The sequence below is a fragment of the Dromiciops gliroides genome, chromosome 2, assembly GCF_019393635.1.
Source record: "Dromiciops gliroides isolate mDroGli1 chromosome 2, mDroGli1.pri, whole genome shotgun sequence".
NCBI lineage: Eukaryota > Metazoa > Chordata > Mammalia > Microbiotheria > Microbiotheriidae > Dromiciops > Dromiciops gliroides.
Genome location: NC_057862.1, coordinates 680,883,001 through 681,017,890, shown reverse-complemented (window position 1 = coordinate 681,017,890; position 134,890 = coordinate 680,883,001). Strand labels below are relative to the sequence as shown.

Genomic DNA, 134,890 nt, shown 5'->3' with positions numbered 1-134,890 from the left:
ACAAAGATAGGGATGGCAAATGTCAACTTCAGAGAATCCCTGAAAGGGGCCAGATGCTGAGAAGAAAAAATCAGCATCAGCAAAGATCAGCAGGGGATGGACAGTCAGAGTTTTTCCCCTGTAGCAGAAAGGGAATATGTGAATAATAAACTTTGTTAAGAGAACTGAGAGCAGTTTGGGGGGACAAGACTTAAAACTGAGAAAAGGAGATGAGATGTGCATAAATATGTGTAATAGAAAATGTGATATTCAACACATGTGAAATGGAACTCATTACCATGCACCAAAATCCATCCCTACTTTACCTCTTCTTTTTGTGGAGAGAAACACCATCTTTCTAATTACTCAGGTTTACAGCTTTTGTACTTTCATTCTCAGAAATGCATGCTGCATTCCCCCTGGTAGTTTTTCAAACTACTCTAAAACTTTATTTTTTAAATAGATTTTTGTTGTTATTCATTTCTACATGATCTAAATTTTCCCCTATATTCTTTCCTCTTCTCTTTCCCAGAGATTCATCCCTTGCAACTGTGAGATTTAAAATTGGATATTAGATCATAAATCTCCCCTACTTAACCTTTCCCTTAATTTATCTCCCAAACTAGTAAATGGAAGCAGCTTTTGGTTTTCTAGATAGACCTTTTTATTTATAGTTATGATAGTCACAAGGTGATGTTGATTAGAAGGATAGGAAAGTAGAAACACAATACAAATCGTCTTAAGTCTAAGCTTAGTCTATATTCCTTATAAAAACTCACCAAACCGAAAAAGGCCACCTTTGGAGAGAGAGTCTGTGCCGCGCCGTCAGGAGTCCCGCCAAGCAGGCAAAAAGCCTCCTCTCGTTCTCTCCACCCCGGAAGTCCAAAAAACCCGGCAGGCAGTCTGACATGCGCAGCAGGCGGACTGTACCCGGCAGGCAGTCTGACATGCGCAGCAGGCGGACTGTTCATCTCCTCCCCAAAAGGGTGGTCCTTGAAAAACTGGCGTCTTTCAGTTATCCTAACCGACTGTTAAAAACTTTCATATTTTACCACACAACAAAGAGCAACAAAGAAATCCTTGCAAAAAAAGAAAGAAAAAGAGGAAAATCAATCAGTAAAATCAATCAACACATTGAAAAAAAATTAGATGTTACTTGATATATTCCACATCCATCTACAAAGAAAAGCAGGGAGGAGATCTATTCTCATCTCTTCTTTGGGGTCAAACATATTTTTAAAAATCTTTCAACAATCCATTTGAATTGTTTTATAGGGTTTTTGTTCCCTGCCCTTTACACTGTTGTGGTCATGTATGCTATTTCCTTTGATGATTTCACTTTATATCATATCATGTAAGTGTTTGCATGCTTTTCTGTAATAATCATATTCGTCATTTTTCACACCACAGCAATATTCTATTTCATTCAGGCAACAGAATTTGTTTAGCAATCCCCCTATCCATGGGCATCTATTGTATTTTCCTCTTTGGTATCAAAAATAAATACTGAGCACTGGTCCTGGATTCAGGGGGACCTGAGTTCAAATTGGACCTCAAACACTTGACACTTACTAGCTTACTTAGGCCAGTCACTTAACCTTCATTGCCCCCCAAAACAACAACAAAAACAAACAAATAAATAGATCAGTGAATGAATGAATAAATAAATAGATAAATAAATGAATGGATAAATAAATAAATAAAATAAATAAAAGCTGTGATAGTTATTCTGGTGTATATGGAGGTCTTTTCCCAAACTTCAATAATTCAGATTTCATGAATTTGAAGATTGTCATAGAACAAACCAAATTGGGATCAGCATTCTAAAAGATAAAATAGTAAATGTGCTATCTTAATAATCAATCAAATTATAATGGAAATTCTGAAACTGCTGAAGGAACAAGATGCATTTAAATACTTTATGAAAAGTTTAGCAATATTTGAATGGAGGTCCCTTGTCTTCCTGATCCATCTGGGGAGAAAATAAAAAAGAGCCACAATATAAAAACTCCATCAATTACATCAATGCATTATAGGGGCTAACCTGAGGAGTGAAATGGTGGTCCATGACTTAGGACTACACTTGGCACATAGGTAATTAATACATGCTTCTTATCTTGTTGACTCTAGATGCATTCAGTTATGTACCAAAGCCTGATGCTTTAGCTACATAAGGAAATCACAAATTCACAATAAATAAATATAAAACATAGTTACAAAGAAATAATGAGGAAAAGTAATATCACCTGGGGCCAGGAATTCTAATAGAGAGAATCAAAGTGTCATGGGGTAAATGGGGTAGGGGGTTTGGGTAGTGGTAGAGGTTTGGGGTAGGGGTCCTTAGGAATTCCTCTTTAAAGAATTGCACCCTCTTGCACACAAAAGCAATTAGTATAAGATGGTAGTTTATTTCGGGGTTGATGAAGGGAAAGGGAAGGGAAGGGAAACCATGAAAGAAGTCCTTGGACTTCTCATGGAGAGAGAAGCATGGCACAAAGCATGTGGCTCTAAGATACCAATCTCCTTGAGCAGGAGACTGGCAGGTACTTTTATAGAGGAGTGATGGGGGTGACCATCTGACTGTGGAAAGTTCCTTTAGTGAGGGAGGACCATCCCCCACTGGTGGTGGCTGGAGGAATTGGATGAGGGGTGGCTGTAGATCTCTGAAGCCATCTCCTCAGGACACAAAGGATGCAGCCACACCTTATCTTATTACCCCAGGGTTGAGGGAGACTAGAATGAGGGGAGCTAGCTCATTCTGATCTGGTTCCACTTATCTCTCTAGTCATATCTGTCATCTGGTTTAGTTTCTCAAGGAGAAGTTTCTTTGATGTGCCCCCAGAGAACTAATGGGGTGCCCTGGGCCCATAACAAATACATTGGCTCCATAATGGGAAGATTGGACTCTTTGGAAAAAACTCTGATGTTGGTAAAGATTGAAGTCAAAAGGAAAAGGGGATGGCAGGCATACCTAAACTTATCTCCCCAGGGTTGAGTGAAACTAGAATGAAGGGTGGAGGTCCTGAAACTAGTTCAATCTGATCTGGTTCCACTTATCTCTTTAGGTGTGTCTGTCTTTTGGATTAGTTTCTCAAGGAGAAGATTCTTTGATGTGCCCCAGAGAACTTCTAGGGTACTCTGGGCCCATAACAAAGATAAGGGGGGTGGGGTCTTCCAAGAATGGAGGGACAGTATGAGGAAAGGAGAGAGATGGAACATTATGAAGATGCCCATTGGGATTGGACTACAGAATGCAAGAAGAATACTGATGTGCCATGATTCTTTAAAAATAATTTGGAGCCATATTGGGAAGGGTTGAAAACAGCAAATAGAGGATCTCTCTCTCTCTCTCTCTCTCTCTCTCTCTCTCTCTCTCTCTCTCTCTCTCTCTCCACACACACACACACACACACACACACACACACACACACACACACACACCTACCTTCCTAAAGGGTACTGTATGACAAGAGACATCACAGACCATTTCAAAGTATAACAATGCCTCTATTTTTCCTTGTAACATCCTAAAGACAGGACTCAGAAACCCTGATACTCCTGTTCCTGCTGACTGCCCATCCCATCCTTCCTAGGCTAGTTTACTCCAGACTGTGCTGTGGATTTTAATCCCCTTCTTCCCCAGGATCAGACCCTGCAGTGAACAAATGTGATGGATGACCTGAAAGATGACCTGAAATCAGATCACTGGATTCAACCGCTGCTTTCCAACTAGGCAATTTTTGGAGCATCTCTGAGAATCAGTTTTGTCATCTATGAAATTATGATAATAATAAATAAAATATATACCTCACAATGGTGCCGGGTGAGGAGGGCTGGGGGTGGGGAGGGGTGGCTTAATTCGGCTAGTCAACAAATATTTAAGAAGCACCTAATGTGTTTCAGGGACCAGTATTAAATGCTTGGGATACAAAGAAAGTCAAAAACAGGATCCCTGCCCTCTCTCAAAGAGAGGTCCCTACCCTCAAGGATTTATTTTGATTATTCACAAGAGGGTAATACTGGGAACAATGAGTTGAAGTTTTGAAGAGGCAGACACAATCTCAGGGAAAACATCCTAACAATTAAATCTGTCCAAAACTGGAATGGGCTGCTTTGAGGGATGATAGGTCTCTCCCTCAGTGCATAGAGTGCTAGGCCTAGAGGCAGGAAGATCTGAGTTCAAATCCAGCCTTAGACACTTACTAGCTGTGTGACCTGGGGCAAATCATTTTACATTGTTTGCCTCAGTTTCCTCACCTGTCAAATGAGCTGGAGAAGGATAGGGCAAACCACTCAAGTATCATTGCCAAGAAAACCGCAAATAGGATCATGAAGAATTGGATATGACTGAAACGACTGAACAACAACACACGTATACATACACACATATACATACATTTGTGTGTATATATATATATATATATATATATATATATATATATATATATATATAAATGTGTTTTACATTAAAGAGATCTACAAATTACACCCACTTCATGAAATGTCTCTTGTAACAAAGTAATATAATTCAGTAAAACTAACCTCATCTGAAAATTCATGTAGCATTCCACATTGGTACTACCCTTTCTCTATTTAAAAGTTTTTTTTTTAATAAAGAATTTATTATCTTTCTCTTCCACCTGTAGCACAGAGAGAAAATCAAATTCCTTATAAAAATATGCATAGTCAAATTTTAAAAAATTCTTTCATGGCCTATGTGCATAGATAGACCAACAGACAGACAGACACAGACAGATGGACAGACAGGTAGATGGATGGATAGATAGATAGATAGATAGATAGATAGATAGATAGATAGATAGATAGATAGATAGATAGATAGATAGATATTTCTATGGTAAATATTTGTTCTCTTGGTTCTGCTCACTTCTCTCTGCATTACTTCACACAGGCCTTTCCATGTCTCTTTGAAATCATCTATTTCCTCCTTTCTCAGAGCACAATTCCTCAATTGATAGGCAGCCTTTTAGGTTCCATCCTTTTAAGTTTGTGGTTGATGTTTTAACATAACAATGATTACAAAAGGCTGTTATAAATGCATTTGTACATAGAGAACCTTTTACTATTTCTTTGATCTTGTTTGGATATAGTCCTACAAGTGGTATAGCTAGGATAAAGGTAATAGAATGTTTAGTTCGCAACTTTTTGAGTATAATTCCTTTTATGGGGTTAGGATTAAAGTTTAAACTGGCCTGCTAAACTGAAGGACAAACACACCTTGAGAAGCAAGAGAGATAAGCCCATTAGGTGTGGCTGCTGCCTGATCTGTGCCAGAGGACAGATAACTCCAGAAGTCAGGACCACCTCCCTTCATTCCAGTTTCCCCCAGCCCCAAAGGGAACTTTCTACAGTCAGAAGATCACCCCATCTGTCCCTGCACCATCTGTACTTTTGTCTTTCTCCTGTTTGAGGATATAGGTAACACAGAGAACCAATTCTCTGAAACTATCTCCCCTCGAGTGTTTGACTTCTTTTTTCGTCAACTTTCCCTAGTGTCTAAATAAAAGTATATTTTATTCTAATTGAATTTGCATGTGAGAAGGTGTAATTCTTTAAAGAGGAATACCTAAGGACCCCCACCACCAACATATTTCCCCCGTGACAATTTAAATTGCTTTCCAGAATGCATAAATCAATTCTTGACTCTACCAGCAGTGCATCAATGTGCCCGTTTTCCCACAACTCCTCCAACATTTGCCATTTTCCTTTTTTGTCTTTACCAATTTGATGAATGTGAATCTCACAATTGCATGAATTTGAGTTTTTCTAATTAGTGATTTAGATAATTTCCTCATTTTCTTCCCTTGAGAACTGCCTATTCATATCCTTAAACTATTTGTCAATTGGAGAATCTCTATTTTTATAAATCTTATAAAGTCATTTTATATGTATGTATGTATGTGTATGGGAACTGAGATCATGATCAGAGAAACTTAATGGAAAGATTATTTCTTAATTAATTGTTTCTTTTTTAATCTTAATTTTATTAGATTTATTTCAGCAAAAACTTTTAAAATTTTTATGTAATCCAAGTTATCCATTTTATCTTCTGTGATCTTCTCTATCCTTTGTTCACAAACTTTCCTCCTATCAATAGATCTGAGAAGTATTTTTTCCATGTTTCTCTAATTTATTGGTGATATAACCTTTTATTTATTGGTTAAATATCCATTGGGAACTTATCATATTATAAGGCATGAAAGGTAAGTCAAAATTTAATTTCTTCCATGCTGCTGTCCAATTTGACATTGGTAACCAATCTCATTTCTGAGAATAATATGTGAGAAGTACACAATCTTTCATCAATTAACAGATGACAAAGCCCAACAATACCAATAGGGAGCCCCCCAAAATATCTTTGAGACCTACAAATAAATAAATAAAAACAAACAAACAAACAAATAAATAAATAAATAAAAATAAACAGCATCATCACAGAGAAGAATGTTTCCCTGAATCACATGGGCATAAGATGAATCCCTAAACATGAAAGAACAGTGTTTTTAATGGATGGCCTATTGAATACCTACAAGTGCCAAAGTACTTGGGGTCAAAATCTTAAAAAAAATAAAAACCTAGGGGAAGAATTGAAAACCAGGGAGAGGCAAGATGAAGTACATATGACTTCTCTCATGTGCTCTGCTATGAGAATTGTCCAGATGAAGCTTTCAATGAACCTACATCTTATCTGCCTTAACTCATTCAAAGGAAATAAACAAAGAAAAAAAATTTCTATGTAATAGTCCATTAAATATTAAATAATTAATTAAAATCAGAATAATAGCAGAATAGCCTCTTGCCCTAATACTATTTCTGTGTGAATACTATTTTTTTAAATGAAAATAAAATAACAGTAATAATGAAAATAATGATGACTGACACTTCAATATTGTTTTAAAATTCTTAAAACAGTCCTATAACATTATCTCATTTCAATTTTGTGATAAATTTGTGGCAATAAAACAACTCTTAATAGTTCCATTTTCCATATGGGGAAATGGGACCTTGGGAAAATTGCAAGATATCCCCATAATCACATAACTAGTTAATGCCTGCTCACATGTATCTTGTACCTTTTCAGAACTTTCTAAGTTCTAGTCATTAAAATAAAATGTTTAGAGGCTGCTGTATTCTACGATCACAGGCATAGAGTGACATTATTAGAATATTCAAATTAAAAGGATGGGCTGAACTTGGCATGAAATTTTAATCTCATGGTAGAGTACATTTCAATATATCAAAAAACCTCTAATTAGCATAGCACTAATGGATATTTTAAATTGAATTGAAATTAATTGGATTGGAAAAAAGTGAATTGAATTGCTGCTATTTTCAAATGAAGGAAACAATCATTTACTAAATGCCTACTATGTGTGAGGCACTATACAAACCACTTTACAAATATCATCTCATTTGATTCTCATAATAAACCTATTATTATGCCCATTTTATAGTTGAGGAAACTGAGACAGATGTAGCTTAAGTGATGTGCCTAGGTAAGCTAGTAAGTATCTAAGGCTGGAATTGAACCTAGGATTTTCTGATTCCAGGTTAGGCATTCTATCCACTGTGCTACCTAGATTCCTCTAAAGCCTTGTTCGTATCTGTCTACCCTGGCTATGAACAGTTGTTACCTCACCTTTATGGGAGTTTTATTCTATTGGGATTTCAGACTTTATAGAGTGGTTGCTTTATTTCCATTACCCCATTGGACATGATGACTGCTCCAGGTGGGCAGCCTACAGCTAGAGCATACTAATAATTATGGATAATATTTTATAGTGTTTTAATTTGTGCCAAGTGCTTCATGTTCATTATCTCATTTAAGCCTCCCCATATTCTTGTGAAATAAATATTACTATCAACTTTACAGATGAGAAGACTGAGGCAGACAGAGGTTGTTACTTGCCCATAGTCACACAGCTGGTGTCAGCAGCAGGGTTCATATTTATGTATTCTAAAATTCAGGTGCAATACTCCACACCCAACACCCTGTGGAATCTCTTAATAACAGCCCACCATTTCCTCAGGCTTCATTGTTTAACTTATTTATCCCCTTTTGAAGAGGGGGATTGAAGGAGTGGATACCCCATATTTGAGAGATCTTGTCTGTGTTTTCCATTGTTCCACTTTCCTTCTTTTATGTCACTTGTCAAAGCAGCATCTGAGGTGACTCCATAGATGGCTTTCATTTTTGGAAATGAGTCTCCAGAAGCAGCTGCCAAGTTTATGTTGTGGTAACACTGGTGGTTTTCATGGTTCCTTGTAGGATCTTTACTAAACACATATCACTGTCGCTTGATTTTATAGCCCTTCTAAATCACTGTGTGTTTGTATATTTTATTGAGCTGTGTTCCTGGAAGGAACATCATGAAACACAACACTCCCCAGGATCAGAGTTGGTGAAAAAGAAAAGTGTTTATCCCAAGAAAACTGCATGCTGAATGCTGCTGACTGTCCTAAACAGTGGAATACTCTTGATTGCCATTACCAACTTACAACCCAGAAAATGGTGAGGCAGGAACATTGCCTTGGGAAAGTGCTACCAAGAAAGAAACTAGCCCAAGGACAAGAATAAGAAGTAAAAAGACTGTCTAACCCACTCACTGAATAAGCAGGCTATGTGCAATTGAAACTGGACTCATTTGAGAAGTTCAGCATCATAGAATTATAGCCTCAGAGATTGGATGGGGCATCATGTCTGACTCCTTACCTGAAGTATAAATTCTTGCCTGACACCTAATAAGAGCTTAATCCTGCCTTATTAACTATAATATTCCCCCAAAGTTTTCATGCAATCTACTTAAAGATTCTGAGTGATTGGGAACTCATTACCAATTCTATCCATTCTAAGTCATACAGCTCTCATTAGTAGCATGTGGTATTGAGCTAAAATCTGTTTAATTTGTCACTTCCATCCACCAGTCCTCAACATGCACACTGAAAACTGGAGTATTCAGTAAGTCTACATACAGTGGACAAATCTCCAACTTAGATTGTGATCATATTTTCTCCTAAGGTTTCCCTTCTTGAGGCCAAACACCCCTCGTTCCTTCAGCTGAACCTCTTACACGATCATTTGTTCCCACATTTATGTCCCACTGATAGTGATAACATTATTTGTATCAAGACATAAAAAATAATAGATTGGTTCACTATTGTCCTTCAATATTGAAGAGGACCAAAATGACATCACTATATTAAGTCAAGGTACAGTGTGTCTGACTATTGCTGATCAAGGCAATATGAGCTCAAAGGCTCTACCACAGGTTGGGCACAAATAGTCCATAGATGAGAGACAGAAAAGAGAGAGAGGCAAACAGTAATTCTTTTGATCATCATCATAGCCCTATGGGGTAGATGTCATTATTACATTTCCCATTTGATAGACAACAAAGCTAAAGATCAGAAAAGCTAACTGTGTTGTCACAGACATATGTCTAGTAAATGTTGGATGTAGGATTTTAACCCAGGAATTTCTAGACTCCGGGTGCTTGTTTAGTAATTTCCTCTTGGGATAGAATGGGAACCATGGACCCTACTAAGGAAAAACAAGAATTTCAAGGGCACATTCAACCAAAAATGTAAGATAAAGAGAGTAGTCTAGTGCCCTGAAAACTGTTGTTGTTGTTTGTCCTTCATTATCAAAAAACATGACGGATATCATGACTTGCAATGAATTGTATTTAAGTGAGGGAAGAGTGTGTAAGGACACCAACCTCACTCTCTCCTCCAGAGCCATCTGGATCCATTGGCAAAATATAGATCAGGACAACTGGAGACGCCCCTGAATGTTTATGGTAATCAGGGTTAAGTCCACGGTTACACAGCTAATAAGTGTCTGAGATGAGATTTGAACTCAGTTCCCCAAGACTCCACTGTGCCATCTAGCTGCCATAACTGTATGTTTGTAGGGTAGGTTTAAATTTAAGAGTACCTAAGGAGAATGGAGTATATTATATGAATATACAGCAGTACTGTTGAGTTAGAAACTCCATGTTGTAAAGGAAAAAAAAATAACTCCATAGCTCCTTCAAGGAAATGATTTCACAGAGAAAGGGAAGATGGTAGAGGGAGTGTTTGCATCTAAGTTGAGCTTTCTTATGTGAACTCAGAAATTCTTGAACTACTCAAATTGATCTCATAGATCCAACTGTTGCCACCAAACAATTCAATCTATTCATGTCTTACTATCCCATGTAACTTTTGTCCCACTTCCTCCTGTAAGTCAACCACAGGAGGTCTACTGGGCTTTCTGGGGAGAGGAGGGATCTTCCTCATTTTTTGTGGAATTCTTAAAGATACAAGTGAAAAACATGGTCTATCCCATGTTATCATCTTCATGATCATCATTGTCCTTGTCACTGATGTTATTGTTTTTTAGGCTGTCCCAATGTTATCCTTAATACTCACTATGTATCTATCTTATTTTAATATATTTTATTTTTAATATTTTATTTTACTCAAACATCCTTTATTTATACCTTTATTATGTGATATTCTTTCTTATTTAAATGGCTAGACAGCTGGCCTTATGGGCTTCAGGAAGACCTAGATTCAAATTGTACCTTTAACACATACTGGCTTTGTAACCTAGAGTTAGTCACTTAACCCTGAGTGCTCTAAGCAACTCTTTAAGAACTTGTATAGTGGGGGCAGCTAGGTTGTGCAATGGTTAAAGCACCGGCCCTGGATTCAAGAGGACCTGAGTTCAAACCCAGCCTCAGACACTTGACACTAGTGGTGTGACCCTGGGCAAATCACTTAACCCCCATTGCCCCGCAAAAAAAAAAAAAAAAAAAAAAAAAAAAAAAAAAAAAAAAAAAGAACTTGTACAGCAAAGAAAGTACCAACCTCTATTGGTAGAGTGGATTTCTAAACCTGGGAGGTTTTTTGTTGTTGTTGTTGTTAGTGAAAGCACAGGCATGCTGTCAATTCTATTCTTACCCTCTCATTTTAAATCTTCATGCTTCCTTATTTGTCAATTACAACTTGTTCTCACCCAAATTACACCCCTTCTTTGGCTTCTGAGTTTTGCTAGTCCTTCATCCTTCAGAGAGAGTAGTTTAGCATCATCATTGGTATGCACCATCATTAATAGAATATTTGGATTTTTTAATGGGGCCTTCCCCAATCTGGCTCTAGCCTAGTTTTCCAGAATTTTAGTCATTACTCCTCTGATGCACTCCTCTCCAGTGAAATTGGACACCTTGCCACTCTTCCTATACTGAATTTTGTGAATCCCTATATTGTGCATAGGTGTGGACCCATGGCTCCAATGCAATACTTTCTTTTTTATTTTATTTTTTTTTTAGCTGTACCTCTTAGAAGCTAGCTCCCTTTAAGGAACATTTTGAGTACCAGCTTCTTTAAAAGTTCTTCCTGGATCCCTTTAGTTGTTAGAGTCCCCACTTCCTTCAAATTTATTTTGACTACTTTTGTCTTTTCTAATGTGGGTTGGAGTTGTATCCATCTGATAGATTGTTCTCCTCAAGAAGTAAGGACAAATAACAACAAAAACAAGTTCTCCTAAGGAAGGGACTTTCATCATTGTCCTTGTAGCCCCTATACCCATTGCAGTGACTTGCAATATTAAGCTTAACAAATGTTTGGTGAATGGAAAAGGGATGAGATGGGATGGGGTGGGATGGGATGGGGTGAGATGGGATGGGGTAGGATGGGGTGGGAAGATAGGGGAGAGATGAGGAGGGGAGAAAAGAGAAGAGAAGAGAAATAGAAGAGAATAATTTCTTGAATATTTAAAAACATAAAGTACTTAAACTGACAAAACAGGAAATAGATAACCTCAAGAATCCAATTTCAGAAAAAGAAAATCAAGAGGCCATAAAAGGCCTGTGATAGGAAATTATAGAGGTGAGCTCCAGATCCAGAGAGATGGTGTGTGATAGAGGTTGGAGGCTAGGCCTGTGACTTCATTGATAGAAGTATTACCTAGAGATGAAACTTCCTGTCCCTGTGCTGACTGCAATATTCTCTACAGCTTTGAGTCATTGAGAACTGACTAGAATAGGGCAGCCTTGAATCATCCCTAGCCCAGAATGGTGTCTAGAGAGATGCGCTAGAAGTCATCAAAACAGGAATGCTAGTTCTGCTTCTGACCCATAGTGTAAAAGTGATTTTCCAAAGGAAGGAAGAAAGGAAAGAAGGAAGGAAGGAAGAAAGGAAGGAAGGAAGGAAGGAAGGAAGGAAGGAAGGAAGGAAGGAAGGAAGGAAGGAAGGAAGGAAGGAAGGAAGGAAGGAAGGAAGTCCATCCAATTCTTACCATGAAGAGATATTTAGTCCTAATACCCAAACCATGGAAAGATCAGCAGAGAAATAGAACCATATACCAGTATAGCTAAGGAATAAAATTAAAATAAAAATATGTAGCAGTAATAGAACAAAACTATAAATAAGATGTATTTATTTCAAGAATGCAAAGATGGTTCAATATTAACAATATATTTAGCATTTATTCAGCTAACATTTATTAGGTGACTACTCCATACCAGGCACTCTGTAAAGGTTGGGGATACAAAGAAAGGAAAAACAAAAACTAGTTCAGACTCTCAAGGAATTTACAACTGATAATGAAGCAGTAAAATAAAAGATTACATCAATAGATTAGAAAAAGGCTTCAATAAACCAGCACTCATTTATGTTAAAAATATCTAAAAGGATAGAAATAAAAAGACCTTCCCTTAATATTATCAGAAGCATTTATCTAAAACCAAGAGTTAACCTTATTTTAAAGGAGAAACATTAGGCCCTTTCCAACTAAGAATAGGGATGGAGCAAAATTATCAACTATCCACATGATTGTTTTATGTAGTTCTAGAAATTAGAAGTGTAGCAATAAAACAAGAAAAATAAATTAAAGGAACACATATAAATCGGCAAAGAGGAGGCTTAAATAGCTGTGTAGATGATATCGTGGTGTGCTTTCAAAACTCCAGAGTATCATCATCAACAACAACAACAACAACAACAACCACAACAACTAATCAAGATAATAAACAGCTTCAGCAAAGTAGCAGGACATAAAATAAATGCATAAATCATTGGCATTTCCATATAATAATAATAAAAGAAAAAACAGAAAGAAATAGCACTTAAGCTAGCAGCATAATGTAGCAAGTAGCTTGTAATTAACTTTATATGATATTCACATTAGTTTTATTATTACAAGTATAACAGATTTCCCCTGCAATAAAGCTATATGAAGAACGAAATAACTAAAGTGAATCTGATGTTCATGGATGGGACAAGCCAATATATTAGAGATTACATTGCTACCCAATTAAATTTACTGATGTAACGTTATATCCATTAATATCCCAACAAATTGTTTTAGAGAATTATAGAAAATATCAAAATATTCTTGAAGAATAAAAAAAGTGAAGACTGATAAAAAGTAATAGGAAAAAAAGGACAATAGAAGACTATTTCTGTTTGTGGCTACAGATTGGGAGTAAGTTCTTCAACAGCCATGAGAGATAAGAAATGTTAGCTAATGTATCCATCAATAAGTGCTCACTGTGAGAAAGATAAAAGACCATTCTGACTACATAAAATGAAAATCATTTGAACAAATACATGCACCTGAAACAAGAAAAAAAATGATAGCAAATTCATTTCCATTAAACATCTTTGATAAAAGATGAGCTCCAAATATGTAGGAAGTTAAGAAATCCCTGGTCCTCAACTTATCACTCCTGTCTCAACAACTAATTATCATCTATTCACTTCTCTAATTACATGCTGAATGTCTTCCTCTATTAGAATCCCTAGTCCCTGATGGCAGGTACTATTTTTCTCTTTGTACTATTGTTCCCAGGCATGTGTAGTAAGGGCTAACTAAATGCTTGTTTTTTTACTTGATTTTTTTGCCTTGTGTCTTTCCAGAGATTGCTGGAAAGGAGACTTTATCATTTAATACCAAGTATAGTGCCTTTCAGGAAATAGTTATTAAATGTATAGTTGTTGCATTTAGCAGGATGCAAAGATATATGGGAAGAAACAGAATGGGAAGAATAATGGGCAGGAGAAGCAAAAGAAAAAGAAAAATATGCTTACCATCTGCTATGTAGAAAAGCTTAATAGAGAGTTTAGTAGACCCTAAATTAGAAAATCTGGCTATGTCTTTCCTCTAACAGTAGATTTATGACCTTGGGCAAGTCACTTTACTGTTGAAGCAAATCCAAAATGAGGAAGATAACCCCCACAATACTTAACCTCACATCATTGTTCTCAGGTTCACACTAGGTAGTCATTTAATCTAAGGCTTCTTAAACTGTTCCCCCCAACACCCCTTTTCACCTGAGAAATTTTTATATGACCCTTGGTGCATAGGTATATAAAGTAGGTATACATAGCCTTTGACTGTTGCCGAATTTTTCATGATCTGCACATTCAGTTAAAGGACCCCATTGGATTTAGTCAATCCACAGGCACGCATTAAGCACCCAGCATTATGTTAAGCCATGAAGATATGAAAAAGGCAAAAGAGAGTTCTTGCTGTCATGGATATCATAATCTGTTGCAGGGGACATCATGCAAATAACTATACAAAGAAGATATGTCCAGGATAAATTGGAGTTAATCTCAGAGGGAAGGCACTAGAATGGAGAATAATCAGGACAGGGTTCTTGTTAGAAAGTGGAATTTTAAATATGACTCAAGGGAAGCTGAGGAGGCAGAGGTGAGAAGGAAGAGCAGTCCTGAAATAGACAATGGCAAGTGAAAATGCCCAGAGGCAGAAGAAAGAATGTCTTGTGTGGGGAACAGCAAGGTCAGTGACTTTAGAGCACTGAACAGTGGTAAGATAAATACAATTATGTTGAGAGGAATGCCATAGATGTCACTCATGGGAGATACTCCTCAACCTTCCCTCCACGATTCCCATCCATAACCACAAAAGAAATCCCAAGGGCTAATATAATACTTTCAACTCATCAAGATAAAAAGTTCATAATAATTGAATGAACTCTGAGGTCCCTTACAACTCTAAACCTGTGAGCCTTTGACCCAGGACTTGGGTTCAAATTTCATCTCTGATGCTTTTACTACCTGCGTGATTTTGGGCAAGATACTTAACCCCTATGGTTTCCATTTTACTCATTTGAGAAATGTATGGAAAGGTTTCTGTCAACTTGGAATCACCCTTGAAAGTTCTGTCATTATGGTTATCAAGTATCAGCAAAACAGATGGCAAACACAACTGGACAATAGCAGTGCTGCCTTGTTAAAGTCAATGGACTTGGTGTCGATTTCTTTCCTCAACTGGTCAGTATCTAGTGGGAGGATTCTGTGCACGCTCAGGCAAAATCACTTTTTATGACATTGTATTAATTGTTTATGGGACTGATGTTTTTGTTTATCTTATTTTATGATGTGTTTTATTTTGGAGTTTGTTTTTTTGTTTTTAATTCATTTTGTTGTTGATTTTGCTTTCCGTTGTTTGGAACAAGATGATCATGGGATCCTTTGATTGCATCAGCATGGGGACAAGGGTAAAGGGGATAGAGCAAGAAGTAGATTCCCTTAACCAACACTGATCATTACCTGACTATGAATTTCATTAGTTCATGCAAGCATAGATTAGGCACCTACTGCACACAAGGCACTGTATTCATTTCATAGGATACAAGCATTGTAGAATAACGTGATTATAGAGCTTGAGCTGGAAGGGATACCAGGGCCATCTATTCTAATTCCTTCATTTAAACAAATTAGGAATGTAAAGACTCAGAGATGAAAAGAGACTTTCCTAATGTTGCATGGTTAGTTTTTGAGCTGGTATTTGAACCTCCATCCTCTAATTTCCTAAATGTTTTCTGTCCAAAAAAGTTAAAACAAAATGTATTAATTAAAATGCAAAAAAGGGAAGAAGATAAAAGGAAGGGCAATGTCTCTATTAGAATATAAATCCCTTGAGGACAGGTATTATTTCAGGTTTGTTCTTGTATTCCCAGGACCTACCAGAGTGCTGAACAGAATAGGGGTAAATGAATTGAATGGTTGCTTAAGAATGAATTAGACTAGATGCTCCAGTTCTGAGATTGTCTGATTCTTGTCCAGTGCTTAGCACAGTGCCTGACAATAGTAAGTGCTTAATAAGTGTTTATCGATTGACTGACTGACTTTGCTCAAATGGTAGGAGATATAGCAACAAATAGGATATGGCCCTGTCCTTTTGGAATTTTTGGCTAGTAGGTAGGCCTCTGGTCAAACAAGGCTCTGCGGTACTGCCTCCATCAAGGTTGATAATATATTTTATTACTATACCAGCATACACACACACACACACACATAATACATATATATATATATATATATATATATATACACACACACACATATGTATATAAATATATGTGTATTGTATGTGTGTAGATGCACACATATATACATATATGTATATGCTTATTGTGAAAAATAGCATTCAAGAATTTCTGGGACCCCAGTGTTGGAGAAGTTTCTCAAAAAAAAAAAACACCTTTATTTACATTCTCAAGAGAATGGACTCCTTCTCTAGTGGAAATGGCAGGGAACATGGGGCTTGGAAGCCCTTTTATCCCTTAACTCAACTGGCTCCTCCCTTCTTCCCCAGTTACAGTCTATGTGCCAAACACTGGCGCCAAAAACTAGCCAATCAGAATGAAGTTTGCCAATGGGGGAAGTGACACAGGGCAGCCCCTCAAATTCCTCCCCAATATGATCTGCCCAGGATTTCCCCAATCATATGATTTTGGGGAGGGGGGGAGTCAGACCTTTCTCCCAGGCTAGGAGAGAGCCACCCTCCCATCTGTGGACATTAACATCTTAAGTACCTCCTTCTGTTCCCAGAGGAGCCTGAGTCTACCTCCTAGACATTAAGTCGCCTTCAAGTGGCCTATCAGATGGTTCCAATCAACCTGGGGGGGGGGGGGGCCCACCTTCCTCACATATATAAATATATATGCATGCATGTATGTGTATATCTGGTTCTCTCTCTCTCTCTTTCTCTCTCTCTCTCTCTCTCTCTCTCTCTCTCTTTTTCTCATCCATCTTCTCTTCCTCATTGCTCACATGTATTTGGCTCCATGACTTTTGCAAACCATTTCATCTCATTTGGGCCTCTAAATAGCCCTACAAGGCACATAGGGCAACCCTTGTTAGCAACAAGCAAAAAGTTAGAACAGTGGAGAGAAGTCTAAATATGCCATACTTCTTTTTAAAGGGGGCAAGAGGGTGGGGTATGATTTGAATTCAAGTCCTCTGACTTTGGAGCCAATGCTAATTCCAAGAATAGGTAGAGAAAGTTTTTCATCTATTGAGTTGTGCAACCATGGTGTTTATCTCAGTGAAAGGAGTGCCCACATACCCAGGGTCATTGATCCTCTAACTCTTGAAGGCTTGGTGGTGGGATTTCCATCTAACCGGAATGCTAGTTTGTCCCTATAGATATGACATAAAGGAAATTAGGTTAATTTTTTCATGTTTATGATTATTTTTATTTATTTATTATGTTTATGGAATAAAACAGACATTTCCATAACAGAGTCTAATGAAAAAGATGATTGCTATTCATTTTAAATATATAATAAAGTTATCATTTACAGTTTTTCTTCTTTCTCCCCAACCTAGAGATGGCTACCATTAGAGAAAAATAGGCATATACACACAAATATATATATATATATAAAACAGATAGAATTATGTATAGCATATGTGTGTACACACATTTGAGTCAATATATACATGCATATATACATACATAAGTATGTATGTATGGACTCATATGTGTGTACACATACAGATATATTGTATGTATAATTCTATTTATCAGTTGTTTCTCTAGAAGATTTAGCGAAGACAAGATGTGTATCTACCAGCATGGAAAGAAAAATATGCAGTTCATTTCATATATGTAGATTTTTCTTTAAGCTAATCTAATATTTAGATTATTAATATTTAGAAGAATCATTTCCACACCCTAGCTCTCCACTACTGTTCTGTGGCTTCAGATCACTGCCTCTACTTCCAGATCTCAAAGTTTCCACAGTTGCTAGACTGACTCTTACTTCATCAAGATTGTGTAAGATGCTTGCAAATACTCAGAAAGCAGAAGTGGACTTCAGGGCCCATGAAAAAGCAGTAGAAAATCTACTGCAGTAGGTGGAATCTTCATTGGTTTCCCTGTTAAAGTCACTTGACCCTGCAATCCATACTATAGACCACTTGATCAATTACTCCTCCTTATGCTCTTTACTGATCATGGTACTTTCCTTCATTGAATGCCCACTGAGAATGAAATGAATTGGACATTCATTTCAACCCAATCTACTTACAACCTGATTTCAACATATTTTCCAATGTTATCTCACACAACTCCCTTTACCTTTACTGAAATTGGAAGGTTCACTATTCCTAGGTCATTGTTCATACTTTATTTATTCCCTGTGAATCTTTCAATTTAATAGGAAAAACTTTTTATGAAGCTATTACTAAGTGGATGATATTATGCTAGTCCCTGAAATGACATATGAGAGAGAGAGAAAGAGAGAAATAAAGGAATAGAAAGAAAGAAAGAAAGAAAGAAAGAAAGAAAGAAAGAAAGAAAGAAAGGAAGGAAGGAAGGAAGGAAGGAAGGAAGGAAGAAAGAAATTATCAAAAGAAGAAAAGGGGAGAAAAAAGGGAGAAGAAAGTCAGAAAAAGAGGAAGATAGAGAAAGAGAAAGGAAAGAAGGGAAGGTGTGAGGAGACAGAGAAACAGAAAAAAACCCAGCAGTTCTTGCCCTCTCAGAGCTTATATTCTAATTTTCTTTCTTCTTTCCCTATGTCTTTGATTCTTCTTTATCTTGCCAACCTACTGAAATCCTAGTCAGCCTTTAAGACTTAATTCAGAAGTTCTCTCTTCTTTAAAGTGTATAGTATGGGGGGGGGAATCTGAATATTTAGAACAAGTACACCTAGAATGGGCAGCTAGATGAATAGAGTGCCAAGGCTGAAATCATACAGACTCATCTTCCTGAGTTCAGATGTTGGCCTCAGACAATAACTAGCAGTGTGACCCTGGGCAAATCATATCACCCAGTTTGCCTCACTTTTCTCATCTGTAAATGAGTTGGATAAGGAAATGGCAAACTATTCCAGTGTCTTTGCCAAGAAAATCCCAAATGCTGTCATGGATAGTGGGACATGACTGAATGACAACAACAACAACACACCTACGTCATGTGGTGTAGTGGCAAGAACTCCGTATTTGTAGTCAGAGGGTATTTGAGCTCCTGGGCTCTGCATTTCTAAGAATCTTGGTTCAAATCCCACCTCAGATGATTCCTATCTGTTGGGGTTTGAATAAGTTGCTTCACCAAGGACTCAACTTACTAATCAATAAATAGGGAAGACCTCTCAATGACCTCTATCATCTCTTCTAGTCAAAGATGCTCAAGTCCCAGTTCCCTATCCATTTATGCAGTAGTAGGAAAATTGCCTAACCTCTGTGGTCCTAACTTTTCCTCATATATTTAGAGTTTGCCTCTCCCATCTCTAAATCTAGGATCTATATCCGAATTAAACTTGACTCTGCCACTTAATATTTGTGTGACATTGGGTAAGTCATATTATCTCTCTAGGTATTGAACTCCTGACTTACATAATGAGCAGTTAGATTAGATTAAGGGTTATTAACTCTGTGTGTGTGTGTGTGTGTGTGTGTGAGAGAGAGAGAGAGAGAGAGAGAGAGAGAGACAGACAGACAGACAGACAGACAGACAGACAGACAGAGACAGAGAGAGAATTGGAGAGAGCAACCTTTGGTGGGCTAGTGAATCCTGTTTTCCCCATCTTGGAAGAATGCATAAAATAAATTACATCTGGTTATAAAGGAAACCAGTCATTTGCAAATAAAGATGTAGTGTTTTGCCCTTCCTAGCTTACTGATCCCCTGGCATAGATCCATAGTCTCTTGTGGGGCCTGTGGATCCTTTTGCAAATGATAAAACTGGAGACCAGGAGAGTTAAGTGACTTGTCCAAAGTCATACAGGTTGTGGGTGTCTGAGATAGGATTTGAACTCAAGTGCAGTCACACTGGAGACAAATCTCTTCCTACTGTACACTATAACATTTGGAGGCATCTTCCAGCCCTGTATATGACCCTATATTCCACGGTGCTCTCAGAAGGATTTATTCCCTCACCTGAACTCACAAAGCACTGCGTCTATACCTACCCCTTGCATTACTGCCAAACTCTGAGGACCAGGAAGGAAGGGGCAGTGAATCCTCTGCTTTCTCTACAGTACCTAGCACAGACCCTTGAGGAAGGGGTGTTGACTGAATAAATGACATGGGTGAGGTATTTTCTTTCTTACCTTTTACTCTCTCCCATGCTGGGCTCCCAGTCTCTGACCTCCTTCCTCAGTGACTTCTTTTTATTTCAAGACATCAATCCCCCAGGATATATGCACTTTCATAGGGAGATCTTCAGTGTACCTCAAAATGAATATTCAGTGGTGGAATTTCTGGAATACGGTGGTCGTGTGTGTGTGTGTGTGTGTGTGTGTGTGTGCATTGGATAGTGTAACTTACACAGTGAAATACAAGCTAAGACTGGAACCATAGATTTCTGGCCCCAAATTCAGCTCTTGTCCCTGCCCATAAGAAGACCTGGGTTGAAGTGCCACCCCTGCCATTCACCACCTGTGGGATCCTTGGCTTGTCATCTTACCTCTATGGGTCTCACCCAACATGTTAAGACTTCTGAGTCACAGATGGACAGGAATTTGCTTGGGCACCACTTGGTTCTAATAGAATTATAAATGAGTTCTGAATTTTTACATATTCCTATGTTTCTTAGAGTTATCACACAAGCAAGGTGGCAAAGTGGAGAGAGTACTGGGCCTGGAGTAAGGAAGATCTGAGTTCAAATCCAGCCTCAGACACTAGCTTGTGAACCTAGGCAAGCATTATTTCTTTTTGTCTCAATTTCCTCATACATTTATATATACACATATATAATATACATATACGTATACGTATACATACATACATACATACATATATATATATATAAAGCACCTCCCTCCCCAGACCCCCGATTGTCATAAGGATCAAATGAGATAATAATTGTAGAGTGCCATCCCAATGCCTGGGACACAGTAAGTGAAATATGAATGTTAGCTATAATTATTATATGTAGGTTTTCATAGTCATGTGGAGATAGCAGAAAGCTATAACTACCCCCCCCAAACAGCCAAATGAATCTTGCCAAGAGCTGTGACCCCCACCCCCTCCCCAGAGCTATCCTAAACCACAAATTCCATTATCTCTGATATGTACTAAGAAGGATAAACAAGGATTAGTTCCTCTGATTTTCTCAGCCTTTCACAATCATCAAAGCCAAGTTTTCTAGGCATAAATACTTCACAAGTGCCTACGAAGTGCTTCAAGGTTTTATTTATTCTTTTAAACTCTAGCCATAGTTCACTTGACATTTATATTATGAATATAATCCCCCTCCCATTTAAAAAGGGAGATGATGTTTTTAAAAATTGTTGTTTAGTTGTTTTTCAGTGTGTCCGACTCTTTTTGACCCAATTTGGGGTTTTTTTGGCAGAAATCCTGAAGTAGTTTGCCATTTTGTTCTCCAGTCCATTTTATAGATGAGGAAACTGAGGCAAACAGGATTAAGTGGCTTTCCTAGGGTTACACAGGTGGGAAGGGTTTGAGGTTAGATTCAAACTCAGGGAGATGAATCCGATTGCAGCTCTGGCGCTCTATCCACTATACCACCTATCTGCCTTTAAAAAAAGTACTGGTCTTCAAATCTGTGCCAACTGATGAGAAACAATATGGTTTAGGGGACAGAGGGGCAATCTTTAAGACAAGAAGCATAGGCTACATTATAGAAGAGCAATCAGAATCTATTCTGGATCTATTTTCTCTGCCCAAACAACAATTCCTGTCCCAATGGGATAATAGGCAGCCCATGAAGGCTTTGAGTCGCTGAACGGGAGAGGTTTTTATTTTTTTCTCAAGACAATTGGGAGCTAATGAAGTTTCTCAGGAAAGGGAGTGAAAGGACATGACTGTGCTTTAGAATATGAACCTGATTAGTTGTGTGGGGGATGCCTTTGAGAGGGGAAAGACTGCCTGCAATGAGACCACTTACTGTCAGTAGTCCAGGTAAGAAGTGGGGGCCTCAGCCTGAGTGATAGAAATGTAAATGAAGAGAAGGGACAATCTGAGAGATGATATACAGGTAGATATGGCAAAACTTGGTGATTGACTAGACATGGAGACAGATGGGAGAGTGAGCAATCACAAACTCTGAGGTCTAGGAGGTACCATCACAGGCACTGATACAGCACAAACATAAGGTGATATCCATGACACCATAGTTGGTTCTCCAGTCACAGGTCAAAGCCTCCATCAGCTCCTGAAACAGTCCATTCCTCTTTGGGATAGCTGTATTTGCTTTTTGTTTTTTGTTTTTGTTTTTTTTTTGTGGGGCAATGGGGGTTAAGTGACTTGCCCAGGGACACACAGCTAGTAAGTGTCAAGTGTCTGAGGCCGGATTTGAACTCAGGTACTCCTGAATCCAGGGCCGGTGCTTTATTCACTGTGCCACCTAGCTGCCCCCGGGATAGCTGTATTTGATAAGAAATTGTTGCTTGTTTTTTTTGTTTTGTTGTTTTGTTTTGTTTTTTGTTTTGTGCTATCCCAGGCATCCAGGTTCAATTTCCTGCCTGACAACTTTTACCCATTACTGTTTGTACTACTTTATGGTCCAAACACAGCACCACCTGACATTTCCTCTGACTGGGAGCCTTTCAGAGACCCATTAGACTGCTATCAGTACCCTTGCCTCTATGCCTAGTCTTCTTTTATCCAGGCTAAACATTGCATTTCTCCAGCTAAATCTCGTGTAAGGGAATTGGTATTCAGACCTTATCACAGAAAGTAAGCTAACTACAAACATTCAGCCACACCAGGAAAGCTCTATTAGGTAGCTTGTGACAAAATGAAGACCAAGAATCATTCCCCCCACACCATGTGTTAGGCCAACCCCATATCTGCCTCCTGAGAAAGGTTTTAGATTTCGCCAAAAAGAAACAAAAGGGTCCCAGGACTCAATTTTCTCATTTCCCCGGCATCTTCCTGGATCCTTAAGGAGGCAGCTAAGTGGTATAGTGGATACAGTGATTGACTGGGAGTCAAGAAGACCTGAGTTCAAATCAAGTCTCCTAACTCTGTGGCACTGGGTAAGTTACCTCTGTCTGCCTCTGAGTTTCCTCCTCTATAAAATGCAGAGATGGATATCAAATGGGATAATATTTGTAAATTGCTTTGTCAATAATAAAGACATATATAAATGCTAGTTATTATCACTACCATTTTTTTAATAATATTCTCTAAGTACATAAGTCCCACCCTCATAAAGTTGGAGTGCCTTCTTCCCCTATAAGTCACCATTTCTTCATCATATTTCAAATGGGCAGGGCAAGCCCTCTTCCTTTACAGACTATCCCACGGAGCTGAAGAGAAGCCTTCTCCTGTGGGCAGGAAAGAGCCAAAGCAGGAGCCCTTACCCCTCCCCACCCGATCATGTCTGTTTGCAGGGAATTATTCTAGAATCAGGTAGAGAAATAAATGGACTCAGTAGTAGTTTGAAAAACTGTCATTCAGTAATTTAACAAAAACAAATCCTTCGAAACTAAGTTTAGCACAAGATAAAATGGAGTTGACTATTTGGGGCATTAACAACCTGCTTTATAATACCCTTTCATCCCCATCAGTCATTATAAAATGTGATTATTATGCTTTGTGTTCATCGGAAACTTATAATTATAGTGCAAAATTTAACTAATTCACATTGATTGAAAGGCAAGCTGATTTATTGAAATGTTTTGACATTCTTGGGTGTACATGGGTATTGAGAGACAATGTGGATTAATGGAAAGAAGCCTGGATTTGGCACTGGAAGACATGGGTTTAAATTTGATTCTCCTCATTGCTCCCTAGGGTAACCTAGGGCAACTCAATTCAATTCAGTTCAATTCCATAAACATTTATTACTGTGCAAGGTGATGAAAATACAAAGTAAAAAAATGAAACCAGTTCCTGCCCTCAGGGGGTTTCTACTCTACTGAGGAAAAATCACATATGTAGAAGTAAATACAAAGTATATACAGAGAAATACAACATAATTTCAGTAGAGACAAAAGCCTAGTAAGTGATAGGGGAAGGAAGGCCTCATGGGGGAGGAGCACCTGGGCTAAGCTTTGAAGGAGGCCAGAGATTCTTTGAGGTGAAGGAAAGACATGCAAATTCATTCACTTTTCTGGGCCTCAATTTCCTCCACTCCAAAATGAGTGGGTCAGATTAAACAGGGCTTCCCACCCTTTGCTATGGGAAAAGATAGCATCCAAAAGTTTTGAATGTTTTTTACATCAGTTTTTATGAAACATTGGCTTTCTGTCAGTTTACAAAAGTCACCATGTAACAAATGGGCAAGCCCTGCAAGGCACTCAACTCAAGTTAGGAGTCAATGTGATGTGAAAAAGTCACTATTGAGGACAATGTACTTGTCTTGGTTTTATTTTGCTTTTAATTTCAGCATAGTATAATGGAGAGAGATTTGCCCTTGAAGCTAGCAAGACCTGGATTCAAGTTCCACTTCTGACATGTCCTGGATGTGTGACCCTGAGTAAGTCACATAATCTCTGTGTTCTAAAAAACTCTTTAAGAATTCCAGTTCAGAGAAGATGCTGGTCCTCATTGGTGTAGGGAGTTTACTCACTCAAGAATTCCCTATACCAATTAAATCACAGGTTTACCCTCCATCCTTTACTCTGCATTCAGGATTAAAACATTATCCCCTTCCCCCATCTCTGGTGGGCCAGCAAGCTAGCCAGTCCCTTAAATCAGAAGTCCACTCTATGCCAGGTTCTTTTGTTTGGTCCCAGCTTCTCCACAAGAATACAGCATCATAGAGCATTGTGACAGTCTCACCGTTGTTCCATGAGGGACTATCTCTCAGGAAGATTGAATGTATAATCTACTAAAATTCCCCAGAACTTTGGTGTCGATAAATGAATGGAGGCTTTTCCTCTGCCCAGATTCCTGTCCTATCTTCTGGATTTCTGGATTGTTCACCCATTGTTGTGCAGATGCTTCAGACTTGGGGATGTCTGCCCTATAAAAGATAAAGCTTTGACATGAATGAATTTCTCAACCGGTAGCCATCATATGAATGTTTCAACTAAGAAATGAATGAACCTGGGGAAAATGGTGACTAATTTCACTGACTCACTTTTCACACTACATTTTATAGACTCATTGATAGGCAAAGAGAGCAGATTCACATCATCAACAAAGTCCATAAAAGTTGGGGTAGAGATTTAGGGCTAGGGTCCAATGGGGAATCCCAGAAATACAGGGAAGAGAGCTATCTTGGCAGAGTAGATAGTTTGCTGAACTTGGGGTCAAGAAAATATGGCTCAAATCCCACTTCTTATATGTACTTAACTGTGACCCTGAATAAAAAATCCTCAATTGCTTTGAGCTTGAGTTTCCTCATCTTTAAAATGGGTATAATATTGTGTGAGGTGTTGGAAGGTTCAAATAACATATATAAAGTGGCTAAAAAGTTTAAAGGTCAATATGCATATGGAATGCAGTTATTAAAGTGTATTACTAGAGAATAAGTTAATATCTCAAGACTATTTTAGGGTTTTCAAAGTGATTGGCATTCATCCCTGTCCTGGATCTCTGTTCAGTTCACATCATACAAATATAGAGGTGAGAGCTGTTAATTAAAGGTCAATTTTAATTAGCATTTCTAATACCTGTGCAATGCCTATACATATATTGTCTCATTTGGTCCTTGTTACAGTCCTCTGAAGTATATACTATTATAAGTGCCACCTCACAGAGGAGGACATAGGCTTAGAAATATGAATTGCCTTGGGCTTTTGTGGTAGAGGGTAAAGAATATTAACAATGCTATTGAGAGATCTGGGTTCAAGATCTCACTTTGGACACTAACTTCTATATCTGGTAGTCACTAGGCAAATTATTTAATCTCTCCAAGCCTCAGTTTCCTCATCTCCTAAATGAGAGGGACGAAGTAGATGACCTCACCTTATGACTTGACAAGGGTCACGCAGTTGATGTCTGAGCAGTTTGAAGAAACTCTTTCCTTTGACTCTATCATTCTACCTCCCTGCTTAGCATCTGAAAGTACTATCTGATGAGGAGAGTTTGCCCAGGCCTCTGTTACATGAGATGCAGCCAGGGATTGTGCTTGAAAACAGGAAAGGGAAATACCACCACTTCCTCATTCATCACTCCTGGGAAACTTCAATGGGTTATGTCCACAAGTGTGAAATGCTAGACTCTTTGCTGCCTTTAAAACATAGATTTGTTGTTGTTGTTATTGTTGCAGACCTCTTAGGCTGCAAATGTGACATTATAGATGTGTACTCTGGGTCTTGTATTAAGCTGGGGTGACCACTATTCTAGTTGTGCTTTTCAGACAGTGGAAAGCGTTGAATACAACCGAGAAGAAAAAGTGATTTTTTAAAAAGCACGTCAATCAGGGATGGAATCCACTCTAAACATAATCTAGTTCAATTTCTTAATTTTCTAGGTTGTGAAAGTGAGATGAGAAGGACTACACTGATGGTCTTTTTTTCAGTCTCAAGTGAGTAGAGAGAATATTGGCTCTGAACGTAGAGGGCCTAGACTCAAACCCTTCTACCCCACACCCATACATATCACCTGTGTTACCTTGGATAAGTCACCCAATTTCCCTAGGACTCAGTTTCCTCATCTATAAAATGAGGGCATTGCACTTGGTGGCCTCTGAGTCACTTCCAGTTCTAGACCAGGAATCCTATGATCTATGGGAAATGAGGATATGTAAAGACATGGGTAACTTTAGCTATACAAAGCAGATGTATTTTGGCACTGTTTCTGAGAAATGTGTATGCTGCATTAAGAGGGACAGTTTGTTGTTGATGACCACGCTGGGGGTTTACTTGGCAGAGACACTGAATTGGTTTTCCATTTCCTTCTCCAGCTCATTTTTCCAGATAAGGAAACTGAGGCAAGCATGGTTAAGGGATTTTCCCAGGGTCATACAGCTATAGGTGTCTGACTAGTAAGTGTCAGATTTGACCTCAGGAAGATGAATCTTTCTGACAGTGGGACAGGCACTCCATACATTTCACCATCTAGCTACCCCTCAAGAAGTCCATAACTTCCTGAAATAAAAAAAAAAACGTTCTAGCTCCTCTGAATTCTTTTCTCTTTGGAGCTTAACTGTAGCATTGTTTTCAGTTCTGAGAATAAGATTTAACTATACTGGCAAGTCAGAGAGTGTCCACAATATGGTGAAGGCCTTAAGTCCATGTCATAGGAAGATGGGTTAAAAGAATTTTACACTTTGGGTCTGAAAAAGAAAAGATTGAGGGGAGCCTGCAAGATCTGACTTCAAATCCTCCTTCAGACATTTCCTGTCTCTGTGACCCTGGACCAGTCAATTAACCCTATTTGCCTCCGGTTGCTTATCTGTAAAATGGGATCCTGGAGAAAGAAATGGCAAGCCACTTCAGTATCTTTGCCAAGAAAACCTTAAGTGGGTCATGAAGAATCAGACATGATTGAAAAAGACTGAATAACATGAACAACTGAATGTGGAAGAGGGATTCGATTTGTTCTGTTTGGACCCAGAGGACAAAACCAGGAGAAATGAGTGGAAGTTATAAATGGGGTGAATTTAGGCTTGGTGTTGGGAAAAAATTGATAATGATGTTTGTTGTTGTTCATTTGGGTCTAACTCTTCAAGACCTCTTGGACCCTATCATGTTAACACTGTCCAAGGGATTTTCTTGGCAAAGGTACTGGAGCCGTTTACCATTGCCTTCTCCAGTGGAATAAGGCAAATAGAGGTTAAGTGACTGGCCCAAGGTCACGCAGCTACTAAGTGTCTGCATCTTGACTTCATGACCAGCACTGAGTCACCCGGCTGCCTCCATGAACAGAACTGTCTAAATGTAAATTGGACTGCTGTATGAGATGGTATCTACGCCCTTCTAGAGGTCTTTAAGCAAAGGTTAGACAACCACTTTTCAAGCTCCTTTGGCCCATGCATTGGACTAGAAAGTCTATGAAGTTCTTCCCAGCTCTCAGACATTATGATTTGATGGTTCTTCTCCTTATAAGGATCACCAGAGCATATAAAGCACATGCCCAAGGTTAAGAATGATGCATAATAGAATGTGGAAAGTGTATATGATGGGGAAACAGTGTTATCATGCTAAGTGTGGAATACACTCTCATCTGTTCCTTAGAAGAGAAAATGAATCCAGTCAGAATCACTCAGTTAGTTACTTATTGGGGGGACAAATGAAGATCTAGTTGTAAGAATCATAGATGGAGGAAGAGCTGGCTTCGTAATTAGCTACAGGGAAAGAAGAGGGTGTTAGTTTAAGGAGGTGACTCCACACCTGGACATATTGAATGGAGATGAGTTTTCCAAATAATTTGATCCTCTAAGGGAGATGGCTTCAAGTGTGAGTATGTTCTCTGATATGTTCCAAAACTCAAGGTTTCATTACTCCCATGAATATGCAGGTTTCAGTTGAAAGTTTATGGCTTAAGGCTGCCTATCTCCTGACAGAGAAGTGATGTACTCAAGATAGGGGAGAAGACATACAATCTTGGACGTGGTCAAAGAACTTACAATCTAATGGGTGAGATGACAGGTACATAAATAGGTCCAACAGTGATACTAGGGAAATTAGAAGGGAAGAAATTAAGAAGAGAAGAAAAGGGAAGAAGGGATTTTGTTGTACTTACAAGAGGAAGTGGTGGTTTTCTTTCTGTTTGAGGTATAGACACAGGTAGACTCATTGAACCCATCTAAATTTTAAAAAACAACAGCAACAACAACAATATATCAAAAAAGGAAATAAGAGCAACATGTCACTCACAGATGAATTTGGCCCTTCTTCAGAAGCAATACTTGAAAAGAGTGAAAGCTCTAGGACCAAAAAGGTTCTGAGATAATCCATTATTCATATCAATTGATTAAGCTGCCCATCCACCAACAAGTAATTATTTAAGTGCCTCATCTGTGCCAGGAGATTAGTATACAAACATAAACACTGAAACAATCCCTGCTCTCGAGATACATATTTCTTTTTCTTTCTTTCTTTTTTCCTTTCTTTTTCTTTCCTTTCCTTTCTTTCTCTCTTCCTTCCTTCCTTCTTTCTCTTTTTCTTTCTTTCTCTTTTTCTTTCTTTCTTTCTTTCCTTCATTCCTTCCTTCCTTCCTCTCTTCATCCTTTCTCTGAGGATATTTAATGTGTATCTACAATCCTCTAACACTCTTATCAAATACGTTAACATGAATCCTATTTTAGCTAAATCATGTATATCCCATTACATCTAGCAGACTCGATATTGTATTTCATATCCCAGTCAGACATCCACCAGGATGCCAGACATTCCCTGAAGTTGCTATCTTGCCATCTAATCTGTTTCCATGAATGTCCTTCCCCACCTGTTTCTTTCTCTAGCATTGAGAATAATAATAATTTTAGCAATATTATTACATCTGGAAAGTGCATAATGATGACCTACCCAAGGGCTAATAGAATCTAAAACCTTCAACTTAAAATTCACTGCAATCCAAAATCTTGCTCCAGCTTACTCCTTCTACTTCTCCTCTTTATGAGCCATACATAGCCAAAATAAACTCTGGTTTTGTATTTTTTACTTTCTCATTCATGTTTTCCTGTCTGTGTGCCTTTGATCTTTCTGTCTAGAATACTCTCTCTCTTAGCTTTGCCCATTAAAAATATTCTGGATCCATCAAAGACCATAGCAAATGTCATCTTCTTCAGGCAGCTCTCCATGATCACCCAGCACAGAAGGTGTGATCTCTCCTCTCTTCCTTTAGCCATGTTTAGGCATGTTGTACCTGTCCTAGAGTTCAGCTTCTACTTTTCCTTCTACCATAGTTCTTATCTAGATACAAATATGTACACATCTATAAGCATATATTAGATATGTATGTATATACTTAACATAAAGCAAGCACTTTAAAATTACTTTTTTATTGATGCATGAATTGGTTAAATAATGACCAAGGAGTGAAGGAGCAAGATTGAGGAATTATGAAGTAGAGGAAATTCAAGAAGGAAATGGATCATAAACAATGGCTTACCTCATGTGAATGAGTACTTGGCACATCCTGGTGTTTCTTCATTGGTTTCCATTGCTTTGGTTTGGAGCCTGAGGTGGGGCAGGACTGGCTAGGGTTAAAAGTGGTCTGTTATTAAACTTCCATTATCCATTGTGCAGAATAGAATATAAAGTCCCAGCTTTTCTTTCTATCTGTATATCCCCAGTATCTGGCAAAATGCCTAGGGCATAGGAAGTCAGAACTGGACTTGTGATTTCATTGATAGATATTTCAGTGATATAGACAGTTAGATGATGTAGTACCCAGTGATAGAACTGGAGCTAGGAGAAACTGAGTTCAAATTCAGCCTTCACTAACTAGCTGTGTGACCCTGGGCAAGTCACCCAATTGCAGTGTGCCTTAGTTTCCTTATATGAAAAAAATGAGGTTAATAATGGCACCTACCTCTCAGGGTCAGTGAGTTCAAAAGAAATAATATTCATAAAATATTTCACAAAACTATTGTTGATATAAGGAACTGATAGATGAGGGATCGCTTTCTACCACTGCAGGTTGGCACCTTCTCTATAGAGCAAAGTCTTAGTTGTTTAGAACACTTAAAGATTAAATGACATCCATGAAATCAGAGCCAGGAATTTAAGAAACAGAACTTGGATCCAGTTCTTCCTGACTCTCTATCCATTATTCCACACCACCTCTTTCTAGCACATAATATACATTTGACAAATGTTCCCTGTGTTCTGTCATTCTGGTGTCCAGGGATGAATAAACCAGGCGAATGGCAAATACATTGACAAAGTGTCTAAGCAGCAGGTATCTGAGTGTGTTTGGCTTTGACACAGAAGACTTGATCTCACTTCCTCAATGCGTGACTGTGGGGAAGTAATTTAATATCTCTTTGTTTTACTTTTCTCATCTGTAAAGTGGATATAATAACATTGGTGCTATCTACCACTCAGTGCCATTGGGGAAAGACAAGGAAAAATGCAATGAAATTATAACGTATTTCATTATTATTACATTTCCCTCCTCCTTAGGAAATTAACATGTAAACATTTAAAATCACTTAGCTTTTCTGTGCCTCGGTTCTTATCTCTAAAACTGGGTTATACCACCTGGACAATTGCCTTGCAGAACTACTTTGAGAATCAAGTAAGGTAATAGCTGTGGAAAGCATAAAATTCTATATCTATATTGTCAGCGCTTTAATTAATATTATTTTTCTCCTTATGGTATATATAATAATTCATCCTTTTAGAAGTTGCTTTGCTACCATGGTTTGAATGATTTTTGTGACATTCCCTTCTTCCTCCAATACCAAAAGTACATTTGGTCATGTATTCATTTTATTTTTAAAAATGAACTAATATTAATTTTGCTGTGAAAATTTTGGACCCCTGCCCCATTGAGATCACCTTTATGAATGTCACAAAATTGGGGTGAGAATCTCTGGCATGGGGGAAGCAGCCTTACCTCTGAACTTTTTTCCTCTTAGCTCTGCTTTGATGTCGGAGGATAATTGCAGCAATGATAATTATGATGGAGAGTGCAACCAGTATACCCATAACAATGGAAAAATCTGTAATGTTGAGAATATAAAGAAAAGACCTAAGACTCTGACAGCATGATGGAGAAATCTATAATGTTGAGGAAAAAATGAATAAAACTTTAACATTAAGAACACAGTAAAAAAAAAAAAGAACACAATGGATAAACCTACAACGTTGAAAACATTAGGGAGAAATCTACAATGTTGAGAACACAATAAAGAAATCTACAACCTTGATGACACAATGGAAAAATTTAAGGTCCTGAAGACAGAATGGAGAAAGCTATGACTTTGAGACTATAATTGAGAAATCTATAATCTAGAGACACAATGGGAAAATTGACAACACTGAGAATGCAGTGCATATATATGAGATATTGAGCACATTGATGGAGAAATCTCAATTGAAAACAAACACTGCAGCAAAAACAGGGCATAGGTGAAAGGGAACACGTAATTTCCACCTCCTTTCCAAATCTCAACTTCTCAACTTCTGGTCATATCCTAATATCTCTTTTTATAGTAAGGGACTTAATCATCCCAGTTAGTGTCCCCTGGAGACATGGGCATGTAGATTTAGAACTGGAAAGGACATTGAAGGTCATTTAGTCTGATATTTTCATTTTGCAACTGGGAAAAACTAATGATAAGGGTGGTAAAGTTCTCTGTATAAGGCCAAATATCTAGAACTTACTCCAAATAGAAATTTGTTTTTACTGTCCCATACAGCCCCTTTGTTCCACAAGACAATGAGGCTATTTGTGACTGTTCTCTGTTTCTAGAATTAGAGTTTTTTGTTCCCCCTCTATCATACTTGATCCTGTATTAATAAATATTATCTTTTTGTTGACATTTCCACAGATGCTTTTTCCCTAGAAAAAGATGTCTGGTTTTCTGGAAAGAATATTTGATTTGGAATCTCAATATTGTTTCAAATCATTCTATCTATGTAAGACCTTGGATAAGTCTCCTTCTCTGAATGTCATTTTTTTTTTCAATCTGCAAAGTGAGAAGAATAATGTGTACATAAATTGACAGGGTGCATAAAAGATACAGTCTTGTCTATGGAACTAGAAATAACTGAATTCAAGTCTGTCATGTGATGACCTTCTCTCTTATGACCTTCCACCTTTCAGTGTCCCCAAAGTTGCTCTCTAAGACTATGTTACAGAGGGGTCATTGGCTCTGCATGGGGGGAGGGAAGTTTCACCCTAGCAACTCATAGAATCAATGAATTTTAATTTCCTGAAGGAAGGGAGAGGAGGAGGAGACATAGAAATCAATTATACACATTAATCTTCAAGGAGCATTCAGTGGTCACCTACTCCATGCTAGGCATTTATCTAAGGACACAAAAACAAAGGCAAAAGCCTGTACTCTCCTGTTTTTGTATTTTTTTGTATTTTTCTTTTTTTGCAGGGCAATGAGGGTTAAGTGACTTGCCCAGGGTCACACAACCAATAAGTTTCAAGTATCTGAGGCTGGATCTGAACTCAGGTCATCCTGAATCCAGGGCCATTGCTTTATCTACTGCAGTAACTAGCTTCCCCATTTGTATTTCTTTATATCCTCCATGGTTAGCCCAGTGCTCAGTTCATAACAAGATTATTGACTGACTGTCCTAAGCAAAGTACTTTGCAAATCATAGAGTACTATAAAAGTATATATTTAGAGTATCAGCTCCCTGAGGACCAGAACTATGCAGTTTAATGTTTTTGTATCACTGGTACCTAGCTTAAGGATTTGCCCGTATTCATTCAAGGGCTGAAAAAAATGTTTATTGAATTAGATTGAATTGCAAACTAAAATGGGTTATAAGAAGGAAAAGGAAAAGCCCTCAAGCTCTTATCCATGACAGAACACACAGTCATCTTGGTCCTGGAGACACCAAACAGGAAGTGATAAAGACGAAGCAAGCAGAACTAGCTAATTGTCACATGTGTCCTAAGCTGGGGGAGCCAGACAGAGGTTTTGGGCACCAGTCTCAACAAAGCACTTCTAATTGAGGAATTCTCCCCACCTCCCAACCTCCAATTGGAAAAAGGCTATAGACTCCTAGGGCTTGACGTGAGAAACACACGAGGTATCAACCAAATACATGAGATGATGCAGCCTGGAATTCAGAAGAACCAGTGCAGGGCCTGGACCAGGGTAAGTACTTCATAAATGCCTATTTTCTTACTTTCTTTCCACCCTCTACTAGGAGACTTTTCTTTATACCCTTAGTGTCAAGCAGAGTGCTTTGTTCAGAGTAATGTGGATTGTATTCCTTGAGAAGGCCATGTGCTGGCTAGGGAAGTATGGGGTGAATGAAAGTCTGGATGCTAGGCTCATCAGGCTCCATCCAAGGGGAAGTGTCCATCACTCACACACACACACACACACACACACACACACACACACACAGAAAGGTTATAAATCCTCGTCTAGTCCAATTTCCTCCTTTCACAGAAGAGGAAATAGAGTGCTAAGGACAGTTAAGTAACCAGCTCAAGGTTAAACAGGCAATAACTGTCAGGGGCAGGATTTGAACTCCAACCTTTTGACTTCAGAGGTGGTACTCTTTCCATTGTAACATGCTACCTTCTCTTGGTTACAACAGTATTAGCAAGACAAGGAAGTCATTATCATCTGTGGGACCTTTGCCAAATCATTTCCCTTTCGGGGTGATCAGTTTCCTTCTCTATAAAATTAGGGGGTTAAAGGGAATGACCTCTGAGGTCCTTCCCAGACTTAAATCCATGGTACTATCATTTTATGAACTCCCTGTGCCTGTTTCTTCACTTATAGCATATAAGGGTTGGACTAGAAGCCTTTTGTGTTGGGTCCCTTTGGGCTGTAAATCTACAATCCTTTGATCTCATGTTTGGGTCAAACTAGAAAATAACCTCCCCAAAATGATCACAGGGGGAATCTGCACCATCCAGAAACACCCATGGGAGCATGCAGGAACAGTACAAGGTCCTTACTGCCTTGAAAACCACAGGGCAACCCAGATTAACAGAAAAGAGTATGAAAGATGATCAACTTTGAACTGATAAATGGTAATCTGAAGAAAACTGTTCTATATTATTGGAGTTAGCAACCAGGAGTGGTGACAGGGAGATCATATCTGCCAGGATGGGGAAATGCTTGTTCATAACCAGAGGGCACTTTGACCATAAGAAAAGAGGCCAGCTCAGGAATGGTAGAGCTCCCACCGCCCACCCACACCCACCCCCCAGAAGCTCCAAATGAGCTCACCAGAATGCAGGAATCCAAAAATTCGGGAGGGAATCAAGGGCAGATTGGAGGAGAAAAGTCAGGATAAAATTTGTTTTCAGCTCTTATTTGTCTTTTGCTACAGGTAACAGGAAAAGATATTGAAAATGCACTCGTCCATTATGGACACTGTCTCTGATGGTTAGTTAAGCTAACAATCAACATTTATACACCCACTACGCATCAGGCACACAGGATACAGGACATTTGTTCAGTCATTTTTCAGTTGTGTGACCCCACTTGGGGTTTTCTTGGAAAAGATACTTAAATGCTTTGCTATTTCCTTCACCAGCTCATTTTACAGAGGAGGAAACTGAGGCAAAGAAGGACAACTGATTTGTCCAGAGTCACACAACAAGTAAGTGTCTGAAGCTAGTTTTGAATTCCGGAAGATGAGTCTTCCTGACTCCAGGCCCAGCTTAGTAAATGCTTGTTCTTTGATTGAAGAGATATACCTTTCCTGAAGAATTAGAGACAGTTAAGAATTCTTCACCATAAGTTTCTAGATGCTTGAAGCCAGACATAGACATGGAAAAAAGGTAGCTAGAATCAGCCCATTTGTACACCAAGAACTAGAAGGATTTGATTGTGGAACCTCAAATTCCTAGCACCTCTATTATCACAGAAGATTTGATAGGTGGCTGTTAAAAGGGAGGTGTATGTTTGCATGTGTTATGTGTCATAACGCATATAAAAGTTTGATGGAGTCAACTCAAACTAGTTTGTGAGAGTTAATTGTTCCATGTTCAGTGCCAGTATTTACAACTCAGAAATTGGCAAACACTATCAATCAGGGCTTGATTTCTTGCTTGGTTGACTGTGTAGACTTAAGAAAGGGATGGGAAAAATGTTAATAATCTTGCCTAGCATCTTGCTTATCATATATTATTTTTGCATACATATTTTACGGGTTCTTTGTTAAATATTTATCAGCATAACCTTGAAATGTGAAGGAGTTTGCAATTTCAAAGAGTATCCATTTTTGTTTTAAGAGTTCATTTGTTTAAGAATTTACTGCTCTGTTCTTTAGTGAGCTGCCAAGTGCAGGAGACCTTGAAGGATAAACAGGCTTATGCTTGTTGGTGTTTAAAAAGGGAAGTTAACCACTTCAATGAAGGGAGCATTTTATGGAGTCTTCCAAACCACAACTGTGATCTTAGGGGTTATAATTTTCTTTTTTTTTGGTGAGGCAATTGGGGTTAAGTGACTTGCCCAAGGTCATACAGCTAGTAAATGTTAAGTGTCTGAGGCCGGATTTGAACTCAGGTACTCCTGAATCCAGGGTTGGTGCTCTATCCACTATGCCACCTAGCTGCCCTGAGGTTATAAATTAGTAAGGAATGGATGTTATGTTGGGTAGAGCATTTTACTTGGCAAAGCCTAAGTTTCACTTTCTAGCATCTACCTTCTATGGTAAATTTTATATATATATATATATATATATATATATATATATGCAAAGGGTTTTGTAAATGCCAGAAAATCATGTCATCATTTTACTTATGTATTTCATTTGCTTTAAGAATCCTTTTTGTATTATTATTGAGTTACTTGTGGTTAAGTCTAGAAGGCTCACCTGGTATCTAATTTATAGAACAAGCAGATATGAAGAAAGGAATAATCTTTACCTAACAAAGGACCACTACCAAATGTAAGACAAGAATAACAATACAGTCCCATGGTTAAAGACATCAGGTGCCAACCTTCATTTTAAAAGGAAATGCCCTTACCACGAGTGTCTGTGTCAATGAAAGGAAGGAAGGAAAGAAGGAAGGGAGGGAGGGAGGCAGGAAAGGAATTAGGCATAGAGATCTCTATTAAAAGTGATGAGGGGACAGCTAGGTGGTACAGTGGATAAAGCACCAGCCCTGGATTCAGGAGTAACTGAGTTCAAATCTGGCCTCAGACACTTGACACTTACTATCTGTATAACCCTGGGCAAGTCACTTAACCCTCATTGCCCTGCTCCCCCAAAAAAAGTGATGAAAGGATTGCAAGATACAAATGATCATGGATCTATGACCTAAAAAGACCTTAGAAGACATCAAGGCCAACCTTCCCATTTTACATTTGAGAACACTGAGACCTAGTGATGTTAAATGATATGTCCAGGGCCATAGAGTTATAAAATGTATAAGGCAACCTATGCAAATGATGTATTTTCTGTCTCCTCAATTATAAAAGAGAAAACTACTCCAGAATCTTTGCCAAGTAAACCACCAATGAGGTGACAGAGTCAGACATGACTTGGAATGACTGACAAGCAAAAGAAAGGGAACAGCTGGCTGAGGAGATGGTGCCCAAGAGTGTTATTATGGTTTCCGAAATATCATTTCAAAAATAAGAATGATAGACTTCTGGTCAAGGATGGAGTGTACCTAACAAATGACTCTAAGAAAATGTTTTCTTTATGTCTTGCAAATACCATCAAAAGTCCCCATCCATATAGGCAAAAAGCAGTGAATACTTTGAACCTGAAGATATGTAACACATGGTGATAAAGATGAAATAAGATTTTCCTGTTTCCCTCTTCATCCACTCTTTCCTATTTTCCTTCAAGCCTCAACTCAAATGGCACCTTCTATAGGTAGCCTTTCCTGATCTTCCAGCTTCCTCTCTGATGACCATCTCTCCCCTCCATATATTTCTTAAATGTGTATCATTATTTGCCCATTTCTACCATTATAATTATAACCTCCTTGAGAAGGGGGAGTGTTTTGTGCTTTCTTTGCATTCTAGCACCTTGCACAATATCTGAAAAATAATAAGTGCTTAATAAATGTTTGTTGCCTTGCATCAGGTACCATGGATTTCCACCTATATCCTAATTTTGGACCCATTTTCATTTTGTTTTTGTTTATGTTTCTTTTCTTTGTGGAGCAATGAGGATTAAGTGACTTGCCCAGGGTCACACAACTAATGAGTGTCAAGTGTCTGAGGCCAGATTTAAACTCATGTCCTCCTGAATCCAGGGCTGGTGACTTATCCACTGTGCTACCTAGCTGCCCCCATGGATCCACTTTCTTTTTTGGTGGGGCAATGAGGGTTAAGTGACTTGCCCAGGGTCACACAGCTAGTTAAGTGTCAAGTGTCTAAGGCTGGATTTAAACTCAGGTCCTCTTGAATTCAGGGCTGGTGCTTTATCCACTGTGCCACCTAGCTGCCCAGATCATTGTATTTTTGAGAATAGTTAAGTCTTTCACAGTTCTTGGACCCATTTTTAATGGTAAATGTCAACAACATCTCTTCTGGAATAGTGTGCATTGGACCCCTTGGTTTTAGAATGAGAAAAGCAAAAAGAACCTATCCATGAAGGTGAGATCCACATACCCTGGGATTTGGGATGACTAAGGACCAAGGGATCTTCTCATTGATATGTCCCAAGGACAGTGCTATTGTCTAGCCAATATGCATTTCATGGAAAATGTCTCTTCTCCTCTCCCACTTCTTTCCATGAAGATCTTATCATCAGCCTCTACAGTACAATTGCACAGACTAGTGAGAATTGTAGCCCAAGGAGATAAGATAGTCTTTTCCCCCTTGAAGAGGACTGCTCTCCTTTTTTTTGTTTTTGTTTTTTTTTTTTGTTTGTTTGTTTGTTTTTTGTTTTTTTTTAGTGAGGCAATTGGGGTTAAGTGACTTGCCCAGGGTCACACAGCTAGTAAGTGTTTGAGGCCGGATTTGAACTCAGGTACTCCTGACTCCAGGGCCGGTGCTCTATCCACTGCACCACGTAGCTGCCCCGACTGCTCTCCTTTTTTTTTTTTTTTTTTTTTTTTTTTTTAGTTAGAACAAGGTGATAGTTTATTTAGGAGCAAGGGAAGGGAAGGGTGGGGGGGAGGGAAACCATGAAAGAAATCCTTAGACTTTTCATGGGGAGATTTGGCATAAAGCACATGGCTCAGAGGTACCAAATCTCCTGCTCTCCTTTTTAACTCAGGGTGTGTGTCCTTATTCTTTTTGTGGAAAGCTTAATTCAATAATGTAAACTTGTGTGGGAAAATTTTATTGCATTGTATTAACCAAGTCCTACATGGCTGGGAAACCAGAACTGTTGCTTAGAAATGAGATTTCATTAATGCTTAACTCAGGACCCAGGTTATGCTGAATAGAAACGCAGTCAGATCTAAAGAGTGATGCAGGGGGCGCAGCTAGGTGGCGCAGTGGATAGAGCACAGGCCCTGGATTCAGGAGGACCTGGGTTCAAATCCGGCCTCAGACACTTGACACGTACTAGCTGTGTGACCCTGGGCAAGTCACTTAACCCCAATTGCCTCACCAAAAAAAAAAAAAAAAAAAAAAAAAAGAGTGATTCAGGGAATGTAAGGAGTTTTCTCCCACTATACATCTCAAGCATATAGTCAGACAAGCAAAGAAATGAGAACTTTTTCCTGGTTTGTTGAAAACTGTGATATTATAAACTAGAGATTAAATGTGTAATTAAAATGTAATATTTTTGCTGTAAAAATTTTAATAAATGGTGAAATATTTCAAGAAGCAAAATGTGAGACTGCCACCATAAATCTTTAGAATCAAGTGCCAAGCCTGGAATCAGAAAGACTCATTATCCTGAGTTCAAATTTGGTCTCAGACACTTATTATATGGTCAATTCACTTAACCCCATCTGCCTCGGTTTCCCCATTTGTAAAATGAGCTGGAGAAGGGAAAGCCAAACCACCCCAGTCTCCTTGCCAAGAAAACCCTAAATGGGGTCATGAAGAGCTGGACACAACTGATGTAACTGAACCATAATAACAAATTGGCAGTGCATATCATGGTAGGATCCTCTTGGCTTGGTTTCCCTGTTCTGCTATTTCATTTCGGAATGGGAAATTTTCTTTAAAATGTCCAGGGAAACAGAAGAGGAAATCAACTACTTAACCATATTTTAGATAAAGAAGTTTAAAAAGCCATAAATGCCTTCCCCCAAATTCTGAGGACAGGATAGATTTACAATTGAATCCTGTCACACATTTTAAAGTATCAATCCTAATACTATATGAGCTAATTGGAGGGGGGGAGTAAAAAAATAAAGGAACCCTGTAAAATTCCTTCTGTGACACAAATATGGTCTTGGTACCTAAACCAGAAAGAGGAAAACAAGGGGAAAGAAGACTTTATCTAATAAATACCGATGCAAAAACAAAATACTAGCAAGCAGATTATAGCAATATAATGTGCTATGACTAGGTGAGATTAATGCCAGGTGAAATTTCTGCACCATTAATGTAGGGCTGGCTCAATGTTAGAAAAACTATAAACATAATTGAGCATAAGGATAACAAAAACAACAAAAATCTTATGATTATCTCAATAGATGAAGCAAAAGCTTTTGAGAAAATACAATACCCGTTCCTGGTAAAAAAAAAATTTCTAATGTTTTTAAACATTAGAATTTATTTCTATTCTTGACATAGGAATAAATGAAATCTTTCTTAAAATGATAAGTAGAATATATGTAGAACCAAACGAAAGCATTTCTAGTAAAACAGATAAACTAGAAGCCTTCCCAATAAGATCAGCAGTAAAGCAAAAGATGTGCATTAATGCTCCATTCATCAATATTCAGCTATAAATGCTAGGTATAGCAATAAGATTAGGTGAAGAAATTTGAAGGAATAGGAATTGATAACAAGGAAATAAAACTTTCATTCTTTGCAGACGATACGGTCCTATACTTAGAGAACTCTAGAAAATTAGCTCAAAATTTAGTTGAAGTAATTTACTTTAGCAAAGTTGTAAGGTATTAAAAAACCCTATATAAATCATTAGCATTTCTATATTTCACCAACAAAACTCAGCAGGAAGAAATAGAAAGAGAAATTCAATTTAGTTGTAGATAATATAAAATACCTGGGAGCCTACTTCCCTACACAAACCAAGGAACCATATGAACACAATTGCAAAACAGTTTTTCACACAAATTAAGTCAGATATGAACAACTGAAGAAATATTAACTGTTCATGGGTAGGCTGAGCAATATGATAAAAATGACAATTCTACCTAAATTAATTTACTTATTTAGTGTCCTACTAACCAAACTTCTAAATAATTATTTTATAGTGCTAGAAAAAATAATAAAATTCATCTGAAAGGACAAAAGATCAAGAATATCAAAGGAATCAATGAAAAAATGGGAATGAAGAAGGCCTGATAGTTCTGGATTTCAAACAATATTAGAAAGCATTCATTAATCATCATAACAATCTGGTATTGGCTAAGAAATAGAGTGATTCATCAATGCAAGAGATTAGGTACACAATATACCATTAGTAAGTTAATGTTTTATAAATCCAAAGATCTAAACTTTAAGGGTAAGTACTTACAGTTTAACAAAAATTGCTGGGAAAAAATGGAAAACATTTTGGCAGAAACTAGCCATAGACCAATATCTCACAGTATATACCAAGATAAGTGCAAAATGGGTATATTATTTAGATATAAAGAGTGATATAAGCAAATTAGGGGAGTATTGAAAAATGTATCCGTCAGATATATGGAAAAGTAATGCATTTGTAGCCAAACAAGAGATAGAGAAGATCATGGGAAGTAAAATTATAATATCGATCACATGAAATTTAAAAAATAGTTTTTGCAGAAACAAAACCAATGCAGCCAAAATTAGAAGGAAAATGGGAAACTGGGCAGAGGGGGAAGGAGGATAGAGACTTACAGAAAATTTTGTTTTCTGATAAAGGCCACATTTCTTAGATATATTGGGAATTGAGTCAACTTTATAAAAACAAAATAAGTCATTTCCCAATTTATGGTCAAAGAATATAAACAGGAAATCTTGAAGAAGCATAGATCAAAGCTATCATTATATGAAAATATTATCAAAATGACTATTGATTAGAGAAATATAATTAAAATAACTGTGAGTTACCACCTCAAACCTCTCAGAGTAGGTAACATGATAGAAAAAGAAAAAGATAAATACTGGGAGACTTGCGAAAGAATTAGAACATTAACACATTGCTGATAGAGTTGTGAACTGGACCAACCTTTCTGTAAAACAACTTAGAACTATGCCCAAAGGGCTATAAAACTGTGGATATTCTTTGACACAGCAATACCACTACTAGGTCTGTATCTCAAAAAGATGAAAGGAAAGAGGCAAAGGATCTATATGTATAAAACTATTTATAGCCATTATTTTTGTGGTAGCAAAAACAAAATAAAGGAAATTGAGGGAATGTCCATCAATTTGGAAATGACTCAACAAGTTATGGTATATGTTTATGATGGAACACTCTTGTTCTATAAGAAATTATGAGCAGAATGAATTTAGAAAAAAAATGAAAAGACTTATATGAAGTGATGCAAATTGAACTGAGAAATACCAGGAAAACACTGTATCTAGTAACAACAATATTGTAATGATGATCAACTGTGTAAGATTTAGCTGCAGTGGTCAAGACAATGATTAAAGACAATGTTAAAGGATTTTTGATGAAAAATGTTATTCACCAGCAAATAGAGAACTGCTTAACTCTGAGTGAAGATTGAAGCAAGCTTTTTAAATTTTTCTTTATTTTTCTTGCTTTTTTCTGCTACATGGGAATGTGGGAAAATGTTTTGCATGACTTCACATATATAAGGATCTCATATTTTCTGCCTTCTCAATGGGTGAAGAAGGAATTGAAGCAATGGAACTCAAAATTGACCAAAAAATGAATATTAAAACTAAATAATTTTTTAAAAGAAAGAAAATAAAATGTTTCTAAGTATCAGATAACTACCCAGGACAGCTAAGATTCAAGATAAAATAAGTTGATTATATATGGTTTAATTGATCATTGTAATTAGTTCACCTATAGGGACTATTTAAATAGGTTTGTTTCCTTAGGAGATGCATCAGATTATGACTCTGATGAACGGGTTTTTGGGTTTTTTTTCCCAACTTTTATGACATCAAGTAAAAGCATGAAATTGTAAATTTGTCAAAAAAAGTTTTTGTGATACTTGTCTTCTAGGAAACTTCCCTGTATTTTATAGGGTACAAATCTAAGTTCCCTGACTTTCAGCCTTTTATATTTACCCAATTTGGTCCCTGTGATTATGAGTTGCCACCAATCTGATCCCTATCGGTTCTTGAAGGAATTCTATCAAACTCTTGATGAAATGAGCACTGAAAGAAATACGTCCACTGACCTAGTTATTTTAATAATGTTTTTGCTATCTACTTCTACAAATGTCCTTCTGCTGGTATAGGAATGTTGGACCTAAATCTCCAAAAAGGGAGAAATTGTGGAGAAACTTCATTTCATTGTTTAAATCTAGGCTTGTATGACTGAGAACCAGAACTGTTGCCTAGAGACCAGATTTGTTAAATACTTATCTCAAGACCTTCTAACCAGAAGCCCAGTCAGATCTAAAGATTAATGCGAGGCATGTGAGGAGTTTTCTCCTACTATACATCTCATGCAACCCACATGTTTCTTCTGGAAAGTGCCTTCTTGTAAGTCAACTAGTAACTGTTTCTTTGTGTCTTTGAATTCTATATAATGTACAGCTTACAGACACACTCAGGTAGAATGGATGTGGGAAAATATGGGCCCCCTTCAAAAGCCGATTGAAGTTGTCTGGGAAACAATTAATGTCTGGAAGGTGAATTTCAGGTGGGAGAAGGGGGTTTACTAATGGTTCCTTTCCTTCCCTGCCCCTCCCCAGAAATCAGGATCACATGATGGGGGAAAAGTTTGGAGGGCTCTTCCTCTCCTCTGAGGAAGAAGGGAGGAGGTTAGAGGGCTGTCCCTTTGACTATACTGCATTCCAATTGGCTAGCATTTGGTGCCAGTATCTTGGCACGCAAATTATAACTGAGGAAGAAGGGAGGGGCTGGTGAGATAAAAGGTCTCCTGAGTCCCAAGCTCCCTGCCATTTCCATTAGGGAGCTGGCCCATTTGTGTGCGAATGTATAAAGACCTTTGATACTTCTCCAACACTGAGTCCCAGAAATTCTTACATGGGTTTTCTCACAATGGACCACCCATTTTTCAACTCTCTCTTCTTACAGACACCTTAATAAAATGATTTCTAAATTATTTCACTTCCAGATTTTATTCTCTGCCACATCAATAATGGTGTCAGAAGTGGGACACATCCCTTGTCTGCTGCCCTTTACATGGAATAGAACTGACTCCATTCTGCACAAGATGTTTGGAGACCTGATATCCAGAGAAGTGCTGAGTAAAATTGATGTGAACCTAAAAGCACTACATATACATGGGATATATCATCATGATTCATGAAGCTAATTTATTGCAAAAGCCAACTAATAAAGTTTTTAGTTGATTGTGTATGTGCCTTGAAGAGAGGCATGAAGACCCACCCAAGCTTTACTGCCAAGAACAAGATAAAGAATGGACATGAATTGTCACAGGTCACCACCTATAGTAATAAAGTTAAGAATACTCACGGAAAACAATGGTGGAATTGTCACAGTTGGGAGGTAACCATCCTTCTTCACACTGACATTGAAGCTCATGGTCACAAACCTAGAGAAGCAGAGACAGATACAGTTTATTAACAACCCTTCCCCCTCCTGCCCCCCCCCCATGCTTTTTTATCACTTAGAAGTTTTAACAAAAGGATCAATGGCAGCTGCTGACCAGGTAGACAGGTACTTCATTATCCTCTCTGGCAGTCAAAGGGCAGTCCACGTCACTGCTGGCTTCAGAGAGATTGTTATCAATCAAGCTTCTTTAGATCATAGGATCATAGATTTTTATTAGGGAAGGACCTTGAGAGGTCATTTAGTCTAATCCCTTCTTCTATTATTTTATTTTGTTATTTACATTTTTTTTTGCAGGGCAATGAGGGTTAAGCGACTTGCCCAGGGTCACACAGCTAGTAAGTGTCAAGTGTCTAAGGTTCGATTTGAACTCGGATCCTCCTGAATCCAGGGCCAGTGCTTTATCCACTGTGCCACCTAGCTGCTCCCAATCCCTTCATTTTTACAGATGGGGAAAATGGATTGCCTTAGGTCATGCAAGTAGTAACTGGCAGAACCAGGATTTGAATGCAGGTCCCTTGACTCCAAAAATCCAATGCTTTTTCTGTTGAGCTTTGCTGCCCCTCTAAGGAATAGGAGTGTAAACAGCCCAAGTACTTCTGGTTACCCAAGAATTGCCAAATTTATCAAACCAAGTTCATTGCCCTTCTCACTAAATGCATTTGTTTCTTTTCATCCTTATTTCACTCTGTTTGTCTGTGGTACTGATGTAGAAGGCAAAAAGTGGTTAATAGAAAAGCCTAGGACCCAAGCTCTAATTCAGATATTAGCTCTAAAAGGGATTCAGATCCCAGTTAATGGATAACTTACAAATCAAAATGCTAGGTTCTCTTACCCACAGAAATCAGTACCCATAATGGGACCATAAAGGGTCAGATCAAATAACAATAAAGGAAATGACAGCCTATAGAAATTTAGACGAGAAATTAAAAAAAAATTATGTTTTGAAACTATCCATGGGAAACAGAAGGAGACATGTACAGGAAAGGCCAAATTTGTCCCCAACTTCACCTTATGATGTGTAAAACCCCAAAACACACCTCCACTGAAAAAGGTACCCGCTTTGGGGGTTGACTTAGGACCCCAGGAACTCCAAATTAGGATAAGCCCTCCCCTGTAACACCCCACGGTGGAGAATATTACGAGGACAGGCCCTCCCTTGTACTTCCCCAAGGTAGAGATTATTATAATGAGACTGATGAATCTATTTATCTATACTATAAATATAACTGTCTTTTCTTTCACTATTTCAGAGATACCTTTTCAATATTCTGGCTCTCTCCCTGTGGTCACTCACAGTATTGCAATAAAACTTGGGAAACTGAGTCACTGAGTCTTGTAATTCTTTTGGGACAACTCAAGATCAATTTGACCCTAAATTCCAGCCCGCATCAGTACCACCAGTTTCCAATATTCAAAACCTTGGGGTAACTTTTGACTCTTGTTCCCTATCCGTTCTCTGATCAATGTTTTATTTGGATGATTTCATCTCTCCAGCGTGCCTTTGTGTCATCCCCACCTTGCTTATTTCACTACTGCTACTCAGTACTACCTCAAGACCCACCTAGATGGTCTTCCTGCCATCATCTCTACTGCATCCAATCTAACATTCACATCTACCAGGCTGATCATTATAGTATTTCTATAGCAAAATTAAAAACAAAAGAAAACAAAATATTGAGTAGCTCCCTCTCCTCACTTCCCACTCTAGGAGAATGTAGGCTTCATGAGGCAAGGATGTTTTCCATTATATTTTTGCATGCACAGGGCTGGGAGGGTCCTCCTTGTCTATCTAGTCCTATTGTCATTTTACAGATCAGGAAAGTGAGGCCCAGGGAGGATAAATGATTAATCCAAGGTCATAAAGTAGTAATCACTAGAGGTGGGATTTGAATTCAGTTCCTTTCCAGAACCAGTACTCTTTCCACAGTGCTTCCCCTATAGTAATTTTTATTCTTCCCTTTCTAATCTAAAAGGTACTCATTCTATTTGATAAATAAAAAAAGAAACACAATGACAATTGAGAAACTCTTCCTTCTTTCTGTAGTTAATTATCATTGTCCCATAATTTTTCCTTTTCCCAACGTAGTTAAAAAACAGACAAGCAAACAAAAAAACACCTTCCATCACCTCAGCAGACTGGGTCATCCCTTCTCCCTGTACACTTCCTAAATTCTACTTCTGAACTTTCTTAACCCTGAGCCTTTTGGCTAAAATGTGCTCCCTTTTCCTTTTGACCTCTTTAATTTCTACCTGTATATTAATCAAAACTCTACTATCACCTTTCAGGAAGCAATTTCTGATTCTTCCATGATCAATGATCTTCCCTTTGACTTTAGTTTTCCCCTCTCTAATCTTATCATGAAACCTTGTCTATTTTAGTTATATTCATTTCTGTCTTATTCTACCACTACCTCACCTTTTTGTAAAATATAATCTCACTGAGAGCAAGGAGCATATCTTTTTCCAAACTGTGTGTTTTCCCTGAGTTTGCACAATGCTCTGGTTGTAGTAAGCACTAAATAAATGTTTGCTGAATTTCACAGTTGCCTTAAAATTGCTTGGGATTCAAGGAGCTTTAGAAATCAATGATTTGATCTTACTGCATGTCCTTTGCACTTTGATGAACAATTTGATGACTTGTAGGCATTCTCTATGTCTATACAATCTCCATTGATGCATACCTAGAGGGACAGAGATAAAAAGGAATAGGACATTATTCCTCCCCTCACCCCCACCCCCCACCCCTTGAGCTTCAGGTCTGTTCATTTACAAAATCCATGGAAAAATTGCTTGCTAAAAGAATCACAATCTTCAGTATGAGGGTGAAGGACACATATTTCCCTTGGTTCCTCCTTCCTCCTCATGTTGTCATGTGTACATGCTCATCTTCTCATTTTTAAAATGTGTTGTAACAGTAGTCCCTCAAAATAAAATGCAAATTTCCTGAGAGCAGACTAGCTTGTATATTTTTGTGGTCTACCACTACGCCTTACACATAGTAGACAATTAAAATAAGGAACTGATTCTCACAACAACCATGGGAAGTAGGTGTTATTGTTATCCCCATTTTATATATGAGGAAATTGAGGCATGGAGAGGTTAACTGACTTTCCTGGGTCACCTTCATAGCTTGTCAGTCTCTGAAGTCACATTTGAACTCCAGTCTTCCCGATTCTGGGTCCATTAAAGATAACTCACTGGATTGTCTTGGTTTGGGATATCACACAGGAAAATAAATTAGAGCCAAATGGACATTAGAAGTCACCCGGGCCACCTCTCTAATTGTACAGGTTAAAAAAAAAAAAGAATGACAAGAACATTTAAGTGACTCACCTAAGGTCATATAGGCATTTTTTTCAATGTCTATTATGAAACATGAACCTAAATCCTCGCTCCAAGTGCAGAATTTTCCCCACTACTCCACACTGTCTCTGTGCCAGGAAAGGAGTAGGACTGAGATTCATAGGCTCACAAAGGTAAAATGGATTTTAACAATAATCTAGTTCATCCTTCAAATATCAAACTTGAGGGAACTGAGGCCAAGAAAAGAGAAGTGACTTGGCCAAAGTCTCACAGCTAGTAGATGGAAATGCCAGAATTCAGACACAGGTATCTTGACTCTCTCTATCCAGTCCTTGATTCCTGCTACCCTAAGGATTCATTGCATTGGAAAGATTAGGAAGGATTGCTATGGGAAGCCTTCCTGGTGTAAACTAGGGAAAAGAAGGCAGTAGAGATTAGACCTGGGACTTAAGTGGTATAGGGAACTCCAGGAAGAGGAAAATCCCTCCACTAATTCAGGTGGGCATCTTCTCTAAAAGTTATAGCCTTTTAGAATTATCTAGCTATCTTCTACTGGATATCTACTAGTGGCATATTAAGATGTTAATTGATCTACCTAAGGCCATACAATAGTATATGATAAAGGCAGGTCTTGAAGGCAGGTAGTCAGTTCCAAGGCTGATTCTTTACCCACTAAACCAAACTGCCTCATCTAAGTGGCATCATTTATTATAAGATCAGTGGGTTCATCATTTGAGTCATACATTTTCCACCCTGCCCCCTATGCACACATGAACAAGCTGTCCTGCCTGTGGATTTGACCCCAATAACTAGGCATCAAATATACCTTAGAGCAAAGACCCCTAATGTCAACATACACTATTGTTTCCACATTTGGTTCCATTAGCCACCATGGAAATGTCTTGGTTGTCATCTGATGAAAATGTTTTACAGGTTAGGAAAGACATGATCTTCCCTTTCCAGGGCAAAACATCTGATCCTCCATAACAGTACAACTTGCCACAAATGGAACTCCTGGAGGGGGCAGAAGGAACAAGAACTATTTAACAATAGTGGGGTGAGGATAATCATTTAAAACATAAGTGTCAAACTGGCTTTTTTTCCTGCAATGCAACCCAGTATGGCCAACCAGATTAAAATGCAATTTAAAACAGTTTAATATCAATAAATAAAATATGATAAAACATAGATAATGTTAATTTGTGGTTTTCTAAATCAACATTCAGTCCACAGGGATCCTTATGTATGGCTTAGTTCTAATGTATTTGAGTTTGATACTATCAGTCTAAAGAACAGTTTGAAAGGAGCTGAATAATCAGGAAAATGCAAACTCCTTTAGGGAAGGGACTATTCTTTGTTTTGTCTTCATATCCTTAATGTCTTGCATGTTAATAAGTGCTTGGTAAATCCATATGGAATGAATGAATGAATGAATGAATGAATGAATTAATTAATTAATTAATTAATGGGTAGCAGGCATTGGATTCAGCCACTTCCTATGGAGATACGGTTGTTTGTACCCTAGCACTCCTTCCAATGGGTCATGGGAACTGTATACCCTTGCTAAAGAATGTGCATGGCCAGCAGTTCTTGCTCTGACCACCTCTCTTGCTCTGAGTTTCAATTCAATTCTCTTCGTTCCCTAACCACAACCTCTGTAAATGGATACATATCAAGATGTTTCATTAAAATATTTCCCTTGATCTCTCTAGACAGTTGACAAAGCTATCTTCTTTTCTTTCAAGGACAGGGGATCACTAAATCAAGGTCTCTGAAAGGCAGAGCATGAACCTCAGGTACCAAATTCCACAGCATTTGAACCATGTACCCTTTTATTACATCTCAGATATGAGTGAAAAACCCCTCCCTCCTGAGGAAGGTTATTACATGGTTCCAATGGGTATGGCAATTTTCTTTCCATTTAGTTAATATCCTGATGGCATCCCCATTTCCTCCTTCTATTCAGTCAATTGCTAAATATTATATTTTCTTTTGCCACACAATCTCTGGGATACATCTCCTTTTCTTTAGTCACATGAATACATCCTAGGTTTATACCATCATAATCTCTCACCTTCACTATTCTAATAGCCTTCTAATTGTTCTCTCTTCCTCAACTCTCTTCCCACTCCAATCAATCTTCTACTCAACTGACAAAGGGTTGCTTCTGAAAAGCAGGTTTTATCATATCTTGCCTCTACTCAATTCCCCATTGCCTCCAAAATGAAATAGAAACTCCTTTGTTAGGCACTTAATGTTTTTCACAACCTGTCTTCTTCCTACCTTTCTAATTTTCTTATCTCTAACTCCAATCCATACACTCTGGTTAAGTCACATTTACCCAATTGCTTTTCTTCACATATGATAAGTGCATTTCCCATCTTTTTTGCCATTGCACTGGCTTTCCCCCATGCCTGGACCATTCTCCTTTCTCACTTCTGTCTTCATAGCTTCCTGCAAAACTCAGCTAATTCCCATATTTCGCAAGAGACCTTTGCTAGATCCCCTGTTGCTACTGCTTCAAATATGAATCAGCTTGAGGAAATAATGGCTAGCAAAGGTTAAGAAACTTGGTCAATGACACAGAGGTAAATATCATCAGAGGCAGGATGGAGATCTAGTTCCTATCCATTAAGATATGGGAAAATGAATACTCTAAAAATTCAAAGGATGGAAGCTATAGGGATGGAGCATGTGGTGCTATCTAACCATGATCTCCATGTGTCTCCTCCCAAAACTACTTGTATGACAGATCTCCAAGTTCATTTTCTCCAAATAGGGGATAAACCTACCTTTATCCTTGGAACCCGCAGTAGGAAAAAGTCAAAATCCTTACCCCGCTTTACATGGAATGTGCATATCATCCACCTTTCGGCAATAGCCATAAGTTAAACCAACACTGTTTATGTCGAAGCACGATTTTTCAGCAGCTTGAGCTCCTGTTATCACGCAGCATCAGGAGACAGATTTGGAGAGAAATTGTTTACATTCACACATGGGAATATAGTGCAAATAATGTAAATAACAAGGTATCCTAGCCCTGATACCTTAAGCAGATGGAAACACATCTTTTCTTGAGTCATGGAATCAATCGATTAGCCAAAGATTTGCTTAAGTAAATCCTCACTCATTTTGAGAGGAAAGAAGTACTCTGAACCATTGAATTATATCACATTACACTATTCAGGAAATGTATTGCGGTTTACAAGTAGAATTAAATATACTTATTGATCTCTGTATATATAGATAAGAGCATTCAAGCAAGAGTTGGATAAGTTTTAGGAGTACTTGGAGGAGGGAGATCCTTGTGCCTAAGAGGACAGGAAGGGTGGATGGGAATTGTTTCCCTTCCTCCATCCCTGTTCTGACTGGAGGGAAAAAAAAAAAAAACACCAGTATGTGCATCGTTTACATATCATCTCCCTCATTAGAATGTAGCTCCTTGAGAGTATGGGCCATGGGATTTTTGTTTTAATTGTTTCCCTTTTATTAGTATCCCTAGTACTTAGCATAGTGATTGGCACACATTAATAAATGTGCTTGTTCATTGTTGGCTGTCTTTGGAAAAGTCAAAAGATTTGAATTTCACTTTGTTGATGGTGGTAATGTCCCTAGGGTATACAGAGCAAAACAAGTAGCCTCAGAGTTCTGCAAGGGCACTGACACTCAGAGGTAATGAGGCATTCTACTAGAGTGGAATGTCATTACATTTCATTTCATGAGTATTTTGCAAAGAGAGAAAATAACCTCCTAAATCAGAAGCTGGGAGTAACTGCTTTAGCACATGTGTTCTCCAAGCTTAAGTCCTCTCTTCCCAGGGAACAAGTGTGTGCAGAGTATGGAGTATGTGCAGGTTTAAGGGATGTTTTTAGACTTCTGTCCTGACTATAGCTTCTCAGTAAATGTCTCTTTGTAAAAGCTGGGCCTGAAATCAGGAAGACCTGAATTCAAATGGGATCTATCGCAATAGCTGAGTGACCCTGAGCAAGTCACTTAACTGTTCTGTGCCTCAGTATCCTCAACTGTAAAATGGGGATAATAATAGTACCTGCTTTCTGGGGTTGTCATGAGGATCAAGTTAGATAATTTGTAATTAGTAATCAACACCTATAATAATAGTGGCTAACTCTTTAAGGTCTACAAAGTGCTTTCCATGGGTTTTATGTCACGCACTCCTCACAACAATACCACAAAGAAAGCACTATCATTATTGCCATCTTTTAGATGAGGAAACTGAGGCACAGAGATTTTAAATGGCTTGCATTAGGTCATACAGCTAGCCAGTTAGTGTCTGCCACAGTCTTTGAACTCAGATTTTCTTGACTTCAGGTCTTCACTGCCCCACCTAGTGGCTTATCAGTGTACTAGGCATTGTGTATATAAAGACAAAATGATAACAATCCTTGCCTTTAACGAGTTTACAAGGTTAAAGACCTAACTGTCTCTTCAACTCTTACCTTCTCCCCAAAGACTGACACACTGGTCCTGTAGTGTTGGGCACTGGCCCATCAGACAGTAACCTTGCCCATTTTGGCAGGGAAATCCATTGACTCGGAATCGATCCCTGGGACAGCTCCCAGACTTGCCATCACACATTTCTGGCAGATCACATTCATCTTTAGTTGGCCTGCACAGGGTCCCAGCCTTTTTAATCTAGAATAGGAGAAAAAACAAGCAAACACAAAGAATAAGAGGAAGTTGTTGCTGTTTCTGACTCTGACCCCAGATAGCAACTAATGTGCTGGGTCTGGGGTCAGAGCACCTCAGTCCAAATCCTGATTCTGCCACTTTTGGCTTTGGTGACTTTGTACAAGTCATTAAAATTTTCTTGGTCCCATGTTCCTTATCTTCAAAGTCACGTGGAATGGGTCTGATGGCTTCTGGTTCCTTCAAGTTCTAAATCTATGAGCATGTAAACCTTATCAAGAGAGAAGGGAAGAATGGAAGGGAGGGAGGGAGGAAGGAAGGAAGGCAGGAAGGAAGGAAGAGAGGAAGGAGGGAAGGAAGGAAGGAAGAAAGGAAGGAAGGAAGAAAGGAAGGAAGGGAGGGAAGAAAGGAAGGAAGGAAAGGAGGGAGGGAGGGAGGGAGGAAGGAAGGAAGAAAAGGAGGGAGGGAGGAAGGGAGGAAGGAAGGAAGAAGAAGGGGGAGAAGAAGGAGGAGGAGGAGAGGAGGAGGAGAAGGAGAAGAGATAGAGGTTAAGTAATGTGTATACACACATATGTGCCATATGTGTGTATATATGCAGGTGTTTGTATATACACATATATACATGTATGCCTATATACATATATGTATATGTACTTACATATATGTGTACATGTATATATAAAGTACATCTGCTACCTTCTGTAATGATTGGAATGACGCCACCTACTGGAGACTTGCTGTGGAGAGCTCCACCATGAGGAAAATGCCTCAGAGGCATTGTGGCTTTTCCTTGGCGTCAGGAAATGACGTTTGCTCATGGGTGCTGTCTATCAAGTCTACCAGCCAATCAACTGGAGGAGCCTCCTATGGTCTGGGAGGAGACAGGAAGGAGGAAAGGGAGCCTGCGCAGAGAGCGCTGGCCCTTTTTGGCTTCCAGACTTGATGGTGGTGGCGGCAGAGGACTTCACAGGAAATTTGAGGAAAGATAGGAATGCCAGGCTGTTAGAATTCTGTTCTCAATCTTTTTCTTTCTATTTTCCAATAAACCCTTAAAAACCTAAACTCGTTTTATCAGTGATTTTTAGTCAGTTTCCCCCAAACTGGGGGAACAGATTAGAATCCACATTTAGAATCTTAAATTACACACTTCCAGTATTCTTGTGAGGATAGCATGAGATAACATATATATAAAGGACTTTACAAATATAAAAGTACTATGGAAATGCTAATGATTATTATTTTAGATTTTGGTTGATTGACTTATTAGGTGGAGAGAATAAGCATTTATTAAGTTACTATTATATGCCAGGCACATATAGTGCTAAATGCTTTTCTAAATATTATTTCATTTGATCCTCACAACCCAAAGAATCAGGTGCTACTAACACCATCTTTCAGTTGAGGAAACTGAGACATAGAAAGGTTAAAAGGGTCACACAGTCAGTGGCTGTGACTGGGACAGACACGAGCTCAGTTCTCATATTATCTCCAATGCACCTTCTAGCTGCTTATCAGGTTTCTATATTATGCCAAGCATGATGTTCTAGGCACTGGAGGAATAATGATAATGATAAAAATAACAGTAATAATAACTAATATTTATATAACACTTACTATGTGTCAGGCACTGTGTTAAATGCTTTTTAATTATTATCTCATTTGATCCTCACAACAATCCTAAAAGATAGATGCCATTATTATTCCCATTTTATAGATGATGAAACTGAGTCAGACAGTGGTTAAGTGACTTGGCCAAGGTCCCACAGCTAGTAAGTAAGTGAGACTGAATTCAAACTCTGTTCTCTCTCACTCTAAGTCCTGCATTCCATTCATTGTGCCACCTCCCTTCAAATTAATTCATAAAAGCACCAGAAGGCATGGTTAGAGAGAGAAGCAAATCCTTTTTTTTTTGTAATTTCCTTTAGCCCTCAAGTAGACCAGCACAGCTGAGGGCATCAGCCCAAGTCTTCTACTCTGAGAAGTATTTGGGTCCAATGGCCTTTGTGATAGACTCCTACTGAGAGATACCTGGGTTATCATTAGTCATCTTCAAAAACAAAGGATGGGGGGGCAGCTAGATGGCACAGTGGATAAAGCACTGGCCTTGGATTCAGGAGGACCTGAGTTCAAATCCAGCCTCAGGCACTTGACACTTAACTAGCTGTGTGACCCTGGGCAAGTCACTTAACCCTCATTGCCCTGCAAAAAAAAACAAAAAACAAAAAACAAAAACAAAAAACAAAAAAAAAAGGATGAACAATGACAGTAGTCCTGCCCTCTCAATCTTCTTTTGGTGTCCCACCTGGGCTGCTTGTTCTTTCATGCTCAGCTTCTTCCCCCTTTCCAGGTTCTCTAAATCTTCACAGTTTGGAGACAGCTCACCATTTTTATACAAGTTCCATGGTTTATGACCAAGTTCTTCATCTTCAAGGTACAGGTCTTGTTCACATTTAGTTTTGATTAATTGATTCACACAAGAAGGTTCCTTACTTAACAAAGGTAATGCCCTTTAAGTGGGGTAGGGGAATGACTGCAATCCACTAATATTTGTATAAATAATAGTGATACAAGCTATGAATACTTTGAATAAACTACATGAAAACACAATTAACTTATCTTTGGAGAAGATTACTAGTAATGTGTTTTAGTAAAAATGTGATGCCTTCTGTTAAAGTAGACTGTGCTTACGTCTGAAAGGAAGCTGGTGAGATGTCTTGATGCTAAATCATAAACCACCTGGTTAAGCTTTTAAAACAATGATGGACTTGATCAGCAGCACCCCCTAGCTCCTACTTCCTACTTTCTCAGAGTACCGAGAGTATCATCAACTCTCTTAACAAACTCCTTCCATTGCATTATGGGAAATATTGGCTTAATAGATTAATGCATCTGAATGATGCAGAAGGGCTCCGTTTCTCTTTTGATCGAGCACACATGTTCTTTGTTGGGGATGTCTTGTGAGGCAGAGATAACCAGGTTTCCTGATCCTCCTTTTTCAGAGTCTCCCTGTCCTCTGATATCTTTGCTTCTCCAGCATCTGTAGTGGTCTGTGATTGATGTTAAATTGTTTATTTTGTTCTATGTGGTGTATTGATGCCTTACACTACTTTAACCCACTAGCTTTTGCTTTCAGTGCTTGATTAAAGGAATCTAGAGTGTTGAATATGCTTTTGCTATTGTTCTTATATTATCCACTTATCATCATCATTGGCACTGTTGTAGAATAATGTTCATAACCTTACCTGGCAGTTTTCACAGCATTCTCCAAACGCACACTTAAAATTTGGTTTGATTTTACATGTTGTGGCATCACAGCAGACATTGGTGCATTCCTAAAAAAAAAATCAAGGGAAAGAATTACAAAGGCTGGGATTTCTTTTAGTCCCATCAACAGAGTCTATCAATTCATTCATTCGTAGGTAGGCACTGAGGTCCTTGAGACCAGGAACTGTGGATTTCATAATTAAATTAAATTTATATACCTATTTTTATTCAATCAGTCCCATCAATTATAGACCCTGGCATATAATAGGATAGGAGTTGGACCTGTGATTCTATATGTACAGGGAACTCTCAGATGGAGAAACTCCCTCCAGAAATGCATATTGGCACCTTCTCTACAACTAACAGTCCTAGAGAGCTTAGGTTGGGGTAGGAGTCAGTTAGAGCACAGTGGAACCCTGAAAGTAGGAGAGAGGCTACAAAATATGTTCTCCTTCATTATTTCATTAAGCACAAGCCCAATAAGGAAGATACAAATGGGAAAACATCATAAGAGGAACCAAATCAAGATGATGAGTCCAGCATATCTACGTATTTTCCCAGGGTGTGAACAGAGAATAATAATAGCTAATAACAATCTATGGCACTTTCAGATTTTACAAATATTATCACAGCAGCTCTCAGAAGTAGATGGTATTTTTACCTCCAAGAGAGGTAATTACCAAGAGAGATTCAGAGATTTGCCCCAGAGTCATACAGCCAAGTAAGCATCTGAGGCTGCATTTGAACTTAGGTCTTCCTAACTCCAGGTCCAGTGCTCCATGTGGTACCATGGTGCCACTTATCTGGTTCTAATCAGAAATGGAGGTGGGTTACTGTATAAGCAGTATTTAATTAATTAATTCATTCATTTATCTATTTACTTATTCATTCATTCATTTATTTACTTATTTATTTGCTTGCTTGCTTATTTACTTATTCATTTATTTATTTATTCATTCCTTCATCTATTTACTTATTCATCATTCATTCATTCATTTATTTGCTTGCTTACTTATTTACTTATTCATTCATTCGTTCATTTTTGTGTGTGTGTGTGTGAGGCAATGAGGGTTAAGTGACTTGCTCAGGATCACACAGCCAGTGTCAAGTGCCTGAGGCCGGATTTGAACTCAGGTTTTCTCTTGAATCCAGGGCTGGTTCTTTATTCACTATGCCACCTAGCTGCCACCTAGAAGGAGTATTTTTAGTACCTCTGGGGACCCACAATCACATTCTTCTCCCAGTTCTACTAGCAGGTTCCCACAGATTGGGGTGGATATTATATCATTAGGTAAAGGAACATTCTTGAGGCATTTTGGTGATACTATCTTCAGGAATTTCTCGAAGCTATTGCGACTACAGGAGCTGAAATCCTTGGGTATATAAAAGCTGTTGGAATAAGAAATAAGAGTAAGGATCGTATGGCCCATGGGTGTGCATCCAACCCTGCCATGTTACAAACAAGTTAAGTGGGAGCCCAGAGAGGCAAAGTGACTTCCCCAGAGTCACACAACCCATAAGAATCTAACCCAAGATTATAGGATAACTTCAAAGCTGAAAGGGATGTTAGAGGTCATCAAGTCCAACCCCCCCTTATTTTATGCTAGGAAACAAAGGTCTGGAATAGGAAGTGATTTCCCTGAATGAACACAGCTGGGAAGCAACTGGTCAGAATTGGAACTCAGCTGTTCCTTCTTCAAACTCCCATACTATTCAATATCCTCCACCAAGGAAAGAAAAAAAGACCCATCAAAAACCATTCACTCCCCTCACTTCATGTCACAGAGAACTCTAGGGTTCCACAGAGAAAGGTTTCAGAATCAAAAACACTGATCAGACCATGAAAAATGGGACCAGCCATCAGTGCCTACCATGTTCATCCCCTAATGAGTGAGAAATGTAGTGTCTGCTGCGACTTGTGCTGCAATCAGGCCTCACCTGAGAGCTGGATCCATCACACATATTGAAGAAGGACACTTGCACACATAAGAGTCATGGTACATCCCAAAGTTATGGCCCATTTCATGGGCCATTGTCCCTGCAACCCGGAGGAGGTCATAACTATGGTCCTAGGGGCAGATATGGAACAAACAAAAACAAAAAATTAAGGTTAATTCTCTGAATCCCTCAACTAGGCTGTCTTGGAGACTAGAAGTAAAAATCAAGTGAGTTTTTGATGTATTTTTGGAGTCTTGGTCAAGCCCTGGGGGACCAACCTGTGAAATCCCAGAGTAGTATTGTACCTCTAGTACTTTTAGTGCCCATGCAAGTAAACCTTTCATAACTTGCAAACCACAAAATTCTTGTTATTAATATTGGATTATATTATGGATTCTTCATGAATGGTTCATGCCTATTTCATTAGGCAGCAGCATGACAGCTGAAAGAGTTTATGGAGTCAGAAGACCTGGGTTGAATTGTACATCTGTCTATTACTATCTGTATGACATTGGGTAAGTCTTTTATTCTTTTTTTTTTTTGGTAGAACAATGAGAGTTACGTGACTTGCCCAAGGTCACACAGCTAGTTAGTGTCAAGTGTTAGAGGCCAGATATGAACTCAGGTCATCCTGAATACAGGGCTGGTGCTTTATCCACTATGCCACCTAGCTGTCCCCTGGGAAAGTCTTTTAACTGGTCTGGGACTCAGTACGCTCATGTATAAAGTGGAAAAATGGTCTCTAAGAGCACATTGATGATCCTATGACCTTATCTTCCCAAATATAGTCAAAGCTAATTAAGGACAGGGAATAAGGTATAATTCTCCCCCTTCCCCCATTCCTCAGAGCACCTAAGTATTTTTGTTTTTGTTTTGTTTTTGTTTAGGGGATGGGGATGAGGCACATTTCAGAGGACTAACCGCCTTCACCTGTTTGACTATATTTTGTTTCAACTTTAATGATCTCATTTGTATTTCTACCCAGAAGAACCACAACTAAGTCAGGGTGACAGTAGTTTTGTCCCCAAGATGCTGAGGTTTAAAGGGTGCCACATTTTAGCCACCACATTCTTTTAACTACATAAAAAATACTGTAGCAACTAACTCTGCCCTGCCCTCCTCAATGAAATTTCTTTGCATTCCTTCTTTTTTTTTTATTTTCACAGACAAAATGATAAAGTTGAAATGGAGGTACAATTTGTAATCATTGCCCTGGACATGTCTATTACTATTGTTCTGAATGGCAGGATTATTAATTGTAATGACCCACTTCTATCTCTCTGTTCCCTGAAATTATGACAATATTGTCTTCTCTACATAATTTTCTTTTAGAAATATTTATATTTAACATTTAAAAAAATTGAGTTCCAAATTTTCTCCCTCCCACCCCTCCCCCAACCTTTATGAAGGCAAGAAATGTAATATTAATTATACATTCTCTACATAACTTCTCTTCACATTTTACTTTGACCATATAACTAATTTAATTTCCCAGCTGGCTATTTCTCTAAAGCCCAAACTTTGCAAGCTTAGTTTCCAGACTCTCCATCCTAAGGTGTCAGTGAAGAAACCAGATTCACTTCATTCCACTTCAGATGCTAGCAGTGTGGCCTTAGATAGGCTGCTGAACTTGTCCGTGTCTCAGTTTCCTCATCTGTAAAATGAGAGAGCCAAACTCAATGGCATTGAGGGTCTCTAAATCTAATTTCTTATGATTCTATGATGAATGAATGAATGAAAAAACAGCTAGTACACATGTGTGTGTCCACACATATGAATATAGATATGTATGTATGTATGTATGTATGTATGTATGGGTGTATGGGTGTATATGTATCACTACTATACTCCAGAAACTGTGATGAGGACTTTTTATAAATATTACTTCTTTTGATCCTCATGACAACCCTGTGAGCTAAGTGCTATGACTAACATTCCTCTTTTATAGACAGGGACACTAATTCAAACAGAGGTGAAGTTGATTTGCTCAGCTAGTAAGTCTCTGAGCTAGTAAATCTCTTAGCTAGTAAGTCTCTGAGGCTGCATTATGAATGCGTGGTTTCCTGACTCCAGTTCCCAGAACTCTCCTCCTGCACCACCAGCTGCCTCAATTCTCTTAGGAGTTGGGAATCCAAGAAGCCCAAACTACACTGGAGAAGACAACAGAAGAAAGAGAGCTTAGCTTCAGGCTTAGGGTTCCTAGGGACTCTGCACTGGTCAGATGGCAAAAGCTGGAGATACAGATATAGCACACTGTAAATATTACATCCACTCTGTAGATCGCAGAACAATGCCAGGGGCCTCCAGGAGGAAGAGGCAGGGAAGACAAGAAGGTCTGGTACTCTTCCACCTCCCTACTCCTTCCATAGATCAGATAAGGGTTTATTCTTTCCCCCTCTACCAAGGATTGCTCATGCAGATGATATCTGGCTTGATACAGTGGAGAGAGTGGATAATGTAGCATTAGAGGGACTGGCTTCTCCTCCCCAGTAGGACTCCTTAGCAAGTCATTTCGATTTTTGTTTACTCCTCTGCAACATAAGCAAGCAAGCCCTGAGCTCTCACCCAGCTCAGAATCCATGATTCTATATAGGGATTGTGGTCTATGATGGGCTTAAATAATTGGAACATAGACCATGGCATGAGGTAGGCTGGTTTTTGTTTGGAAATTTAAAGGATTCCCTCTTATTGCTCACCTTTTCCAAGTGTAAGGAAGAGGTTTTGGTGGAAATGAATAAAAAGATTGTATGGTTTTGGGGAAATAATTGGGATTCTGGAGAGGGGAGGAAAGTAAGTGATTATGAATCTGACGAGTAAAACTGTTACCAGAATTTTATTAGAATGTTTTACCTTATTAGAGAATTTAGTATTTTGCTTGGAAATGCCATAAATCACAAGTAGAAGTGATATGTCAGATATTTTCAGATGCATAGGAAAACACTACCTTTCTCTGTCTCTCTCTGTCTCTCTTTCTCCCTATCCTCTCTCTCCTCTCCATCTTTTTCTATCTCTCTCTCCCTCCTTCCCTTCTCTCTCTCCCTCCTCTATCTCACCCTCCTTTCTCTTTATCTTTTCTCTTTCTGTCCCTCTCTCTTCTATCTTTCTCTCCTTTCTCCCCCTCTCTCTGTCTTTTTCTTTCTCATAAGAGATGCTCAGAATTATAATAATTTAACTAACATCTATATTCCTAAAAACATAGTAGAATTTTTCTTCCACAAGCAATAGGTAAGTCATGGGCAGAAAACTATGGAGGTCTGTCCTTTGCTAAGTCAAGTTGAGGTTGGAATGAGGTATCCGAGCTTGAGGTAAAGCATTAGATGAATAGAAAGCTAAGGGATAGTATGTAATATGATTCTAAAATCATAAGTTTAAAGCTAAAAGGTACTGAAAGGCCATGTAGTCCAACTTTCTTATTTTAGAGACAATGGAATGAAGTCTGACAATATTTAAATGAGTTACCCAAGGCCACACAAGAAACAAGTTGGAGAGGTAAGATTTGATCTGAGGTCTTTGAATTACAAATCTAGCATCATTTCTATTATATTTATTACATCATTCTTTTATGGGGCCAATAAATATTAAGAATATTCAAAAATATATGAAGAGATAATAAAATGTGATATATAAGGGAAGGGTAGGGAAGATAGGCTAGGTCTGACTGGGATGGGATGGAATGGGAAGGGATTGGTGAAGCTAATACAGATAGGACAGGACAAGAGAAGATAAGACACGATAGGAAAAGATAAGATAGGACAAGATAGGACAGAACTAGACTTCCACAGAAGAAAGTGAAAATGTGTTAAGAGCACAATTCAGATACTTGTATTCTCGTTTCTTTGCAATATCTTTAGTCCTCAGAGAAACAAATGCATATGAATTCATAGTCTATACATGTGCCTTCTCTGTCTCAAGGAAGAAGTCATGGTAAATGGCAGAAACCCCAATTTATCTCTTAACCTACCTGTACAATGCCAACAGAGTGGTACGGAGAGCACATTGTTGACATGAATGCCAAGCCCACAATGGGTCCAGTGAGGTCTGTCCCCCTGAAATAAAGGGAAAAATTTATATAGATATGCCTTATTTTCGGTAAGTACATAACCACTAGCCTCATGAAACAACAAACCATCTAGAAGTGGTCAGCAAGAAGACCAGCAAAGAAAAGCTTCCTTGTTGTTTCCTTCTGTGACTGCCTATTGGGAGAGTTCACTTTTCTGAAAAATGTTCCCTATTTTTGCACCTCAGTGATCTCAATTTTCTTTTCAACAACTCAGTTCATTTCAGTTCAGTGAATATTAATTAAATGCCTACTATGTTCTATGTAATCTACTAAGTACTTGAAATACAGAGACAAAAGCAAAAGAGTTGCTGCCCTCAAAGAAGTTACATTCTATCGGATACTTAGAAATTATCCACTCAGACTCTCCCACAATCTCACTTTCTTTTACCTTTTTAAAAATTTTAATATTGTATTTATACTTCACATCCATTTCTGGATGTACCTCCCCTACTCCAGGGGACCTTAAATTAAAAAAAAAAATCAATGAAAATTAAAACCGAGATATCTGCTTTTACCTTATTGTATGTGCAAGATTCCACACCCATTAATTTCCATTACTCCAATGAAACAAAGGAATCATCATTATTGTCATTATCATCATCTTCCTCTTCCTCCTTTCTCTTTTTGTTCCTCCTCCTCCTCTTCTTCCTTCTCCTTCTCCTCCTCTTCCTCTTTCTATGCTTTCTTTTCCTTTTTCTCTTTCTCCTTCCCATTCTCTTCCTCCTTCTCCTCCTCTTCCTGCTCCTCCTCCTCCTTCTTCCATCATCATTTGTATAGCATTTTAAATTTTACAAAGGGCTTTAAACATAGATATGTATATGTACATACATATATATGCATGTATATAATTTCAATTGAACCTCACAACTACCCTGCCAGGCAGGCATTTTATTAGCAAAAGTTAGATGACTTGCCGGGTTTCAGCACTCCATCCACTGTGCCACCTGTCATGACACTCTATAGCATCTCTACAGCTAAGAGCATCCACAATTGCAGGGCTTTTAAATGTAATTTCATTTGTGAATCCTGCACAATTGTAGATGTATATCAAACTCTTTAATGCTTACAAAGAATTTAAAGTAGATTTTACTGGACCCTAAGAGAACCCTGGGAACTTGGTGTTATGAAGTTATTATCCCCATTTTCCAGATAGGGCCTAATTATTAGGGTTGGAGGTAGAATTTTAGCCCAAGCTTCCTCTACCTTAGCTTTTCACACTGTCCTTGACTGCCTCTTACTCTTTACTTTTGTGTTTGATAAACGCATCCATAAACCCAGACCCTTCTTGGCCTCAATGAACATTCAGAAGAAACCACAGATTCACAGTTCAGGAAGGAAACATTTTGTTACTCTCCCTTTGCAGTAGAAAGTCAACTGGATAAATATATATATTTTTTGTTTTTGGGGGGTTTTTGTGGGGCAATGGGGGTTGTGACTTGCCCAGGGTCACACAGCCAGTAAGTGTCAAGTATCTGAGGCCGGATTTGAACTCAGATCCTCCTGAATCCAGGGCTGGTGCTTTATCCACTGTGCCACCTAGCTGCCCCCAAGGAATCTTTTTAAAAAATACATTTATCAGGGGGCAGCTAGGTGGCACAGTGGATAAAGCACCAGCCCTGGATTCAGGAGGATCTGAGTTCAAATCCGGCCTCAGATACTTGACACTTACTGGCTGTGTGACCCTGGGCAAGTCACTTAACCCTCATTGCCCTGAAAAAAAAAAAAGACTCCTTGGAAAGGCCCTGAAAAGTCCCTTCCCCATTTAGCATTCTGAATGCACAGTAAGTTAGGGACATAGAGAAGAAGGATCAGTGAACTGCTTTCTCTTCTGGAAAAACTTAGAAAGCCAAGTGCTAGCTGGGTTGGCCTTGAAGGCTTAGACATTCTCAGTAACTCATCTAACTGTTTTCTCCTGGTTGAGACCAACCTTTTCAATAACACTTCCATTCTGTTGTGTTTTTCCCCCCAGCAGATTGCATACTTTAGCATCCCCGACCTATGTTAATCTGTCTTTAACTACTGAATGTTTCCCTACTACCTGCAAACATAAATGTACCCCCTCTCCTCAAAAAAAAAATATCTGTCATATTGTTCATCTACACCCATTAGCTATTACCCCATCTCTCTTCAATTTTGTGATTAAACTCCTTGAGAAAGACATTTACAATAGTTGCCTCCACTTTCTTTTCGTTCACTCTCTTCTTACCTCTGAAATTTCACCTCCTATTTCATCATTCAGCTGAAAGTGCTTTTGATCCAAAAACCCCTAACAATCTCTTCATCGTCAAGTTCAATGGCCTTTTCTCAATTCTCATACTTCTTGACATATCTAAAATCTCTGACACAACCATCACACTCTTCTCCTTGATACTCTCTTCTTTTTAGGATTTTGTGGCAGTTTTATCATTTTATTCTCCTCTTAGCAAGCTCTTCTCAGTCTCCTTAGCTGTTTGGTGATCCAGGTTATGGTGGCTAACTGTAGGCATCCATCAGGGCTCTTTCCCGGGACTTCTCACCTCCCTCAATATTATCTCACTCGGTGATCTCCTCACCTTCCAAGGATTTATTTGATGATTCTCAAGTCTATTTATCTGGCCCTAATCTCTCTGCTGACTTCAAGTCTTGCATCCATAAGTGCCTCTCAGACATCTCAAACTAGATGTCCAGTAGACATCTTAAACTCAATTTGTCCAAAACTGAACTCATTAGCCTTCTTTCAAACCCCTTCTCTCTTCCTAATTTTTTGTGTTACTGTCCAGGGTACCATTATCCTCCCAGTCACACAAGGATACAACCTAGGCATCATCCTCAACTTAACAGACTCTTTCTCATCCTCCATATCTAATTTGTTGCTGAGATCTATCAATTTTACCTTCATGGCATCCCTCATATGAGACTTTGCTCCATTCTGACACTGACACCACCCTCACTCAGGACCGAATTACTTCACACCTCAATTATTGAAAATAGTCTGCAGTTGGTTTCCCTGCCACAGATCACTTCCCTCTCCTGTCCACCCTCCACTCAACTGTCAAATTGATCGTTCTAAAGCACAAGTCTGACCATGCCATGTCTCTGTTGTTCAAATGCCAGCAGCAGCCTATCACCTTCAGGATTAAATAGACAATCCTAAGTTTGGAATTCAAAGCCCTTCATAATTTGCCCTTCAACATGATTCCAGTCATCTTACACCTTGCCCAGGCTCACATAGCTACTAAGTGTCTGAGACCAGATTTAAACTAAGGAAGATGAATCTTTCTGACTCCAGGCCTGGTACTCTATCCACTGTATCATCTGGCTCTCTCTGTGTATATATTATCCCCACCATTAAACTGAGCTCCTTGAGAGCAGGGACTGTCTTTTGCCTTTTTTGTACCCCCAGCTTTTCACACAGTTCCTAGCATACAGTGGCTTTGTAATAAATGTTTATTGACTGACTCTCTAGATCTTTCCTGTAGATTTTATATTCATTCCTATACAGAGACAAAGATTTAGAACAGAAAGGTCATCAGAGATACTTGAATTAAAAACCACTGCTTTTGTGAACAAGGCAACTGAGGCCCAGAGAGGGTAAACAATTTGCCCATGGCCACATAGTTATTAAGTACTCAGTCAACTACAAGGTGGCTAGGTAGCCCAGAAGTTAGGGCCCTGGGCGTAGAATCAAACCCTGCCTTTCAATCCAGCCTCACCCATTATGATCAAGTTACTTATTAGCTATTTGTCTGTTTCCTTATCAGTGGGGATAATAACACCAGCCTCTAAGATATGTCAAAAGGGGAAAATGAAATAATATTTGCAAAGTGCTTTGCCAACCTCAAAGCCCTATAGTAATTTATCTATTATTATTACATCCCCTTATAAACTTGAAGGCCCTAACTGACTATGTTTATAAAGGTTCTACACAATAAAAATGGTCTAATGTTGTTAGAGTTCTAGACTCGGATTCAAATCATATTTCTTATATTCATTAAGTGTTTGGGACATTTATAATAGTGAAAATGACTAATTTGCTCAAAGTTGTTCTTAAAACTTTTTTCAAATCTATAAGATTATGAGACATTCCCCAATTGATTAATTGTCAAAGGATATGAATAGAAAGTTTTTAATGAAGAAATCAAAATAATTTATAGAACAAAATTGTTTTATTTTCATATAATCAAAATTATCCATTTTATACTTAACTTTGCTCTCTATTTGTTGTTTATTCATAAATTGTTCGCCTATCCATAAGTCTGACATATGATATGTTCTTTGTTCTTCAAATCTTCTCTTTATATCTAGGTCATGTATCCATTTTGACCTTATCTTGGCAAATGGTGTAAGATATTGGTCTATGCTCTATTTCTGCCATATTGCTTTCCATAATTCCCAACAATTTTTTTACCAAATGATGAATTCTTATCACTAAATCTTTTTTGAGGGGGCAGGGCAATGAGGATTAAGTGACTTGCTCAAGGTCACACAGCTAGAAAGTGTCAAGTGTCTGAGGCCAGATTTGAACTCAGGTCCTCCTGAATCTAGGGCCAGTGCTTTTATTCACTGTACCACCTAGCTGCCCCTCTTATCCCTAAATCTTAAATCTTTACACTTGTTATATACAAGGTTACTATATTTCTTTGCTGCTGTAAGTTCTATGTCTCCCCTCTCCCATTGATCTATCTTTCTATTTCTTAGCCAGTACAAGACACTTTTGATAATTGCTGCCTTACAATATAGTGTAAGATTGCAAACTGCTAAACCTCATTCCTTTACATTTTTATTAGTTCCTTTTATATTCTTGACTTTTTGTTCTTCCAAATAGATTTTATTATTTTTCATAATTCAGTAAAATAATTTTAGTAATTTAATTGTGATGTCATTGAATATATAAATTAGTTTAGGTAAAATTGTCATAATATTATTTTGAGACATGACATATGTATACACATATATGTGTGTCTATCTATATATCTCTCTCTCTAGCTATGTAAATTGCTTTGTAAACTTTAAGGTTGTATAAAAATGTCAATGCCTATTATACAATAATTGTGAAAAATGAAACCTCTGCTAAATTATCCAGATATTCTCAAAACATGTAGGTACTAATGAGCTAGCTGACTGAGTAGTTGTCACTTGTCTTTCAAACTGAGTTGATGCAGACTTTAAATGCTAACTGTACCCACTTAAACACAATCTCCTCGGACAATATTTTTCTAAATGCCTTGGGCAGCCAAATTTATACATAGGAAGATTAAAACTTACGTGATTAATTGGGCAATATCATGGCGCTTCATTTGGGGGAGAATACCCCCTCGCCAATTTGAGAAATTCTCCAAGGTCACATTTGCATTGGGGCTTATTTTTATCTGATTTCCATTTGTCCATATCTCTAACCCCACCAAAGCCACCTGCATACCAAGCTTTTTATAGAGCTGTCAAAAGAAAACACACTTTAAGACTAATAAAGCAAAAAAGAAAAAAAAAAGACTAATAAAGCAATTTTAACTTCTATGAACAGAACCACTATTCATATTTGCAAAACTATGTATAAGCTCTTATGGGATTATGTATCTTTCCAAACTTCCTTGTGAGACAGAATCTCTGGGGAATTATTTTGTAGATAGGACATCTGAGGAATGATGGAGTAACAATGTAAAGTACTAGTCCTCAAAGTCTTCTGACCATGTTGTTGGGGGTGGGGGGAGACCTCAAGGAAAACTCAAATATTGACAAGGGTCACAAAGAATGGGCAGGGATGGTTAGTTAATGGTTGGCACCACTAGGGAGAATGCCCATAATGACAAAAGAAAAAAGAAATAGAGGTAAAAAAGGAAGAAAGGAGGGAAGGATGGAAGAGAAAGAGGAAGAGGAGGAGAAGGAGGAGGAAGAGGAGGAGAAGGAGGAGAAGGAGGAGGAAGAGGAGGAGAAGGAGGAGAAGGAGGAGGAAGAGGAGGAAGAGGAGGAGGAAGAGGAGGAGGAAGAGGAGGAAGAGGAGGAAAAGGAGGAGGAGGAGGAGGAGGAGGAAGAGGAGGAAGAGGAGGAAGAGGAGGAAGAGGAGGAAGAGGAGGAAGAGGAGGAAGAGGAGGAAGAGGAGGAAGAGGAGGAGGAAGAGGAGGAAGAGGAGGAAGAGGAGGAGGAAGAGGAGGAAGAGGAGGAAGAGGAGGAGGAAGAGGAAGAGGAGGAAGAAGAAGAAGAGGAGGAGGAAGAAGAAGAAGAGGAGGAGGAAGAAGAAGAAGAGGAGGAGGAGGAAGAAGAAGAGGAGGAGGAAGAAGAAGAAGAAGAGGAGGAGGAAGAAGAAGAAGAGGAGGAGGAAGAAGAAGAAGAAGAGGAGGAAGAGGAGGAAGAGGAGGAAGAGGAGGAAGAGGAGGAAGAGGAGGAAGAGGAGGAAGAGGAGGAAGAGGAGGAAGAAGAGGAAGAAGAGGAAGAAGAGGAAGAAGAAGAAGAAGAGGAAGAAGAAGAAGAAGAAGAAGAAGAAGAAGAAGAAGAAGAAGAAGAAGAAGAAAGTAAAACAACAAGGAGGAGGAGGAGGAAGAGGAAGAACAGATAGAATAAAAAGATTTTGAGTTTATTGGCAGGCTGTGTGCTGTCTGTTTATCACAATTGAAATTAAACAAGCCACTTAATATTGCTGTTCCTCCATTTCTTCATGTATAAAATCAGGTTTTGGGGCGAGTTGTCCCCTGACAAGTTTTCCAGCTCTAAGCCAATCATTCTCTGAATTACTGGATCGACACCTCTCAGTTGAGTGGATGTATGAAATACAGACATTCTACTTCCATAAACATCATTCGTGAGGCTGGATGACCACTTGTTTAGGATGCTTAGCATGTAAGTGAGAGGATGTTCCTACTTTGGTTAGGAATTGGACAGAAGTCTTGAGGACCTTTCTAACTCTAGGAGTCTCAAGTTCTTCCAGGCATACTGATGGGAAAAATCATACAGCAACATTGTAATCTTAGCAAGTAGCCTGTGTGGGAGTAAGGCAGGACCCCAAATCAGCAATGTGCTTTGTGGGGCTACACCTCAGATATGTGATGATATAAGGTTCTTTTCTAAGGACAACTTTTTTTTTTGCCAAAAGGATAAAGCAAATCAAGGTAGATAAGTGAGCTTTATTCTTATTAAAATGAATTTGAGCTAAAAAGCAAAACTGGGAATTATTATTTAACTATTGATGAATCTCTATTTCTATACCTGAAAGATAATGAATCTATACACATATTTCCAGTCTCATGGACCTAACAGGTAAGGAAAAGAATCAAAGAGTAACACTTTTAATTGTTCTTCAGAGTTCATTAAATTCAACCCTCCCATTGTGCAGAATGGATATCAACCACCCCCTTCTTACCAGTCTTCATATGGTGTTGAACATGTTCATTTTGTTTTCCCTGACTGATGAGTATCACAGCTGTTAGCAATATTGGATACCCTGAAAAAACCCATAAATTGCCCTGAGAACCTGCTTTCCTTTGGACTTAATGACATAAATCGTACCATGTTGACAAAGTTGACCATCTCAAAAACCCTCTGTCTTATTTCCTCTGGATTTCGGTTGTACTTTCGGAACTAAAAAAAAAATAATAAAATGAACAAGAGTGTCAATTTCACCGGGAACAAAATGGTGGCATCATTCAGGAAAGGAGAGTTCTAGTTCAAAGAGAATTCAACTGAAGTATGTGGGGTGAATAAAACTACATTGTGGGACTGGAGAAAAATCACTGACTTCAGGTTGTCCTTTTTTCTGTCATCCTATCCTTAACTTTGGTATAGAACTGTGCTTTCATCATTTAGGGAATTCCCAAGTTGGAAATTCTGTCAACACAGATAAGAAGTCTTTTATATTTTATGGTCTTAGAGGTCTTGGGCCCTTGAAGTTTAAGTGACTTCCCTAGGATCACATAGTAAGTCTATGGCAATGAATGGGACACATACTAGACATATGACCCTGGGGAAGTCACTTAACCCTGTTTGCCTCAGTTGCATAATAGGTAAAATGAACTGGGAAGGAAATGGCAAACTTCCAGTATCTTTACCAAGAAAACTGCAAACAAGGTCATAAAAAGTCAGACATGACGAAATGACAACAATAACAACAAAATCTATTTAACTATCTATTTATCCATCTATCTACTTATAACCTATCTATCTATCACCTATGTCTCATCTGCTCCTATTATATTGTAAGTAGCTTGAGGTCAGAGATTGTATCATTTTTATATTTATACTTCCAGCTTCTTGCATAGGATCTGTAATTTAGTCAGTATGGTAAACTTGTGCCATGGCACCGGCTTCCAGTCATTCAGAAGGAAATTAGTCTGCAATTTAGGGAATTATCCTGTTTCCGCATTGTCTTTACTACCTACTTTAACCTTCTGGGCTTCAGGTTCTCCAACTGTGAGATGAGAGATTTGGTTGATCTGAGAAGTGGAAGAGTGAGAGCAAACGGAAGGAGAGAGAAAAAGAGAGGGCAAGAAATGAAGGAGAGAGAGAGAGAGAGAAAGAGAGAAAAAGAGAGAGAATGAGTTTGGAGTTGGTAGATCTGGTTTCAAGACCCAGTTTTGCTACTGGCTGTATGAGTGATTTTGGACCAGTCCCTCTATCTCCCAAATCTTAGATTCCTCATCTATGGAAAGAAAAGTTGGCCTTAATGACTTCTTAGATGCCTTCTGGTTTTAAATCTATGGTTTAGGTAGGTCTTACTCTGAAATAATTGGAGAGATAAAAAGCCAAACATGAAAAATGGGATACACATATTAATGTTTTTTTAAATGTTTAGTTCTTCAGTATGGTTAGGTATTTTCTTCTAGATCATTGATTAAATCATTGATTAGAGAGGTAGTGTGGCCTGGAAGATAGAACACTGTTCTAGGACAGAGGAAGACCCAAGATGAAGTCCCGTCTCTGATAAATACTAGTTGTTTGACCTTTAGCAAGTCATTTATTTTCTCAATTCTATCTTTTGAAGATTGTATATTAGAGAGAAATGATCTATCTGCATCAGGGGCTCCATATACACTACTGAAACTACAGAGCTCCCCATCCCCAAATTTTATAAATCTATATATCTTTATGTATATGTACAAATATACATGTATGTGTACAAACACAGGTATGAATGTAAATTCACATATAAATTGTGTATATAGGCATGTATATACAACATGTGTACATGTATATGTGCATGTTATATTCTATATATTATATTAATTATATATGCATATACAAATATCTATGTATATGTTATCCACACACCCATTGGACAGACATTTCAGTTATGTAAAAGAAAATCAGAATCTGCAGCATTGGGAACCATTGCCAACTGAAAAATCAAAGAAGAGAAAATTAGAATTCATCCATATTTTTATGATGGCAATGGGAAATATAAAGTCAATGGAAAAAGAAAATGAGACTTTGAAAAAAAATCAGCCACCAGTTTTTGGTAGATCCATAGATCATGTAAAAGGAAGTACAGGACTCCAGGCTATCAGCTAATTGTTCAAGTCGACTTTTATCTTCTTAGAACAGTTGGTACCTGGGTAACACACAACCATTACTCATTTCAACTAAGGCAAACCACACTTTTTCTCTACTTCTAAGGAATTGTCTGAGCCACTTTATCTACAGTAGAATTAACTAGAACATTGCCTTATCTGAATACTTACCATTTTGTTATCTAGGACCAAATAATACTCGATATATTTCTTTTCATTCTTGTCTTCTCTTTCCTAAGAAGAGAGATAAGGAGGAAGTTATTAATATGCCATCTTTTATCCAAGCATGCCAATAGCACCATCTGTACCTGTTTATAATTCAAAAAATATATTTGAATGAGTATTTTTTTATAATAAGCATCTATAAATTCCCAGGTCATCTGAGCAACAAGAATGAGGACTAGACATTTTAATTTATCCCCTGACCTCTCAAACTTCTCCAAAACAGAAATTATGTGACAAACAAAACAATTTTAGTTGTCTCCATGCTCTGGGACAGGGCTTCTTAAACTTTTCCCACTCACAGCCCCTTTTCATGTGAGAAATTTTTATACCACCCTGATGTCAAATTTTTCATGACCCCACCACATTCAGTTATATGACCCCATACGGGGTCACAACCCACAGTTTAAGAAGCTAGTCTCTAGTGCACCCAGAATAAAAAAAAAAAAAGGAAAAGATAAAAAAAAAAAAAAACATGAACTGATGCTCACTAGCAATGAACTCATTCACTTACCCATTCCTATACCTGGCTACTTGCAGTGAGGTTACAGACCCATGGACATCACAAACAAAACCTTACCCAAAACTCTAACCCTTGTACCCCAGTCCTCACCTCCCTTTTTCCAGTTCCATGGAAACCTTGCATCCAGACTTTGGAATTTTGCCCTGGCCATTACAGATGGCCAGCAGCCACAACCATTCAAGAACAAAAGCCTGCTAAGGGCATTAACCTAGAAGCACCAGTGCTGCAAAATTCCAAAATTCTGGTGCCAAGTTAAAGAACTAAGGAGCACAGAGAGTGTAACAGGTCACTGGGATAGGGAACAGTAGATGTAAGGAGCTATGCAGTAGTCCACAAGCCTGAGGAAGAAGCACAACTGCAGCCAGTTCTGATCACCCAAGACCCCAAAAGTCTCTTGGGGCAAAGATCTAGGTTGGTGAACTGCAAATTGCCCAGTATGGGAGATGGCTGAGACGCTGTGGTATACAGATTCCAAGGAAACCAAAATCAGAAGGGAGGTAGTCAGGAAGTGAGAGATGGGGAAAATAATGGAGGGGGAAAAAAAGGACTGAAATTACCAAAGATTTTTAGGAAGAAGACTCAAAGATCTTGAACATAAGACAATAAATCAAAAGGGAAATCAGTAACAACAGAAGGAATTTGGCATCTAAATATAGTAAATGAGTTCAGGCATCTATGAACAAATACTGAAAAACAAAGAAAAATGATCCAACTCTCGCTGAGGCAGAAGACTACAATTTGCTCTTCCTTAGTGGTTCAAAAGAGAAATGAGAATGATGAGAGTAGAATTTATTACTTATATAACAAAAATAATGGTAAAAATAGAAAAAATAGAATATTTAATGTTAAGTTTCACCAAAGAAACAAAAAAGAGAACAATAGATCAGGAATGCAAATATGCAGAAATAAATGACAAACTAGAAGAAGAGAAGCAAAAAAATAAAATAAAAAACCCAACAAACAATACAATTAAAGGAAAATATACTTATTATATAAGTAAAACATACTGATCTCAAAGACAGGATATGTGTAGAGACATCCTAAGGATGATAGGTCTCCCAAAAGAACATTACAAAACAAATAAACAAACAAAAAACTTAACACTGCAATGCAGAAAGTAATAGCAGAGAAATTTTGAGCATTAAAAAAAATGAAATATCAATTAAAATGCTTAGACATAAGGCTCTCCCACCTAGGTGATTTCTGCCATTGCCAGGTAGATATTAACCATGGATACCATTTTTCTTTTGTGTCATACTCATAAAACAATGCCAATAGGGGCATTATTATTCTCAATAATGTCAATATGACTTTTTTTTTTTTTTTTTTTTTTTTTTTTTTTTTTTTTTTTTTTTTTTAGTGAGGCAATTGGGGTTAAGTGACCTGCCCAGGGTCACACAGCTAGTAAGTGTCAAGTGTCGGAGCCCGGATTTGAACTCAGGTACTCCTGACTCCAGGGCCGGTGCTCCACCCACTGCACCATCTAGCTGCCCCAATACCACTAACTCTTAAATCCGTTAATAATGGTGATGGTCTAATCAAATAAGCTTCTAGGTTAACTGGCATTTCAGTTGTCAGTTGTGGAGGCTAGAGCAGCCAAGAAAGCTTTGGTAAGTTAAGGTGACCCCGATGCCCTTTAGGGATTGCTTTGGCTGGCTCCCTTTCTGAGTTAAGCATAGAAAAGGGGGAAAAAAGAGAGGGGGATAAAAACACCATACATACCATTCCATTGCTGCCTGATCTCACAGTCTTTTCCAGGAGTGGCTCTCCCTCTTCTACTAGGTCCACTCCACAGGATGTCTCAGGAAAGTTCTGTTCTTGGCTTTCATAAGTATACAGAGCATGCTCTTGCTCTTCCTGCTGTGCCAGTCCCAATGGCTCAATGAAGTACCTTTGGTCCTGATGTTCAAAGAATCCCCTGAAAGACATCAGAGCCAAAGCTTCCTCAAACAGAGATCAATGTTTGGATTTTAAAGAGATATTCTTGACAGGAGTAGGATCTCAGAGTGAGAAGGGACCTAAGTACAATCACCTCATACACAGTAAGGAACTTCCTCTATAGCATTGCCAACAAGTGGAAAGCCAGCCCCTTTCTGAAAACCTTTGATAAAGTACAACTCACAACCTCCCAAGGAAGTCGAGTCATCTTTTGAACAATGTTCATTATCAGGAAGGTTTTGTTTTGTTTTGTTTTTGTTTTTGTTTTATTTTTCTCCACACACGAAGCTGAAATTTCCCTCTTCAACTTTCTCCATTGTTCTTGATTCTGCCCTTAGGGATCAAACAGAACAAAATAACCCTTTTTCTAGAGAACAACCCTTCAATACTTTAAAACAGCTGTTAATTCATGTCCCCCTCCCCAGTCCATCCCTTCTTCAAGATAAACATTCCCAATTCTTTTAAACAAGGCTCAAAGGCCATGGACTCCAGATATTCTGGATCAACACTAATTTGTCAGTGGCCTCCAATGACACTGGAAATCCAATGTACCTGACAAAAGCACATGAGCTAACCTTCAGACTCCAGCCAGGTACTGACATGCAGACCTTTGGCTCTGGGGACTCATCTGTGTGGTGACGAAACCCTCATTTAAAGATGGTAGGCCCCTAGACAATCCACAGCCAGTGACAGATTCCCCACAACTCACCAGAAGTAAGTAGTCATTGTCTGGTTTAGACAAGCCTTGGTAAATGTTCTGCCATTCTAATATCAATGGAAAATTGCTGTTGCCCACCTACCTACTTTTTCCACATATCTTTCCAATGCTTTTGGGTCACCTGTGATGTCAATCATTCTAAAATGGTGGTGGTCTATTATTCACAGCTTATATTCCATTGCCAGGAGAACAGTTATTCAAACACATTAATATCTACAATTTGATTGGTATAGGTACTCCCTCTGCTGATCCAAATCAAGTGATCAAATAAGAATTTCTTAAGGCATGATAATAAACAGGTCGATGAGCAGAAAAGTGAGTATTTGCCCAAGAGATTAATGAGGATGCAGAAGGAACTCGTTAACCAATAAAGTAAGGGTAGATGATACAGGTTACAAAGATACATGTGGCATGACTTCTTAAAAGTAGAATTCTATACAGTAAAATGAAGATTAACCAATGATGTTAAGAAAACTAAGAAAATGACAACAATGAATATGTATTTCCCTGAACTATATGGGGGGATAAAAGATGACTAAAGAATGGATTAGATGACGTCTTGGAATGGATGCAGAGAAGGCAAGGATATTCTTCTCAACCTCTCTTTTCTCTTCCAAAGAGAGGGATTTTGGACTAGAAAGAAAAGAACAAAAATGCTAATAGAAAATTTTATTTGTGAGACAAATAGGGAGATAGCAAAGGAGCACCTCCCTTCAGTTGATGGATCCAAGAGGACCTAGAAGATATAATTTCTGAGCCATTGTCAGGAATCTTTGAAACCTGGAATGGGACAACAAAAATAGCACAGCTTTAGATAAAGGATAATGCCCAGATTCTCAAACGATGAAATATGATGTGTCAATTATAAACCAGATTTGGATTCCTGGGAAATTATTAGCTTTTTTTGGTTCTGTCTTTTCAAGTCAATAGCTTGATATCCTTTGTAGAGAAAACAGAAGTTCAAAAAATGAGAACAATCCTGTTGTCTCTCTGTGTAACCTCAAAATCTACATGGCCCCTTGTAAATATATTATTAGAGGAAAGGTTAGTAAATATTTGGGAAAGGAAGTGGTGATCACGCTCAACATGGCTTCCCCAAAAGCAGTTTACACTCAAGTAATTGGACTTTCCTATTTAACAAGATTGTCAGATTGGTAATTCCAAGGAATGATATAGATGAACTGGACCTAGATGTTAGCAAAATATTTAACAAAGTCTTATATTCTTGTTTTTAAAAATGTGGAGAGCTAGATTTAGGCTAAACAATAGCCCAGTTAGCTGGATCTGGAACTTGTTGAATGGTTAACCCCAAAGAGGAATTATATTCATAATGCAGTTTCAAGTGGGATATATCTTTAGAATGCCCTATAACTGTGAGCTCAGTCAGAAGGTGTTATATCTATCTATCTATATCTATCTATATCTGTATTATCTATGTCTCTCTCTCTCTATCTCTCTCTCTCTATCTCTCTCTCTCTCTCTCTCTCTCTCTCTCTCTCTCTCTCTCTCTCTATCTCTCTCTCTCTATCTCTATCTCTATCTCTATCTCTATCTCTATCTCTATCTCTATCTCTATCTCTATCTCTATCTCTATCTCTATCTCTATCTCTATCTCTATCTCTATCTCTATCTCTATCTCTATATCTATATCTATATCTATCTCTATATCTATATATTTGCAAATTCAATGAAAACCATTGGTCCAATTCTCAGAAGATATAAAGATATGGAAAACAGCATGACAAAATCATCATACCAAATTATCTCTACAAGTTAGAGTGTTAGGTTGAATCTAATAAAAGAAAGGTAAACAGGGAAAATTATAAAGTTATGCCCTTGGCTTTATAGGTTGAAGATAGGGGAGATGGATCTAGATGTTAATTCATCTGACAAAAACAAAGGATGCATTAAATACCTGGGGTAAAGCCTATTCAAAAGTATAGCAGCATAAGATACAACCTTAAATTATCAGATCAAGTCAGTCAGTTTGGCAGTCTTGTAGAATTCCTAAAAGTAAGGAATGGATATATAAAGACTAAAGAGGAAGCCTAAAGAATCACTCCATTAGAATCCTTCTAGAATTAGAGTTCTTTGACTTCAGAGCCTAGTTTTGCCTATCTTGGCATCGCTGGAGTTGAATATAGTGCTTGATAATAAATGTTTGTTGATTAATTGATTGTGAAGGATTTTAAATGCCATTATGAAGAGATTGTGTTTCTCTCTACAAGTAATTAGAGAACCGCTAAAAATCCTTGAACATGGGAGTAAAATGGTAATATACTGATGAATGTAATTATCTCCTTTATGTGGACCAATTTAAGGTGCCCAATAGGGAATTGGAAATGTGAGTATGGAGGCAAGAAAAGAGGTTAGGGCTGGATAGATAGATCTGAGAATCACCTGCATAAAAAGATAACTGAATCCAGAGAATAATAATAATTAAAATAATAATGGAATGTCCAGAAGTTGAATGAAATAGTAGAGAGAAGAGGATCCAGGAGAGACACCCATGGTAAGCAGGAGCAATTTTAAAGAAAATCAAGCAAAGGACAGTGAAGATTGGTCATATAGATAGGAAGAGAACCAGGGAAGAGCCATGTCAGAGAAACCTAGAGAGAAAAGAGTATCAAAGAGAAGAGGATGATCAAGAGTGAAAGGCCATGCATGATCAGGAAGGATGAGGATTGAGGAAAAGCCAATGGATTTAGCTATTAAGACATAACTGGCAGCTTTAGAGAGCACACTTCCTGCTAAATGAAGAGATCAGACGACAGACTCCAAAGAGTTGAGAAGCTGGTGGTAGGAAAGGAAGCCTAAATCGATGTCTTTGCAGATTTGCCTAAATCTGCCTCCTTTTTTTTCTCATTGCTACCAGGTCTGTTTTCTGGGATGAAAAGGAGGAAGCCTAATTCCCGTTCTCCTTCTGTGTTCTTGTGATTTCCAGAGTAACAGACCAGGTAAATGTCTATTCCACTATAGCCCCTCAAACAATTAGGACCTTGGGATTATAGATGCAGAGGTAGAAAGGACTTTGAGTAACATCCAGAATAAACCTCTCAATTTACAAATAAGGGAACTGAGACTAAGGAAGATTGTGACTTGGCCAAATTCACACAGGTAGTATACAGCAGAATTAGGATTTGAATATCCTCTGATATCAGATTCAATATTCTATGCATTATATATCATCTTTCCTCTTTAAAACCAGCATCATACCCCCACAAAATCTTTAAATTAACTCTACCCTGTTCTTTTTTTTTTTTTTTTTGGTAAGGTAATTGGGGTTAAGTGACTTGCCCAGGGTCATATAACTAGTAAGTGTCAAGTGTCTGAGGCCGGATTTGAACTCAGGTCCTCCTGACTCCAGGGCTGGCACTCTATCCACTGCACCACCTAGCTGCCCCTCCCCTGTTCTTTCAAGAAAACTTCCTATGACATAAACTTTTTATCCCCTACAATCCCTCTCACTTTCCTTTAGCATGTTTCAGCTTGTCAATGTTCTTCCTTAAATCTAGCATACAATGTGTGGTACCTATTACAAATAGGGGTCAACCTAAAGGATAATATAGAACAACGGAGGAAACATTTGAAATCCTACCAGGTCCAATTTCATTTAAACTCTAATGTAACTGAGCTTCTTTTTATAAACAACTAAAACAAAATTGAGACCACAATGTCATCTCCATACACAAAGCTGGCTACAAGAAAGCATTTGAAAATTGGCAACAGCCTTCTAGTTGTTGCCCATACGTACCATTCCATCTCCCCCCATGGGCCTTTGTCTCCCATAGTAAATATGCATGCTCCTCAACTCTGCCTTAAAGAATGTCCAGGTTCTGTCCAATTCCAGTTTAAAGGCTAGATCCCATGAAAGCTTACACTAGAATAAATCCAGGGTATTTGGAATCTCTAAATCTATGGTCTTTCCAGTTATTCACATTCTCCTCTTACTGAAATTTTCATTTGACAATAGATTTACAGCCAGAAGGGACTCTGGAAGGCATCAAGTCCAGCCCCTCATGTTGCAGATGGGAAAACTGAGACTTAGAAAGGTAAAGAGGCTTGCCCAAGGCAACCCAGGTGGTGAGTGATCAAGGCAAAATTGGAATCCATGTCTTCTTTACTTTAAGCCCCAAATTCTAACAACTGTGCAATGTAGCTGCCTTTCTGATTTCACAATTAATCTATATTTACTTATCTGTGTGAATGTTGTATTATCCCAATAAAATGAAAGCTTTATGAGAGTAGAGATGATTTATCCCTTGTATTGAAATCTCCAAAGTCTGGCCAAGTACCTCATACACAGCAGGTATTTAAGAAATGTATGCTGGGGACAGCTAGGTGGTACAGTGGATAAAGCACCATCCCTGCATTCAGGAGGACCTGAGTTCAAATCTGAGCTCAGACACTTGACACTTACTAGCTGTGTGACCCTGGGCAAGTCACTTAACCCCCACTGCCTTAAAAAGAAAATAAAATAAAAGAAATGTATGCTGATTTGGATTGGTTGGTTGGTTGGTTGGTTAGTTGAAGGTAAGACCCTTGAGACTAGAGAATGTTTAATCTTTGTCTTTGTATGCTCAGTGTTTAGTTTAGTATTTCACATAATGAGTAGCTAATAAATATTTGGTAAATTGAGTGGAATGAGATGGATCTATGATCTCATCAATTTGGGTACCCCATCACTGGTGCATAGGTTATAATTAATTTGCTCCTCATTATCCACCATTAGGGAGGATTCCTTCCCATGTATTTCTGTGAATTCTGCATATTTAGATTTAGTCAGTATGGTAGAGGTCATCCTTTGGTAGCCAAACTCCTTTCCTATATTTGGTTCTGATGCCTTCTTATCCGTGCTTCCCAATCTATCAATAATTCAGCAGAATTGGGTTTTGAGTCAGGATATTCATGATAGCTGCAGTAGTATGGTAGGAAGAGAAGAAAGAAAAGAAGGGAAAGAAGGAAGAGGAGGAGGAGGAGAAAGAGGAGGAGGAGAAGAAGATGATGTTGAAGATGAAGATGAAGATGGTGGAGGTGGAGGTGGAGGTGGTGACAGGAGTGGTAGTGGTGATGATGGTGATGATGATAAATTTAGGGGTGGAAGAGACCACATAAGACAACTAAAGAAATACTCTCCTTTTACAGAGAAGAAAACTGAGGTCTATAGAAGTGATCATAGATTTATAGTTGGATGGAACCTTAGAGACCACCAAAGCCACCCCCTTCCATTTTACAGAAGAGGAAAATTAGGCATAGGAAGTTTAAATGACTTTCCCAGGGTCAATCAGTAAGTGCCTAAAGCAAGATTTGAAGCCAGAGCTTCCTACTTCCAAGGCCAATGCCATATACACTACTTCCACAATATCTAGTAGGAATAGTAATAGTAGATGTGGCTCTGGTTGGGTAGGGCAGGGAGGCATGGGAAATGAAAGGTAGTAATAATAACAACCAATCTTGTAGTCAACTGGATGGTATAGCATATAAGAGTGTTGGACCTGGAACAGGAAAGACCTCAGTTCAAATCTGGCCTCAGATACCACTTGTGTGACCCTGGACAAGTCACTAAACCTCTGCTTGGATCTGAAGTGTCATGAATGATGATACTCTTTGGTGATTCAGGTCCCAAGCCACCCATTCCTGCCCACCCTGTGTGATTTTGGTCCGCATATTCCTCTAATTCACCAAAGGGGGTCAACATAGTTCTTGAGAGCCTCCTTGTCTTCTCACAGTTTCCATGTGACCAGCCATTTTTTTCAAACATACAACAACCTAAATTTCACATCAATATTAAACAACCAGGCAATTCTTAGATCACAGCCTCAGCAAGCACTACCCCTCCAAAATTCCTATCATATTGGTGACTCACAGGGAACCTAAAGGTCTCTAATCACCCCCAACTTTTTTACACAACTTCCCACAAGCCAGTCTCCCATAACCCTACTTAGCTGATATATTATAGAACCCCATGGTCATGCTGGAATCATGGAAAGATCACTGAGTTAAGGATCAAATTACTCAGATTTCAGTGCCAGCTCTGCTATTTCCTCCCAAGGCCTCAGTTTCCTCATTAGTAAAGTAAGTGAAATAGAGTTGATTCCTTCTAAGATCCCAGCTAACTCAAGGTCCTATGACCTTTAAATGCCACCCTATTCACTTCTAAGCAGTCTCCAAATCTCACATCTAGCTCTCTCCCTTTTGTCTACAAGCAGAGAATGAAGGAATTCTCAAATACCTTGGCAATAAAGCTGTTGTTTAAAAAGAAAAGGAAATAAGCTTCACCTGCTCTGTCATTCAACAATGCGTGGGGTGAACACATCTCTTTCTCAGCACTCACAAATAAACAACCACTGTCCTTTCTTGAGCCTGAAATTATGTCAATCACTTTCCAAATATTATTTTATTTGGCTTTCACTGCTCAGTCTTTACTTTCCTACTCCCCTTGTCAGACAGTTCAAACATCTATCCTTTTGTCATGTGGGAGAGGGATTAGATGGTAATTGTCAGAAAGGGAGGGAGGGCAAATTTCTATTTGATAGAAGGATAAGCTTGCTAAATAAACGGTAAAAAGACCTTCCTGAGGAGCTAATAAGTTACCAAATCATACCCAACTGTGTCTTTAATTAAACATTCCTAGCCCTTTCAAATGATTGTCATATAGTGGATTAAAGATGGCAGAGGAAAGACATTAAACACACAGAGATCCTGCCACAATTACTCCCAAAACAGCAATAAAATAACCCCTGGAGCATCAAAACACAAAAAAGGAGAGGCTGAGATTATTTTCCAGCCAAAGACAGATTAAAGGAGGCTGTGCTGGGCTGCAATCAGAATTCAATCCAGCGATTGCACCAATAGAGACCCTAGGCACACTGTGCCAGAGAAATTTACCCCTGAGCATCCAAATCAGCTGCAGCACCATTGTTTTCTGGAACTAAGCTTATGGTTAGGTAAGAGGTCTGAATGGCTGGCAAGGGGAAATACAGGGTTGTTTGAGATATTTAAAGAGGAATTAAGCTATCCCACCCCAGCAGGAAAGCAGGAAGAAATCTTGAGCAGAGGGAGGCTGAAGTGGGGGAGGGGCACAAGCTCATCAGAGATAAGAACCACAGCATAAAAAGTTTTGTTGGCTGGTTAATTAGCAAGTTGGCTTGAGGTTATCTTCTGGCCAGAAAACAGGCCAGGCAAGAGAAAATCCTGCCCTCCCTCAAACTGAAACACCTGGGACTCTCTGAAACTTGGGACAGTGTAGCTTGGAAGTAGGGCCCGAGTGTAAAAGGGAATTAAAAGTCAAGTAAAATACAGCAAGATGAGCAAGCAAAGAAAGTTGAGAACAATAGAAAATTTCTTTAGCAACAAGGAAGATCGAGGCACACCCTCAGAAGTATATGGCAACCTCAGGGCCCCTATATCCAAAGCTTCCAAGAAAAATATGAATTGATCTCAGGCCATGGAAGTGCTCAAAAGGGACTTCAAAGAGAAATAGGAGAGGCAGAAGTAAGATTTAGAGAGGTAGGAGAAAAAACGGAAAGAGAAATGAGAGCAATGCAGGAGAGTCATGAGGAAAAAGTGAACAGCTTAAAAAGCCAAATGGAAAAAGGAGATGCAAAACCTCTCAGAAGAAAATAATTGCCTAAGAATTAGGATTGAACAAATGGAAGCTAGTGACTTTATGAGAAACCAAGACACAGTAAAGCAAATCTAAATGAATTTTAAAAATAGAGGGCAATATTAAATATCTCTTTGCAACAAACAACTGACTCGGAAAATAGATCCAGGAGAGATCATTTGAAAACCATTGGACTACCTGAAAACCATGACCAAAATAAGAGTTTAGATAGCATCTTCCAAGAAATTGTCAAAGAAAATTGTACTGATATTCTAGAAGCAGAAGGCAAAATAGAAATGGAAAGAATCTACTGATCACCTCCTGAAAAAGGAAAACCTCCAGGAATATTATAACCAAATTCCAGAGCTCCCAAGTCAAGGAGAAAATATTGCAAGCAGCTAGAAAAAAATAAATTAAAATACTATGGAGGTACAAAAAAGGATAAAACAAGATCTAGCAGCATCTACATTAAAGGACTGGAGGGCGTGGAATATGCCATTTCAGAGAGCAAAGGAATTGGAACTACAGACAAGAATCACCTACCTAGCAAAACTGATTATAATCTTTCAGAGGAAAAAAAATGGGACTTCAATGAAAAAAAGCTATTTCAGGCATTTATGATGAAAAGACCTGAACTGAATAGAAAATTTGATTTTCAAATACAAGACTTTAGAGAGGCATAAAAAGGTAAAAGAAATCATCCTACATGGGAAGATAATACTTCTAACTCATAAGAACTTTCTCAGTATTAGGGTAGCTGAAAGCAATACACTTAGACAGAAGACACAGGTTGAATTGAATATGAAGGGATGATATCTGTAAAGCATTTTTTTGTTGTTTATCCTTGGTTTTTGTGGGGCAGGCAGGATGGGGAGTCTTATATCTGGGGCCGGATTTGTGTTTGAGGCATCCTGGGTCCAGGGCTGGTGCTTTGTCCACTGTGCCACCTAGCTAACCCATGATGACATCTTTAAAATAGGGTTGAGGGGTAGGAAGAATGTACTAGGGGAAGGAAAAAGGAAGAGGTGGACTAGAGAGAGGTAGCTCACATGAAGGAAATAAGAAAAAATCTTATAGAGGGGAGGGGAAGAAGGGGAAGGAGTGGGGGAGCGAGTGAACCTTACTTTCATCAGAATTGGCTCAAAGAGGGAATAACATACATACTCAAGTTGGTATAGTAATATATTTTGCACTGAGGGAAAGTGGGAGGGGAAGGAGATAAGGGGGAGGAGAAGAGGGGAAGGAAGGAAGGGCAGATTGGGGGAGGGAGCAGTAAAAAGCAAAACACTTTCAAGGAAGGTGAAGATGTTCTACACAACTGCACATGTATGATTTATATTGAATTGCTTGATTTCATAGGGAGGGTTGAGGAAGGAGGGAGGAAGAAAATTTAGAACACAGAATGAGCTCAAAGACCTTAATCTCATAAGAGTTGGCTCAAGGAGGGAATAATATACACACCCAATTGGGAGGAGTAGTCTATTTAACCCTAAAGTAGCAGGGGAAGAGGATAAGGAGGGAAGGGTGAAAGGAGGGAGGGCAGAGCAGGGGAGGGGATAGTCAGAAGTAAAACATTTTTGAGGAGATTGGTACCTCAGAGCCACATGCTTTGTTCCATAACTCTCTCCCCATGTGAAGTTCAAGGATTTCTTTCATGGTTTCCCTCCCCCCCCTTCCCTTCCCTTGCCCCTAAATAAACTACCATCAGCAGAGCCAAGATGGCGGAAGAAAGGCAGTGAGCTCATGAACTCATGACATGATCACTCCAAAAAACATCCAAATAAGGTCATAGGAAAATGCCCGGAGCAGCAAAACTCACAGAAGAATGTGCTGAAATCATCTTCTAACCAAGAACGGCTTGGAAGGTCAGAAGGAGGGAGAAGTTGTGCTGATACAGGAGTCGGGCCCAACCCCACAGTCACCCTGACACAGATCCAGTCTCAGAAAGTCCTAACCAGAGAAGGAGACCCCCAGAGCCTCAGAATCAGCTGAAGCACCAGTGTCATCTGGAACTAAGCTCACAGTCTGGTGAGTGGGCTGAGCCCTGGGCAGGGGAGAAACTACAGGGGTTTATGCTGGTGCTGAGACAGAACTTGGATTTTACACCCCTACTGAGAACCAGGTGGTAGGCTCGAGTAGAAGTGGTCCAGGTTGGGGAGGGGCACAGGCTTGTCAGAGCTAACAACCACAACACACAAAGCTGGTTGATCGACAAGTTGGTCTGGGGTCATCTAGGACCAGGAAACAGGCCAGGTGAGTTAAGAACCTGATCCTCCTTAATTCATACCACCTGGGACTTCTTTTTTTGTTTGGTTGGTTTTGGTTTTTTTGCAGGGCAATGGGGGTTAAGTGACTTGCCCAGGGCCACTCAGCCAGTAAGTGTCAAGTGTCTGAGGCCTGATCCGAACTCAGGTACTCCTGAATCCAGGGCCGCCGCTCCATCCACTGCGCCACCTAGCTGCCCCCACACCTGGCACTTCTTAAGTTTGGGATACTGCAGCCTGGAAACAGTGCCCCACTTTAAGGAGCTAAAAGTCTAGTAAAAGAAAGGCAAGATGAGCTGACAGAGAAAGGTGAGGACCATAGAAAATTTCTTCAGTAACAAGGAAGACCAAGGGGCACCCTCAGAGGAAGATGTCAACATCAGGGCCCCTATATCTAAAGCTTCCAAGAAAAATACAAATTGGTCTCAGGTCAGAGAGGTTCTCAAAAAGGACTTTGAAGATAAAGTTAGAGAGGTAGTGGAAAAAATGGAAAGAGAAATGAGGGTGATGCAGAAAAGACATGAGAAAAAAGTCAACAGCTTAAAAAGTCAAATGGAAAAGGAGGTACAAAGCTCTCCGATGAAAAGCATTGCCTAAGAATTAGGATTGAACAAATGGAAGCCAGTGACTTTATGAGAAACCAAGACACAATAAAGCAAATCCAAATGAATAAAAAAATAGAGGGCAATGTGAAATATCTTCTGGGGAAAACTGCCAACCTGTAAAATATGTCCAGGAGAGATAATTTGAAAATTATTGGTCTACCTGAAAACCATGACCAAGGAAAGAACTTAGACACCATCTTCCAAGATATTCTCGGGGAAAATTGCCCTGAAATTCTAGAAGAAGCAGCTAAATTAGAAATTGAAAGAATCCAATTAACACCTCCAGAAAGAGATCCCAAAAAGAAAACTCCTAGGAATATTATAGTCAAATTCCAGACCTCTTAAGTCAAGGAGAAAATATTGCAAGCTCCCAAAAAGAAAGAATTCAAGTACTGTGCAGCCCCAGTCAGGATACCACAAGATCTAACAGCTTCTACATTAAAGGAGTAGAGGGCATGGAATATGATATTCCAAAGGGCAAAGGAAATGGGATTACAACCAAGAATCACCTACCCAGAAAAACTCAGCATTATCTTTCAGCAGAAAAATTGGAACTTTAATGAAAAAGAAGACTTTCAGATATCTGTGATGAAAAGACCTGAACTGAATGGCAAATTTGACTTTCAAATACAAGACCCTAGAGAACCATAAAAAAAAAAATGGAGCTGGGGTCATACAGGGGGTGACTGCCTTGTGTGTCTTGTTTCTGAGGCTAGGTTTTGGCTGTGATCCCCCTGGGTCCAGGGGTGATGGTTTGTCCACTGTGTCACTTAGCTAGATGATAACATCTTTAGGGTTAAATTGAGGGGTGAAGGGAATTCATTGGGGGAGGGGGAAGGGCAGAAGCAAAATCTTACATGAAAGTAATAGGAAAAGGCTTATGGAGTGGGGGGAAGAGATGGGAGAGGAGCAGGGCAGCAAATGAATTTTACACTCATCAGAAAAGGCTCAAAGATCTTAAACTCATCAGAGCTGCCTCAAGGAGGGACTAATAGACACACCCAACTGGGTGGAGTAATCTATTTAATCTGGGCAGTAAATGAGCCTAACACTCACCAAAATTGTCTGAAAAACCTCAATCTCATTAGAATTGGTTCTAGGAGGGAATAATGTACACACTCAATTGGGTGGAATAATCTCTCTAACCCTGCAGGAAAATAGGAGGGGAAAGTGATAAAGAGAGAGGGGCAAAAGAAGGAAGGGCAGAGTGGGGGAGGGGACAGAGAGAAGCAAATCCTTTTTGAAGAGTGATAGGATGAAAGAAGATGGATAATAGAACAAGTATCATGGGGAAGGGAATAGGATGGAAGGGAAACAGTTAACAATAGTAATCATGAAAAAGAGAAAAGGGGGAAAAATTGTACAAAAAATATTTATAGCAACTCTTGGTGGAGGCTAAGAATTGAAAATCAAGGGAATGTCCATCAATTGAGGAATGATGGAAAAAGCTGTGTTATATGATTGTAGTGGAATGGACTTGTGCTACAGGAAATGACAAACAGAATCATCCCCGAAAAACCTTGAAAGTCTAATAAACATCAATGTATAGTGAAGTGAGCAGAGCTGAGATGACATTGTGTGTAGTGACAGCAGTATTGTACAATGAGTAATTGTGAATGACTTAACTACTCTCAGCAGTGCAATGATCCAAGACAATCCCAAGGAACTAATGAGGAAGCTTACTATGCACCCCTATAGAAAGAACTGATAAAAAGAATACTTGTGGATTGTACATATATAACCTGATTGTGATCTTGTGGAGGGGGGAGGAGAGGGAGGGAGGGAGGGAGGGAGAAAAATTTACAACTCTAAATTTTATGAAAATGAATGTTGAAAACTACCCTTACATGTAAATGGAAAATAAAATAAATGTTTGTTGAAAGAGAAAAAAACAAAAAATAAACTACCATCTTATTCTAAAAAAAAAATTAAAAAAAAAACACTTTTGAGGAGGAATAAGGTAAAAGAAGATAGAAAATAGAGTAAATATCATGGGAAGGGAATAGGATGGAGGGAAATAGTTATGATGATTGATTATAATGGCAAAATGTATGGTACCTACTTTGCTGGGCTATTATGAAGAAAATTCTTTGTCAAGTTTAAGGTACTATTTATAGGTTATGATGAACAGGATACTATCAGAAAAACGTGGAAAGACCTAAGTGAACTGAAGCAGAGTGAAATGTACTGTATCCAAAATAACAGCAATAGTGTAAGATGATCTGCTGGGAAGCACATGGTTACTTTCAGCTATGCAATGATCTAATATAACTCTGAAGGACTTATGAAAATTGCAATCCATCTACAGATAAAGAACTGATGGTATCTGAAAACAGATTGAAGCATATTTTGTTTTACAGTTACTTAATCTGAAGTTTTTTGTATGTTTTCTCTCACAACCTGGCTAATGTGGAGATGTTTTCCATGACTGTTCATGTGTGACTTGTATTGGATTGCTTGAGTTCTTGTGGTTGGGGAGTGGGAAGGGAAGGAGGAGAAGTTGGAGTATAGAGTTTTAAAAAATTGATGTCAAAATTTGTTTTTACATGTAATTTTGAAAATAAAATGCTAAAAAGAGAAAGAAAAATGATCCTCATATATCCTGGCCTCAAGGCCCTTCACCATCCTGGCTGTGCTCTGGACACTCATCTTTCCTAAACTGAGACATCCAGAAATGAACACACAACTCCAGACAAGGTCAGATGGTACCAGAGAACAGTGGGGCTTTAAACTGCCTTTTTTTATAGAAGAATTTTCTTCCTTCCTTTCTCTCTTTCTTTCTCTCTTTCTTTCTTTCTCTCTTTCTTTCTTTCTCTCTTTCTTTCTTTCTCTCTTTCTTTCTTTCTCTCTTTCTTTCTTTCTCTCTTTCTTTCTTTCTTTCTTTCTTTCTTTCTTTCTTTCTTTCTTTCTTTCTTTCTTTCTTTCTTTCATTCGTTCATTCGTTCATTTTTCTTTTTGCAGGGCAATGGGGGTTAAGTGATTTGCCCAAGGTCACATAGCTAGTTAAGTGTCAAGTATCTGAGTCCGGATTTGAACTCAGGTCCTCCTGACTTCAGAACTGATGTTTTATCCACTGTGCCATCTAGCTGCCCCCAAGAGGCTTTATATTTCTTAATGCAGTCCCAAATCCCATAATTTTGAGGAGTAGGGGAGAGAGCAGTTAACACATCTCACTGTTAAATCATGTTTAGCTTGCAGTCCACTGACACTTCTTCACCTTTCATCAACATGGGCAATGTCAAGGGTGGATTAGTAGCTCCTACATTATATCACCTTTATCAGAGGCTTAGAGCCCTAGGAGCTTGTATGACTTGTCCAAGGTCACACAGCAAATACATTTCAAAGGCAGGACTTAATGCTGACCTTCTTACACTATGGTGCACTGTCTCCAAATAGATTTCTTAAGGGGACATAGAAAAAGTGATCCAACCTCTTCAGATTTATCCCTCAGGGGGCAGCTAGGTGGCACAGTGGATAAAGCACTGGCCCTGAATTCAGGAGAATCTGAGTTCAAATCCAGCCTCAGACACTTGACACTTTGTAGCTATGTGACCCTGGGCAAGTCACTTAACCCCCATTGACCGGCAAAAAAAATAAAAAAGAAATAGATTTATCCCTCAGCCACTGTGAAGAGCTCACCTCAGGCCCTGACAGGTGCTAATACTGGCTGTAGACATCTCCTCATTCAGGACTTGTCCTTGGTAATAGCAGTTTTCCTGGGGGGACAAAAGCGTAAAGCCTATTCATGCTTCCACATGAAACTATTGGATTTAGATTTATAAACAAGAATAAAATATTTTCATGGACCAAAATAAATTTGTAAATAGCCCAGGTTTTGTCTCCCTCTTTGCTCCCCTCCAATCTCTCATCTCCCCACCCAAAAAAAAAAATAAAAACAAAACAAAACACGTGTCCTGGACAGCTGCCTATCTTACCTATTCCCAGGCCTGGGGCTGGGGGCTGGGTAATAGCTTCACCCTTTAATACCCAATTCTGGGTAACTTCCCCTTTCCACTGAAATAAAGACATTTTTATCCATTGTGAATTATTCAATTATCTCATCTCCAGAGAAGAAGTAAACTCTTAGTGGGACTAGGAATTGCTTCATTCTCTGTCTCTCCAGCTCCTAGCACAATGCTTGGCACATAATCAGTGCTTAATCAGTACTGCTTGATTGACTGACTCATTGATTGAGGGCTAGCCATGAATTAAAAAGATCTGGGTTCTAGTCCTGTTTATTTGACATACTAGCTGGACAACCTTGGTCAAGTAACTTCTCTCAGCCCCGGGCAATTCTCTAGGACTACAAGTTAACTAAGAATGAATGATGTCTATCAGGGGAGGGAGTTTCCACACAGGAAGTTCATTACCTAGATAAAATCACAGGATCCAATCAGTCAAGCATGCACATGTATACACACACACACACACACACACACACACACACACACACACACACGCACACACACACGCACACACACAGATCTTCAGTGAAATTCTCCATCCCCTTATATTCCCTAACTTCAGCCAAATGGCTGTTCCCACATCCATCATCCTCTTCCTCTCTTTAGTGGACCTTTTGATGCCCAGTGAATAGGATAATAAACTCCAAGAGACCTTAGTTGCCATTGTGTCCAACCCTCTCATTTTAGAGATGAGTTGAATGAAGCACAGATAGGTTAAGTTATTTGTCTAGGATAAGACAACTAGTGAGTGTCTGAGGTGGGATTTGAACCTGAATCCTCTGATTCCAGGGTTTCCCTCTACACCCTAGAACACATTGCATCTATCCACTAAAGGGACCCAACAAAGGCCTCCTGGCAGGTATGAAGCAGTAAGAGCTGTAGGCCAGGGGAACTACAAGTTCCATGTCATTACTGGAAGGCAGGTGCCCTGAATGGTTTCCTTGGGGGAGTAAAGCTTACTGGCAATAGGCTGGGACGCCTCACATTTCTGTGTACCATGACTTGTAGTCAATTAGATGGTGTAATGAATAGCCAGCTAGGTCTGGAATAAGGAATATCTGAGTTCAAATTCAGCCTCCAACACTTTCTAGCCTAGCTGTGAGATATTGGGTGAGTCATTTAGCTTTTCTTTGCCTCAGTTTCCTTAATTGTAAAATGGGGATGATAATAATGGCACAACAGGGTCAGTACAAAGATCAAATAAATTAGTATATAAAGCACTTAACACAGTCCCTAGTATACAGTAAGCACTATATAAATGTTAGCTATTATTATTAAACTTCCCATACTGGGCAAAGATATAGAGGCTTTAAATGGTGAGTCTTAGGCCAGTGTCTCCAAAAGACTTGGAAAAGTAGATTAACAAGGCAATGGTCAGGCATGTTACATCCTCATAACAGCTTGTTGGGAACGCAGTTGTCTGGGGAGTCAGATAGACCTGGTTTCAAGTCTTGCTTTTGATTTACACCTGCTGTGTCACTCTTAGCAAATTGTAGAGCTTCTCAATGGCTCAGGGAGCTCTCTGAGTATAGAAGTTGCAAAGCACATGCCTACCTGCATAGGTGGAAGGATTTTCCTGACTGGGAGTTCTTTATGCTAGCAATAGGTCTGCTTCTAAATAAATAAAATCACTTCAGCAAAATAATTTATAAGCACAAAAACAAACTTGTTTGTTGTATGAAAAATCCCAATGTTAGTCTCAGTGCCTTTACCCAGGATGTGCCCTATTGCCTGCGGAATGATTCTTCCTCCTCACTTAGAATTCTGACCTTTTGTTTATTTATTTTTTATGGGGCAATGGGGGTTAAGTGACTTGCCCAGGGTCACACAGTTAGTAAGTGTCAAGTTTCTGAGGCCAGATTTGAACTCAGGTCCTCCTGAATCCAGGGCCGGTGCTTTATCTACTGCGCCACCTAGCTGCCCCCAATTCTGGCCTTTTTTGAGGCTTAGCAGAACCCAAAAAAAGTTCCTGGTACTTAGGGAAAAGGATAAGACCTGTACAGGCAACTTATAATCCTAGAGAGTGGTCTGGAACACTGAGACCTTAAACAACTTGCCCAGCATCACACAGTTAGTATTTGTCAAAGGCAGCATTCAAACCCAGGGCTTCCCAGGCCCTAGGACAGCTCTCTGCCCACTATGCCATGTTGTCTCTCACTTGGCACCTAGTAGGTCTTCAATAAACTTTTTTTGAATGAATGAATGAATGACCACCATCATCATCAATATATCAGCTGATCCAGTGAGAATCCCTATACCCATCTCCATTTGTCTCGAGCAAATCCCCAATCCAGCAAGACTCTGGGATACAATACCATGATCTGAGGGCTTGTAGTGACTGCCTCTCCTGTGGGTGAATATTGGACTTCCACATAATCTGGGGACAGGAGCTCCCTAAAGAAAGGATAAGGGTAAAGGTTACCAAGGCTAATTAAAAAGAGAAGATAAAAATATTAATAATGAATAATGGTAAACTATTTACATATATTATTTTTTTTTGGCAGGGCAATGTCTATTTCGGTATTAGCATCGCCCTGAAAAGAAGATGCTAGTATTATAAAAATTTTACATTTGAGGAGACTGAGGCAAATAGAGGTCAAGTGATTTATCCACGGTCACAAAGCTGATAAGTATTTGAAATCAGATTTGAACTCAAGTCTTCATGACTCCAAACAACAAATCAGAGTTTTGTAGAAAGTTCCTTGGAGGCCTTTAGCCTGTTCCTAGCTCTACCTTTACCCTGTTCTCTGACTTTGGATTAATCGCTTATACTCTATATATTGAAGAAGGCAAAATTAACAACTCTCTTTCTCCTTCTCTCCTTCCCTCATAAGGAAATAAGGGAGGATAATGAGGAATAATATTTATGAAAGTCTTTTAGAAATGAAAACAGAATAGACAGTCACTTTATTAGACAAAGCCTCAGTTGTGATCATGTTTAATTGCTACAAGACATGTTTCATCCCATCTATTTCTCATAAGAAGAACTTAAGACATCAAGGGAAACTTTAATTCTAATTTTGGAGATGGAGAAGTTGAGATTCAGAGAGATGAAGTGATTTGCTCCCATCCTGAACCTGAACTGCATGAGGCATAAGATGGGGCCATCTTTGTTCTGAAATGGTAGTTGTTTTTCAAAGTTACCTGGTGATCAGTGAATGAACAAGTATCGATTAAGTGGTTATGATATGTCAGGCACTGTCCTAAGTGCTGGGAATACAAATACAAAATGATGGTCACTGCCCTCAAGGAGCTTACATTCTGATGGATGAGACAACATGTACAAATACAAGTATTTACAACACACATACAAAGCAGATACAAGGTAATGATGGATAGGCGATCACTAGCAGAGGGGGGAAGGAAATTATGATCCATCTTCAAAAGTCTCCTGAAGAAAGTATCTTTTTACCCCAAATATCTTTCATCAGTTCTTTCTACAGTAGTTTCACCTATAAAACAGTCCAATAATAGGGGCAGCTAGGTGACGAAGTGGATATAGCACCAGCCCTGGATTCATTAGGACCTGAGTTCAAATCCAGCCTCAGACACTTGACACTAGCTGTGTGACTCTGGGCAAGTCAATTAACCCTCACTGCCCCACAAAACAAACAAACAAACAAACAAACAAACAGTCCAATAGCATCCACCCAAGGACAGTGACTTAGCAAACATCTGATTCATGGTTTTGTTGTTGTTTGTTTGTTTTTTTGTGGGGCAATGAAGGTTAAGTGACTTGCCCAGGGTCACACAGCTAGTGTCAAATTTTTGAGGCCACATTTGAACTCAGGTCCTCCTGGATCCTGGGCCATTGCTTTATCCATTGTACCATCTAACCACCCCTGGTTCATTGTTATTTGAAATATATTGGGTAATATTGATTTCAGCCCCCCAACCCAGCTGATAAAATCACCAAAGGGACTAGGGAAAAGATATCATGTTAATGAAATAAGAAAAAATCATAAAAATGATGTTCAATGTGTTAAAATTTTATGAAGAACAAATTTTTGCTGATAGGACTGAAAGAGTATCAGATTATTGACTAACCAGGAATTTCTCATGTTTCTGGTGGCCTTTTAAAAACTAACCCCACTGTTGTTGGTGGAAACTGAGGCTCATTTCAGGAAGGAAGAAGCTCTGGGTAGTGTGACTACTGGTACTCTACTGAAGGTCAGTGGGGAGGAACATTTTCTCTCTTCTGTCCTCCGTTAGCCATGACTTTTGATGAAACATAAAAGCATGGGAAGCAATTCCTTGAAGTGTGACTTTTGGCAGCAGAGAAGAGAGCTAAACATGATTTCGAGGGAAAATCATCCCTGATTTGGGAATTGAACTTTGGAGAAGAGAATAACTGGGAATCCATATGAAAAACTTGTCTCTGAAAAATTCTGTGCTTAGAGAGAAGTGGTATGAGAAAATCAGTAGAAAAAAGACACTGGGATCTATAGTACTGGAGGCACGAGTTGCCTTGACCACTTATGTTTCCTATATATGTACTTCACAACTGTAACTTGTTTCCCTTTTACCTCAGATTATATGTGTGCTTGTAGGAGGGTATGACCTAGTTAAGTTTGTTTTGGGGGGAAGGGGAGATAGGAGATTGTAGCCATTGTGTTTACTTTCCTATCTTCATAAAAGTTTTTCCTATGAGTTAATTTTGTCTACTGATTGGTTATTTTATATTTCATATTTAGAATTTTATTTTCCCAAATTACATGTAAAATACAAATTTTTACATCAATTTTTAAAAAAATTCTGCGTTCCTAATTCTCTTCCTCCTTCTTTCCTCACTCCTCTATATTGATTGGTTATTAATAATAACAGCTAATATTTATTTATTTGTTTGTTTGCTTATTTATTTATTTATTTTTGTGGGGCAATGAGGGTTAAGTAACTTGTCCCAGGTCACACAGCTAGTAAGTGTCAAGTGTCTGAGGCTGGATTTGAATTCAGGTCCTCCTGAATCCAGGGCTGGTGCTTTATCCACTGCACCACCTAGCTGCCCCCAACAGCTATTATTTATAAAGTACTTTAAAAATATCATCTCACTTTATATTGATCTCACAAAACCCTGTGAAGTAGGTACTTTTAATATCCCCATTTTACAAATGAGTAAACATAGGTAGACATGAGTTAAATGACCTACCCAGGGTCAGAGAGCTAAAAAGTCAGCTTTCTAAGTCAGCATTTGAACTCATGTTGTCCTGATTCCAAGCTATCCATTGAACCACCTAGACACTTCTATTAAGTGTAAACCGATCAGTTGGTGGTCTCAGGATAGTGTTATAGTGATATACCTTCAGATTTTCTTTGAACCTTAGGCTTTATCTGTCCCTTGAGGCACCCAAAACTCAGGTGTAAGTATGTCTTGGTAAGAAAGTTTTTGGCAGTGGTACTGGAAAAGTAACAAGGGAGAATGGGCTAAGGCATTGACTGTGAAGTAGGAAGACTTTTACTTGAATCCTAGATTCAACACATATTCATGATTGTATCTGAACTGCACAGACAACTCATGAGACAAAGTTTCCCCTTTCATAAAATAGAGATTAGGGTTCTTATTGAGACGGAAGCTTTTGTTGTTGTTGGGTGTTTTGTTTTGTTTTGTTTTGGTTTGGTTTTTGGTACTCTCATTTGTGTCTGACTATTTATGACCTCACTTGGTATATCACTGGCAGTGATGCTGGAGTGGTTTGACATTTCCTTCTTCAGTTCATTTTACAGATGAGGAAACTGAGGCAAACATGGTTTGGTGACTTGCCCAGGATCACATGTCTTAGGAGGTGTCTGAGGCTGGGTTTGAGTTCATGATTCTTCTTCATTCCAAGACCAGTGTTTTATCTACTACATAACCTACCAGCCCTGATAAAAGCTTATGTAGATATACTATTTGCTTCTGGGAGTGTTTCATGCCTAATGAATTTCATAGCTCCTGCTTGAAGCATGCTTGTCATTGAAGTGATTGTAAAAACTCTTCTGAATTATTCTATTAGGAGCCATGGATGAGCATCATTTGGCCATGCATATGTCCATGGCAACCACCCCATTAGTACCTCCACTCTGAGAAGCTGGGTAAGAACTTCTAACACTAGCCATCCTAGCAAAGGCAAACATCTGATCATAAACATCAGAAACACTTACTTGTTTTTTTCCAAGTGAAGGACCATGGTTTTTCCTTTTAAATCAATTTCATACTGCAGCCGATCTTCATACTTCTCCTACAAATATTTACAAGCATTAGCATGTCAAGGAACAAACATCCTTTCTTGCAGTCCTCCTATGCCAGTTCCACTGGCTATTATTGCTACATAGCTCTTGTAAGACAAAGCTAATGAGTGGGCAGAGTGTTCCCTGAGTGGTAAGTTATGTATGTGCCATTCAGAGGAAAGGAACAGAGGTAAGAGAAGAACGATCAGATATGACATATGGCTGAGAAGTGAATAGACAAAAAGAGATGATGATATGCAAATAACCATTGAGAAAGTGGAAAAACCAGTTTTTCATGCTGAAGAATGCTGAGGATCAGGAAAATCAAATCATTTCATTTGCAGTGTAGGCATTTACACCTTGGAAATTAGCAAATATTACAAATAGGGACTTGATTTATTTTCTTCATCATTTAAACTTAGGAAAATGGAGGAAATATCAATAATGAAAATTAAACTTAAAAATGTAAAAGTCATACATTTCTTGGAAAGCCAATTGTTAAACATTTACTAGTTCACTCTTGTGTTCATGCCATACTTGTGACATCATAAGAGAGGGAGGATGGAGATGAAGCTGGAAATGGACATAAATATGTAGATTACACCAGTAGATGCAGGTAGAAATCTCTTTGCAGTGGTAAGTATAGATGTAGGTCTAGACATAGTCGTGGACATGGGCATAGGTACGGTCAGGTATTTGTTAATCGTCCACTATGTGCCAAGTTCTATGTTAAGTGCTGGACAAAAGAAAGGTGAGAGTCCCTGCCCTCAATAAGCTTGTGGTATAGTCACATAGATACAGACATAGATGTAAAGAAAATTCTTGTTGGAATCAAAGAAAATGAGTTATTTAAATATTTTTGCAAATCTCAAAATGCCATATAAATGTGAATTCTTATTGCTCTAATGATGACTTTATTCAGCTACTCGATTTAATTCCATAAACATTTCTTAAGCACCTACTCTTCAAGGTATTATTATAAATAATACTCCTTGAAGATACAAAGAGTAAAATTAAAACTGGCCCCTACCTCCAGGGGGATTATGTGCTCCTGGTTGATATACCAAATGGATATAGAAATAAATGCAGCAGTTTTTAGTTTTTGAGGAGTGGGAACATTAACAGCTGGGGTGATGGAGACTGTCAGAAAAACTTTCCAAGGAAATGGCACAAGAGCTGAAATTTGAAGGACGGTAGGGATTCTAAGAAGTAGAGATGGAGAGAGAGAAAGGATTCCAGCCATTTGGGGGGGTGGGGAGGCAAAGGGAGAAGAAAGCCTAGGGTAAGTTCAAGGAAGAGGAAACAGATGAATGTGTCTGCAACTGAAAGTTACTGAAGGGAAGTAATATTCATTGTCTGGAAAGAGGAAGACAATACAAAGCATGGTAAGTGGCACCATAGCATTGTGGATAAAAAACACTGAATGTGGAGACAGGAAGCTATAAGTGAATGGTTGGTTGGTTGGCCTTTCTAGAAGAGGATCAAAATGACATCATTATGTTGGAGTGAAGGCATAGTGTATCCACCTATGGTTGCTCAGAAAGCCCTACTGCAGGCAGGACACAAATATTCCATATGAACATTTGGGGTGGAGAAGACTCTAAATTTTCCCATCTCCCTTTCCTCTTGAGCTACTTCAATCCTGCTTTGCTCATAGAGTAAAGCCCCTCCTCTGATGAAGGAAGGACATGTTGGGCGGTCCTGTGCCAGCATGTCAATTGTCATGCAATCAATTCCAAAATTCTTCGGAGAGACCATGAGAGTGTCCTTGTATCACTTATTCTAAGTACCCAGTGAGCTCCTTCCTTGCAAGAGTTCCTTTTATAATAATGTTATTTGTATAATTTTAGAATGAACAAATGAATGAATAAGCATCCATTAAGAGCTTCTGCTATTGTTCGCCCTGGGCTAAGCACTGGAGGCACAAATAATAGTAACGTAGACTGTCCCTATCCTCTGGGAACTTACATTCAAATAAGGGCAAATAACACATAAATAGGAGCCCCTGCTGGAAAGTTTGGGGAGGAGGGAAGGGAAGGATGGAGACAGATGAAGCTAGGCAAGAAACCAGTTTGAAAAAAGACCCACAAAAGCAGGCAGAAAGGAGCTTAGCTATGAGAAGGAGCAATAGGGAGGCAGAGCAGATTTGTAAGGAGGGAAATAACATGATAAAAATAGTGCTTTAGGAATCCTAGTTAAACAGTTTTATAAAATTGATCTGTTTGCAGTGCACCTGCTCATCATACACACTTTCTCATGAAAATTGCCACTGCCTCACCTTTGCACAGCAAATCCAGAATGCTTTTCCTCCTTATTTGAAAATCTCAGAATAGAGTCACTCAAAGTACTTTAGATGCCACTTTCTAAAAGAGACTTTTATCCCTAGTCCCCTCCATGTTGAAATTGCTTTTTTTAATTGATGTTTTGCTTTATGTTACAAATATTTTGCACATTACCCTCACTCTATCAGAGACCTCTTGTAAGATAGTAAAAAAAAATTAAGCAAAACTAATAATACAGTGGTCTCATGTGAAAATACATGTGGCATTTCATGTATTCCATTTGTTTTTTTTAATAATAAATATTTTTATTTATAGTTTTGAGTTCTAAATTTTATCCCTCCTTCCTTTCCTTCCCCACTTCCTCCCTAAGGTAGTAAGCAATCAGATATGGGTTATGCATGCATAATTATGTAAAACATTACCATACTAGTCATTTTTTTTTTGTGAGGCAATTGGGGTTAAGTCACTTGCCCAGGGTCACACAACTAGTAAGTGTCAAGGGTCCAAGGCCGGATCCAAACTCAGGTCCTCCTGAATGCAGGGCCAGTGTTCTATCCACTGTGCCACCCAGAAAGTTCCCGTGTCTCCCACTTGTGAGCCCACAGTCTATAAGCCAACACTCCCCCTTCATGCCCTCCAGGCTGCACATGATTCTGACTCAGTTTGTACCCAACTTTCTCTGCCCTGTCACAGAAACCCCTTCAGCCTGGAAGCTCACTGAGGGCAGCTCACACTGGAAACAGCCTCCACCCCTGAGGCCTCACCTTCTGATTGGCTGGTTCCCTCTAGAGCCTCCAATATGAGGAAGAGGCCCAGGCCAAAGATGCCTTCACCCCTTCCCAGGATACATTCCTGACAAGTCTCCAATGAACTTTCTCACCATGTCACACAGCACCCCCAAAAGATGCCTCTCCCCTATCTTTCAGTTCCCTTTTCTGTGCTACCTTCCCCCATCATATTGTGAGCTCCTTGAAGGCAGGGGAAGTCATTTGCCTCTTTTTATATTCCCAGCTCTTAGTAGTATCTAGAACACAGTAGTCACTTAATACATTTGTATTGAATTGAATTTTCTTCTTTTTGTATCCCCAGCACTTAGTACAGTGCCTGACTCATGGTAAGCTCTTAATAAAGGCTTGTTGACTTATTGACTGACTCAAGCTTCAGAAGCTTTCATTTCTTCATCTAGAAAATGAGAATAAACCTTGCTGTTGTAATTATTGAAGCTTGGTGTTCAGTATGTGTAATGGCATATATACATATATATATATATATATATATATATATATATATATAAATGCAGAATCTATACACATATGCAAATAGATGTATTCTCAATACTAGAATATAAATAAGTATATACATGTATGTGGGTATACACACATATATTTTAAGCTTTAAGAGTTTACAATTGCATTGAGCTTTGGAACACTGGCATAACATACATATGTATGTGTACCCATATATATTTTATATATAAAAGAGTTAAGCCAAACCAAAAGATATACAGATCATATCTGATAGCATAAGAACATTCACCATCCCTGGTCTCTGTGGCTCCAAATAATGGAACATCACAAGGTTGGAAGAGAAAAAATTACAAATAGCACATGAGAAAATAATAGGGTTTTGGGAATGCCCCAAATCCCCAGCTCCAGGGGATTGATTGCATTAAGTTTGATTGGATTTACTGACTTCACTGATTAACACACTTAAAGTTAATTCAATTAAAACCACACTTGCCTGGCCCTCAAGAGAGTGTGAAATCTGACCTCAACAGGGGACCACCATCAAGTCCAATAAACCAATAGGTTTGCATGATGCTAGCCAATTAGCTTGAAAGAGTGTGCTAGGACCATCTATCCTCCACACGCAGTTATTCGAGGTTAGACTCTCTTGGAGGCATTCTTGGTGGCAGAGGACTTGGAGGAAGAAGCAGGACAGGCTGAGCTCTATTCTCTCCTCTAGACTAGATAGGCCTTTTCTTTTTCTTTTTCTCTCTTTTTTTTTTTTTTTGGTGAGGCAATTGGGATTAAGTGACTTGCCCAGGGTCACACAGCTAGTAAGTGTCAAGTGTCCAAGGCCAGATTTGAACTCAGGTCGTCCTGAATCCAAGGCCTGTGGTCTATCCACTGCACCACCTAGCTGCCCCTAGATAGGTCTTTTCTTAACTTTCAGAGACATGTACCCTCTCTTTACTAATATTTAATATACTTTAATAAATGCTTAATGCCCCTAAACTGGTGTTAAAACTTTTAATTTATAAGTAACAATTATGTTAGGAACCCCAGCTAATTTTCCCCAAACTTGGGACAGAAATAAGGCAATCACACATAATTTTACATGCCACAGCACCAAGCAACAGAAATATAAATGGTGGGCATAAATATGTGATCTAAGATACCCAAATGTAAGAATTACTATAAATGACCTTTCAAGGGCATTTAAAATTCAGAAAACAAAATGAGTTACTTATGAGAGAGAGAGAGAGAGAGAGAGAGAGAGAGAGAGAGAGAGAGAGAGGTGAGACCAGTTATGAACTACATTGGCCCTTTAAGATATTATGAAGAATGGGGGCAGCTAGGTGGCGCAGTGGATAGAGCACCGGCCCTGGATTCAGGAGTACCTGAGTTCAAATCCGGCCTCAGACACTTAACACTTACTAGCTGTGTGACCTTGGGCAAGTCACTGAACCCCAATTGCCTCACTAAAAAAAGAAAAAAAAAAGATATTATGAAGAATGAAAGGATGTTCCCTGTACCTGAGGAGTAGATCCCTCCTGGAGAATTTATGTCAAGAAAAATATAAGAATCTCACAGGTTTAGAGGGTTAAGAATGAGATAAAATCTGCTTTTCTGCTTAGAATAATTATGCACAGCAGAAAAAAGAAACCTATAGAAAAATCAAAGTAATGATTAGGAAGATTTTTCCTTCATCTACATATGTTTGCCAAAATCTGAGGCAGCTGGTGTTTTTGCTGCTGCTACTGCTATTGGTCTGGGTCAACTAGAGTGTTAGGCCTACAGTCAGAAAGACTTGAATTTGAATCCTGTCTCAAACTCTCCTAGTTGCATGACTCCTGGCAGATTACTTACCCTCTCTCTACCTCAATTTCCTCATCTGTAAAAATGGGAATAATAATAGCACCTACCTCCCAGGGTCATTGTGAGGATCAAATGAGATGTTTGTAAATCATTTAGCAAACCTTGAAGTACTATATAAATGCTAGGTGTTGTTGTTGTTACTCTTCTATACAATAATTATCTTTTGGGGTTTGTTTGTTGGGGCACCTGCAGAACAAATTGAATCCTTCATCCCGAATATAACCATCATGTCCCTACCCATAGGTCTTCTGCCGGTTAAATATCCTTTGTTCCTTCACCTAATCTGGATGGGGCAAGAACTTGGTGCAGATCTTAAGCTTGTCAATCTTCTTCCTCCTATGGAGCTCCCTAGCTGAACAGGTCTCCATGTTACAGAGCCCAATGCACAGAGCACATTCCACCATTGTTGGCACTGAGGGGGTTTGAGTTAGGGATTTTTCTTTCTCCTTTGTCTTCTTTCTTGCATGTTTACTCGGGAATCTGTCATATTCAACTGACTTTATCAATAGAAAAAAGTAAGTTGTGGGAATCCATCAGTAAACAAAAATTTATTAAGCCCAGAATCAGGACCTATTCTTTTTTTGGTAGGGCAATGAGGGTTAAGTGACTTGCCCGGGGTCACACAGCTAGTAAGTGTCTGAGGCTGGCTTTGAACTCGGGTCCTCCAGAATTAGTGTCTGAGGCTGGCTGCCTCAAGACCTATTCTAAACCTAGTAGAAATATATAACAAGAATATTAAAGCTTTTCAAATTTTCCCCGAAGAGAGAAGGTGTCATATAACAGGAAAGTAGCCAGAACCCTTCAGTGACTGGCCGCTAGGTATTGGCTTTAACACCAAAGGGATTCTAGGAACCCCAGGGTTTGCCCTTTTCTGATCTGTTAATGGTTAATACCTTCAAAGGAGTCTGTGATCTATTTATTCTACACCTTAAGAGCCTGCAGATACCTTTATTTTCTGAAGTATTAAACAGCACCTAACCACTTCACATTATACAGAATCAGCTTCTAGGTCTGGGCCAAGCATATTATTATGCCATTCATAAGGATAGCAAAGGCTGCTAAGTAGCACATTGGATAGAGTACTGGCCCTGGAGTCAGGAGGACCTGAATTCAAATCTCACCTCAGACACTAGGTGTGTGACCTGGGCAAGTCACTTAACCCTAATTGCCTTGAACATCCAGGGCCATCTACTGTCATCCTGATGTATATATGTACCTGGACCCAGATGGCTCTGGAGGAGAAAGTGAGACTGGTGACTATGCACAGCCCTCCCTCACTTAAATGCAATTCACTGCAAGTCATGACATCACCCCAATGTCATGGGCCTCTTTGGGAATGGAAGACAAACAAAAATAAGGGTAGCAATAAGAATGAGATCCAGAGTAGGCAATCAATCAACAAATTTTTATTAAATGCTGACTCTCTGCTAGGCACTGTGCTAAGCCCTGTGGATACAAAAGCAAGCAAAAATAACATCACCCCTGCCCTCAAGAAGCTGACATTCTTTTTTTTTTTTTTTTTTTTTTGCGGGGCAATGGGGGTTAAGTGTCTTGCCCAGGGTCACACAGCTAATAAGTGTCAAGTGTGTGAGACTGGATTTGAACTCAGGTACTCCTGAATCCAGGGCCAGTGCTTTATCCACTGTGCCACCTAGCTGCCCCAAGAAGCTGACATTCTACTGGGGGGGGGCGGATATAACCTGTGCTTGCATATAAGTGTACATAAAATATATTCAAAATTAACACAAGGTAAATTATGGAAGGGCACCTAGCTCCAGGGGATCAGAACGTGGGGCTTAGATGTAGATAATAATAATAGTTAGAAGTGCTTTATATAGCACTTTAAGGTTTAGAAATTGTTTTACAAACATTACCTAATTATGCCTTCCCAAGGACCCTGGGAAGTAGGTGCTTTTCTTATTTTCTTTTTATAGATGAGGAAACTAAGGTAAATTGATGTGAAGTGACTTGCCCAGGGTCACACAGCCAGCAAGTGTCTAAAGCAAAATTTGAGCTGAGTTCTTCTTACCTACAAGTCCAGCACTCTATGCACTGTGGCACCTAGATGAAAATAAAGCATTCTAATAAGCAGGGAGAACTCATTCCAGGCAGGGAGGTAGCTTGTGCCAAGGTACAGCCAGGAGATGGAATGTTATGTGTGAAGCATAGCAAGGACATTTTGAATGGAGTACAGAATGTTGAAAAGGGAGTAACATGAAATGAGCAATGTGGAACTTCGGAATGCTAAAGATACTACTGGTCCCTGGACAAGAAAGAAGGTGTGTACAGGTAGAAGAATTTTGAGGCCAGAGATTCAGGAGTTGAAAAATGAGGAAAAAGTGAGGAAAAGCAGACAAACAATATAGACAAATTTTTTCTAGGAGTTTTCCTGTAAAAGGGAAGGAAAAATATAGGATAATAAATCTTGGAGATGGTGGGATAAAGTGAGGATTTTGTCAGCATAGGGGAATCTTGGAGGAAGGCTTATAAGCAGCAGGAAAGGAAACAGTAGCTAGGAAAAGAATGAGAATGGGGAGATGGTTTAATTGTGAACAGGGGTGATCTACTGAAGAAACTGCAAGAGGATGAGTTGTTTCCAAGGAACTTGTAGGAAGAGTTGCCCTTGGCAAGAAGTACCGCTTCTTTTAATTAGAGACTCAAACAAGGGAGGAGGGAGAAAGGGATGGTGTCAAAGGATTTGAAGTAGAAGCACATGTATTTTTGTATCTTCTGGCATGTGTGACCCACCAGTGGTTTGTATATTATTACTAATCCCCATAGTGAGTTTGAGGTAGCTATAATGCACTAGAGAGAAAGCTGGTCTTGGAGTCCAGAAGATCTGGGTTCAACTCCTGTCCCTAAAACTCACTGGTTCTGTGAAGTTGGGTAATTATTTACAAAACACTTCTCTCACAAATAAAGTCAGATATAAACAACTGGAAAATACTAATTGCTCATGGGTAAGCCAAGCCAATATAATCAAAATGAGAATTCTACCAAAATTGATTTACTTGTTAAGTTTCAGATCAATCAAACTACTAAACAGTCATTTTATAGAGCTAGAAAAAATAACAAAATTCATCTGGAAGAACAAAAGGGGAAGTATAGCAAGGGAATCAATGAAAACAAATGAGAAAGTAGTCTAGCTGTATCAGATCTTAAACTGTATTTCAAAGTGGGAATCATCAAAAAAAAATAAAATCTAGTACTGGTGGGATCAGTGGAATAGATTAGGTACATAATATACAGTAGTAAATAACCATAGTAATCTAGTGTTTGATGAACACAATGATTCAACCTTTTGGGACAAGAATTCACTATTTTACAAAAATTGCCAAGAAAACTGAGAAGCAGTTTGACAGAAACTATCTACAGACCAATGTCTCACAAAATATATCAAGAGAAAGTCAAAATAAATACATGATTTACACAGAAAGGGTGACAGCATAAGCAAATTAAAGGACCAGGGAAAAGTTTACCTATCAGACATATGGATGAGAGAAGAATTTATGACTAAACAAGAGATGGAGAACATTACAGGTTATAAAATAGATAATTTTGATTACATTAAATTTAAAAGGGTTTTGCACAAGTAAAATCAATGCAACCAAATTTAGAAGGAAAACAGAAAACTGGGGGGGGATTTGTAGCAAGTTCTCTGATAAAAACCTTATTTCTCAAATATATAGAGAAATGAGTGAAATTTATAAGAATACAAGTCGTTCTCCAATTGACAAAATGTCAAAGGATATGAACAGATAGATTTCAGATGGAGAAATCAAAGCTAAATATAGTCATATAAAATGCTCTAAATAACCATTGATTGGAGAAAGGAAAATTAAAATAATTCTGAGGTGTCACCTAACATTTATTGAATTAGCTAATATGATCAAAAAGGAAAATGACAAATGTTGGAGGGGATATAGGAAAAGAGGGCCATTAATGAACTCTTGGTGGAGTTGTGAACTGATCCAACTATTCAGGAGAGCAATGTTCAAACTACTCTCAAAATACTATAAAACTGTGCATACATATCATTTGACTCATCAATACCATTAGTACGTCTCCAAAGAGATCATAAAAAAGATCTGTATGTACAAATATATTTATAGCAGCTCTTTTTGTGGTGGCAATGATTTGGAAATTGAGAAGCTGTTCATCAGTTGATGATGGTATATGGATGTTATGGAATATTATTGTTCTATAAGAAATAACTAGCAGAATGCTTTCAGAAAAACTTAGATGAACTGATGCAAAGTGAAGTGAGCAGAATCAAGAGAACACTGTACATAGAAGTTGGTTGGTTGGTCAGTTTGTTGGTTTGTTGTTGTCCAATTAAGGACCTCAGAGAGGACCAAAATTATATCGCTATGTCAGAGGCAAGGTACAGCGTGTCCAACTGTGGCTGACCAGACCAATTTGAACTCAGAATGCTTTGCCACAGGTTGGGAACAAGTAGTCCATATGAACATTTGGGGCGGATTCTTTAAATTTGCACATCTTATTTTATTTTGAGCTACTTCAATTCTGCTTTGCTCATAAAGCACAGTGCCTGCTTGATGTGGTCAGCATGGCATGCTGGGCAGTCCTCTGACAGTGTCTTCAGAGAAACTTTTATAGTGTCCTTGTATTGCTTCTTCTGACCATCATGTGAGCACAATAACAGCAAAATTGTCAACTGTGAATGATTTAGCTATTCTCAGCAATGCGATGATCTAGGACAATTCTAAAGGACTTATGATGAAAAATGCTATCCAACTCCAGAGAAAGAACTGATAGAGGCTGAATGGAGATCAAAACTTCCTTTTTTAACTCTTTGTTTTTCTTGGGTATTTTTTTGTCTGTGACTACTATGGAAATAAGTTTTGCATGACTGCCCATGTGTAAGCTGTATCAGATTGCTTGTCTTCTCAATGAGGGAGGAGGGGAAAGAGAGAGGAAGAGAATTTGAAACTCAAAAGTTAACAAAAAAGAATGTTAAAAACTATTTTTATATGTAATCAGAAAAAATAAAATATTTTTAAACAAGCATTCATTGAGTGCCTACTATGTTTCAGGCACTGTGCTAAGTACTAAGGATACAAAGAAAGGCCAAACATATCCCTGATCTCAAGGAGTCTGTAACTGATTTGAGCCTTTTCTGCTAAAAAATTAACATCATAAAACACATTAAAAAGTATAACCCAGTGAAATTTCCTTTAAATATCAAATATCATACCTGCTTTAGGGGACCGTGGTCTTCCTCTGCATCTCTCTTGTGTAAGGCATGCCGTTTCTTTGGATAAATGATATCAAATATCTTTTTCCCAGTGGATTCATCGATAGCTCTTACTAGGAAAAATAAGGTGGAAGATTATTGAAGCAACATTGGAGTATCCCTGTCCATAAATACACTATTTACTTGTAACAGTCAATCTTCATATAACTCTTCTATGTTTGTCAAATGCTTGATATAGTTGCTACATTCATTCCTTCCAATGACCCTTTGAGGAAGGTACTACCAATAGAATTATGCCCATTTTACAAATGGGGAAACTGTGGTCTAGATAAAGTAAGAGATTTTGTCCAGGTGTTCACATAGCTATTGTGTTATACATAGGATTCTATGCCAGTTCTCACCTAATTCCATGCCAAAGGTGGTTTCCATTCAGATCAATTCAGTTCAATAAACTTTGATAAAGTAAAAACATTGTGCTACTTCCTGGGAGATAAGAGATAAAAATGAAACAATCTGTATCCTCAGTGAGACTATATTTGATTATAGGGAAGCACCATGTACAGAAAGGGTAAATACAAAGCAAGTACATATTCATGATAGAATATTACACTATATTTTCTCTGGTAATGATTATTTCCCCAGAGGTGAAATGAATCAAAGGAGCTACCAAGAAAGTATAGAAGATTCTAGACTTTATTCATAGTAGGTGCTTGAATGAATCAATGAAATAAGTGCATGAAAGTCAATGTAAAGAGAGATCAAATACAAAGGGAAGGGAGTTGGGTACCATAGAGGACAGACTGGTTAACTTGGACTAAGGAAGACCTGAGTTCAAATTCTGATTCAGAGACCAGCCATGTGACTGTAGGAAATTCACAACTTCTCTGTGTCTCAATTTCCTCATCTATAAAGTAGGGATACCTATTTCATAGGCTTGTAGTGAGGATAAGATGAAAAACCATGGGTAAGCAGCATTGCAATTCATTAAAGCATTAGATAAATATTATTGTTTTGGTGATGATGATAGCAGAAAGGATAGCAGTCAAGATAAAGATACATAATTTCAAATTCATGTTCCTTTCTTCCCATGATGCCCCAATATTCCTTTTGCATTCTGTGGTAGAGTAGAATAGGCAGAGATGAGAAAGAAGGATAGGGATTAGTCTGATAATAAAAATCATAAATAAACTAGATCTCTCAACTTAGCATAATGTTCGACTCAGTTCAGCCCTGGCTCATTGGATAGAGATGGGAAGCCCTGAGAGGGGAGGACCTTCATTAAAGTTTCACCTCTGACATGTACTGGCTGTTTGACTGTAGGCAAGTCTCAACCTCTCAGTGTCCTAAGCAGCTCTGCAAGACTAAATAACAGAGAGGCAGCTAGGTGGCGCAGTGGATAGAGCACTGGCCCTGGAGTCAGGAGTACCTGAGTTCAAATCCGGCCTCAGACACCTGGCACTTACTGGCTGTGTGACCCTGGGCAAGTCACTTAACACCAATTGCCTCACTTAAAAAAAAAAAGACTAAATAGCAAGGCAGATACTAATCTTTATTGGTAAAATGAATTTCTATCCTGAGTTGCTATTACTATGGAAATGAAATCGCATGTGTACATGAGCAAAATTTTTTTAAATGCTATGTAGGGTGCCCCTGCCTTTTTTTTTTTAATTTATGGAATAAAACATGCATTTCCATGACAAAGTACTATAAAAAGATGATTGCACATATAAATGCAAATCTACTATGCACAATTAAAACAACTCCAAGTTATCATGTCACATCTATTAGATTGGCAAATATAACAAAAAAAGGGAAAATAGTGGATGTTGGAAAGATGGGACACTAATTCACTGTTGGTGGAGTTATGAAAAGATCCAACCATGCTGGGGAGCAATTTGAAACTATGTCAAAAGGGCTATAGAACTGTGCACCCTTTGATCCAGCAATACCACTGCTAGGTTTATATTGCAAAAACATCCCCAAAAAGAGAACAAAAGACCTATTTGTGGTGGCTGAGAATTGGAAATCAAAGAAATGCCCAGCAATTGGGGAATGACTAAAAAAGCTGTGGTATATGATGGTGATGGAATATTATTGTGCTATAAGAAGTGAAAAGCAGGATAATTTCAGAAAGGCCTTAAAAAAAAAAAAACTTGTATGAATTGATGTAAAGTGAAGAGAGCAGAACCAAGAGAACATTGTACACAGAGACAGCAATGTTGTTTGATGAAGAACTGTGAAAGACCTAACTATTCACAATAATACAATGATACAAGACAATCCCAAAGGACTATTGATGAAACATACTATCTACCTCCAAAGAAAGAACTGATATTGATGGAACATAGACTGAAGCATGTGATTTTTTGCTTTCTTTCATTTTTTCTTTTGTTCGAGTTTTTACATACAAAATGACTAATATTTTAATGTTTTACATAATTGTACATGTATAACCCATATCTGATTGCTTACCACCTCAGGGAGGGGGAAGGGAGGGAGGGAAACAGGGATAAAAATTGGAACCCCAAAATGAATAAAAATGTTTATTTCTTTAAAAAATAATCTACTATGCACAACTTGCTATTTCTTTCAAATATTCATGAAAATTATCTAGTAAATTTCTTTTTTTTTTCTCACTGCCCCCCTGCCCCTGCCCTGGAGATGGCTACCGTTAGACACAAATAGGTGTGTGTGTGTGTGTGTGTGTGTGTGTGTGCGTGTGTGTGTGTATGTATGTACGTACCTGTGTGTGTATATTTAGTTATTCACATATACATACACATGCATATGTATGTACATATACACATATATATATATGTAAAATTATTCCATATATACTTCTATTTATAAGTTCTTTCCCTGGATGCAGAGATTATCTTTTTTCATATGTCCTTTATACTTAATTTGGGTATTTATAAAAGACAAAATAACTTATTCACTCAAATTCATTCTTAAAACAATATTGCTATTAGCTTTTTTGCTGGGAATACAAAAGCAAAATAAAAAAGTATACATGTCCCAGGGAGGTAATGTCATATTGGGAAGATATAAGGTGTCTAAAGACAAGAAAATTAGAGGTTTATATTCAAAGCAGTTATGGGAGGGGGAAAAGTAATAGTTTTGGGGGATCCTACATAAGGAAAGACCTTATGTAGGACGTTATATCTGTGTTAAGCCTTAAAAGGCTAGGAGAAGTCCTCCCCCCCCAAAAAAAAAGTAGAAGTGATAACATAGAGCATTGTAGGCATGGGTGACAACCTTAGCAAAGGTGATCAGAAGGACAATGGAATGCTATACTTGGGGAGCAGCAAGATGGCCAACGTGACCAGAAAGTAGAATTAATGGGGTGAGGGGAGTGTTGTGAAATCAGTGAGGAAAGACAAAACAGAGAAATTTGATGAGGTTTTTTCCACATCAGACAGAAGAGCTTATATTTTATTCAAGAGGGAAAAGGGAATCACAGACACTTCTTGAAGGGGAGAGTATTGTGGTCAAGCCAATTGAACACATCTCCCTCTAACAGAGTTTCTAACAAATTGATTGACCCTTGAACATTGAAAGCCACAGGATGAATGGAGGGAAATGCAACATTTTGGGGTTAGAGACTTGGTCTCTGTCACCCAGCAACTATTGGACACCTTGGGTAAGTCATTTTGTCATAATGTAATGGCAAAAGTTCAGGAATTGTAGTCAGAATACCCGGGCCCAAATCATGTTTCAGCTGTTCACTAGGCATGTGACCTTATTTGAGTCAGTCAGTGAAGAAGCATTTGTGAAGCACCTACTATGTGCCAGCCGTTGTACTAAGCACTGGAGATAGAAAGAAGACAAAAGCAGTCCCTGTTTTTGAGGAATTCACATACTAATAGGAGAAATAAGACTGGAAATAACTGGGAGAATACATAATGTAGGCTTCTCAGAGGAAAAAATACTGGCACCTGGGGAGGACATAGAAGGAGAAAGTTAGGACCAGGAAATGACTCCTATAAGAGATGATATTTGGTCTGAGTCTTGAAAGAAGAGAAAGCAACTAAGAGGCAGAGAGGGAAGAAGACAAGGACTCCAGGAACAAGAATTAGTACAAAGACATAATAATGGGAGGTGGAGTATCATGCATTGAGCTCAGCATAGAGGCCAGTATAGCTGAATCTGGTAATTTGGGAAGGGATAAAATGAAAAAAGAAAACTGGGAAAGGGTCAGCTTCCTATGGGGGTCTTAACTTCCTCTTCCACTAAGTGAAGGCCCCAGTCTAAGTCATCTTAAAGGTCCCTTCTACTTCTCAATTTTCTGATCAATCTCTCTAGGCCTCAGCTTCTTTCTCTGAAATGAGAGTACTGGACAAATAGATGCTTAAGCACATCTCCAACTTTCACATTATTTCATAACTTTATCTTCCAGACATCAACTTAAATAATCTTCCTAAGTGATTGTACTCAGCACTCTATAAGGCCCCCTCTAGTTCTAAATCTAGGATTTCACCATCTTATATGTGGAAGAAGGACAGGAAGAACATAACACTAGAAATATAGACTCAAAGGCAAAAGCTTAAAGAGAAGTCAGTGAAAGACAAATCCAAAGAATCATCTTATTTTAGAAAACCAAAGATCAAGAAAACAAAAGTGATTGCAGTCTCATGCAAGGTCACCACCAACACAGAACAAGGAGAGATACAGAAATATCTACTGTTATACCCGTAGCCTGAATGGACAGGTATGTATGCATATAGACTCTGGGTTCCTCTTTCAGTAACATTAACCTACATCCAAAGGAATTAGCCTTAACATAGGAGGACAGTGATGGGGGACACATTAGGCCCTGAAAAAAATAGATATAGCCTCATCACTAATTGGAACTCAACAATTCACTGTAAGAGGGTCTGAATCTAAATGCAATCTAAGAAGTCCAATGATTGCCTTCACTAAATGTAGACCAGATGGCCACAAATGCGTTCAATGTATCTGAAAAAATAATCCTCACTTGGTCAGTGGAAGCTAATGCCCAAAAAGCCACATCAATAAATGCATAGTAGAATGTGGCTCAACTTTGTTATCAAGTATTAAAGCAAAAGAGAAAGGGGCAGCTAGGTGGCGCAGTGGATAGAGCACCGGCCCTGGAGTCAGGAGTACCTGAGTTCAAATTAGGCCTCAGACACTTAACACTTACTAGCTGTGTGACCCTAGGCAAGTCGCTTAACCCCAATTGCCTCACTAAAAAAACAAAAAACAAACAAAAACAAAAGCAAAAGAGAAGTATGACTGAACAATTTTGGTGTTATGAGGATATTGGAGAAATTTGAAACAAAACTAAAGAGAGATTTGATGAACAGATAGAAAAATTTGACTATGAGGGATGAGCTGAAGAAATTAGAAGGGGAACACATTTGTAAGAAATCATAATAACAACAGTGTAGATATAAAGAATCAGGGGCATGAAAAAAAGAGGGCTGACCTCAAAATAAGGTAGATTTGGGTTCCCATCCTACCTGACTGGTGGGCAAATCACTTAAATCCTCATTACTCTAGGCCTGTAGCATCAAACACAATAGAAAAAGAATAGGGATCACTAACTCATACATACATAAATACCCCCCTGTGGACCCCATATTGACTTTGTTGTTCAATCATTTTAGCCATGTCTGATTCTTTATGACCCCATTTGGGGTATGCTTGGCAAAGATACTAGAGTGGTTTCCCATTTCTTTTTTCCAGCTTATTATACACATGAGGAAACTGAGGCAAACAGGGAGAAGTGAGTTACCCAAGGTCACACAGCCAGTAAGTGTCTGAAACCTAATTTGCACTTAGGAAGATGAGTCTTTCTGACTCCAGGACTGAATATTGTGCCTTAGAAAACCACATATTAATATTATTCTGTTCCATTGCATTTTGTTTTCTTAAATATTTCCAAAACAAATTATCATCTGATTCAGCCTATGTGTTGTCAGTGACCCTGAAAGCTGTGTGTTTGATACCTCATCTGTAGACCAATCTCTAAGACTACAAGTTCCAGAGAGATTGTCCTCCTCTATTGGTAAAGGGATGTTCTTCATCTGGGAGTCCCACAAACCAATGTAATCACAGGTTCAGTCCTTTGCCGTATATGTCATATAACCAGTTTTAGTTGAAAGTTTAATGGTAAATAATGTTACTTGGTGCTTTTAGGTTATATTTATAGTTTAAACTGTATATACAGATTTATGCACGAGTGATTTTTATATTTAATTGTTATTACTATTGTTAGTGTGGTATATTTCTCCTTTCATATATTGTTTGAATATGCACATGTATTATGTTCTGTATTTTTAGAGTCTCAGCTTGTTATTTAATGCTTGGCTTTATAATATATTCATTGTATATCATACTAATATGGATTTGATTTATCCAAGATGATTTTTCAGGGGACTAAAATACTTTTGGCTATGAGGAGAAATGTAACACCAATTTCAATGGCCCTGACATTATAGATACTGTTAATATATATATATATATATATATATATATATATATATATATATATATATATATATATATATATATACTTTATTTTTTGTGAGGCAATGAGGATTAAGTGACTTAAGTCACACAGCTAGTAAGTGTCAAGTGTCTGAGGCTAGATTTGAACTCAAGTCCTCCTGAATCCAGGGCTGGTTCTTTATCCACTGAACCAACTAGCTGATCGCTGTTCCTATATTTTTTTTTAGTGAGGCAATGGGGGTTAAGTGACTTGCCCAGGGTCACACAGCTAGTAAGTGTTAAGTGTCTGAGGCCGGATTTGAACTCAGGTGCTCCTGACTCCAGGGCTGGTGCACTATCCACTGCGCCACCTAGCTGCTGCCTGTTCGTATATTTTTAAGAGACAATTGAATATAGAGAAAGATGTTAGTCATACTTTTTTTTTTTTTTTGCGGGGCAATGGGGGTTAAGTGACTTGCCCAGGGTCACACAGCTAGTAAGTATCAAGTGTCTGAGGCTGAATTTGAACTCAGGTACTCCTAAATTCAGGGCCGGTGCTTTATCCACTGCCCCACCTAGCTTCCCCCTAGTCATACTTTTTAAACATTTTTATTTATAGTTTTGGGTTCAAATTTTTATCCCTCCTTCCCTCCCTCCCTCCCCTCTCCTGTCCCTGAGGCAGTAAGCAGATATAGTTTATACATGTATGATTTTATAAAACATTGCCATATTAGTCATTTTGCATGTGAAAACTTGAATAAAATTTTAAAAAATAAAAGAAAGTGAAAAATAGCATGCTTCAGTCTGTGCTCCATCAATATCAGGTTGTTGTTTTTTTTCCTTTGGAGGTAGATATTATGTTTCGATAGTTCTTTGGGATTACAGAAGTCATATTGTCTATCATTCTGAAGTATGTTTTAACTGTTATAGCTAGAGAAAGATTGTATGAAAATGAAGAGAAACAATTAAGAGCATTTCTTTCTTGATAGACTCAGTGATTTAACTGTCAGAGACAAAAAAAGAAAGATTCCTAAGAGAACTGAGTTTAAACTTTCGTCTTGTAAAGAAACTTGCCTACCATCTTGAGAGAGCAGAATTGGGCCCCAGTGTTTCCAGACCAAAGATGTACAGACCTAAGAAGTAACTACAGAAGCAATGTAACTATGGCTATGCCCAGTCTCACATCTGATACACTGTAATCAAGAATTTATGTTTTATGTTAAAATTTGTTACACTATTTCTAAATATCATATTCAGTAATCTCTACATTTATTTGATCCTAGGAGATTAGGGGATTAACTTTTGAGAGAGATAAGTGAAAGCTTATTGGAAAAGAGCTTTTTCCATTTTATTTAATAAATGATATATAATGAACCAGGGCAGGAATATAAAACCAATTGATTAAATAAAGAGATATCGTAATATTAGTAATTTACTTAAAAATCAGAACAGATTACTTGCTTGTGTTCAAACCTGCGATAAATGAATAGAAATGCTTCCCTTAAGCATGTGTCAAAGGTAGCTACATGGCTCTGTGGATAGAGAGCCAGGCTTTGAGTAAAAGACTCATCTTCACAAGTTCAAATCTGGCCTCAGAAACTTACAAACTGTGATGCTGGACAAACCACTTAATCCCGTTTGCCTCAATTTTCTCGTCTATAAAATAAACTAAAGAATGAAATGGCAAACCATTCCAATAGCTTTGCCAAGAAAACTCCAAACGGAGTCACAAAAAGCAAACACAACTGAATCAACATAACAACAAAACATCTGTCAAGCACTTTGGTAAATATTGGAGATATAAACAGAAATTAAAAAAAAACACTCTGTACTCAAAAAGCTGACATGATTTAGTGGAGAGAGTAGATAATATGAGGGTTCAACTGCAGAGCATATTGAAAGTCTAGGACCTCTTAGGGTGAGCAACAAGATGAATGGCAAGATTTAGAAAGCCTTAGTATGCATGAGCAAATCAGATGGCAATGCCCAGATGTTTTGAAAGATATATAATCAGGGCATGTGGTAAGACATAGTGGACTTTAGGGAATAATTGCAGGCAGATGGTAAGGCCCAGTGGTATACCCTCTTACCCAGAGGATTGAAGTTGATGATTTTTTTTCTTGGTTATCTAAGGATTATGAGTGCCCATGTCCCTTCCCCCAATTGGTCTGAGAGTCATGTGTTACCTCCTATATGGTTCAGATATGGAGCAACATAGAGGGGCAGTGGTCATCCAGCAACTGCTGAAAATTAGGCAATGGGGGCTGGAGTAGGGAGAGAAGGAATTTCTCAAGCATACTCCTCATAACCTGCTCTATAATCTGGGTGAACTAGAGGGCTAGAGTGGGGAGAAAGAATTCCCCATGCCTTCATTTAGTGGACCCTTTGGTTACTCAATGGGATATGGGTGGTTGGGGGGCAGGATGTTCTCAAATAAATATTGAAAAATATGATTATATGCCAGTAGCAGGTAGAGAGAGGAGATGATGCTGTTATCAATGCTACATATGGGGATAATCAATCCAAAACCATAATACATAGGAAAAGGAAACATTTTTTTTGAAACCTCTTTAATAATGTTTCAGGCAGGCAAAGCTAGCCCTATAATTCAGGCATTCCTCCACTTTTATTGAACCAGAGCGACACATACTTTTATAGATTAGACCTGAGGGTCAGCTAGGTAGCACAGTGGATAAAGCACCCACCCTGGATTCAGGAGGACCTGAGTTCAAATCCAGCCTCAGACACTTGACACTAGCTGTGTAACCCTGGTCAAGGCACTTAACTCTCATTGCCCCATCAAAAAAAAAAAAAAAAAAGATCTAGACCAGAAAGGAATCTCAGAGATCATCTAAAACTAACCCCCTAATCTTGCAGATGAGGTTACTAAGGCACAAAGGATTTTACCGGAATGCCCTAAGTGTCCAAGGCAGGAATGATCCGAGGTGGGATTTGAACCAGGGGTCCTTCTACTTCACTTCATTGTCTTCCAGAGAGAGAAAAAAACACATCATTTGGCCTAGTGAGTTAGAAGAGATTTTAGTGACCATGGAGCCAATGGCTTAATAACAGATTCTCCCACTCAGATCTTTAGATTTGAATAAGACTTTGTAAAACTGGGGCCTGGCAATGAATGAAGAACATATTCAGTAGGACGCTGTGAACCATCATTGTGGCTGGAATTTGGCCAGTCCAGTTAATGAGATTTTCTGATTCTGGGAGGGTCAGCAAATGTTTTCTCCATGGTAACTTTTCTAGTAACTGCCTTTTTTAATTCTAATGCATAAAACTCCCATGTGAGTTCTTATTACTAATACAGATAATATTAGCGATTGGAGGGTCACATGGTACAATGGGAAATATGATCCATTTGCAGTCAATGGATCAACAATTTAGAGTGAACTTACTGAATCCAACCAACTAGTTTTATAGGTGAGTAAACAGAGGTCTGGAGAAACTGACTTGCTCAGGAACAAAGAGCTGGGAAGGGTCTGAGGCAAGATTCAAGTGCACATATTTTCATTCCAAATCCAGGGCTTTAGCCACTCTACTACCCTGCTTCTCAAACTAGATGATTGAACTTCAATTCTCAGGTCTGACACTTACTAGCTGTGAGATTTGGGACAAGTCATTACCTCCATGAGCCTCAGTTTCTTCATCTATAAAATGAGGGTATGAAACTAGGTAGCCTCTCAGGACTGAGGCTCCTTCAAGCCCTAGATCTATGAACCTTTGATTGATAGCAATTTGATGTCAATCGATAGTACTTTGAGGTTTCCAAAACACTTTGCTTTTATTATCTCATTTGAGACTCCAAATAACCCTGTGATGGAGGGATTACAGGAGTTATTATTGTCCCCATTTTAAGGAGAGGGAAACTGAGGATTAAATGACTTGTGAACAGCCATATGACTTATAGTTAAGACAGGTAGGATGTGAACCGACTTTTCTCTGCTCTCTGAATCTAGCGTTCTTTTCTGTAGAGCACACACACTCATTGAATTGTCATGGTCCAAGAAAGGAGTCACTGATAAAGGAATCTTCCAAAGGGCTTGAAAATTTACCAAATGTCTCCAATGCATTATCTCATCCAATCCTCACAAAGCCCCAAAGAGGTAGATGCTAGAATTATCCCTCTTTTATAAATGAGGAAACAGGTTCAGAGAAACTTAATGATACCCAGGATCATATAACTGGCAAATTTAAGAGACAGGATTCAAACCCACATCTTTCTGACTCCAGATCTAGGCCAATACCATGAGAGAAGATGTATTTGTTCTTTTACCTTTGTTGTTGTTGTGTTTTGGTTTTTTGTTTTGGTTTTTTGTTTTTTTAGTGAGGCAATTGGGGTTAAGTGACTTGCCCAGGGTCACACAGCTAGTAAGTGTTAAGTGTCTGAGGCTGGATTTGAACTCAGGTACTCCTGAATCCAGGGCCGGTGCTTTATCCAATGAGCCACCTAGCCACCCCATGTTCTTTTACCTCTGACAAATCATCTTTCTCAGGGATTGGAAAACAGCCTGATTTTATTATTAAACAGCATTTTTTTGCAAACAAGCCATATTGAATTTCCCTTCAAAGACATCCAGCTTTTTGGATCTGAGGAAGACATTGAGAAGAAGGACTTTGGACTTGGGACAATTAGTGTTGATTTCTGGCCACTCCCCATGCCCTTAAATATTGTTTTGCCCCTGTCTCCTTATGCTAGATGACAATTTAGCTTCTTCCCAGCTGAATAAATCCAGGCTAATTATTTGGAAGCGAGCAGAACAAACACAAGTAACTGCCATCTTGGGATTACACAAATCCAGTGTGTAACATAATACTTGTTCCCTAATTCATTTTAATTCTTGCTTTCTCACCCTCTAGAATTTCCCACAGAACTCATGTTTGCTTAGTGTGCATTGGAGAAAGTAAAGCAGAGGCCAGCTGAATGAAATATTTAGTCAGTGAGGTTTAATGTTTTTAGATGCAATAATACTGACTTCTGATTTCATCACTATGGGGAGCTCCCTGGATGGGGATTCCCTTCACTTATTCAGATGAGCAACTTTTCCATAGTTTCTAGTCTAAAGAGTTTCTCTGGGAGAAACTGAGGCTGAGACCAGCCGCCAATTGATGATTCTGAGCTATCTTTCTTGACATGCCACTGTTTTAGAAAGTATTTAGAGTTCATTTCTAGTTAAGTCACTTACTAGATTTAAATGCCCAGAAATGATTTAGGCTTTGTGGATGAAAAATATCCACATCTGCACTGAGATGCAGGGGTATTCAGTCAGAAAGAACCTACAAATTAAAGTCAGAGGACCTGAATTTGAATCCAGAACTTCTCATCCACTGTGTGACCTGGGACTGTGACTAGCTGGACCTCAGTGTACTTCTCTGTGAAATGAGGAGTTTGGATCAGATGACACTGGAGTCTCTTCCTGTTTTGAACCTATGTTCTATGATCCTGTGACCCTACATCTCAGTTCAGAATTAATGTATTCTGTTTTAGGGTTAAGACTTAGATGTGTCCAAACTGGGGGCAGCGAGGTGGCACAGTGGACAAAGCACCAGCCTTGGATTCAGGAGGACCCAAGTTCAAATTTGGCCTCAGACACTTGACATTAGCCGTGTGACCCTGGGCAATCCACTTAAACCTCATTGCCCTGCAAACAAACAAACAAGCAAACAAACAAAAAAAGATGTGTCCAAACTGCTGAGCTGGAGGTCAAAGGAACCCTGCCCTCAGTAGAAGGTAACTTTGTCAAGTCCAGGGACTCCTCTGATTCATCTTTGTATTCTTTTCTCTCCTTGGATCTATCCACCATCCTGGTGCAGATCCACACCTTCTCATACTTGAACTATCAAAAGTTGGTCAGCCCACATCCAGTCTAATCTCTATTAGGCTGCCAAAGTGATTTTCCTAAAGGGTAGGTCCAGTCATGGTACCCCCTTAGTCAATAAACTCTTGCTGCTCCTTACACCTCCAGGACTAAATACAAAATGTTCTATTTGGTGCTCAAGGTCCTTTGTAACCTAGCCCCCTTCCCCCTATATTTCTAGGCATCCTACCTCTTATATGCTTTCTCCAAACATTCTTTGAGTGGCACTGGATTCTTTGCTGTTCCACTTCATCTACTGGAATTTTTGCTGCCTGGAATCCTCTCACTCCTGATCTCCACCTCCTGGATGCCCTGGCTTCCTTCAAGTTCCAGTTAAAATCCCACCTTCTCCAGGAAACCTTCCCCCATCATTCTTATTTACCATCTATCCTGTACACAGTTTGTATATCCTCATTGGCTTGCTGTCTTACTCATTAGATTGTAAGCTCTTAGAAGACAGGGGCTGCTTTTCGTCTCCCCAGTCCTTAGCACCCTGTTGGCACAGAGCAAGCAGTTAAGAAACACATAAAGACTGACTGACTTAATAGACAGAAAAGCTTACATGGTTTACATCCTCTGCACCATCCAATTGCTCTTGTAACTTGATATCTTTTGATGTTCCTCAGGGCTTCCTAGTTTTGCACTGGGAAGAACCATGGAACCCAAGCCATTGGTTTATTCTGTAGATGCGTTTTTTCTTCAATATTTCCTTTTACTTGAGGGGTCCAGGATAAATGGAGACCTAGGGTCTAATCTCATCATAGCCACTTTCTGAAAATGTGATCTAGGGCAAGGTATTCTGTCTCTTGGAGTCTCTGATTCTCCCTTGGGGAAATGGGGGGGGGGTGCAATACTTACATTGCACTCCCCCATTCACAGTGTTGTTGTATATTTTACAAATCTGAAAGTGATTTCTGATTGAGAGCCATGCATAATGATGATAAGCAATTGTTATTATGTTACCTTAATTAAATATTATATCACTTTATTATATAGCATTTGACAGAGTAAGACAGAGATGGGCAGAGCAAAAGACAGAGAGATATATTTACTCATTTGATTTTCAAAACCATCCTGTATGGTAAGTTTTGATGGAATCCACATTTTACAGATGAGGAAACTGAGGCTGAGAGGCTAAGTGACTTGCCCAGGATCACACTACTAAGAAATAGCTGAGGCAGCATTTGAACTCAGGTCTTCCTGACACTAACACTCTCTGCTATGGGACCTAGGTCTCTTGGAGGATTCCTAACTGTCAAATAATATGGCATCATGGACAGAACTGGACTTGGCATGAAGAAAGACCTGGGATCAGAGCCTACTTCTGACTTATTAGCTGTGCAACCATGCAAAAATGACTTCATCTTTCTGAATCTCAGGAAATTCTGTGAGGCAATTAGTCCTCATGGAACATCAAGGCTGAGATGTTGTAAGAGTTTAATCTAGGGCAACATAAAGGTGTTTTTTTGTTTTTCTAAGGTTGTGTTTTTTTCCCCTTGTTCACTGTGAGAATGGTTTTGCCCTTGAGAGAAAGACATGCCATTGACTTCTTGGGATCTGTCACCCTGGTGAAATCCCGGGACAGGAAATACATTTATTAAGCACTTAATACAGGCCAGACTCTTTGCTAGGCATTGAGGGTATAAAGACAAATAATGAAATAATCTCCTTTCTAATGGGCATCAAATAATTGTTGACTTGCCATTTATGGACCCATCATGCTAGGATATTAGGAATATATTTTTTGCTCTATCTCTCACTATGTATCCCTCTTTTTACTCCCAATCTCTTCTCTTTCTGACTCCCTTTTCTTTCATCCCTCTTTTGTTTAGCTATTTTTCCTTCTTTCACTCTCTCCCTCTGCCCATGTCTTCTCTTTCTTTTCCCTTTAGTCTCTCCCTCTCCACATTCATTTGTCCCTTTATCTCTGTTATTCTCTCTCAATCTCTCTTTCTCATTCTCTTTCTGTGTACCTCAGTTTCATCTCTGTCTCTGTTTTTCTACATCTATCTCTCTTTGTCTCTCTGCATTTGGTCTTTCTCTGTTTCTATCTCTGTCTCTGTCTCTGCCTTTGTGTCTTTTTTATCACTCATTGTGTGTCTGTCTATAAACCTCTCCCTCCCTCTCTGTCTCTGTCTCTCTGTCTCTCTCTGTCTCTCTGTCTCTCTGTCTCTCTCTTTCTGTCTCTCTCTCTGCCTCTGTATATCTCTGTCTCTCTGTCCCTCTCTGTTTCTCTCTGTCTCTGTCTTTCTCTGTCTGTTTCTCTCTTTCTGTCTTTCTCTGTTTCTCTCTGTGTTTCTCCGTCTCTATCTGTCTCTCTGTGTTTCTCTTTCTCTTTCTCTGCCTATCTCTCTCTGCCTGTCTTTGTGTCTCTGTCTCTCTCTCTGCATCTCTGTCTCTGTGTCTGCGTCTCTGTTTCTGGCTCTCTCTCTATCTCTCTCTTTATCTGTCTGTCTGTCCGTCTCTGTCTGTCTGACTGTCTCTGTCTCTCTCATTCTCTCTCTCTCTCATTCTCTCTCTCTCTCTCTCTCTCTCTCTCTCTCTCTCTTTCTCTCTCTCTCTCTCTCTTTCAGCATCATGAATGTTTGTTTGTATCTTTTCCGATAATGAAATCCCCAAAGTCCTTTTGTGTCTCTGAGGAATGCAAAGTACTTTCCAAACATCTGGCCTGATTTTCCCTCCTCAAAGGATATGGGAGGAGGCAATGGGGTTAGAATAAATTTGCCCAATTTGCACAAATCTTCCATAAGTGCTTTCATTTTTTGTTGGTGGGTAGAAGTCCTGTCATTTAATTAGGGTAGAGGGCCCGCAGTATGGAAATTTATTTTACTGACGCAAATTGGCAATGCGTATGTCACTTATAGCCTTAAAGAGTCACTAGGAACACTGAGGGACAGCTAGGTGGTGCAGTGGATAGAGCATAAGGCCCAGATTCAGTAAGACCTGAGTTCAAATCTAGCTCTTAACATTTAATAGCTATGTGAACTTGGGCAAGTCACTTTACTCCTATTTGCCTCATCTTTAAAATGGGGACACAGTGGAAAAGGAAATGGCAAACCACTCCAGTATCTTTGCCAAGGAAATCATGACAAGTTGGCATGACTGAACAACAGAAGCCCTGAGGGCTTAATTGACCCACCCAGGGTTGCTCAGGCATAATCATTCATACAAGTGACTCAGAGACTAGACTTGAGTCCAGATCTCCTTGCCTCCCCTTCCATAACTGCACCTCCACACCCTACAGCCTTTCAACTGAGCATTCACAAGCTTTATCACTTTGATTTTTTAGAAGCTGCAGCAAGGGGGAGAATTGCCCTCCTCTCTGTTCTATGAGAAAAGGAATTCAGTTAGGGATTGGAATGATTGGAATGATGTCAACTGCCAGAGACTTACTGTAGGAAAGCTCCACCATGAGGAGAAGGTGCCTGAGGGCAAGACATGTGGCTTCTCTTTGGCATCAGGAAGTGACCTTTGCTTGTGGGAGGAAGAGGGGGTGAGGCTGGCTCTCTCACTCTCTTTTGCCAGGACTCTTATGGAGAGCAGAGCAGAACTATAGCTCCCTGAGATAGACAGCTGACTCTAGGCCTCTTTCTCTCTCTTCACCAAATTCTTATTCTCCTTAATAAATGCTTAAAAGTCTAACTCTTGCTAAAGCTTCTAATTTATTGGTGACCGCTCATTAGATATTTTAGATAGGCTAGCTAGAATGTTAGCCCCTTACAGGATATATGTGGGAATGTTTTGGGAACCAAGAAGAACCTCACTACCATTCAAAGATCCCATCAAAGGGAATCATGATGTAGAACAATAATTGGGTGTTTAGTCAGAATCTTCAGATGCAAGTCCTGGCACTGCTGTTTATGAGCAGGGAAACTATGGGAGAGGCACATAACCTCTCTGAGCCTCAGTTTCTACATCTGTAAACTGGGCATGTGGGTCAATCACAGAGTTGTTATGAGGAAAGCATTTGGAAATTTTCATTTTTCTTGCTGTTCTGATGTATATGGAAATTAGCTTTGTTCTGCATGGCCTCAGGGGGAGAAGTAGGAGCAATGGCTATAAATTATAAAGAAGGTTCTGGGTTTGAGGTCCAAAGAAAAAAATTCCTAACAATGAGAGCTACCTGATACTGGAATGGGTAGCATGGGGGGGGGTAATGGGGTCTGAATTTCTTTGAGGCACACTGGATCACTACTTTTTAGGTATATTATACAAACAAACAGGTAAAGGAAATTTCTGGTTTTTTCTCTCTTTTCTGGAGCAGGTAGTAACTAAATTCCAATTGCTATTCTTAAGAGTTGTGAGGACACTGAGTGAAGTGATTGGATGTCAGTCACATAACCGGCACATGCCAAGGGAGACCTGGGAGCCAGTTTTTCTGACTAAGTGATCTCTGGTCTGAGGTTGTTCAACCCATAAGCTTTTTTTTTTGTTTGTTTTGTTTCGTTTTGGCTGGGCAATGAGGGTTAAGTGACTTGCCTGGGGTCACACAGCTAGTAAATATCAAGTGTCTGAGGTCAGATTTGAACTCAGGTCCTCCTGAATCCAGAGCTGGTGCTTTATCCACTGTGCTGCCTAGCTGCCCCCCACCCCAATCCATAAGCTTTTACAAAGCACCAGGCACTGTGCTGGTGGGGGAACCTAGGTGGTGCAGTGGACAGAGCCATGAGCCTGAGGTCAGGATAGACCTGAGTTCAAATTAAACCTCAGACACTTCCAGCTGTGTGACCCTGGGCAAGTCATGTCATCCTGTTTGCCTCAGTTTCCTCATCTGTAAAATGAGCTGGGGAAAGAAATGGCAAACTACTCCAGTATCTTGGCTAAGAAAACCTCAAATGGGCTCACAAAATGTCAGACATGACTGAACAACATACAAAAAAAAGGAGGGGAGAGTTCCCACCATCAAAGAACTTGTGTTCCAAAGGGGGAGACCACATGATTATAAATAAATACATACATGATAATACATAATACATGCATGATGTATACAGAGTAAATGGGAGATAAACTCAGAGGAGAAGGAAAATATGAACAGCTGGGGTGGAGAGTCAAGGAAAAGGTGCCTGCTGAAGATGAATGTGGTGTAAGTCTTGAAGGAAGTCAATGATTGAGTTGAGGAGACAGAATTCTAAGCATGAGGGACATGCACAGGCATGGAGGTAGAAGGGCATGTGTGAGGAACACTGTGGAAAATAATGTGTCATATGGAGCCGAGATGGGCAATCTATGCACATGGGGTGATTCTAAGTGTCTTGGAAGGAAACTGGGAGGTCATAGAAATGACCCCTTTCATTTGGCAACAAACTATTCATCAGAGGAGGAAGAACTTGGTGGGGGTCACAGAATTTGGGGCAAAGTCAGGTTTCAAACCCAGTACTTTCATTACCATTCATTCTACTAGCCACAGTGAGTGCCTCCTTCATTTCTCTTGAACATATTCACATTTTAGCATTTTAGACAGTCATTCATTAACACGCACATTTTTCCCCACTGAGATAGCCATTGCAAAAGAACCATAATGGCCTAGTAGAAAGAGAGTCAAAGAAAGCCACGAAGTCCTAGAAGTCAAGAAGACCTAGGCTCAATGTCCCTTGGCAACTCCTTATAAGTACAAAAGAAGATGCCACCTGCACTGGTAGAAGGAGTTTCCCCACCTGGGGGTTTCCTAGCCTAATGAAATCTCAGCTCCAGTCCCTACCCTTCAATAGGTATACAGAAGAAGTTGACGCATACATAGGTGGCCAGGACACTGCTGTGTCACATCTTGAATATTTCAAATTTATGGCAGGTCAATTACCAGTTTCCCATTAATATTAAAATTACCTGCACTAAATGATGCCTTGAAATTTTATTAACATGAAATGTATTAACCAGATTCGTCCCAGGATCTAGAGGGTCATTAAAGGTGATCCAGTACAACTTCATAGCTTTTCAGAGGAATAAATAGGTTAAGAAGTAACATGACTCCTTCAAGGTCACACAGATAAGTATCACAATTGGATTTGAATTTTTAACTTGGGGGAGAGGGTTCAACCTGATTATTATGAAGTCCCTTCTACCTCTAGATTGGTGATCCCAAATCTGGAAAACATTTTATTTTCCACCATACACACTGCCTTCTATTTCTCTAAATATTGTCATTCACCCACTTTTGACTGTGATTTCTAACTTGTCTAACCATATATCAATAATTGCAAAACAGGGCTACATTGGGGGGGGCAGGTTATAGGTTATAAGAAATTAATGTATCCATTCTACAGCTGAGGGAATAGAGGCTAAATTGACTTGTCCATTATAAAAGAACTAGTAATTGACAGAGGCAAGAGTTGAACTCAGCTCTTGCTGATGCCAAATTTATTTCACTATTCCTTAAACCATAGTGGCCAGCCCTGCAATGCAATAGGACATCCACTGTCCATACAGAGATCTTCCTGGCCCATGGGCTGACCGACTCAAGCATCACAGTAGTAGACCTATCCTGAACGCACATATCTATCTATATATGACATTAAGTAGGCTGGACACACTCTTACTGGAGGTGTTCAGGCAGAGGTTGGAAGGATGACCACTTGCCCGGGCTGAATTCTAGCATGGACTGAATGTATGACCACTTGTGTAAGATCATGTAGCGGGAATCTTTGAATACAAACAAGTTCTACGACTGAGGGTCCTCAGTTAAGCTAGTATGCAATGATTGAACCTCTGAGACTTGATCTTAGAAAGTCCTAGCTCCCTGCTCCCTGGAGGTCTTCATGTTTGTCAGTGAAATCACTTCTTGAGAGTTCCAGAGAGAATTCTTAGTCAGGTAGGACTTCAACTAGATGGCCTGAGAGGTCCCTGCTTCTGGCAGGGTCCTAGGACTTAGCTAGTCTGATTTTACCTTAAGCGGCAAGGGCATCCTCCTCCTTGGCAGCCGGCAAAGCTGATTTGATGAACATTTGTTGGGTGGGGTTTAGAGGGTACTCTTTTGCCTCCTTGCTTGACTTCCCTTCCAGTTCTGATAATATCATGGTTCATGACAGCCCGAATCAATGTCTTTAAAAAGCAAATGCTGTGAACACCAAGGTAGTGTGATGTAGTGAGTAGGACACTCAATTGAAATTCCACTTTGGACACTGACTGCCTGTGTGACCATGAGGAAGTGTCTTCACCCTGCCTCAGTTTCCTCATTTGTAAAATGAAGGGTTAGACTTAGCTTCTAAGCTATTAGCCCTTCAAGCTCTTGATATAGCTCCTAAAAAAGGAAGAAAATGTTATGGGAGAAGAAAAAAAAATGCTCTCCAGCCACTCCCAAGGGCCACAGACCCTGACAATGAGCTTACCTGGCACTTGAACAAGGATCCCGACTGTGGCCAGCAGTAGCCCGGAGCGCATGCTGCCCAGCTGCCCAGTCCAACCTTCTTGAATTGGCTCTGTTTGGCTTGGCTTGGCTTGGCTTGCTCAGTTCAGCTCAGCTCAGTTCCCCAGGGCACAGCTGCGGCTGGTCCCATGGGGTTCCTGCCTGAGAGAAAAGAAAAGCTCTGACTCTGCCTGCTCCTGCCCCTACATGAGGAAGTATTTACACAAGGTGTTGCACAACCTTCCAGTAGGGCTCTGGCAAAGAGAAGCCACAGTGACCCTGCAGGCGGAAGGTCTCATGGCTCACTGCTTCTCCAATTACTGGCCCCCACCTTTTGTCTTTTTCTTGAAAGGGGAGAGTGTCAGACAATGTAGGAGAGGTTAAAAGTATTAGGGAAGGGAAGGGAAGGGAAGGGAAGGGAAGGGAAGGGAAGGGAAGGGAAGGGAAGGGAAGGGAAGGGAAGGGAAGGGAAGGGAAGGGAAGGGAAGGGAAGGGAAGGGAAGGGAAGGGAAGGGAAGGGAAGGGAAGGGAAGGGAAGGGAAGGGAAGGGAAGGGAAGGGAAGGGAAGGGAAGGGAAGGGAAGGGAAGGGAAGGGAAGGGAAGGGAAGGGAAGGGAAGGGAAGGGAAGGGAAGGGAAGGGAAGGGAAGGGAAGGGAAGGGAAGGGAAGGGAAGGGAAGGGAAGGGAAGGGAAGGGAAGGGAAGGGAAGGGAAGGGAAGGGAAGGGAAGGGAAGGGAAGGGAAGGGAAGGGAAGGGAAGGGAAGGGAAGGGAAGGGAAGGGAAGGGAAGGGAAGGGAAGGGAAGGGAAGGGAAGGGAAGGGAAGGGAAGGGAAGGGAAGGGAAGGGAAGGGAAGGGAAGGGAAGGGAAGGGAAGGGAAGGGAAGGGAAGGGAAGGGAAGGGAAGGGAAGGGAAGGGAAGGGAAGGGAAGGGAAGGGAAGGGAAGGGAAGGGAAGGGAAGGGAAGGGAAGGGAAGGGAAGGGAAGGGAAGGGAAGGGAAGGGAAGGGAAGGGAAGGGAAGGGAAGGGAAGGGAAGGGAAGGGAAGGGAAGGCCCAGAGAATTTTTGGTGAGAGCATTTATAACTCAGAAATTGGCAGGCACTAAAATTTATGGATTCATTTTATTTATCCTCTGACTGTCCCCCATGCATCTCTCTGTCTTTCTGTCTCTCTGTCTCTCTGTCTCTCTCTCTCTCTGTCTGTCTCTATCTCTCTCTCTGTCTTCCCTTAACTACACCTAGTGCTTTCCCTGGCTTCCTTCAAGTATCAGGTAAAATCCCACCTGCTAAAAGAAGTCTTTGGCAATTTCCTTAATGCTTGTATCTCCCCTCTGCTGACTATTTCCTTTTTATCCTCTCTAGAGTTTATTTCTGCATATTTGTTTCTCTTTCTCATTAGATTGTGAACTCCTCGAGCATTGGGACTATCTTGCCTTTCTTTATATATCTAGTGTTTAGCACAGTGTCTGACACATAGTATCTACTTCATACATGTTTATTGACTGACTGCTACTTAAGAAAGTGATGGAGTAAATTTCCATAAACTTAAAAGTGGCACATGTAATTTTTGGAGTTTCAATTGTTAAATATTCATCAGCACACCATTGTTGGAAGCCAGCATTCCAGCTGAGACTAGATCTAGCACCAGTCTTATACCCCACGTTTTTTTCAGGAGCCACTGGATTATAGAACTAAAGCTAGAAGAGATATTGGAGGTCATGTAGTCACAGGACCATTGCTTCATACAATCATAGATTTAGAGGTGAAAGGGGTAATAGAGGTTATTGAGTCCACAGATGATAGAACTGAAGCTCAGACAGGTAATGTGACTTGCCTAGAGTTCAGAAAGCCACAAAGTGTCTGAGGCAGGATTGGAACCCTGGTTTCCTTAGTCACAAATTTAGTGCATCACAGGGAAATTGAGTGTCAGATAAGTTAAGAAATGAACCCAAGTTCATACACATCCAGCCAGCATAAGGAGGAACTAGTGAGTATAGACAGTGTGTCATCCCCACATGCAAACATTTCAGGATTGTTTCTGGAACTCGATGGTGACATGGGATGGAAGAGCTAGTCTCCCCACTATGAAGCACGTGGAAATACTCTCTAACTGGTATTGGTCTGCTGGCCATGTGCTGAGGAGACAGGCTGTGATGCCCTATGGAGCCAGAGGGCTTGCTCTAACCATGTAGAGCATGTCCCTTGTCTCTAGCTACTTTATGCCTGGCTTTGGTTGAGTTCAGAGGTAAAAGATGCTACATATCTCTGAGAATGGGGAGGCCTCATGCCTTTATCTCTCCTCAATGGATCCACTGCCCTGTAGCCTGTGATTCCAAATGTCTGTGTTGCATATATTTTTTCCTCCTTTTTAAGGTGGAGAACCAGAAACAGTTGTGACCTTGTGAGATTCAAAAGGTGAGAATAGTGAGCTCTCCGAGGTATGGGAGCCATAGTCTCTGTTAGGTCTTGCAGCCAATCAATCCAGCAGTGAAGACCTGAGGAATTACCTAAAGTAGCCTAGTCAAGTAGTTGTGATGAGGACTTACCTACTGGATATGCCACATCTGGAATCAGAGTGAGCAAATGCTCTGGAGAAACTGTAGAAATGTTAAGCCCCACTATTCCCTGGATCCAGGATCATAGAGAAGAGACTGTGCCCTGAAATGTCAGGGGTGAGAAAATACGTATACTCCTGTTCTGAGTGGATCTAATTGAACAAAATCCATACTGAAGGAAATGTGGTCCAGACCTTTAATTTCACTAATTCAGGGAATTCCTGGTAAGGAAAGCCCTTTCACCAAATCCAATAAGCACCTCTTCTGCAACATAAAGACTTGGAGGAGAGCAGAAAATAGACAATCAAGAGGCATCGCAACGGAGCAAGGGCTAAAACTTGGACTGCATAAGTGCTGCCCAGGTGCCCACCAATTAGAGGTCATTCCTTAGACTATAAAGTGTTTGGGACATTTATGAAAGAACATGGATCTTGTTTGTTCAATGAAAAGACTCTATTGGTTAAAGGAGAGCATCTATATAGATACTTCATATCACGAATCCATTGAAATAATGAAATATATAATAAACATATATGTATAAATTATGAATAGATATATGTATATACACATATAGATTGTAGATATATACATAAATACATATGTGTAAATGTATAGAGAGATAGACAGATAGATAGATAGCACATATATACATATGTGTGTGTTTTGACTCCCCAAATAGATCCCAAGCCACCCATGATTCCATACACTGCGAACAGCCAAAAAGCAAGGTTCCCTATCCTTGGCACAAGGCCATACTTTGTCTTTCTCAGTCAGTTACCAGTTACTTATTAATGCTACACATCAGGCCCTGTGCTCAGGAAAGAACCAAGCTACAAAAGGGAGAAAGTCTCTTCTCTCAAAGAATATACATAGTACTGGATGATACAATATGTTCCTGGACAGGTAATCATAATATGTGTATACATACACATAGGCATGGGCACATATGTGCATGTGAACACATGTGTGTACATGTGCATACACACGCAGACGTGTATATCTGTATGTGTGCGTGCGAATGTACATTTATATTGTATTTATGCAAGCACATGTATCTGTAAATGTGTTTCTCTGTGCATACATATATGTATACATGTATATCCATGCACACATGCATGCATATATATGTGTGTATGTATACACACTGATAGGCATTTATTTCCTTGACAAGAGGGTTGAGGTACAGGGATAAAATATTTGGGGAAATCAGGAAAAGTGGTAATATTTGAACAAAACTTTGAAGGGAAATGGGAATTCCAAGAGAACTGAGGTTCAGGATTCCATATAGAAGATGGTACTTAAGCTGCCTCATAAAAAATAATATATATAATATATAATATATAATAATAAATATAATGTATACATAATAACAACAACAAATAACAATAACCAATATTTATGTAGCATTTGTTATGTATCATGTGCTATGCTAAGTACTTTACAATTATCTCATTTGGTTTTCACAGTAACCCTGAAAGATAGGTGCTATTATTATCCCGATTTAACAGATAAGAAAACAGGTAAAGTTCCTTGTCCAGGATCATACAGGTTGTATTTGAACTCAGGCCTTCCTGACTCGAAGTCCATCAATTTTTGTACTATGGTGCCCCTTAGCTGCCCCTTTAGCAGGATGTTTCATATTGTCCTGGGAATCAATAGGAATTCCATGAAGTTCCTTAAGAGAATATATGGTAAAGCCTGTTGTTTGTTGTTCTTGGTCTTGTTGTTCAGTCATTTCAGTAAGTCCAACTCTTCACGACCCCATTTGGACTTTTCTTGGCAAAGATACTCTAGTGGTTTGCCATTCCCTTCTCCAGCTCATTTTGTAGGTGAGAAAACTGAGGGAACTAGGGTTAAGTGACTTGCCCAGGGTCACACAGCTCTAGGAAGTGTCTGAGTTTGGATTTAAACTCAGGTCTTCCTGACTCCAGGCCTGGCACTCTGACCACTCTGCCTCCTAGCTGCCCCCATTTGGAGAATATTAATTTAACATTGCTGAAGATGACATGTTAGGGTGGAATAAATAGATCAAATCCCAAATTCTTGTACTAAGGATGGAATCCCTAATTGATTAGATGCTCAAGAATTTTTTTATTATTTGACTTTCTTTTTTTTGGCCCCCAACCTTTGCAGGCCCAACAAACACTTTCCCATGAGGGTGTAACCCAAGGAGATGCTGAAATACCTAGTTCCATTAGGAATTAGGGAAGGCTAGCACATTGTGCACTCATTGAGTTACAGGATTCATTATGCAACTGGAGCATGGCAAGAATTTGGGACTTTGGTCAGCTAATCCAATTGGGCCAGAGACCATATCCACCTCCCTGTCCAGGAGAGAGCAAATCTTATTATCCCTGTTCATGATGTGCACAATATAAATTAAAAGATCTCTTGGATTCAGTTAACAGCATCCCTCCAAGGTACTGAGAATTCTTTACACAGAGAGAGCACGGTATTTTATCAGCAACTCTCTGAGATATGGTAGGGCAGGGCTGCAGGGGGAGAGCAGATATGATCCTTGAATATGTTTCCCTAGAAGTTGTAGTCAGAAAAAAAGCCACAATCCACCATGTGTTCAAATGCACCGCTCAAGGAGGCATCAAAACCAGATCTCTCAATTTGGCATCCCATGTGCAAATGCAAATGCTCACATCCCAAGATCTTGAGAAAGGTTTTCAGTGAAAATGGAGTCAGGGAGAAAAGATGCTCAGGGGCTCTGATCACAGTGAGTAGAGGCCATGAAAGAGGGAGGAGAATAGTCATGGTGAAATTTAGCGAACCTCTCAATCAGTAAACAAGCATGCATTAAGCTCTGTGTGCTTGCCACTGTGCTAAGTACTGAGGACATGAGAAAAGGCAAAAGACATCTCCTAATGTCAAGGAATTCCCATTCTAACAAAGAGCACCCAAACAACTACATACAAGTAAGCTACCTACAGGACAAATTGGAATTGAGAGAGAAAGTGCTAGCAGTAAGGGGAGCAGGAAAGTATCCCTATTTTAGGTGAGATTATATGAATTGAAGAAAACCTGAGAAGCTGGGTAAAGAGAGAGAAGTGCAGGCATAGGAGACATCCAGTGGAGAGGGCATGTTTTATTCAAGTAATAGTAATGAGGTCAGTGTCACTGGGTCCCATATTATATGAAGGGGAGGGAGGGGAAGAAGATGGAAAAGGTAGGAAGGAGCAAGACAATAAAGGACTTTCAACCTTTGTTTCATAAGATTTTTAGTTCCAAATTTTCCTCCCTCCCTCCCTTCCCTCCTCCCTCCCCAAGACAGAGAGCAATCTGATATAGGTTTTATATGTACAATCATATTAAACATATTTCTGCATTAGTCATGTTGTGAAAGAAGAATCAGAACAAAAGGGAAAAACCTCAAAAAAAGTAGAAACAGATCAATCTGCATTCAGTATCCACAGTTCTTTTTTTCTGGATGTGGTAAACATTTTCCATCATGAGTTGTCTGGAATTGTCTTGGATCACTGCATTGCTGAGAAGGGCTATGTCTATCACAATTCATCATCACACAATGTTGCTGTTACTAAAGGACTTTCAAAGGTAAACAGAGAATTTTATTTGATCCTGGAGGTGCTGGGAGACACTGAAGTTTATTGATTGAGCAGGGGATGGGGTTCAGGGGGACATAGTCTAACCTGTTGCTTTAGGGAGATCCCTTTGACATATGAGTCAACTATTGAGTGGAAAAGAGATAGACTTGAGGTAGGGAGATCAAGGAGCAGGGTATTACAATAATCCTGAGTAAGCCTGGCTTGAGGTGTAAGGAAGCTGGCACCAGGGTTGTGTTTGTGTCAGTGATTCCACTGAAAAAAAAATACTCAACAAATATGTAAAAAACATGTCATTCCCCAATTGATAAATGGTCAAAGGATCTGAACAGGCAGTATTCAGACAAAGAAATCAAAACTATCTATAGTCATATGAAAAAATGCTATAGAACACTATTGATCAGAGAAATGCAAATTAAAACAACTCTTAGGGATTAACTCAGAGTGGAAAATATAACAAAAACAGAAAATATTGGATGTCCGAGGAGATGTGGGAAAACTGAAATGCTAAACCACTCTTGGTGGAGTTGCTAAAAGACCCAACAATTCTGGAGAGCAATCTGGAACTATGTCCAAAGGGCTATAAAACTGTGCATACCCTTTGATCCAACAATACCACTGCTAGGTTTATATCCCAGACATCCCAATCAAGAGAAAAAGACCTACTTGTGCAAAAATATTTATAGCAGTTCTTTTTGTGATGGCTAAGAATTGGAAACCAAAGAAATGCCCATCAATTGAGGAATGGATAAGCAAGCTGTGGTATATGATGGTGATGGAATATTATTATTCTATAAGAAATGACAAGCAGGATGATTTCAGAATGGTCCGGAAACACTTGTATGAACTGATGTATAGTAAGGTGAGCAGAAGCAGAAAAATGTTGTACGCAGTGAAAAAGTATTGTTTGATGAAGAACTGTGAATGACTTAAATACTCTCAGGAATGCAATGATCCAAGAAAATCCCAAAGGACCAATGATGAAGTATACTCTCTGCCTCCAAAGAAAGAGCTGATATTGATTGAACACAGACTGAAGCAGGGGATTTTTTCAATTTCTTTCACTTTTTTTCTTTTTCCAAGTAATCTTGTACAAAATGAGCAACATGGTATCGTTTTACATAATTGCACATGTATTACCTATATGTGGTTGCTTACCACCTCAGGGAGGGGGAAGGGGATGGAGGGAAGGAAGGATAAAATTTGGAACTCAAAACTTTAAATAAAAAATGTTTATTATTTTTAAAAAGAGAGAGAAATACTCAAGAAGAAAGTTGAGAAGAATATTTTAAAATTATCATCATTCTTTACCATTATTCTTTAAAATATCTAAATTTTGCAGAAAAAAATAAATTGGTTCTTAAAGAGGCTAAGAATAAGAATAATATTTAGATAGTGCTTCAAAGACTGCAAAGCAATTTCTAAATACCATTTCAATTTATCCTTACAATAATCCTGGGAGGGAGGTGCTTTTGTCATTTCCATTTTACAAATAAGGAAACTGAGGCAGAAAAAGGCCAAATGACTAACCCAAGGTCTCACAGCTAATAAGTGTCTGAACTTGGATTTGACCCCAGGGTTTCCTGGCTCTAGTGAGAACACTTTATCCACTGTGACACCGAACTGCTTCAGTGAAGAAATTCAACCTATGTCACTAGCAAGTGTTAGATGTGACATTTGAAAGCAAGTCTTCCCTGACACCACGCTGTACCAACTTGCTTTCCAATACAAATAAAGTCTTTTACTATAGTAAATGCACACAAGATAATTTAATAAATCAATCTATAAACATTTGTAAAGCACCTTATATGCCAAACACTGGCAGAAGGCCGTCTGCCTTCAAGCATGTACATATATGGTATATATGTGGCATACATATATATATATATGTGGCATACATACATATATATATATGATATATACAGTCATGGAACAGAAAAGTAATGAACATGAGCTAAATATCTTTAAACAAAGAGGTACATTTGAGTTCTGTGGTATTACTGAGAAGATAAGTAAATTTAGAGGCAAACAATAATGACAAAATCAATGTCATTTTAGGCTATATTACAAATTGTTGTTCAGTCATGTCTGACTCTTCATAACTCTGGATCATACTGACTATGGGGTATTCTTGGCAAGGATACTGGTGTGGTTTGCCATTTCCTCCTCCAATGGATTAAGGAAAACAGAGGTTGTGACTTGTCCAGAGTAATATAGCTAGTAAGTGTCTGAGGCCAGATTTGAACTTCTTGACTCCAGGCCCAGTGCTCTATCCACTGAGCCACCTACTTACCTCTGTGTGAAATATTAACCTCCTATTACAAATTAGTACTGCCCAAAACAAGGGAGGTAATAATACTTTTGTAACAGACTCTGATCAGGCCTCATCAATATTAATGTAGCAGTACATGGATTTTTTTCTTCCCTGAGGGATTCCCTAGCTCATTCTCTCTTTCAAAGCTTTCCAAACCTCTATTTTCTCCTCCTTCTTATTCCTCTACCAGCTGAAAATCTTGCCGTTGACATTAGTGAGAGAATCTAGGTCCTTCTCCATGAATGCTCTCTTCTCCCATTCTTATCATTTTCAAACTTCTTGACAATATCTCCCACTTTCTTCTCCTTTTTCTCAGTCTAAAAAAGTGACCCTTCTACTTGCATTTATCTCCATTCGATCCCATCTTCTACAGTAGATTGTATATTCAGTCATCTCCACTTCCTTAGTTCTTCAACCTTTCTCTAGTTACTGGTTCCTTTCCTACTACCTTCATACATGTCCAACTCTTCCCATCCTTAAAAAAGCCACTTCCACACTCTCCTATTCCTCCTAGATATTGTCCTGTATTTCTCCACCTTTCACTCACTCTTCAATCCTTTGCAGTCTGGCTTTCAACCTTATCACCCATCCAAACTTCTCTCTCCAAAGTTTCCAAATTGGATCCTTAAATTGTTAAATCTGATGTTCCCTCATCCTTCTATTATTTTATACTACATTTGAAACCCTGCTGACCAGTGCTCAGCGCATTTTTTGGCCACTAGTAAGTTCATAGTAAATGCTTATTGTTGACTTGACCACACTCTCTTCCTGAATACTCACTTCTCTCTGGCTTTCTATGAGACTGATGGAATTTAAGTACTGCTTCAGACATTTACTACCTATGTGACTCAGAGCTAGGCACTTAACCACTCCAAGTCTCAGTTTCCTTATCCGTACAATAGGAATACTTATATCACCTGTCTCACAAGGTTGTTG

At 39.0% G+C, this 134,890-nt stretch overlaps 1 protein-coding gene across 1 annotated transcript; it reads right to left on the bottom strand.

The window, feature by feature from the left end:
* Positions 1 to 28,372: 28,372 nt before the first annotated feature.
* On the bottom strand, positions 28,373 to 125,569 carry ADAM28 (ADAM metallopeptidase domain 28). The gene is made up of 22 exons (XM_043981292.1): positions 125,504 to 125,569; positions 105,862 to 105,974; positions 95,195 to 95,271; positions 91,372 to 91,450; positions 88,731 to 88,807; positions 73,683 to 73,878; positions 71,387 to 71,449; positions 69,219 to 69,290; positions 66,987 to 67,156; positions 61,644 to 61,728; positions 57,683 to 57,813; positions 56,956 to 57,133; positions 55,723 to 55,812; positions 52,291 to 52,486; positions 50,670 to 50,772; positions 48,691 to 48,847; positions 47,131 to 47,211; positions 44,432 to 44,510; positions 31,672 to 31,777; positions 30,220 to 30,307; positions 28,849 to 28,911; positions 28,373 to 28,450 (listed from the first exon to the last, which is right to left on the bottom strand). Exons 1-22 carry the CDS (start codon positions 125,553 to 125,555, stop codon positions 28,373 to 28,375), a joined length of 2,334 nt encoding a protein of 777 aa, XP_043837227.1. The 5' UTR covers positions 125,556 to 125,569.
* Positions 125,570 to 134,890: the final 9,321 nt, after the last annotated feature.

Excerpts from the sequence above, each read along its gene's own strand:
- ADAM28 (XM_043981292.1), bottom strand. The coding sequence starts at position 125,555 with ATGCGCTCCGGGCTACTGCTGGCCACAGTCGGGATCCTTGTTCAAGTG. Across the intron at positions 31,778-44,431 it reads CAATTCCACCATTGTTTTCC|ATTTTTCCATTGTTATGGGT; the intron begins GTGAGTATTCTT and ends TCAACATTACAG. Across the intron at positions 30,308-31,671 it reads AAGAGGAAAAAAGTTCAGAG|CCAGTCCTGCCCCACCTCAG; the intron begins GTAAGGCTGCTT and ends TTTTAACCCTAG.